Source organism: Ranitomeya variabilis, chromosome 8 (assembly GCF_051348905.1).
Source record: "Ranitomeya variabilis isolate aRanVar5 chromosome 8, aRanVar5.hap1, whole genome shotgun sequence".
Classification (NCBI taxonomy): domain Eukaryota; kingdom Metazoa; phylum Chordata; class Amphibia; order Anura; family Dendrobatidae; genus Ranitomeya; species Ranitomeya variabilis.
The window spans coordinates 53,399,751-53,543,929 of record NC_135239.1 but is presented as its reverse complement, the minus strand read 5'-3'; the positions used below and the strand labels follow the sequence as shown (position 1 = coordinate 53,543,929).

At 45.8% G+C, this 144,179-nt stretch overlaps 1 protein-coding gene across 1 annotated transcript; it reads left to right on the top strand.

The window, feature by feature from the left end:
- The first annotated feature begins 61,932 nt into the window (after positions 1-61,932).
- On the top strand, positions 61,933-109,694 carry ABCD3 (ATP binding cassette subfamily D member 3). Its single transcript, XM_077276587.1, has 23 exons — positions 61,933-62,150; positions 73,344-73,380; positions 74,307-74,405; positions 74,499-74,587; positions 75,871-75,940; positions 78,451-78,548; positions 78,878-79,001; positions 85,580-85,636; positions 85,714-85,856; positions 86,413-86,482; positions 91,496-91,565; positions 92,592-92,689; positions 92,772-92,863; positions 96,208-96,299; positions 96,386-96,458; positions 98,783-98,846; positions 102,601-102,678; positions 103,284-103,349; positions 103,444-103,533; positions 103,665-103,784; positions 104,861-104,965; positions 107,541-107,597; positions 108,374-109,694. The coding sequence occupies exons 1-23, from the start codon at positions 62,047-62,049 to the stop codon at positions 108,449-108,451; spliced, it is 1,974 nt and encodes a 657-aa protein (XP_077132702.1). The 5' UTR covers positions 61,933-62,046; the 3' UTR covers positions 108,452-109,694.
- Positions 109,695-144,179: the final 34,485 nt, after the last annotated feature.

Sequence of the window (144,179 nt, the reverse complement as noted above, 5' to 3'; positions counted from 1 at the left end):
GTTGAAATGTGGTCTTACCTCGCCCGGGCCTTGAGTTTGACACCTATGCTTTAAAGTAAAGCTACCACTAGGGTTGAGCGAAACGGGTCGTTCATTTTCAAAAGTCGCCGACTTTTGGCTAAGTCGGCGTCTCATGAAACCCGATCCGACCCCTGTGCTTGTCGGCCATGCGGTACGCGACTTTCGCGCCAAAGTCGCGTTTCAATGACGCGAAAAGCGCCATTTCTCAGCCAATGAAGGTGAACGCAGAGTGTGGGCAGCGTGATGACATAGGTCCTGGTCCCCACCATCTTAGAGAAGGGCATTGCAGTGATTGGCTTGCTGTCTGCGGCGTCACAGGGGCTATAAAGGGGCGTTCCCGCCGACCGCCATCTTACTGCTGCTGATCTGAGCTTAGGGAGAGGTTGCTGCCGCTTCGTCAGAAGCAGGGATAGCGTTAGGCAGGGTCCACTAACCAACAAACCGCTTGTGCTGTAGCGATTTCCACTGTCCAACACCACCTTCGGTGTGCAGGGACAGTGGAAGCTATTTTTTTTTTTTTTCCCTCAGCGCTGTAGCTCATTGGGCTGCCCTAGAAGGCTCCGTGATAGCTGTATTGCTGTGTGTACGCCACTGTGCAAACCAACTGCTTTTTTCAAAGCACATATCCTCTCGTTCCTTCCTTTCTGCACAGCTATCTTTTTTGTTTGTCCACACTTTTTATTTAATTTGTGCATCAGTCCACTCCTATTGCTGCCTGCCATACCTGGCTTACATTACTGCAGGGAGATAGTAATTGTAGGACAGTCCCTGTTTTTTTTTTTTTTTTTTTTGTGGAAGATTAAGATTGGCATTTCTGCTACAGTGCCATCCCTGTGTGTGCCATCTCTCACTGAGTGGGCCATAGAAAGCCTATTTATTTTTTTCCTTGATTTGTGTTCTAAAATCTACCTCAACACAAAAACACTACATCAATCAGTGGGAGAAAAATATTGGCCTCAGTCAGGGCTTGTGTGCCACTCCTGTGTGTGCCATCTCTCATTCAGTGGGCCATACAAAGCCTATTTATTTTTTTGTTTTTTTTAATATTATTGGGTTTCTAAAGTCTCCGTGAAAAAAAAAAAAAAAACATAAAAAAACAGTGGGAGAGTAATATTGCCCTTTCAGCTTGTGTGCCAGTCTTGACTCCTGGGTGTGCCACCTCTCTCTCTCTAATTGTGGTCCATAGAAAGCCTATTTATTTTTTTGCTTTTTTTAATATTATTTGGTTTCTAAAGTCTCCCTGAAAAAAAAAAAAAAATACATAAAAAAACAGTGGGAGAGTAATATTGCCCTTTCAGCTTGTGTGCCAGTCTTGACTCCTGGGTGTGCCACCTCTCTCTCTCTAATTGTGGGCCATAGAAAGCCTATTTATTTTTTTCCTTTTTTTAATATTATTTGGTTTCTAAAGTCTCCCTGAAAAAAAAAAATACATAAAAAAACAGTGGGAGAGTAATATTGCCCTTTCAGCTTGTGTGCCAGTCTTGACTCCTGGGTGTGCCACCTCTCTCTCTCTAATTGTGGGCCATAGAAAGCCTATTTATTTTTTTGCTTTTTTTAATATTATTTGGTTTCTAAATTCTCCCTGAAAAAAAAAAATACATAAAAAAACAGTGGGAGAGTAATATTGCCCTTTCAGCTTGTGTGCCAGTCTTGACTCCTGGGTGTGCCACCTCTCTCTCTCTAATTGTGGGCCATAGAAAGCCTATTTATTTTTTTCCTTTTTTTAATATTATTTGGTTTCTAAAGTCTCCCTGAAAAAAAAAAAAAGTACATAAAAAAACAGTGGGAGAGTAATATTGCCCTTTCAGCTTGTGTGCCAGTCTTGACTCCTGGGTGTGCCACCTCTCTCTCTCTAATTGTGGGCCATAGAAAGCCTATTTATTTTTTTGCTTTGTTTAATATTATTTGGTTTCTAAAGTCTCCCTGAAAAAAAAAAATACATAAAAAAACAGTGGGAGAGTAATATTGCCCTTTCAGCTTGTGTGCCAGTCTTGACTCCTGGGTGTGCCACCTCTCTCTCTCTAATTGTGGGCCATAGAAAGCCTATTTATTTTTTTGCTTGATTTGGGTTCTAAAATCTACCTGAAAAAAAAAAAACACTACATCCATCAGTGGGAGATTAATACTGTCCTCAGGGCTTGTGTGCCACTCCTGACTCCTGTGAGCGCCATCTCTCACTCAGTGGGCCATAGAAAGCCTATTTATTTTTTTGCTTGATTTGGGTTCTAAAATCTACCTGAAAAAAAAATCACTACATCCATCAGTGGGAGATTAATACTGTCCTCAGGGCTTGTGTGCCACTCCTGATCCTGACTCCTGTGCGCGCCATCTCTCACTCAGTGGGCCATAGAAAGCCTATTTATTTTTTTGCTTGATTTGGGTTCTAAAATCTACCTGAAAAAAAAACACTACATCAATCAGTGGGAGATTAATATTGTCCTCAGGGCTTGTGTGCCACTCCTGATCCTGACTCCTGTGCGCGCCATCTCTCACTCAGTGGGCCATAGAAAGCCTATTTATTTTTTTGCTTGATTTGGGTTCTAAAATCTACCTGAAAAAAAAACACTACATCCATCAGTGGGAGATTAATATTGTCCTCGGGGCTTGTGTGCCACTCCTGATCCTGACTCCTGTGCGCGCCATCTCTCACTCAGTGGGCCATAGAAAGCCTATTTATTTTTTTGCTTGATTTGGGTTCTAAAATCTACCTGAAAAAAAAAACACTACATCCATCAGTGGGAGATTAATACTGTCCTCAGGGCTTGTGTGCCACTCCTGATCCTGACTCCTGTGAGCGCCATCTCTCACTCAGTGGGCCATAGAAAGCCTATTTATTTTTTTGCTTGATTTGGGTTCTAAAATCTACCTGAAAAAAAAAACACTACATCAATCAGTGGGAGATTAATATTGTCCTCGGGGCTTGTGTGCCACTCCTGATCCTGACTCCTGTGCGCGCCATCTCTCACTCAGTGGGCCATAGAAAGCCTATTTATATTTTTGCTTGATTTGGGTTCTAAAATCTACCTGAAAAAAAAACACTACATCCATCAGTGGGAGATTAATACTGTCCTCAGGGCTTGTGTGCCACTCCTGATCCTGACTCCTGTGAGCGCCATCTCTCACTCAGTGGGCCATAGAAAGCCTATTTATTTTTTTGCTTCATTTGGGTTCTAAAATCTACCTGAAAAAAAAACACTACATCAATCAGTGGGAGATTAATATTGTCCTCGGGGCTTGTGTGCCACTCCTGATCCTGACTCCTGTGCGCGCCATCTCTCACTCAGTGGGCCATAGAAAGCCTATTTATTTTTTTGCTTGATTTGGGTTCTAAAATCTACCTGAAAAAAAACACTACATCAATCAGTGGGAGATTAATATTGTCCTCAGGGCTTGTGTGCCACTCCTGATCCTGACTCCTGTGCGCGCCATCTCTCACTCAGTGGGCCATAGAAAGCCTATTTATTTTTTTGCTTGATTTGGGTTCTAAAATCTACCTGAAAAAAAAACACTACATCCATCAGTGGGAGATTAATACTGTCCTCAGGGCTTGTGTGCCACTCCTGATCCTGACTCCTGTGAGCGCCATCTCTCACTCAGTGGGCCATAGAAAGCCTATTTATTTTTTTGCTTGATTTGGGTTCTAAAATCTACCTGAAAAAAAAACACTACATCCATCAGTGGGAGATTAATACTGTCCTCAGGGCTTGTGTGCCACTCCTTATCCTGACTCCTGTGTGTGCCATCTCTCACTCAGTGGGCACTGGGCCATAGAAAGCTTTTTTTTTTGTTTATTATTATTTGGTTTCTAAATTGTCCCTGAAAAAAACAATTTATCTTATTTGGTTTCTAAAGTCTCCCTGAGGGGAAAAAAAAAAAAATAGGTGGGAGATTAATATTGACATTTGTGTTTGAGTGACATTAATGCGTGTGTGGCATCTCTGTGATTTGGTGCCACAGAAAACAGAGTGTGTAACATTGTGCCTGATTTTCCTTGTGGTCTCACCAACCTGTTAAGGGATATTGAAATCATACTGAAGTTATAGCGCACCGTGTAAGTTGTTTGACAGCAACAAATAAAGTTACTTTGGTTAAGTTTTTAAAACAATGAGGAAGTCTGGTGCAAGAGGTCGTCGTGGGCTTTCATTGTCAGCTGGTAATGATGGTAGTGGTAGTGGAGCATCAGGTGGTCGTGGGGATAAAAATATTCCACGTAAGTCTGGAGCTGTGGAGCCAGTTTCGTCGTCTGGCTACACAAGGCCTCGAACGCTCTCTTTTCTGGGAGTAGGAAAACCGCTTTTAAAGGCGGAGCAGCAACAGCAAGTTTTGGCTTACATTGCAGACTCAGCCTCTAGCTCTTTTGCCTCCTCTTCTGAAACTGGTAAATGTAAAAGCAGCGCGTCACTTGTGGATGTCCACGGTCAGGGACAAGTCGCTTCCTTGTCCTCTTCAGCAAAAACTACAACAAGAGAGAAGGATGCAGCAGGCGACACAACGGGTTACTCCATGGAGCTCTTTACACATACCGTCCCTGGCTTACAAAGTGAAACACTTAACAGGCCATGCCCATTACAAGTTGATTCTGACATGGAGTGCACTGATGCACAGCCACAGCCAGAGTACTATGCTGCTCCTTTGACTCAGACCACCACATTGCCCTCTCAGGGTACTGATCCACAATCAGACCCTGATGAGACTATGTTGCCCCGCCACGAACGCTATACCACCGACCGACACAGTGACACAGACGAAGTTGCACACGAGCTCGAAGAGGAGTTAATAGATGACCCAGTTATTGACCCCGATTGGCAGCCATTGGGGGAACAGGGTGCAGGCGGCAGTAGTTCAGAAGCGGAGGTGGAGGAGGGGCCACAGCAGGCATCAACATCGCAACAGGTTCCATCTGCCGGGCCCGTATCTGGCCCAAAACGCGTGTCAAAGCCAAAACCTGTTGGAGGACAGCGTGGCCATCCGGTTAAAGCTCAGTCTGCAATCCCTGAAAAGGGATCCGATGCTAGGAAGAGTGCAGTCTGGCATTTTTTTAAACAACATCCAATTGATCAGCGCAAAGTCATCTGTCAAAAATGTTCAACTAGCTTAAGCAGAGGTCAGAATCTGAAAAGTCTCAATACTAGTTGCATGCATAGACACTTAACCACCATGCATTTTCAAGCCTGGACTAACTACCAAACGTCCCTTAAGGTTGTAGCACCCTCGGCCAATGAAGCTAGTCAGCAACGCAACATCCCTTCCGTCACTGTAAGGCCACCATTTTCCGCACCACTGGCAGTATCTGTGCAGGTTTCTTTGCCAGCCAAAAGCACTCAGGGTCAGGGAATCACCAGTTTTGTAGGAGGAAATATTGCATCTAGGTCACCGGCGGAAACAATACCATCTCCAACCGTCTCGCAGTCTGCCATGTCCACCGGCACACCCGCAAGTTCCACCATCTCCATCTCTCCAGTTCAGCTCACACTACATGAGACTCTGGTTAGAAAAAGGAAGTACTTATCCTCGCATCCGCGTACACAGGGTTTTAACGCCCACATAGCTAGACTAATATCGTTAGAGATGATGCCCTACCGGTTAGTTGAAAGCGAAGCTTTCAAAGCCCTGATGGAGTACGCTGAACCACGATACGAGCTACCCAGTCGACACTTTTTTTCCAGAAAAGCCATCCCGGCCCTGCACCAGCATGTTAAACAGCGCATCGTCCATGCACTCAGGCAATCTGTGAGTACAAAGGTGCACCTGACTACAGATGCATGGACCAGTAGGCATGGCCAGGGACGTTATGTGTCCATCACGGCACACTGGGTGAATGTGGTGGATGCAGGGTCCTCAGGGGACATCAATTTCGGGACAGTTGTGCCTAGCCCACGGTCTAGGAAACAGTTGGCTGTAGGCGTTCGCACCCCCTCCTCCTCCTCGTCCTCCTGCAGAAGCTACAGCTCTTCCACAGACCGCAGTCGGCCAACCACTCCATCGGCAGATGACACTGTTGCACACCAGTTGTCCCATTATGGGCCAGCTACTGGCAAGCGTCAGCAGGCTGTATTGGCTATGAAGTGTTTGGGCGACAACAGACACACCGCGGAAGTTCTGTCCGAGTTCTTACAACAAGAAACGCAGTCGTGGCTGGGCACAGTAGATCTTGAGGCAGGCAAGGTAGTTAGTGATAACGGAAGGAATTTCATGGCTGCCATCTCCCTTTCCCAACTGAAACACATTCCTTGCCTGGCTCACACCTTAAACCTGGTGGTGCAGTGCTTATTGAAAACTTATCCTGGGTTCTCCGACCTGCTCCTCAAAGTGCGTGGACTTTGCTCACATATCCGACGTTCGCCTGTACACGCCAGCCGTATGCAGACCTATCAGCGGTCTTTGAACCTTCCCCAGCATCGCCTAATCATAGACGTTGCAACAAGGTGAAACTCAACACTGCACATGCTTCAGAGACTGTGCCAACAGAGGCGGGCTGTTATGTTTTTGTGGGAGGATACACATACACGGGCAGGCAGTAGGATGGCAGACATGGAGTTGTCAGGTGTGCAGTGGTCGAAGATACAAGACATGTGTCAAGTCCTTCAGTGTTTTGAGGAATGCACACGGCTGGTTAGTGCAGACAACGCCGTAATAAGCATGAGCATCCCCCTAATGCGTCTGCTGATGCAAAGTTTGACGCACATAAAGGAGCAGGCGTCTGCACCAGAGGAAGAGGAAAGCCTTGATGACAGTCAGCCATTGTCTGGTCAGGGCAGTGTACAGGACGAGGTAGCGGGCGAAGAGGAGGTGGAGGACGAGGAGGATGATGGGGATGAGTATATTTTTAATGCGGAACCTTTCCCAGGGGGAACTGGAAATTGGTTGCGTGTCAAGGCAGGGTTCTGGTTTTTTGAGGGACACAAGTGACGTAGATTTGCCTGCAACTGCCCCTCACCCAATCACAACCGGAGATTTGACAACTGGAACTTTGGCCCACATGGCGGATTATGCCTTATGTATCCTAAAAAGGGACACACGCATAACGAAAATGATGAACGATGACGATTACTGGTTGGCCTGCCTCCTTGATCCACGCTATAAAGGCAAATTGCAAAATATTATGCCACATGAGAACTTGGAACTAATATTAGCAACCAAACAATCAACTCTTGTTGACCGTTTGCTTCAGGCATTCCCAGCACACAGCGCACGTGATCGTTCTCACACGAGCTCAAGGGGGCAACAGACTAGGAGTGTTAGGGGTGCACACATCAGAAGTGGCGTTGGACAGAGGGGTTTTCTGACCAGGTTGTGGAGTGATTTTGCTATGACCGCAGACAGGACAGGTACTGCTGCATCAATTGAAAGTGACAGGAGACAACATTTGTCCAGTATGGTTACTAACTATTTTTCATCCCTTATCGATGTTCTCCCTCAACCGTCATTCCCATTTGATTACTGGGCATCAAAATTAGACACCTGGCCAGAATTGGCAGAATATGCATTGCAGGAGCTTGCTTGCCCGGCAGCAAGTGTCCTATCAGAAAGAGTATTCAGTGCTGCAGGTTCAATATTAACCGAAAAAAGGACTCGTCTGGCTACCCAAAATGTTGACGATCTAACATTCATTAAAATGAACCACAACTGGATTTCGAAATCTTTTGCCCCACCTTGCCCGGCCGACACCTAGCTTTCCTATGAAAAGCTCTTGCCTGTGAATTACTTTTCTAATGTCTAATTTGCTGCAGCTGATTGTACAGCATACGACATGTTTACACCTCCCTAAATGGCCAAACTCCCCACACGGGGCCGTGGTATCGCGACTTGGCGCAAGCACCCGTGAGACTGCTGTTTGTCTGAAGAGGTGGGTGTGCTCGCTTTTGGTTGACGGCATTGCTACTGGGTCCCTCATAGTACAATGTAGTGTCTCTGGCGGTGGTGGTGCGCACCCAACGTCAGACACACCGTTGTAACATGAGGGGCCCTGGGGCGGTCCCGCCGGCCTCAAGAGAGTTCCCCCCTCCCCCAGCTCAAACTGTGCTCTACCACGTGCAAAATTATGTCGCACAGCTCCACCAATCTTTAGTCTATTCGCTGACATCATTCAATGTCTGGCACTGACAATACAAATTTGTAGACATCTATGATGCAACTTAAAGTAGTCTGTGTCTGTGTCCTATATTGGCACCATTAAATAGTTACTGCCAAATTACTATGTCAGAAACTCAGCAGATGAGCCCACCCCTGTACCTAAGTATGCCACCTTTTTTTTTTTTGGGGTTGTTTTGCGAGACATTAACATCTATTTATATTTTGGGAGTACTGGGACAGACACTCCTTGCAATACTCCTCCACTGACCACCAAGCTGCCTGCCCGTGTATCCATGTAACCGCTGTAAAGCTGCCATGAGCCTATTGTTTGTTATTTTAGGCCTTTGATAGCCTGTCTGCGGTCCCTACTTTAAATACTCCTCCACTGACCACCAAGCTGCCTGTGTATCCATGTAACCGATGTAAAACAGCCATGAGCCTATTGTTTGTTATTTTAGGCCTTTGATAGCCTGTCTGCGGTCCCTACTTTAAATACTCCTCCACTGACCACCAAGCTGCCTGCCCGTGTATCCATGTAACCGATGTAAAACAGCCATGAGCCTATTGTTTGTTATTTTAGGCCTTTGATAGCCTGTCTGCGGTCCCTACTTTAAATACTCCTCCACTGACCACCAAGCTGCCTGTGTATCCATGTAACCGATGTAAAACTGCCATGAGCCTATTGTTTGTTATTTTAGGCCTTTGATAGCCTGTCTGCGGTCCCTACTTTAAATACTCCTCCACTGACCACCAAGCTGCCTGCCCGTGTATCCATGTAACCGATGTAAAACTGCAGTATTTTGCTTATAAAAAAGAAAATACTGGAGAGATATCAAATGCAGACATTTTAACATTAAAAACAAAAACACATACAACAAAAAACTGGTACAGTACAAAAATTGTCCACCAGCTACAAAAACTTTCTCCTGCAAGTAGTTAACTGAAAGGTTTTTTTCCATTGAAAACACAGATATGGCATCCACCGAGTGTTGTCCTGTCGCGTCTTCTTTATATTATTGCCAAGAAGCTGCAACTGAATAAAGCTGTGCTTCAACCTTCTGTTCCAAATTACGAATTTTAAAAATGAAATTGGCTGTTCCGGCCTACTAAAGGTGTCTGCCCCTGCCTGGTGTTGTCCTCAACTGAATAAAGCTGAGCTTCAACCTTCAGTTCCAAATTACCATTTTTAAAAATGCAATTGGCTGTTCCGGCCTACTAAAGGTGTCTGTCTGCCCCTGCCTGGTGTTGTCCTCAACTGAATAAAGCTGAGCTTCAACCTTCAGTTCCAAACATACAACCAAAAACTGGTACAATACAAAAAGTGGCCTCCAGCTACAAAAACTTTCTCCTACAAGTAGTTAAATGACAGTTTTTTTTCCAGTGAAAACACAGATATGGCATCCAACGAGTGTTGTCCTGTCTCGTCTTCTTTATATTATTGCCAAGAAGCTGCAACTGAATAAAGCTGTGCTTCAACCTTCAGTTCCAAATTACCATTTTTAAAAATGCCATTGGCTGTTCCGGCCTACTAAAGGTGTCTGTCTGCCCCTGCCTGGTGTTGTCCTCAACTGAATAAAGCTGAGCTTCAACCTTCAGTTCCAAATTACCATTTTTAAAAATGCCATTGGCTGTTCCGGCCTACTAAAGGTGTCTGTCTGCCCCTGCCTGGTGTTGTCCTCAACTGAATAAAGCTGAGCTTCAACCTTCAGTTCCAAATTACCATTTTTAAAAATGCAATTGGCTGTTCCGGCCTACTAAAGGTGACTGTCTGCCCCTGCCTGGTGTTGTCCTCAACTGAATAAAGCTGAGCTTCAACCTTCAGTTCCAAATTACCATTTTTAAAAATGCCATTGGTTGTTCCGGCCTACTAAAGGTGTCTGTCTGCCCCTGCCTGGTGTTGTCCTCAACTGAATAAAGCTGAGCTTCAACCTTCAGTTCCAAACATACAACCAAAAACTGGTACAATACAAAAAGTGGCCTCCAGCTACAAAAACTTTCTCCTACAAGTAGTTAAATGACAGTTTTTTTTCCAGTGAAAACACAGATATGGCATCCAACGAGTGTTGTCCTGTCTCGTCTTCTTTATATTATTGCCAAGAAGCTGCAACTGAATAAAGCTGTGCTTCAACCTTCAGTTCCAAATTACCATTTTTAAAAATGCCATTGGCTGTTCCGGCCTATTAAAGGTGTCTGTCTGCCCCTGCCTGGTGTTGTCCTCAACTGAATAAAGCTGAGCTTCAACCTTCAGTTCCAAATTACCATTTTTAAAAATGCCATTGGCTGTTCCGGCCTACTAAAGGTGTCTGTCTGCCCCTGCCTGGTGTTGTCCTCAACTGAATAAAGCTGAGCTTCAACCTTCAGTTCCAAATGACCATTTTTAAAAATGCAATTGGCTGTTCCGGCCTACTAAAGGTGACTGTCTGCCCCTGCCTGGTGTTGTCCTCAACTGAATAAAGCTGAGCTTCAACCTTCAGTTCCAAATTACCATTTTTAAAAATGCCATTGGCTGTTCCGGCCTACTAAAGGTGTCTGTCTGCCCCTGCCTGGTGTTGTCCTCAACTGAATAAAGCTGAGCTTCAACCTTCAGTTCCAAATTACCATTTTTAAAAATGCAATTGGCTGTTCTGGCCTACTAAAGGTGACTGTCTGCCCCTGCCTGGTGTTGTCCTCAACTGAATAAAGCTGAGCTTCAACCTTCAGTTCCAAATTACCATTTTTAAAAATGCCATTGGCTGTTCCGGCCTACTAAAGGTGTCTGTCTGCCCCTGCCTGGTGTTGTCCTCAACTGAATAAAGCTGAGCTTCAACCTTCAGTTCCAAACATACAACCAAAAACTGGTACAATACAAAAAGTGGCCTCCAGCTACAAAAACTTTCTCCTACAAGTAGTTAAATGACAGTTTTTTTCCAGTGAAAACACAGATATGGCATCCAACGAGTGTTGTCCTGTCTCGTCTTCTTTATATTATTGCCAAGAAGCTGCAACTGAATAAAGCTGTGCTTCAACCTTCAGTTCCAAATTACCATTTTTAAAAATGCAATTGGCTGTTCCGGCCTACTAAAGGTGACTGTCTGCCCCTGCCTGGTGTTGTCCTCAACTGAATAAAGCTGAGCTTCAACCTTCAGTTCCAAATTACCATTTTTAAAAATGCCATTGGCTGTTCCGGCCTACTAAAGGTGTCTGTCTGCCCCTGCCTGGTGTTGTCCTCAACTGAATAAAGCTGAGCTTCTACCTTCTGTTCCAAATTACCATTTTTAAAAATGCAATTGGCTGTTCCGGCCTACTAAAGGTGTCTGTCTGCCCCTGCCTGGTGTTGTCCTCAACTGAATAAAGCTGAGCTTCTACCTTCTGGCTCAGATTAACTGCTGTTTTTTAAAAAATTGGTGGTTCCGGCCTACTAACGGTGTCTGCCCCTGCCTGGTGTTGTCCTCAACTGAATAAAGCTGAGCTTCTACCTTCTGGCTCTGATTAAGTTTTTTTTTTTTTTTTTAATTGCTGGATGGGGCCTAATACCTCTGTTTGCTGCTCCCTGGTGTTTGTCCTCAACTGAATAAAGCTGAGCTTCTACCTTCTGGCTCTGATTAACTGCTGTTTTTTAAAAAATTGGTGGTTCCGGCCTACTAACGGTGTCTGCCCCTGCCTGGTGTTGTCCTCAACTGAATAAAGCTGAGCTTCTACCTTCTGGCTTTCGGCCTATACTATCAGATATTAAACTGCATTTGGCCTACTAGTGTGGTTGGGCCCTTGAAACAGTGTCTGCTGCTCTTGGGTTTGCTACTCCACTGAACAAAGCAATGCCGCCTGTTTAGTCCTGTTACCAATTTTGAACTGCATTTAGCCTACTTTATTCTTTGGCCCTATATCTGTTTCCTCCTCATCCTGCCCATTGCCCAGCCACTGCTAGATGAGTCTGCTGGTACATTGACCTAGACCACTACATTCCCCTTGCACTCTACACAGCCAGAATCTGACCCTGCTGAAAGTAAGGTTCCCCTTCCCGCATGTTATACCACCTTACACAGGGACAAAGAGGAAGGTGCAGATGAAAGTGCAGGTTCCTTCATCAGGTGGGCGGGGGCATACTCGTTGGCGACGTCACTGGCACAGGGCCCCTCAGAGTACGCAAAAGTGTCGCTGCTGGTGGGAGGCGCCCCCGCCATGCAAACACACCGCCGTACTTTGAGGGGCCCTGTGCCAGTGCCAATGCAAACGAGTGGGCCCCCCCTGCTTGCTCAGGATCACAGCACTTGCAACGTTGAAATACTTACCTTTCCCTGCAACACCGCCGTGACGTAGTCCGCATTTCCTGGGCCCACGAAAAACTTGAGCCAGCCCTACTCCCCCCACAACTTTTGCCAAATGACCCCCAATTCCCTATGCCCAACTATTATTATAAAGTTAATTAAGATTGACAAGCTTCAGAAACAAGAATGGATGTTTTTGGCATTAAAATGGGCACTGTAGGTGTTTTCCTGGCCTCCACACTGCCGACTATGCTTCCCCATTGACTTGCATTGGGTTTCGTGTTTCGGTCGATCCCCGACTTTTAGCGATAATCGGCCGACTGCACTCGACTGGACTCTGGACAAAATCGGGTTTCACAAAACCCGACTCGATCTTAAAAAAATGAAAGTCGCTCAACTCTAGCTACCACTACTGGCTGTTGTCTATCTCCTTATCCTAACCCTATAATTACTGGATAATAAATACCGTAATTTAAAAACAAAGATTTTTTAATATCTAAAGTCCAACTTGTCTTTTAACTTCAGTGGCCCTTTAATTATTTCACTTCCTCTGGCAGCAGTGTGGTATAGCAAATGACAAGGCCTTGGATAACTAAAGTAATAATTAAGAAATGGATGCTTGTGGAGGTGTGCAATGGCAATTTGTGTCTACTACATACATTAGGCTTATTATTATGAGCCAATAAAATAATTCCTTTTATCTGTTGTTAATGAGCAAATATTCATCTCTCCGAGAACAACACTGCCAGGATAGGAATGGAATATAGATCTAGACCAAACGATTCTACCCGTACTGCGACTCATGGTAAGATTAAAGTCTCATATCAAGTCATTTTATATTATTACTCTTTATCTCCTAATCACTGCATACTATAATTATGGAATATAGACTAATTTAAGATCTGGATGGATGGTGCTGACAGGCATGTTTCAGTGTAATAAAAGAGCATGGAATAACAAATTGTGCTGTAATCCTTTCCTGGCATAGGACGTACTGCTGCATCACATATTGTATTTGCTGCGGTGCTTGGAGCGGGCTCAGGAGCTGAGCCCGCTCCGTATAAGTAGATGGCTGTGTTGTGACAGATTGTGTCGTCACATGATAGTGATGACCTATATCTGAGATATAAAATTGGGCCCGTGCACCTTTAGCATTAAATTAATGCACACGTGCACAAATACGCTAAGCTGCCTATATACGAATAAATACATAAACTCCAATATTGCTGTAAACATTTAAAGTGTAAGCAGCACCCTTTTCCACCCATTTTCCCATACAAAGTTTTAATTTCAAGTTAAGTCTGATTTGCTTTAACCTCCCCATTCAGATGAGGCTGGTTTGGCACATGGAAAGGTAGGAAATCTATATATATAATTGTCTAAGGGGTACTTCCGTCTTTCTGTCCTCAACTTCGGTAACGGAAATCCCACGTCGCTGATTGGTCTCGCCAGCTGCCTGTCATGGCTGCCGCGACCAATCAGCGACGGGCACAGTCCGATTAGTCCCTCCCTACTCCCCTGCAGTCAGTGCCCGGCGCCTGCATACTCCCCTTTGGTCACCGCTAACACAGGGTTAATGCCAGCGGTAACGGACCGCGTTATGCCGCGGGTAACGCACTCCGTTATCGCTGCTATTAACCCTGTGTGTCCCCAACTTTTTACTATTGATGATGCCTATGCAGCATCAATAGTAAAAAAAGTAACGTTAAAAATAATAAAAAAAACCGAAAAACCTGCTATTCTCAACCTCCGCAGTCCGCCGAGCCGCCCGCGGCTGCCGCCATCTTCCGTTCCCAGAGATGCATTGCGAAATTACCCAGAAGACTTAGCGGTCTCACGAGACCGCTAAGTCATCTGGGTAATTTCGCAATACATCCTGGGAACGGAAGATGGCGGCAGCCGCGCGCGTATCGCCGGAGCTTCACTGGATCGCAAGGGGTGAGTATATAACTATTTTTTATTTTAATTATTTTTTTTAACAGGGATATGGTGCCCACACTGCTAAATACTGCGTGGGCGTGTTATATACCGCGTGGTTGCTATATACTACATCGGCTGTGTGATATACTGCGTGGGCTGCATTATATACTACATGGCCAGTGTTATATACTGCGTGGGCGGTGTTATATACTACGTGGCTGTGCTATATGCTACGTGGGCTATGTTCTATACTGTGTGGGCTGTGTGATATACTGCGTGGGCTGTGTTATATAACACGTGGCTGCTATATACTACGTGGCCAGTGTTAGATACTGCGTGGGCTTTGTGATATACTGTGTGGGCTGTGCTATATACTACGTGCCCTGTGTTATATACTGCGTGGCCTGTGTTATATACTGCCTGGCTGCTATATACTGCGTGGGCTGTTATATAGTACGTGGGCTGTGTTATATACTGTTTGGCCTGTGTTATATACTGCGTGGCCACTGTTATATACTGCGTGGCCTGTATTAATGCATCGGGTATTCTACAGTATGTATGTATATAGCAGCCACATAGTATATAGCACAGGCCACGTACTATTTTCTCTATACTACATGGCTCCTATATACTACATGGCCTGTGCTATATACTATGTGGCTGCTATATACTACATGGGCAGTGTTATATACTACATGGGCTGTGTTATATACTGCGTGGCTGCTATATACAACGTGGCCAGTGTTAGATACTGCGTGGGCTGTGTGATATACTGCGTGGGCTGTGCTATATACTACGTGCCCTGTGTTATATACTGCGTGGCCTGTGTTATATACGTCGCCTGTGTTATATACTGCGTGGCTGCTATATACTGAGTGGGCTGTGTTATATAGTACGTGGACTGTGTTATATACTGTTTGGCCTGTGTTATATACTGCGTGGCCACTGTTATATACTGCGTGGCCTGTATTAATGCATCGGGTATTCTACAGTATGTCAGTATGTATGTATATAGCAGCCACATAGTTTATAGCACAGGCCACGTACTATTTGCTATATACTACATGGCTCCTATATACTACGTGGCCTGTGCTATATACTATGTGGCTGCTATATACATACATACATACATATTCTAGAATACCCGATGCGTTAGAATCGGGCCACCATCTAGTTAGTAATAAGGACCATCCATATTTAGGTATACCTTGATGTGGTTGGATGGCTTTTGCACGTTTTGATTAAAAATGCTTCCTAATTACCTTATGTTTTAGTAACGTTTACAGCAATATTGGATTTCATGCATTTATTTATTAGTCGCAGTGGGGTGACGCATTATGCATGTCTATGAGCTATGTCGTCAATATCAGACCAGTGGTGGTCTGAATCCCAGCACCACTTCTGATCTGGAGGGAATTTGCAGAGATTTGCACAACTTGGGGGTGTTGCTGCTAATACTCCATCTTTGACACTTTTGGTTGTGTTGTGGATGGACCATAAAAAGGATACGTCATTTCCACTGGTTCTGCTCTAACAATATGACCTCTAATCACTTGCATGTTTATGTCTCCTGTGGCTAGTCCGTACCAAACTCTTCTCTGCTAAGACTCCCATGTAGAACTCTGACAACACAAAGGACCATAACTATTTAATTGCATCACCTTCATCCCGTTCTCTGAAAAATTCTCCATTAGAGACCATCTGTCGCGACTCTGTTATCAGGTGTCCCGAAACCAGGGGCTCCTTCCCAATCCCTAACACTAGGGGAGCCCTAACTCACCCTGCTAATTGGATTACTTTTGATGGTAAAGATGCCGGGGCCACGGACCTTGCCCTATCTCCTGAATCTCCCCATCAGGGAAAAGGGGAGTAGTAGTATATAGTAGTACCCCAAACCAGACTAAAAAGGAAATGTGAACAGGGGTAACGAAAAATATCAAACATACAAATATACTCACACATGTAACAGAGGAATACACCGGGGAGTGGAGGATGGGGGTAAACCAAAGTAAGAGAAGAAGTGGAATTATCACACACTCAAAACCTAGCAACAGTCACAAATAAATCCACCAAACAGCTTTCTCCAATAATAACAACTAACAACCTCCAGCCAAACAGCAAAAGCTAACTCTGACAATGAGTGTTAGCCAGGACCCAGATTATATAGGAGGTGGGAGTGGCTAACAGTGCACAGCTGAGAGCCTTAAGGCTCTAGGAGCTCTCAAGGGAGCACTGCACTGCCAAAAGAAATTTACACTGATTAATAAGAAGGTGAAGTGCCTCTAATCAGTGCAGGAGTAGGAGAAATCAGATGCTGTGGTCTTCTGGCTCCTCTCTGTTATGGTACACCCGTGACACCATCTCTCCATTAGTGGCACCTTTTTCTGTTGGTTCCTCTAACATAACTCTCAATCTTTGCTCTCTCCTGTAGTGCTTTCATTACTTGTCTTTGGGAGCCCATGACGAACGAGATACTTGTTTTTGAGGGCAGTAAACTGTGTGCTTTTATGTGTTTTGATAGTCTGTGTTTTGATATTGTGCGCTTGTGATTACGGAAGATAATTATACTCCAGAGAGATTTCATGTATATTCCTGCTCCATGGTTTCTATCTTCACATAGTTTATGTAATCATTGATCATTTAACTATATCTTGTCCAAAACAGCAGATGACAGACAGTAAACAGTTATTGTTTGGCTCCCCTGGCACATACATGACCACTCCATTGCTCTTTGATTAATATAAGAAAGGGATTACAGTATTGTTCATTGCTGCAAAGCCCTTGTAGGCTGCCGTGTGATGCATCGGCAGATTCAACTCAACAAACACCCCAGGTCCTTATTTTTGTACAATTCAGCATCTACAGAATCAGAAATGGCCTCATGCACACTGCATGGTATTGAGTTGTGTTATAAACCCCGCAGAAAAGGAAGAATTAGTTTCAACGCTGGTCCGATTCAATATACTGTAGAAGCTGGATTGTGTTTCAACTGTTTGGACTAATATATGAAAGGGATCCCGCGGCCAGTTTTCATTTCTTTTACTTGATTTCTTCTCTGCAGAAAATAGTCTGTTTTGTGGAGCATTACTTCCACAAATTATGAGTGGAACAACAAAAAATGTCCAGGTCTGGAACATAGCCAAGTGTGCAGATCCTCCTATGAACATCCGCAGACAATAATAGGTATATATACAGTAAGTCGCTGTATAGTGTTCTCTCTTCTCATTCACTATAAGTTATTGTATGGCATCCTCTCCCACCCTCCAATTCATTATAAGTCCCTGTATAGCTTCATCGCACTCCCCATTCATTATGAGCCCTGTATAGCATTTTCTCCTAATCCCAATTCATTTTAAATCCCTGTACCTGTTCTCCCTCCTCCTAATTCATTATGTCACTGTATTGTGGTGCTCCCCAATTCACTGTAAGTCAATGTATAGAATTCTCTCCCTTCCAATTCACTACTAGTCCCTATACGGCTTTATTTTCCATCCTCAATACACTATAAGTCCCTATATAGCCTTCACTATCTCCAATTTATTATGTCTCTCTTGTATAGCATCCTATCTGGGGTAATTGTGCTGGTTCGGACAGTTCTTAAGGGGATGTCGCGGCAGCAGTGATCTGGTCCATGGCCCTGGGCATCCAATAAAAGTCAGTTCAATTAAAGGGGAAATAAAGTTTATAGGGGAATTGTTCGTGACGCCACCCATGGTATTCGGCAATGAGATGGTAGCCGATGCTGCAGTGCAGGTCCTCTGGGGCAGATGGTGATGCAGCAGAGTTGGTACAGCTCTCCACGGGTAAGCTAAGCCCCAGGGCAGTTATGGTGTAAAATGTGATGGTGGGTGTTGTAGTGCAGGGTAGGTAGCGCAGTAATAATTCAGAGGACACAGCAGGGTGCAGTTTCCATGCTTTTACTCACAGTTCTTAGATGCAGTCCCCAATTGGGGTTCTGTGTCCTCCGGGTCTGTGGTCCAGCCATCTCTCAGGTAATGTTCCATTCCTGGCCGTCTCGCTGCCCTGCCTCTCACCTCTCCTGCCCTGCGCCTTCACACACAGTGTCCCAAGCCAGCAGCCTCAGATCTTGTTGGGCGACCTCTTTCTGGTCCCCTTGGTACTATGTGGCTGCCTTTTTAGCGAATATGTGTGGATGTGGCTATGGCACATCCACATCAACACCGGAGCTCCTGCAACCCCCAACCTACTGTCTCCTTCCCCATAATCCTGCAGAATGTAAGCCCGCAAGGGCAGGGTCCTCGCCCCTCTGTATCAGTCGGTCATTGTTAGTTTGTTTACTGTAAGTGATATCTGTAACTTGTATGTAACCCCTTCTCATGTACAGCACCATGGAATCAATGGTGCTATATAAATAAATAATAATAATACAGATACCACAGCCTCCGGCTTGCTAGCTGAGCCTTGTAGTTCTCCACTTGCCTTGGGGGGCAGGTTCCCCCACTGCGACCTGGTCCCTCCACTCAACTATAGTTGGTGTGGATGCGGGCCCCACGGGTGGATTCCTCACTACCCGTGTCCCTAGGACCCCTTCTTTCTCTTCTTTCTGTAGCTTCACCTTTCTCTAGCTCCCTCTCTCTGGGAGCTCCTTTCTGCACATCTCACTCTATCTACCTCCTCTCACAGGCTCTCACTACTTTCCCTCCAACTCTTAGAGTCCGACACGACCTCGGTCTTTTGGCTACCGGTGTCTGCGCTCTGCAAGGTGATAGCTCTGTCGCAGCTATTCTCCCCAGTTGTCACTCTCCTGTGCTTCCCTCTCCTGCACGCTCACTATACACGGTTCTTCCTTTTGTATTCTCTCTTTCTGCCAGGAGCTTCAGACTCCCACGTCTGCTCAGCTACACTCCTTTGGTACCAGCCCCGCTTCAGCTGATGTTCCGTGACAAGCTCCTCTCTGGCCATTTCCAACTCTCTGACTCTCCAGGAGCTGCAGCACTTTCTCGTGGCTGCACGGCCCCTCTGCCTCTCTCCCCTCTCTCTTTATGACAGGAACTAACTAACTGAATGACTTTCCCTCCAGACCAGAATGTATATATAGGGAAGTTCACCTGAAAACCGGGTTCAGAGCTCCCCCTTCTGGCCTGGAGTGTGAACATGTTTGTGTATACCTGATAGAGAAGATCTTCCTTCGCTTCCAAGCGTGACATGACTCTCCCCATGAGGAAAGCAATGCCACTGTGACAACCAGGACCCTGGGGTGTCACACATGCCTACACCAACAATACAGCAGACTTTCGGAAAAAGTCTGTGTCCAGAGTTCAGCACCGGAAATTAGGTGTCTGGTACAAACCTCAAACTTTACAGTTCGGGTTCGCTCATCTCTACTCCTTTCCATCAGATGATACTGACATTTGACAAAGAGAAATACAGTAAGATAGGACAAAGCAAGAACTTGACTTGGCCTGTGAATTGGTTCAGATTTATAAAAGTTTAGGAGATGAGGCCCTCTCCCACGACTACTGCGTATACACGGATAGTACAATGAAACTGCGCATTGTCATTAAATTAGTTGACTTCAAATCATAAGCATACTCCATTTGGAGAAATGGGTTATATCACAGATTATTATTTTTATAATATGAAGCAATTAGAAATACCTAATATATAAAGCTGAATGTGTGTGTGTATGTGTGTATGTCCAGGATTGGCATCTGCACCGTCGCAGCTACAGGCACAACATTTTGCACAATCACACATTTGGACCCCGAGTGCGTCATAGGCTATGTTGTGAGGCGGAATTTTAAGCCCGCACATTCCAATTCACCAAACAATTTTGCCCCTATCTACATAATGGGCAAAAAAGTGAAAGGAAAAGTGTTGGAGGCAAATTGACAGCTGCCAGATGTGAACAAGGGGGACTTAAAGAATGAGAGTGATGGCACCAAAGAGTATATACCGTACAGTTGCTAAGGTGGGGCCCCGACATGGGATACTCACCACACACGGGGATATGAACACACACACAAAATGCGCCACACACTACCACGTGCTTGAACACATATCACCCTCAGCACCCATTTTACCACACATACACCAACCTCGCCACATAAAAGTCGAAACACAAAAGTCGCCACTCAAAATTCGCCTCATGCAAAACTCACCACATGCAAAACTAGGCTCATGCAAAACTCGCCACACGTGCAAAACTCACCTCATGGAAAACTCGCCACACGCAAAACTTGCACACGCAGAAAAATTGCCACATGCACAAAAGTTGCAACACATGCAAAAGTTGCCTCAAGTTTCCTGTTTGACTGGCATTTGCTATGTCCATCAACAAGGCTCAGGGACAGTACTTGAAAGTAGTTGGAATTGATTTACAATCTCCATGCTTTTCTCATGGTCAACTTTATGTGGCCTGTTCAAGAGTTGGAACAGCCAAAAATCTGTTCGCCTTTGCCCCTGAAGGAAAAACTAAGAATGTCGTTTATCAAAAGGCTCTCGAATAAGTAACCCATTCTATTTTGCTAACAGCAGTTATTAACCCGGGCGAAGCCAGGTAGTACAGCTAGTATACAATAAGTTACATTTAGGGGATCATTGCATCCATCCTCGAGAGACAGAAAGACTTTTTGAAAGTTCATCTACATTATCATACATCTTTCCAATAAAGAAATATTAAATGGGTATTTGGTAAGAAGTTACCACCTATCCACAGGATAGATGACTACTAAGTACGTAGGGGTACAACTGCTGAGACCCCCACTGATCATCAGAACAGCCCCTCCATTCAAACAGCAGACAGAAGTCTCAATCTACAGGTTATCACCAATTTCATGGGTAGATGGCAACTTCTTCTTACCAGAATACTTCTTTAAGGCCAGGTTCACATTTGCGTCTGTGTGCACAATGTAAGATCTGCATCGATCCGCATGCGTCTTGCGTACATATCTTTAACATTGTGTATGCACGGACATGTTGTATGCTTGCGGATGCATACCCAGGCATCATTTTGAGGTGTGCGACGTGGTCATGCAAATGCAACATGTTGCATTTTTTGAGGCGTCAAATATTGTGCAATCGTCCGCATGCGGATGATTGCATCAAAAATATGCATTAGTGTCTATGGGAATGCAATGGTACGCAATCTCAAGCGTACGAATGCTTTCGATACGCATGCGTACTTTAGACTGCGCATGTCCAGAAAATGCACCACCATGCGCATAAAAAATGCAAACGCATGCTAAATCGCGTTTAAACTCATGCACACAGAGCATTTTTGTTTGTGTCATGCGTAAGATGATGCGCAGGCGTAAGCATGCTTTTGCATGCATTTTTGCATGCGTTTGTGCATGCAGAAGATACGCTGTGGACACTTACGCAAATGTGAACTTAGCCTAAGTGATGTACAAATCCTGTGATTTTCCTTTACAAGCATGTGACCAAATCCCCATCTTGTGCCCATAAGTTAAAAATAAGAAAAAAAAGCAAACAACCAGAAAAGTTCTGCCAGGTCCCAACTATTCAATGAGTAGGTTGCCATCTAACGAACCCCGTAAAAGCACACATTTAATATCACATTAGTCTGTCATAAATGAATCTACATAATAAGCCGTTACCTGAAACATATTATTGCTTTTTATGTGTTTTTTAATTGTTTTGTTATAGTAAACTAATGATAATAGTTTGCATTAAAACCGTCCAGTAAAAGACAATAAAACCTAAATGAATTTACTGCCATTTGTTTTGCAGCACAACAACGCCGTCTACAGTGGACTATGGGTATAACATTTTACAATGTTAAAGGGAAATTGTCAGGCGCCCATTACTTAGGTCTTTATTAAGTAGAGCCCCCCATACACATTAGAAAGCTGTTGGCTAAATGATGGTTTGGCCGATCATTCTGCTGGCTGTTATCTTGCCCAACTGTCCCATATCCAGGAGCGTTCGATCTGAAGAGAGCTCCTATTTTCCCTATGAGAAAGCTGCTGCCAGAAACCCTTGGCAGCACCTTATCTCTAGAGGATAGAAGGATTGGAAGTCTGACACCAGACATGCCAGATCCTTAACGTGTTCCCCCCTCTGACATTATCTGGGGGCAGTCAGAAGGCCCAAACATATATTAGACTGTGGGTTCAGACGATATTAGCGTTATGTGTCTGGGTCCTTTAGTCCAGTAATGCTTTGCTTGTTTTATGGAACTTTATGGCACATACTGTATAGTCAGCACCTCGCTGTACGATAATGTGATAATGCACCAGGACTAATCCAGTGAGGTTTTTATGCACTGCCCCTAGTCTGGGTTCATTAGCAGCAGTTATGCCCCCTGACCACGACTGACAGTCCCTGCTGGGATCATCACAGCTCTGCTGGGGGCTACTAGCAAAGCTGTCACAGGGGGACAGAGGTGCAGAGGACCACAAACTGTGAAGATGCTGGCAGTGCAGGAACGGTCAACCATGTCCAGGGAACAGAACCCAGACTAGTGTCAGTGAGTAAACTCCTCTCAGGACTAGACCTAGTCATTATCGTATAACGAGGTGCTGACTATAAGTGAACTGAGTCACTGAGTGGTCTCGAAAGCTCGCAATGTGTTACCATCTTTTCAGTTAGCCATTAAAAGGTATCAACCACTGAGGACTCTCAATTCTAAATATTTTTCTATCCACTGGCTAACACGGTACTAAGGTATATATCTTACCTGCATTTGACTAGGAAAATTTTGCAGCTGTGTTTTTTTCCAAATGAAGTATAATGGAATCAGCGACAGAGGGAGTCTCCTACATAGAAGTGACCATGACCTATGAGCTAGAAATAAGACATAAACCAAGGTAAGTTGCTTTAGATATGATGTTAGGGCTCATGAGCTGCAGTATGTTCAGCCAGGAAATTGCTTTGCTTCCAAGAGTGCAGTAGCACTGATTAGCCACTACCACATTCCTGGCAGTATTACAGACCACTACTGCCCTCTAGTGGCAACATGTGCAGTAGCTGAAGCCTTGGGTTCTGTGTCTATAATGCTAAGAGCACACTGAGTTATTAAGGAGTTACTTAAATTTTGTTTTTTTTTAGCAAGTCCACTCAAAAAAATCGTCTGAAAATTCACTTGAAAAACACTTCAAGGACTCTTCCTATTTATTTCTATTGTGAAACTATTTTTCTGTACGGTGATTTTTCAACTTCAGGTTTTGAAAAATTCCTGGTGGGAAAAATCAAGTGGAGATCATTTCTTTTAAGGGTCTCCTGATGGTGTCCACCCCAAGCTAAACACTTTGCAAACGGGTCAAAAAAAAAAAATGCTTCCGGAAAAAAACACTTTTTCAAGGTATGTGCAAACAATGTCTATTTCAAGTGTATTCTGCTCGGAATCTGCCAGAAAAAGCATCATACAAGCGCCCTATAAAGTGTACATAGAGAACTGCAAAGTCAAAACGACCTTGCTGTGCACATGTTCCACCTTATGTCACTTCTTTTAATTGTTTCAGGGTTCGGAAACTCTGCAGTGGTTAAAAGAAGTGACATGGTCATTCTTCGAGCGGCTTCCACTTAAAGCAGCCACTCAAGTTTGGATTAGAGAGTCAGAGAGTTTCTGCTTCGAAAACTCAACGAAAATAACCAGTGTGACTTCACCCTTAAGGCATTCTCTCATTGTGTCTTTAAGAGGCCGGTGAAACCGCTGACTTTTCCACTGCAAAAACATTTCAGGATAACGATGGCGATGATTTTCCTGCAGTGTCTTTTCAGTTATTTGTTCTGTACTAAGTGAATAGAGCGGACGCCTTATAAATGATGCCGCCTCAAGGATTCAGAGCCCTGAGCAGTTAACATAACCTACGTAAGATGGAACATGCGCACAGCAATGTCGTTATGACATTGCTGTGCCCCACGTTCATTTTGTTGTGGTGCTTTTACCACTGTTCAGCAACATGCGAATGTTACATTACCCTCATATACAAATGTACTTATGTTTACATATAGAAATAAACTGGCTAATTTGATAAATCAGGTTTATTGAAGCAATTACTGCTGATATACTAGACGGGGCCCACCGGGGGATTCACCTGCTACCCTGTGGGCCAGTCCCTGCCTGCTGTTGGGCAAAGCCAGTTAATGAAGATTACGTACATCCTTTTTTTTTTAATTATTATGTACTTCACTAGGTAGGACATTTCTTTTTATTAAAAGATTGTCGAGAAAATAAGCAAATCACAGAGTCTGTGGGGAAATCCATCAGTAAACATTCTGACAGCAAGACCCTCGCAATGTGCCATCTATACTTATCAAAAATATAAAAGTAACACTTTTGTTTTTGCCCCCATTTTTCATGAGCTGAACTTAAAGATTTAAAGGGAACCTGTGAGCAGATTGTGCACAGTACCCTACAGACACTGTCAGGTCGGCGCCGTTATACTGATTACACTGATACCTGGTGATGAAATCCGTCTTGTGGTTGTTGTTATTTTGCATACTGAATATAATATGTATTGAAAAAAAAATGACATTCAGCAGGCAGGCGCCTGTGCAGCAGCACGATCACATCTATAATATGCATTAAATTATCACTAAATAAAATAACTGAATGCATATTATAGATGCGATCATGTTGCAGCACAGGCGCCTGCTGAATGTGATTTTTAAAAAAAATATATTTTATATTCAGTATTTAAACTAGGGGGCAGGTCAGTGAGGGATCAGTGACCTATCAGAAGCCATCATTATGAATATCTAATCAGAGCACCACATGTAGACCCCCCACAGGCCGCCCTGAGGCACAAGCATATCATTAACTGAGAATAAAGATTAAACAACAACCACAAGACAGATTTCATCATCAGGTATCATTTTAATCAGTATACCGGCGCCGACCTGACATTGTCTGTAGGTTACTGAGTACAATCCTGCTGACAGGTTCCCTTTACATAGCAACATAGTTATTAAGGTTGAAGGAAGACTTTAAGTCCATCTAGTTCAACCCATAGCCTAACCTTACATGCCCTAACATGTTGATCCAGGGGAAGGCAAAAAAACCCCATGTGGTAAGAGTAAGCTCCACCATGGGGAAAAAAATTCCTTCCCGACCCCACATACGGCAATCAGACTAGTTCCCTGGATCAACGCCCTATCAAGGAATCTAATACAGTGGGGCAAAAAAGTATTTAGTCAGTCAGCAATAGTGCAAGTTCCACCACTTAAAAAGATGAGAGGCGTCTGTAATTTACATCATAGGTAGACCTCAACTATGGGAGACAAACTGAGAAAAAAAAATCCAGAAAATCACATTGTCTGTTTTTTTATCATTTTATTTGCATATTATGGTGGAAAATAAGTATTTGGTCAGAAACAAAATTTCATCTCAATACTTTGTAATCTATCCTTTGTTGGCAATGACAGAGGTCAAACGTTTTCTGTAAGTCTTCACAAGGTTGCCACACACTGTTGTTGGTATGTTGGCCCATTCCTCCATGCAGATCTCCTCTAGAGCAGTGATGTTTTTGGCTTTTCGCTTGGCAACACAGACTTTCAACTCCCTCCAAAGGTTTTCTATAGGGTTGAGATCTGGAGACTGGCTAGGCCACTCCAGGACCTTGAAATGCTTCTTACGAAGCCACTCCTTCGTTGCCCTGGCGGTGTGCTTTGGATCATTGTCATGTTGAAAGACCCAGCCACGTTTCATCTTCAATGCCCTTGCTGATGGAAGGAGGTTTGCACTCAAAATCTCACGATACATGGCCCCATTCATTCTTTCATGTACCCGGATCAGTCGTCCTGGCCCCTTTGCAGAGAAACAGCCCCAAAGCATGATGTTTCCACCACCATGCTTTACAGTAGGTATGGTGTTGGATGGCTGCAACTCAGTATTCTTTTTCCTCCAAACACGACAAGTTGTGTTTCTACCAAACAGTTCCAGTTTGGTTTCATCAGACCATAGGACATTCTCCCAAAACTCCTCTGGATCATCCAAATGCTCTCTAGCAAACTTCAGACGGGCCCGGACATGTACTGGCTTAAGCAGTGGGACACGTCTGGCACTGCAGGATCTGAGTCCATGGTGGCGTAGTGTGTTACTTATGGTAGGCCTTGTTACATTGGTCCCAGCTCTCTGCAGTTCATTCACTAGGTCCCCCCGTGTGGTTCTGGGATTTTTGCTCACCGTTCTTGTGATCATTCTGACCCCACGGGGTGGGATTTTGCGTGGAGCCCCAGATCGAGGGAGATTATCAGTGGTCTTGAATGTCTTCCATTTTCTAATTATTGCTCCCACTGTTGATTTCTTCACTCCAAGCTTGTTGGCTATTGCAGAATCAGTCTTCCCAGCCTGGTGCAGGGCTACAATTTTGTTTCTGGTGTCCTTTGACAGCTCTTTGGTCTTCACCATAGTGGAGTTTGGAGTCAGACTGTTTGAGGGTGTGCACAGGTGTCTTTTTATACTGATAACAAGTTTAAACAGGTGCCATTACTACAGGTAATGAGTGGAGGAAAGAGGAGACTCTTAAAGAAGAAGTTACAGGTCTGTGAGAGCCAGAAATCTTGATTGTTTTTTTCTGACCAAATAGTTATTTTCCACCATAATATGCAAATAAAATGTGATTTTCTGGATTTTTTTTTCTCAGTTTGTCTCCCATAGTTGAGGTCTACCTATGATGTAAATTACAGACGCCTCTCATCTTTTTAAGTGGTGGAACTTGCACTATTGCTGAATGACTAAATACTTTTTTGCCCCACTGTATACAGTTAGGTCCATATATATTTGGACAGAGACAACATTTTTCTCATTTTGGTTATAGACATTACCACAATTTAATTTTAAACAAAACAATTCAGATGCAGTTGAAGTTCAGACTTTTAGCTTTCATTTGAGGGTATCCATATTAAAATTGGATGAAGAGTTTAGGAGTTTCAGCTCCTTAACCTGTGCCACCCTGTTTTTTAAAGGGACCAAAAGTAATTGGACAATTGACTCTAAGGCTATTTCATGGACAGGTGTGGGCAATCCCTTCATTATGTCATTCTCAACTAAGCAGATAAAAGGCCTGGAGTTGATTTGAGGTGTGGTGCTTGCATTTGGAAGGTTTTCCTATGAAGTAAACATGCGGTCAAAAGTGCTCTCCATGAAGGTGAAACAAGCCATTCTTAAGCTGTGAAAACAGAGAAAAAACCCATCCGAGAAATTGCTACAATATTAGGAGTGGCAAAATCTACAGTTTGGTACATCCTGAGAAAGAAAGAAAGCACTGGTGATCTCATCAATGCAAAAAGACCTGGGCGCCCACGGAAGACAACAGTGGTGGATGATCGCAGAATAATCTCCATGGTGAAGAGAAACCCCTTCACAACAGCCAGCCAAGTGACCAACACTCTCCAGGAGGTCGGCGTATCAATATCCAAATCTACCATAAAGAGAAGACTGCATGAAAGTAAATACAGAGGGTTCACTGCACGGTGCAAGCCACTCATAAGCATCAAGAATAAAAAGGCTAGACTGGACTTTGCTAAAAAACATCTAAAAAAGCCAGCACAGTTCTGGAAGAACATTCTTTGGACAGATGAAACCAAGATCAACCTCTACCAGAATGATGGAAAGAGAAAAGTATGGCGAAGCGTGGTACAGCTCATGATCCAAAGCATACCACATCATCTGTAAAACACTGCGGAGGCAGTGTGATGGCTGGGGCATGCATGGCTGCCAGTGGCACTGGGTCACTAGTGTTTATTGATGATGTGACACAGGACAGAAGCAGCCGAATGAATTCTGAGGTATTCAGAGCCATACTGTGTGCTCAGATCCAGCCAAATGCAGCCAAACTGATTGGTCGTCGTTTCATACTACAGATGGATAATGACCCAAAACATAAAGCCAAAGCAACCCAGGAGTTTATTAAAGCAAAGAAGTGGAATATTCCTGAATGGCCAAGTCAGTCACCTGATCTGAACCCAATTGAGCAGCATTTCACTTGTTAAAGACTAAACTTCAGACAGGAAGGCCCACAAACAAACAGCAACTGAAAACCACCGCAGTGAAGGCCTGGCCGAGCACCAAAAAGGAGGAAACACAGCGTCTGGTGATGTCCATGAGTTCAAGACTTCAGGCAGTCATTGCCAACAAAGGGTTTTCAACCAAGTACTAGAAATTAACATTTTATTTAAAATTATTGAATCTGTCCAATTACTTTTGGTCCCTTTAAAAACAGGGTGGCACATGTTAAGGAGCTGAAACTCCTAAACCCTTCATCCGATTTTAATGTGGATACCCTCAAATGAAAGCTGAAAGTCTGAACTTCAACTGCATCTGAATTGTTTTGTTTAAAATTCATTGTGGTAATGTCTATAACCAAAATGAGAAAAATGTTGTCTCTGTCCAAATATATATGGACCTAACTGTATATACCCTTTAACATTATACTTTTGCAGGAAGGTATCCAGTCCCCTCTTAAATTGAAGCAATGAGTCACTCATTACAACATCATACGGCAGAGAGTTCCATAGTCTCACTGCTCTTACAGTAAAGAATCTGCGTCTGTTATTATGCTTAAACCTTCTTTCCTCCAGAAGTAGAGGATGCCCCCTTGTCCCTGTCTCAGGTCTATGATTAAAAAGATCATCAGAAAGGTCTTTGTACTGTCCCCTCATATATTTATACATTAACATAAGATCACCCCTTCGCCTTCGTTTTTTCCAAACTAAATAGCCCCAAGTGTAACAACCTATCTTGGTATTGCAGACCCCCCAGTCCTCTAATAACCTTGGTCGCTCTTCTCTTCTCTTAAGACATTCTGTGTACAGCAAAACCTTTTTTCTCTCAAATATTGTTCACAAATTTGTCTAAATTATTATTATTATTTATATAGCACCATTGATTCCATGGTGCTGTACATGAGAAGGGGTTACATACAGATTAGAGATATCACTTACAGTAGACAGACTAACAATGACAGACTGATACAGAGGGGCGAGGACCCTGCCCTTGCGGGCTTACATTCTACAGGGTTATGGGGAAGGAGACAGTAGGTTGGGGGTTGCGGGAGCTCCGGTGTTGGTGAGGCGGTAGCTTCGGTAGTGATGAGGAGGCAGCGAGGTCAGTGCAGGCTGTAGGCTTTCCTGAAGAGATGAGTTTTCAGGTTCCGTCTGAAGGATCCGACTGTGGTTGATAGTCAGACGTGTTGGGGCAGAGAGTTCCAGAGGATGGGGGATATTCGGGAGAAGTCTTGGAGGCGATTGGATGAGGAGCGAATAAGTGTGGAGGAGAGAAGGAGGTCTTGGGAGGACCGGAGATTACGTGAGGGAAGATATCGGGAGATTAGTTCAGAGATATACGGAGGAGACAGGTTATGGATGGCTTTGTAGGTCCGTATTAGTAATTTGAACTGGATACGCTGAGGGAATGGGAGCCAGTGAAGAGATTTGCAGAGGGGGGAAGCGGAGGAGTAGCGAGGAGAGAGATGGATTAGTCGGGCAGCAGAGTTAAGGATGGACTGGAGAGGTGCAAGGGTGTTAGCAGGGAGGCCACAGAAAAGTATGTTGCAGTAGTCAAGGCGGGAGATGATGAGGGCATGCACAAGCATTTTAGTAGATTGAGGGTTGAGGAAAGGACGGATTCTGGAGATATTTTTGAGCTGGAGGCGACAGGAGGTGGAAAGAGCTTGGATGTGCGGTTTGAAGGACAGGGCAGAGTCGAAGGTTACTCCGAGGCAATGGACTTCGGGTACGGGGAAAGCATGATGTCGTTGATTGCGATAGATAGGTCAGGTAAGGAAGATTTGTGGGATGGAGGAAAGATGATGAGTTCAGATTTGTCCACATTGAGTTTGAGGAAGCGAGAGGAGAAGAAGGAGGATATGGCTGATAGGCACTCTGGGATTCTGGACAGCAGAGCGGTGGCGTCTGGGACAGAGAGGTAGATCTGAGTGTCATCAGCATAGAGGTGGTACTGGAATCCATGGGACTTTATGAGATGTCCCAAGCCAAGTGTATAGATTGAGAAGAGTAGGGGTCCTAGAACAGAGCCTTGGGGGACTCCAACAGAGAGAGGGTGGGATGAGGAGGTAGTGTGGGAGTGGGAGACGCTGAATGTGCGGTTGGAAAGGCATGAGGAGATTCAGGATAGGGCGAGGTCTTTGATGCCAAAGGAGGAGAGGATCTTTAGTAGGAGGCAGTGGTCAACTGTGTCAAAAGCAGAGGACAGGTCTAGAAGGAGGCGTACAGAGTATTGTCCAGTAGCTTTGGCGGTAAGGTCGTTAGTGATTTTGGTCAGGGCAGTCTCAGTTGAGTGATGGGGCGGAAACCAGATTGTAGATTGTCGAACAACAAGTTAGATGAGAAGTGGGAGGAGAGTTCAGCATGGACGTGCTGCTCCAGGAGTTTGGAAGCGAATGGGAGCAGCGATATTGGGCGATAGCTGGACATAGCAGTTGGATCGAGGGTTGGCTTTTTAAGGATGGGCGTGAATGTGGCATGTTTGAACGCAGAGGGGAAGGTGCCAGAAGTTAGTGATAGGTTGAAGAGGTGGGTTAGGGATGGGATAAGTGTGGTGGTGAGGTTGGGGAGGAGGTGGGATGGGGTCGAGCGCACAGGTGGTGAGGTGTGATTTGGAGAGGAGACAATTAAGCCCCCCTTCAGTGATGTTGGATAGGGAGGTTATGGGGTTTGGGCATTGGTCTGGTATACAAAGGGGTTGTGGTGGTTGAACAATAAAGACTTGCCTTGTCTGGTCGATCTTATTTTGAAAGTGTGTGGCAAAGTCCTCAGCAGAGATGAGGGAGGTTGGAGGGGGCAGTGGGGGGCGGAGGAGGGAGTTAAAGGTTTTGAATAACTGGGGTTGTAGGATAGGGAAGATACGAGGGTTGTGAAGTAGGCCTGTTTAGCAGAGGTGAGTGCAGATTTAAAAACGAGTGTTGCTTGTTTGAATACAGTGAAGTCATGTTGCGAGTGTGTTTTCTTCCAACGCCGCTCCGCAACCCTGGACACTTGCCGGAGCTTTTTGGTGGTGTTATTGTGCCAAGGTTGTCTATTGATATGTCGCACTCTGCCATGGACGAGAGGGGCAACCGTGTCAATAGCTGATGCGAGAGTGGCATTGTAGAAAGCAGTGGCAGTGTCGTGGAGTGAGGATATGGATGCCAGTGGTAGGATGGAGTCAGAGAGTGTGTGGGTGTCTAGGTGTGCAAGGTTTCTGCGTGGGTGCGCATGTTGCTGGACATGGATGACCGGTGAGGACAGGGATGAGAAGGTGAGCAGATGGTGGTCGGATAGAGGGAGAGGGGAGGTGGTGAAGTTAGATAGAGCAGAGACGGGTGAATACCAGGTCTAGTGTATGCCCGTCTGTGTGGGTGGCTGCTGTGTTAGTGGGCACTTCTAGTCTTTGTTAGTGAGCTCTTCTCCTAATCAGTGTTAGGGTATGTGTCCACGTTCAGGATTGCCTCAGGATTTGGTTAGGATTTTATGCAGGTAAAATCCTGACCAAATCTGCACCTGAGGTCACCTGCGTTGTCCTTGCGTTGTTTCAGCAATGCAAGGACATGCTGCGTTCTTAAAAGACGCGCCGCATGTCAGTTTTCGCGGGTGTGCTGCATGCGTTTTTTAATGCATAGTGGAGACGGGATTTCATGAAATCCCCTCCACTATGCTGTAACATCTGGACGCTGCGTGTTTGATGCTGCGGCTCAACGTAGCGTCAAAGATGCGTTTCCTGAACGTGGAAACATACCCTTAGTAGGCACTTCTCCTTTGCCGAGATAATCCATCCATCTCACATGTGTGGCACATCAAGATGCTGACTAGACAGCATGGTTATTGCACAGGTGTGCCTTAGGATGACTGTGGCGCCCCAGGGTCCTGGTCGTCACAGTAGTGTCACTTTCCTCACGGGGAGAGTGATGCTACGTTCGGAGGCAAGGAAGGATAACTGCATCCAGGTACCACAAACATGCAACACATTCATACGCCAGGCCATGAGGTGGAGCTTTTGATCCTATTTACCTAGGTGACTCCCCATAGTTATATATAACTGGTAGTCTGTAGGGAAAGTTAGAAAGTTCCAGACAGCCATCTGAGGAGGATAGAGGGCTCATGGAGCTGTGCATGCCCTAAGAGCTGCAGCTCCCAGAAAGAGACATTGTGAAAGCAGAATTGATTGCAGTGAGTGTGAAGGAAAGCAAAGCATAGGAGAGCATACCAGCCCGAGCGGGCTGCCTCCTTCTGAGGCACAGAACGCCGGTAGCCGGAACACCGAGGTAGAAAGGACAGCTACGCCTTACTTCAGAGACCGGCAGGACAGCTAACTGCACGTTACCTGTCCGCACCTACACCCAGGAGGCACGGTGACACCCCACAGAGCTGGGTTATCTAAGTGACCCTATAAACAGGCTCAAGTCACCAGTCATACGGGTTTTGTCCTATCCTATACGTGGGACAGAGAGAGAGAGAAACACCACATCTGTGAGGACCTTACGAGAGGCTTAGCAGTAAGGGACTACACCACTATAGTGCAAGGGAAGGCTATTGATTTCTACCTGGACAAGGGGACTCTGGACTTGCCTCTAAACCGGCCGGACCCTACCTGCCCTGTGATCTAGTGCCCTGGACTGTGACTGTTGAAGACTTCAGTAAACGAGGTAAAGAGACTGCAATCCTGTGTCCTCTTTCTTCTCTGCACCTCTCACCATACCACCATCTACACACCGGCAGCCCTGGGGATATACTTCACCTGTGGGAAGGTATACCATCTAGCTGCCATAACATCACCCCAGTGGACCCCTTAAAGCAGCGTCGGTCACTCTGACCGAATACCACAGGTGGCATCATGAACATAAACTTTATCCCTTTAACCCCTTAACGACCGCCGATACGCCTTTTAACGGCGGCCGCTAAGGGTACTTAAACCACAGCGCCGTTAATTAACGGCGCTGTGGAAAAAGTGAATAGCGCCCCCCAGAGTCGGATTTTCTCTGGGATCTCGGTTGCCGAGGGTAGCCGAGACTCCAGAGAACATGATTCGGGGGGTTTTTACCGACCCCCGAGTTGCGATCGCCGGTAATTAACCGTTTACCGGCGGTCGCAACAAAAAAAACACAAAACGCGATTTGCCGTTTAATTTCTCTGTCCTTCGATGTGATCGCACATCGGAGGACAGAGAAATGTGGTCCCCAATAGCCCCCCAATACTCACCTACCTCCCCCGGTGCTCCTCGTGGCTCCCGATGGGCGCCGCCATCTTTTTTCTGGGAAAAAATGGCGGGCGCACGCGCAGTGCGCCCGCCGCCCGGCACCCGGAAGATCTTTGGGGTCTCGGCTGCCGGGGGTAGCCGAGACCCCAAAGAACATGATCGGGGTCGGTTTGCACCGACCCCTGTTTTACGATCGCCGGTAATTAACAGTTTACCGGCGACCGCAAAAAAAAAAAAAAAAAAAAAAAGCAATCTGTAATTCTCTGTCCTCTGATGTGATCGCACATCAGAGGACAGAGAAATAGGGGGATTCGGGGACCCTATCATACTCACCAGGTGTCCCTGGGTCCTCTTCTGTCTCCTCCTGCTCAGGAGAGACGAGTTGGGGCTAAAATTAGGGTTAGGGTTGGGGCTAAATTTAGGGTTAGGGTTAGGGCTAGGGTTAGGGTTAGGCTACTTTCACACTAGCGTTTTTTGGCTTCCGTCGCAATGCGTCGTTGGAGAAAAAACGCATCCTGCAAGCACTTTTGCTTTTGTTTTTTCTCCATTGGCTTGCATTAGCGACGCATTGCGACGGATTGCCACACGTCGCATCCGTCGTGCGACGGATGCGTCGTGCTTTGGCGGACCGTCGGCACAAAAAAAGCTACATGTAACTTTTTTGTGCGACGTGTCCGCCATTTCCGACCGCGCATGCGCGGCCGGAACTCCGCCCCCGCCTCCCCTCACCTCACAATGGGGCAGCGGATGCGTTGAAAAAACAGCATCCGCTGCACCCGTTGTGCGGCGCTTACAACGCTAGCATCGGTACGTCGGCCCGACACACTGCGATGGGCCGAGTACGACGCTAGTGAGAAAGTAGCCTTAGGCTTCTTTCACACTTGCGTCGGTACGGGGCGGTCGCAATGCGTCGGCCCGACGTACCGACGCACGTTGTGAAAATTGTGCACAACGTGGGCAGCGGATGCAGTTTTTCAACGCATCCGCTGCCCAGTCTATGTCCTGGGGAGGAGGGGGCAGAGTTACGGCCACGCATGCGCGGAAATGGCGGACATGACGTACAAAAAAAAGGTTACATTGAACTTTTTTTGTGACGACGGGGCTAAAGTTATGGTTAGGGTTGGGGCTAAAGTTAGGGTTAGGGTTGGGGCTAAAGTTAGGGTTAGGGTTGGGATTAGGGTTAGGGTTTGGATTAGGGTTGGGATTAGGTTACGTTTGGGATTAGGGTTGGGAATAGGGTTACGTTTGGGATTAGGGTTGGGATTAGGATTAGGGTTGGGATTAGGGGTGTGTTGGATTTAGGGTTTTGATTAGGGTTATGGTTAGGGTTGAGATTAGGGCTGTTTTGGGGTTAGGGTTGTGATTATCGTTAGGGTTGTGATTAGGATTATGGATCGGGTTGAGATTAGGGTTAGGGGTGTGTTGGAGTTAGGGTTGGAGTTAGAATTTGGGGGTTTCCACTGTTTAGGTACATCAGGGGGTCTCCAAACACAACAGCCAATTTTGCGCTAAAAAAGTCAAATGGTGCTCCCTCCCTTCTGAGCTCTGCCATGCGCCCAAACAGTGGTTTACCCCCACATATGGGGCATCAGCGTACTCGGGATAAATTGGACAACAACTTTTGGGGTCCAATTTCTCCTGTTACCCTTGTGAAAATAAAAACTTGGGGGCTAAAAATCTTTTTTGTGGGAAAAAAAAATATTTTTTTATTTTCGCTACTCTGCATTATAAACTTCTGTGAAGCACTTGAGCATTCAAAGTTCTCACCACATATCTAGATAAGTTCCTTAGGGGGTCTAGTTTCCAAAATGTGGTCACTTGTGGGGGGTTTATACTGTTTAGGTACATCAGGGTCTCTGCAAACACAACATAACACCCACAGACAATTCTATCAAAGTCTGAATTCTAAAATGGCGCTCCTTCTCTTCCGAGCTCTGCCGTGTGCCAAAACAGTGGTTTACCCCCACATATGGGGTACCAGCATACTCAGGACAAATTGGAGAACAAATATTGGCATCCAATTTCTCTTGTTACCCTTGTGAAAATAAAAACTTGGGGGCTAAAAAATCTTTTTTGTGGAAAAAAAAATATTTTCTATTTTCACTACTCTGCATTATAAACTTCTGTGAAGCACTTGGGCATTCAAAGTTCTCACCACATATCTAGATAAGTTCCTTGGGGGGTCTAGTTTTCAAAATAGGGTCACTTGTGGGGGGTTTCTACTATTTAGGTACATCAGTGGCTCTGCAAACGCAACATAACGCCCGCAGACCATTCTATCAAAGCCTGCATTTCAAAATGGCGCTCCTTCCCTTCCGAGCTCTGCCGTGCGCCCAAACAGTGGTTTACCCCCACATATTGGGTACCAGCATACTCAGGACAAATTGGACAACAACTTTTGGGGTCTAATTTCTCTTGTTACCCTTGTGAAAATAAAAATTTGGGGGCTAAAAAAATCTTTTTTGTAGGAAAAAAAAATATTTTTTATTTTCACTACTCTGCATTATAAACTTCTGTGAAGCACCTGGGCATTCAAAGTTCTCACCACATATCTATATAAGTTCCTTGGGGGGTCTATTTTCCAAAATGGGGTCACTTGTTGGGGGTTTCTACTGTTTAGGTACATTAGGGGTCTGCAAACGCATCATAAAGCCCGCAGACAATTCTATCAAAGTCTGCATTCCAAAATGGCGCTCCTTCCCTTCCGAGCTCTGCCGTGCGCCCAAACAGTGGTTTACCCCCACATATGGGGTACCAGCATACTCAGGACAAATTGGACAACAACTTTTGGGGTCCAATTTCTCTTGTTACCCTTATGAAAATAAAAACTTGGGGGCTAAAAAATCTTTATTGTTAAAAAAAATATATTTTTTATTTTCACGACTCTGCATTATAAACTTCTGTGATGCACTTGGGCATTCAAAGTTCTCACTACACATCTAGATAAATTCCATGGGGGGGGTCTAGTTTCCAAAATGGGGTAACTTTTGGGGGGTTTCTACTGTTTAGGCACATCAGGGGCTCTCCAAACGCGACATGGCGTCCGATCTCAATTCCAGTCAATTTTGCATTGAAAAGTCAAATGGCGCTCCTTTGCTTCCGAGCTCAGCCATGCGCCCAAACAGTGGTTTACCCCCACATATGGGGTGTCGGCATACTCAGGAGAAATTGCACAACAACTTCTGGGGTCCATTTTCTCCTGTTACCCTTGGTAAAATAAAAATTTGGAGGCAAAAAATCATTTTTGTAGAAAAAATGCGATTTTTTTATTTTCACGGCTCTACGTTATAAACTTCTGTGAAGCACCTGGGGGTTTAAAGTGCTCACCACACATCTAGATAAGTTCCTTAAGGGGTCTAGTTTCCAAAATGGTGTCATTTGTGGGGGGTCTCCACTGTTTAGGCACATCAGCGGCTCTCCAAACGTGACATGGCGTCCGATCTCAATTCCAGCCAATTCTACATTGAAAAAGTAAAACGACACTCCTTCTCTTCCAAGCTCTGCGGTGCGCCCAAACAGTGGTTTACCCCCACATATGGGGTATCGACGTACTCAGGAGAAATTGCACAACAACTTTTGTGGTCTAATTTCTCCTGTTACCCTTGTGAAAATAAAAATTTGGGGGCAAAAAGATCATTTTTGTAGAAAAAATGCGATTTTTTATTTTCACGGCTCTACGTTATAAACTTCTGTGAAGCACTTGGTGGTTCAAAGTGCTCACCACACATCTAGATAAGTTCCTTAAGGGGTCTAGTTTCCAAAATGGTGTCACTTGTGGGGGGTTTCCACTGTTTAGGCACATTAGGGGCTCTCCAAACGCGACATGGCATCCGATCTCAATTCCATCATATAGACCCCTCAAAATGACTTCAAAGGTGATGTGGTCCCTAAAAAAAACATGGTGTTGTAAAAATGAGAAATTGCTGGTCAACTTTTAACCCTTATAACTCCCTAACAAAAAAAAAGTAGACATGTGGGAAATGTTATTTATGAACTATTTTTTGTGACATATCTCTCTGATTTAAGGGCATAAAAATACAAAGTTTGAAAATTGCAAAATTTTAAAAATTTTCGCCATATTTCCATTTTTTTCATAAATAATCGCAAGTAATATCGAAGGAATGTTACCACTAACTTGAAGTACAATATGTCACGAAAAAACAATCTCAGAATCAGCGGGATCCGATAAAGCGTTCCAGAGTTATAACCTCTTAAAGTGACACTGGTCAGAATTGTAAAAATTGGCTCGGTCATTAAGTACTAAATTGGCTCTGTCACTAAGGGGTTAAAGACCTTTCCCTTTTACATGGGCGCCCAGGGCCACGGACCGAGTCGCAGCCACTGTGACATCCCTCTGTGAAGTACCGCAAATTTTTATTCATTGCATAGTGGAATGTGTTCATAACAATAAAACATAACAATTATCAAAGTAAATCAAAATGAATATCCCATGGAGGTCTGGAGTTGGAATGATACTCAAAATTAAAGTGGAAAATCAAAGTACAGGCTGAGCCAACAACAGTGGAAATGCCTCATGACAAGGAAAAGATGCTCAGTAGTGTGTGTGGCCTCCACGTGCCTGTATGACCTCCCTATAATGCCTGGGCATGCTCCTGATGAGGCGGCAGAAGGTCTCCTGAGGAATCTCCTCCCAGACCTGGACTAAAGCATCCGCCAACTCCTGGACAGTCTGTGGTGCAACGTGACGTTGGTGGATGGAGCGAGACATGATGTTCCAGATGTGCTCAATCGGATTCAGGTCTGGGGAATGGGTGGGCCAGTCCATAGCTTCAATGCCTTCATCTTGCAGGAACTGCTGACACACTCCAGCCACGAGGTCTGGCATTGTCCTGCATTAGGAGGAACCCAGGGTCAAACGCACCAGCATATGGTCTCACAAGGGGTCTGAGGGTCTCATCTCTGTACCTAATGGCAGTCAGGCTACCTCTGGCGAGCACATGGAGGGCTGTGCGGCCCTCCAAAGAAAAGCCACCCCACACCATTACTGACCCACTGCCAAACTGGTCATGCTGAAGGATGTTGCAGGCAGCAGATCGCTCTCAGCGGCATCTCCAGACTGTCACATGTGCTCAGTGTGAACCTTTCATCTGTGAAGAGCACAGGGCGCCAGTGCCGAATTTGCCAATCCTGGTATTCTGTGGCACATGCCAAGCATCCTGCACGGTGTTGGGCTGTGAGCACAACCACCATCTGTGGAAGTCGGGCACTCAGACCATCCTCATGGAGTCGGTTTCTGACCGTTTGTGCAGACACATGCACATTTGCGGCCTGCTGGAGGTCATTTTGCAGGGCTCTGGCAGTGCTCCTCCTGTTCCTCCTTACACAAAGGCAGAGGTAGCGGTCCTGCTGCTGGGTTGTTGCCCTCCTACTGCCTTCTCCACCTCTCCTGATGTACTGGCCTGTTCCCTGGTAGGGCCTCTAGCCTCTGGACACTACGCTGACAGACACAGCAAACCTTCTTGCCACACCTCGCATTGATGTGCCATCCTGGATGAGCTGCACTACCTGAGCCACTTGTGTGGGTTGTAGAGTCCGTCTCATGCTACCATGAGTGTGAAAGCACAACCAGCATTCAAAAGTGACCAAAACAGCCAGAAAGCATTGGTACTGAGATGTGGTCTGTGGTCCCCACCTGCAGAACCACTCCTTTATTGAGGGTGTCTTGATAATTGCCAATAATTTCCATCTGTTGTCTATTCCATTTGCACAACAGCATGTGAAATTGATTGTCAAACAGTGTGGCTTCCGAAGTGGACAGTTTGATTTCACAGAATAAAATACAAAAAAAACCAGCCACAAATTAGTACAACTTTTACCAATATACTGACTCTAACATAGCGTCTTCAAATTAGGAGAACCTGAGTCTTTAATAATATTTAATAATCATTGTATTCAGTTTATTATTTTTTGTTTTTGTATCAATAAATGTTATTTTTTAATACATAAAGACTCTGGTTCTCCTGATGTCACAGAAGTTTGATTTACTTGGAGTTAGATTCTGTTGTTTAAGTGTTCCCTTTATTTTTTTGAGCAGTGTATTTACCTGCAGATTACCTCTATATATGCAGGTAAATAGTGTTTCTTGAAGTGACTGGTCCCCTTTAGTTAGCATTTAGTTATTATACATATTTATAACTTAAATGACTGTTTGCTAAAGAATTGTTCGATCATACATCTTTTTGCCATTACAAACACAGTACTAGAGAATGTTTTTCTTTTTCTATATGAGGGGATTTTTTATCACTTTTTTTTTTTTAATTCATGGATAACATATTTTAAAGGAAACCTGTGACAGGTTTCTGTAAATAGTTGTTATACCGATTTGTTGACCACCAGGTGGCGCAGTTTTACTTCCAAGCACAGTTTGCTCACAACAAGACGTTTTTTTTCTATGTGGTTTCAAAGCACCTTCACAATCCACATGGTAGAGCACCTAAAGGGATTTTTCTGGTGGATTTTGAACCCGAACCAGATCCAGTTTCAGGATTAGCATTAAAAATTCTGTGTGAACATACCCTAAGGCCGGGGTTCCACTAGCGAATCACATTTGACGCTTGGCTCCTGCTCATCTTCGAGCGTGATCTGAGTGTCAGTGCTCCGTCCTCTCACATCAGAGATTCGGAACACAGCTGCGGAGGAGGCAGAAAAATTAAATTTCTCCATCTCCTCCATTGCTGGTGTTCGCACAAATCGCACTGCACTCCGGTGACATCCGAGTGCAGTCCAATGTTTCACACGCTCTCATAGACTTATATGGGTGCGTGTGATCTGATTCTCTTGTGCAATCGCAGCATGCTGCCCAAACGTCAAGAGAAAATAATGGCAGATGTGAGCGTTAACATTGGGGTGAGTGCAATCTGATTTTTTTTTATCGAATTGCGCTCGTCCGATTGCTTCGCAAGTGGGAGCGAGCCCTAAGAAAGAAGTGCAGTTGCTTGTACAAAATGGATGTAGTTTGTTCAATAGGATAATATTACTATAAAACACAGAGCCGGAACGACCATTGGGCAAATTTGGAAAATGCCATATGGGCGGGTCTGACACTGACCTGCATCAGCCGGAAATACTTTATTGGCGCAATATTGCTAATAAATGTAGCAGAAAAGAGAAGAGGAGGAAGAGGCTGCTGTGGATGGAAACCAGGATTGGGTGACCATAAGCTATTTTATTATGGGGTCAGGGAGTTGTGAAGGGAATGTGGCGGCATCATATGGAGGAATGTACCCCGGGAGCCATGACACTGTGTATATGGGGGCTATCGGCATCACACTGGGATCTAGGGTACTGGTCATCTATATATATAAGAGGCATCGGGATTACTCGCTAATCCCGCCTCCTGCACAGTAGCTCCGCCCCCACCACATCACCACACATAATCCCGCCCCCCACCACATTACCACACATAATCCCGCCCCCACCACATTACCACACATAATCCCGCCCCCCACCACATTACCACACATAATCCCGCCCCCCACCACATTACCAGATAATCCCGCCCCCCACCACATTACCACACATAATCCCGCCCCCCACCACATTACCAGATAATCCCGCCCCCCCCCACATTACCACACATAATCCCACCCCACATTACCACACATAATCCCGCCCCCCACCACATTACCAGATAATCCCGCCCCCCACCACATGGCCACACATAATCCCGCCCCCACCACATTACCAGATAATCCCGCCCCCCACCACATGGCCACACATAATCCCGCCCCCACCACATTACCAGATAATCCCGCCCCCACCACATTACCACACAATCCCGCCCCCCACCACATTGCCACACATAATCCTGCCCCCCACCACATTACCACACATAATCCCGCCCCCCACCACATTACTACAGATAATCCCGCCCCCCACATTACCACACATAATCCCGCCCCACATTACCACACATAATCCCGCCCCCCACCACATTACCACACATAATCCCGCCCCCACCACATTACCACACATAATCCCGCCCCCCACCACATTACCACACATAATCCCGCCCCCCACCACATTACTACAGATAATCCCGCCCCCCACATTACCACACATAATCCCGCCCCACATTACCACACATAATCCCGCCCCCCACCACATTACCAGATAATCCCGCCCCCCACCACATGGCCACACATAATCCCGCCCCCACCACATTACCAGATAATCCCGCCCCCACCACATTACCACACATAATCCCGCCTCCCCACCACATTACCACACATAATCCCGCCCCCCACCACATTGCCACACATAATCCCGCCCCCACCACATTACCACACATAATCCCGCCCCCACCACATTACCAGATAATCCCACCCCTCACCACATTACCACACATAATCCTGCCCCCCACATTACCACGCATAATCCCACCCCCACCACATTACCACACAATCCCGCCCCCCACCACATTGCCACACATAATCCCGCCCCCCACCACATTACCACACATAATCCCGCCCCCACCACATTACCACACATAATCCCTCCCCCCACCACATTACTACAGATAATCCCGCCCCCCACATTACCACACATAATCCCGCCCCACATTACCACACATAATCCCGCCCCCCACCACATTACCAGATAATCCCGCCCCCCACCACATGGCCACACATAATCCCGCCCCCACCACATTACCACACAATCCCTCCCCCCACCACATTACCACACAATCCCGCCCCCACCACATTACCACACATAATCCCGCCCCCACCACATTACCACACATAATCCCGCCCCCACCACATTACCACACATAATCCCGCCCCACATTACCACACATAATCCCGCCCCCCCACCACATTACCAGATAATCCCGCCCCCCACCACATGGCCACACATAATCCTACCCCCACCACATTACCACACATAATCCCGCCCCCACCACATTACCAGATAATCCCACCCCTCACCACATTACCACACATAATCCTGCCCCCCACATTACCACGCATAATCCCGCCCCCACATTACCACACAATCCCGCCCCCCACCACATTACCACACATAATCCCGCCCCCCACCACATTACCACACATAATCCCGCCCCCCACCACATTACTACAGATAATCCCGCCCCCCACATTACCACACATAATCCCGCCCCACATTACCACACATAATCCCGCCCCCCACCACATTACCAGATAATCCCGCCCCCACCACATGGCCACACATAATCCCGCCCCCACCACATTACCAGATAATCCCGCCCCCACCACATTACCACACATAATCCCGCCCCCCCACCACATTACCACACATAATCCCGCCCCCCACATTACCACACATAATCCCGCCCCCCACCACATTACCACACATAATCCCGCCCCCCACCACATTACCACACATAATCCCGCCCCCCACCACATTACCACACATAATCCCGCCCCCCACCACATTACCACACATAATCCCGCCCCCCACATTACCACACATAATCCCGCCCCCACCACATTACCAGATAATCCCACCCCCCACCACATCACCACAGATAATCCTGCCCCCACCACATTACCACACATAATCCCGCCCCACCACATCACCACACATAATCCCGCCCCCCAAGACATCACCACAGATAATCCTGCCCCCACCACATCACCACACATAATCCCGCCCCCCACCACATTACCACAGATAATCCCGCCCCCCACCACATTACCACAGATAATCCCGCCCCCCACCACATTACCACACATAATCCCGCCCCCACCACATTACCACACATAATCCCGCCCCCCACCACATTACCACACATAATCCCGCCCCCACCACATTACCACACATAATCCCGCCCCCCACCACATTACCACACATAATCCCGCCCCCCACATTACCACACATAATCCCGCCCCCACCACATTACCAGATAATCCCACCCCCACCACATCACCACAGATAATCCCGCCCCCACCACATCACCACAGATAATCCTGCCCCCACCACATTACCACACATAATCCTGCCCCCCACCACAGCACCACACATAATCCCGCCCCCACCACATCACCACACATAATCCCGCCCCCCAAGACATCAACACACATAATCCCGCCCCCCACCACATTACCACAGATAATCCCACCCCCCCACATTACCACACATAATCCCGCCCCCCCACCATATCACCACATAATCCCGCCCCCCACCCCATTACCACACATAACCTCATTCCCCCACCACATTACCACACATAATCCTGCCCCCTCACCACATTACCACACATAATCCCGCCCCACCACATTACCAGATAATCCCGCCCCCCACCACAGCACCACACATAATCCTGCCCCCCACCACAGCACCACACATAATCCTGCCCCCACCACATATAATCCCGCCCCCCACCACCATTACCACACATAATCCCGCCCCCACCACCATTACCACACATAATCCCGCCCTCCCACCACATTACCACACATAATCCCGCCCCCACCACATTACCACACATAATCCCGCCCCCCACCACACATAATCCCGCCCCCCACATTACCACACATAATCCCGCCCCCCACATTACCACACATAATCCCGCCCCCACCACATTACCACACATAATCCCGCCCCCACCACATTACCACACATAATCCCGCCCCCCACCACATTACCACACATAATCCCGCCCCCCACCACATTACTACAGATAATCCCGCCCCCCCACATTACCACACATAATCCCGCCTCCACCACATTACCACACATAATCCCGCCCCCCACCACATTACCACACATAATCCCGCCCCCCACCACATTACTACAGATAATCCCGCCCCCCCACCACATTACTACAGATAATCCCGCCCCCCCACATTACCACACATAATCCCGCCTCCACCACATTACCACACATAATCCCGCCCCCACCACATTACCACACATAATCCCGCCCCCCACCACATTACCACACATAATCCCGCCTCCACCACATCACCACACAATCCCGCCCCCCACCACATCACCACACATAATCCCGCCCCCCACCCCATTACCACACAATCCCGCCCCCCCACCACATTACTACAGATAATCCCGCCCCCCCACATTACCACACATAATCCCGCCTCCACCACATTACCACACATAATCCCGCCCCCCACCACATTACCACACATAATCCCGCCCCCCCACCACATTACTACAGATAATCCCGCCTCCACCACATCACCACACAATCCCGCCCCCCACCACATTACCAGATAATCCCGCCCCCCACCACATGGCCACACATAATCCCGCCCCCACCACATTACCAGATAATCCCGCCCCCCACCACATGGCCACACATAATCCCGCCCCCACCACATTACCACACATAATCCCGCCCCCACCACATTACCAGATAATCCCACCCCTCACCACACATAATCCTGCCCCCCACATTACCACGCATAATCCCGCCCCCACCACATTACCACACAATCCCGCCCCCCACCACATTACCACACATAATCCCGCCCCCACCACATTACCACACAATCCCGCCCCCACCACATTACCACACATAATCCTGCCCCCACCACATTACCAGATAATCCCACCCCTCACCACATTACCACACATAATCCTGCCCCCCACATTACCACGCATAATCCCGCCCCCACCACATTACCACACAATCCCGCCCCCCACCACATTACCACACATAATCCCGCCCCCCACCACATTACCACACATAATCCCGCCCCCCACCACATTACCACACATAATCCCGCCCCCCACCACATTACTACAGATAATCCCGCCCCCCACATTACCACACATAATCCCGCCCCACATTACCACACATAATCCCGCCCCCCACCACATTACCAGATAATCCCGCCCCCCACCACATGGCCACACATAATCCCGCCCCCACCACATTACCAGATAATCCCGCCCCCACCACATTACCACACATAATCCCGCCCCCCCACCACATTACCACACATAATCCCGCCCCCCACATTACCACACATAATCCCGCCCCCCACCACATTACCACACATAATCCCGCCCCCCACCACATTACCACACATAATCCCGCCCCCCACCACATTACCACACATAATCCCGCCCCCCACCACATTACCACACATAATCCCGCCCCCCACATTACCACACATAATCCCGCCCCCACCACATTACCAGATAATCCCACCCCCCACCACATCACCACAGATAATCCTGCCCCCACCACATCACCACACATAATCCCGCCCCCCAAGACATCACCACAGATAATCCTGCCCCCACCACATCACCACACATAATCCCGCCCCCCACCACATTACCACAGATAATCCCGCCCCCCACCACATTACCACAGATAATCCCGCCCCCCACCACATTACCACACATAATCCCGCCCCCACCACATTACCACACATAATCCCGCCCCCCACCACATTACCACACATAATCCCGCCCCCACCACATTACCACACATAATCCCGCCCCCCACCACATTACCACACATAATCCCGCCCCCCACATTACCACACATAATCCCGCCCCCACCACATTACCAGATAATCCCACCCCCACCACATCACCACAGATAATCCCGCCCCCACCACATCACCACAGATAATCCTGCCCCCACCACATTACCACACATAATCCTGCCCCCCACCACAGCACCACACATAATCCCGCCCCCACCACATCACCACACATAATCCCGCCCCCCAAGACATCAACACACATAATCCCGCCCCCCACCACATTACCACAGATAATCCCACCCCCCCACATTACCACACATAATCCCGCCCCCCACATTACCACACATAATCCCGCCCCCCCACCACATTACTACAGATAATCCCGCCCCCCCACATTACCACACATAATCCCGCCCCCCCACCATATCACCACATAATCCCGCCCCCCACCCCATTACCACACATAACCTCATTCCCCCACCACATTACCACACATAATCCTGCCCCCCCACCACATTACCACACATAATCCCGCCCCACCACATTACCAGATAATCCCGCCCCCCACCACAGCACCACACATAATCCTGCCCCCCACCACAGCACCACACATAATCCTGCCCCCACCACATATAATCCCGCCCCCCACCACCATTACCACACATAATCCCGCCCCCACCACCATTACCACACATAATCCCGCCCCCCACCACACATAATCCCGTCCCCCACATTACCACACATAATCCTGCCCCCCACATTACCACACATAATCCCGCCCCCACCACATTACCACACATAATCCCGCCCCCACCACATTACCACACATAATCCCGCCCCCCACCACATTACCACACATAATCCCGCCCCCCACCACATTACTACAGATAATCCCGCCCCCCCACATTACCACACATAATCCCGCCTCCACCACATTACCACACATAATCCCGCCCCCCACCACATTACCACACATAATCCCGCCCCCCACCACATTACTACAGATAATCCCGCCCCCCCACCACATTACTACAGATAATCCCGCCCCCCCACATTACCACACATAATCCCGCCTCCACCACATTACCACACATAATCCCGCCCCCACCACATTACCACACATAATCCCGCCCCCCACCACATTACCACACATAATCCCGCCCCCCCACCACATTACTACAGATAATCCCGCCCCCCCCACATTACCACACATAATCCCGCCTCCACCACATCACCACACAATCCCGCCCCCCACCACATCACCACACATAATCCCGCCCCCCCCCACATTACCACACAATCCCGCCCCCCCACCACATTACTACAGATAATCCCGCCCCCCCACATTACCACACATAATCCCGCCTCCACCACATTACCACACATAATCCCGCCCCCACCACATTACCACACATAATCCCGCCCCCACAACATTACCACACATAATCCCGCCCCCCACCACATTACCACACATAATCCCGCCCCCCCACCACATTACAGATAATCCCGCCCCCCCCACATTACCACACATAATCCCGCCTCCACCACATCACCACACAATCCCGCCCCCCACCACATCACCACACATAATCCCGCCCCCCCACCCCATCACCACACATAATCCCGCCCCCCACATTACCACACATAATCCCGCCCCCCCCACCACATTACTACAGATAATCCCGCCCCCCCACATTACCACACATAATCCCGCCCCCCACATCACCACACAATCCCGCCCCCCACCACATTACCACAAATAATCCCGCCCCCCACCACATTACCACACTATTGTTATTAACTTCATTTTAAGTTAATTTACCACCTGCATAACCGCTATTGAATGTTGTCATTATTTACTTTAGTTTAATCACCAGCAGCGTTAATTAGATAGCAATGAGCGTGCCGAGCGTTAGCTGGCTGGAAACAGCTAGTAGCACTATATGGTTTGTGTAGAGGCGGGGGAATGTGGTGGCATCATATGGAGGAATGTACTTCAGGAGCCATGATACTGTGTATAAGGCCGGAGTCACACTACAGCGAGACACGGCCGAGTCTCGCAGGTTAAAGACAAGCTCTGGCACGGCACTCCGGAGCGCAGCGTGCGGCTCCATCTATTGCTATGTGGCTGCACGCTCTGCTCCGGAGTGCCGGTGCCAGAGCTTGGTTTTAACCTGCGAGACTCAGCCGTATCTCGCTGTGTGTGATCCCGGCCTTCGGGGGCTATCGGCATCACACTGGGATCTAGGGTACTGGTCATAGCACTATATGGTTTGTGTAGAGGTGGGGGAATGTACTTCAGGAGCCATGATACTGTGTATATTGGGGCTATCGGCATCAAAGTGGCTATCTAGGGTACTGGTCATAGCACTATATGGTTTGTGCAGAGGCGGGGTATGTGGGGGAGGGTGGCGGAAAAGCCAGAAGCCGAAAAGGCCTCTGTAATAAATTTAGAATTGACCGGTTATGGATGGAAGAAATAGTGATGACGGTTTGGGACAAAAGGCAAAAAAAGGGAAAATGCATGACTCCTATCATCAAGAACGTAGCTGGTGAGTATCTGTACTGTACACACATATGGGGTCTGCACAGCACTGGTGTGAAACTGATATTACCATTATATGGTCACTGTACGATGGTAATACCAGTTGCTAATGCAGTGGTTTTAGTTAATGATTGGTAAGGTGATATTATTACTAATGTATATGCTGGTAATATTTGGCAATGGGCTGGCGGTATTATTTGTCTATTATATAGCAGCATTGATTCTAATATTGCTCTTGTTTGTTAAGGGTTGTACTCTCCTGGATAAGTTGTAATATACACAGCATTAGGTTTTGGCTCCGCTTGCCAGTTGTCACATGATCACAAGTATGTTATTTGCAGACACATGGCGACTAGAATAGGACAATGATCTAGGTGGCGGAGACTCGTCAGTACGGGACCACAAGCATGCAAATCACATACCTGCCATCACATGACAACTACCGGCAAGCAGAGCCAAATCCTAATGGTGATCTGTGCAGTGCGAGCTGTCAATCAGAATACTGGGGCGTGATTGTAGCCACCGCTTACAGTATAGAAACCAATGACTGGGACCGCTCCCGGCATGTCCTGATGACTAAAAGCAAGTGGCTCCTGGAAGGTAGGAAGTTCCTTTTCTCCCACTAGCTGCAATTTTGGGTAGGCGATCAGGCCGCAATTTTAACACTATTTACTGTACTTGTAGATTATCCCTTTATATGCAAGTAAATAGCATTTTTTTTACATGATGGATTTCCAAAGAAAACTATGTAAGAAATTCCGTCCTAGACTGTAGTGGTTGTAGTCTTCCCCAGGAGGAAGAGATTAGCTCTCCTCCTTGAGATCCACCATTAAAGGGAACCTGTCACCCCCAAAACTGAAGATGAGCTAAGCCCACCAGCATCAGGGGCTTATCTACAGCATTCTGTAATGCATGTAGATAAGCCCCCGATGTATCCTGAAAAATGAGAAAAAGGAGGTTAGATTATACTCACTCAGGGGCGATCCCGCTGTTGTCCGGTCCGATGGGCGTCGCAGTCCAGTCCGGGGCCTCCCATCTTCATATGATGACGTCCTCTTCTTGTCTTCACGCTGCGGCTCCAGTGCAGGCGTACTGATTTGCCCTGTTGAGGGCAGAGCAAAGTCCTGCAGTGCGCAGGTGCTGGACCTCTCTGACCTTTCCCGGTGCCTGCGCACTGCAGTACTTTGCTCTGCCCTCAACAGGGCAAATCAGTACGCCTGCACTGGAGCCGCAGCGTGAAGACAAGAAGAGGACGTCATCGTAAGAAGATGGGAGGCCCCGGACCGGACCTTGACGCCCATCGGATCGGACCGCAGCAGGACCGCCCAGGTGAGTATAATCTAACCTCTTTTTCTCCTCTTTCAGGATACATCGGGGGCTTATCTACAGCATTACAGAATGCTGTAGATAAGCCCCTGATGCAGGTGGGCTTAGCTCATCTTTGATTTTGGGGGTGACAGGTTCCCTGTAAAGAAAGAAGGTGAAGATTGCCATCACAGAAGAAAACAAAGAAACTGACTGTTGTAAGTGAAAAGTGTACCTGGCTCCATAACTAGGCTGCAAGAGTGGGACTTCGTTTCTAAGGATGTCTGTTTTAACCAGTGCTAACACAAAGTGATTTAATCAGAAAGCTTAACTCGACTGCGGGAGGCAGGTATGAAGATTTCAGAAGGAAGTTTATTTTCAAGATGAATTCTTGTAATTATGCACAAATGCATTAGGTAAAAAAGAAGATTGTGAACCAGAGCTGTAGAGATATGAACATAGCTGACATACATGGACATGGCTGACATACACTATCTGAGGAGAAAGGGAGGCATTACTGACATCAGAGCTGGGCTACAGGGAGAAAGGGAGGACAGAACTTCTAAAAGGCAAACTGATTAGCTAGCGGTGTAACAGCAACAATACAATGACAATACAATACTGTATGATTTCCAAGTCACGGGACAAGACAAGAGCGTCTCTAGACACATAAAGTGCAGGAATTTTCATGAAATCGCATCCACTTTGCGTGGACATTTAGGCTGTGTTCACATGTTGCTTAAATGCTGTGTTTTTTTCTGATGCTTTTTTTTTACCAGAAATTTTGCCGAGTTTAATTGTCCAAGCAAATCGGATGTGATTTCATGAAAACTGTGCCCACATCAAATAAGGGAGAAAATACATAAAAAATGCAGCAGAAATGCAATAAACAGACGATAGTTATTGTGCAGATTGGTGCGGACACCTGCAGAAAACAAAAACAGTATTTACGCAATGTGTGAACATGGCCTTACAGACACCAGAAGCCGGATGTCATATAGTGTAGCTACATAAAAATGAGAAAGTTCTGGCGGTGCTGACAGTAAATGAAGGAACAAAAAATAAATCCACATGTCCAGACTAGAGATGAGCAGGACGCACAGATGACATTGTGTCAGTCCTGGCTAATTAAAAGCCGAGCCAAGGACACAGGTAAGAGATTTGTAGGTATCCCGTCCAGCCACCAGGTACCACTACCTGGACACCGGACCAGAGTCCAGTGAATCGATTCGCTCATCTCTAGTCCTAACTATCCTGGATACAGCGGACAGTCCCGGATTTTGCTCTACACCCTACAGTATCGTGCATCTTCTGAATGTCCCTCACTGCCACCGCCCCTCTGTCATCTCCTGTAGCCAGGATGGAAAGAAATGGTAAGTGGGTGTTGCTCAGGGTGTGGTAAAAATTTGTGCAAAGCATGATTAGTCCCTCTTTCTGTTCTTCAAAAGTTGGGAGGTGTGATGAAAGCATTGGTAGTTAGTACAAGACGGCTGCACATGCGCTGTACTCCTTTGTTCAATAATGCGCATGCTTGTCCTGCTTATAATTAAACTCTTGCTAGACGTAACTCAAGGCAACAATTGTACAAACACTTGTAGAGTGAAGGATATTTAAAATTTACCTTCTGCTAATAAGTCGAGGCCTTACTTACAAATAGCCAGATGGCTGGATTTTTTTGGTCTCTATTTTTATTGCGTCTGTTGCACCCTTTTCTGTTGTATTGAGGGTGCATAGACGGCTGGAGGGTCCTACATCATCAGCATGGACTGAGCTACATCCAACAAAGGACTGTCGCACTTTATGGACTGTTACCAAGTTCAAGACTTGTGGTACTGTTGTGGGCTCCTTACTGAGAAGGACCTGATCAATTCTAAAGACTGTTGTCAACTTAAAGGACTGTGTTTGATCCTGTTCCAGAGTGATTACCAAGAAGGTCCGGATCCACTGTAAGGACTGTTGTATCTTAAGATGTTACAGATTCTCTCAAGTTCTAGAATGCATTATACGGTATTTTATTGTATGGCTGCTTTTATTGTCTGGCAAGTTCTGGATGGCCGAGGATGGCCATCTTTAAAGGAGGGGGAATCATAAAGGAGTGGATAGGCTGTTGACACCCCCTCTTGAAGATCTTATAGTGTTATAATGCATAGCCATGTTTTATATGTTGTTTTATCTAGTTTAGGGGTCTGAGGCACTTTGCTAACCAGTGAACAGGTTTAACTGGAGCCAGCCCATGAAGGGAGAAATTAAAGGGAATCTGTCACCCCATTTTTGGCCTCTAAGCTGCGGCCACCGCCATCAGGGGCTTAGCTACAGCATTCTGTAATGCTGTAGATAAGCCCCCAATGTAACCTGAAAGATAAGAAAAAACAGTTAGATTATACTCACCCGGGGGCGGTCCCGGGACTGTCCGGTCCGATGGGTGTCGCGGTCAGGGTCCAGTGCCTCCCATCTTCATGCGATGATGTCCTCTTCTTTGCTTCCTGTCGCGGCTCCTGCACAGGCGTACTTTATCTGCCCTGGCCTCTCTGACCTTTTCTGGCGCCTGCGCACTTCTGTACTTTGCTCTGCCCTCAAGAGGGCAGATAAAGTACGCCTGCACAGGAGCCGCGACAGGAAGCAAAGAAGAGGACGTCATCGCATGAAGATGGGAGGAGCTTGATCCGGACCGCGACACCCATTGGACCGGATCGCATCGGGACCACCCCAGGTGAGTATACTGTAACTTGTTTTTCTTATCTTTCAGGTTACATCAGGGCTTATCTACAGCATTACAGAATGCTGTAGATAATCCCCTGATGGCGGTGGCCACAGCTTATAGGCCAAAAATGGAGTGACAGATTCCCTTTAAGTGGGCAAAGGAAATTCAGTTTCCTGCTTGTGAAGCAGTTAGTGGATAGTACTCTAATGGAAAGCACCTATAGTCCAGCAGACCAGCATTGGAAAAGGGTGATGTGTGTGAAATGGGAAACCCATACTTGGGTAGCAAGTTCTTGAGTGAACAAGAATCAAGTGGCAGACGGATCCTTATTTCAGGTGAGTGGGGGCCTACAGCAAGTGTTATCTATACTAGACTAGAATTGGAAGTGTAGCCAGACCTGAGGGTCACAGAAATGACTGACCAGGCTGGGACACGTATTCTCCTAAGAAGAATTGAACACGAAGATGCAGCGGCACACCAAGGGGCGTGTGGCCCACATCTATTGGAAGTTGAGAATAGTAGTGAGGGATCATAGCAATGCATCTCAGTACATGCGGCCTACACCAGGGAAGATTGAGGCTCCCACTGTGATGTCTGTTGACTGTAACATGTAATGTATGTATAACTATGACGTAATGTGTGTGCCGAAATGAGCGGCACACATGCGCGAGATTTGCAAGGGCTGGCGATGACACCTCTCCTGCAAATTATGTTATCACGGAAAGAGGGCTGACTAGTCTGGGGTAACTAACGCCCCATCGACTAGTCAATGACCTCATTAGCATAGAAAACAAGGACAATACAAATGCTTTTTTTAATCTATTTTTTTTCCTAAAAACATTATACAGGGCTAGGTAGGCAGATAATTTACTGATACATAAGTGAATGGTGCTGGTTGGAGGGCATGAGGCACCTGACAGGCTCCATTTACTGTAAATGTTTCTCCAAGTAGTGGACAATCCCTGTAAGGCTACTTTCACACTAGCGTCGTGCAATGCGACGTGCCGATGCAACGACGCTAGCGTTGAAAGCGCCACACAACGGGGGCAGCGGATGCAGTTTTTCAACGCATCCGCTTCCCCATTGTAAGGTCCGGGGAGGAGGGGGCGGAGTTCCGGCCGCACATGCGCGGTCGGAAATGGCGGACCGTCGGCACAAAAAAAGTTACATGTAGCGCTTTTTTTGTGCCGACGGTCCGCCAAAACACGACGCATCCGTCGCACGACGGATGCGACGTGTGGCAATCCGTCGCAATGCGCCGCTAATGCAAGTCAATGGCGAAAAAACGCATCCTGCAAGCACTTTTGCAGGATGCGTTTTTTCTCCAAAACGACGCATAGCGACGGAGGCCAAACGACGCTAGTGTGAAAGTAGCCTAATCCAACAAACAAGTGATTTGCTCATGTGTCGGTGGTGGCATATTCTTAGGAACACTTGTTCCCGATATTCGACCAGTGTAAATGTCAGATGTTTTGTAATGTATGCCTACTTCTACAACCACTTGTTATAATATCACTTATTAACAACTGGTAGCCATGCTCCAACTGCGGAAATACAACAACCTCCAGCAAGCCCTGGGCGTAGTATTAGACATCACTCCTACCAACTTTCTCAAATGCAGTGTGACATTGGAAGCTGTTCTGGCAGGTCGGAGGTATGTCTTGATTTCATGTGTGCTGTCTCCTCAGGACACCGATACAGTTGAATAATGGCTCCATCAATCAGCTTCTGCATTTCAGTTTTGGTGCAGTAGGTGCGATTATGTCATTAGATTGAGCCTACTGTGCAAAGCCTCATACAGCAGAAACTGGAGTAGCCTATTGTGGAAACAGAACAAGATATGATTTTTTTTTAAATTTAGCCAGTGCACAATTCTGAGGGGAGAGAAGTGGAACCATAATGTGCAGGGGGCACTGAGAAGGAATCATACTGTGTGGGGGGCACTGAGAGGGAATCATACTGTGTGGGGGGCACTGAGAGGGAATCATACCGTGCGGGGGGCACTGAGAGGGAATCATACCGTGCGGGGGGCACTGAGAGGGAATCTCACTGTGCGGGGGTCACTGAGAGGGGATCATACTGTGCGGGGGTCACAAAGAGAGGATCATACTGTGTGGGGGTCACTTAGAGGGAATCTTACTGTGTGGGGGTTACTGAGAGGGAATCATACTGTGCGGTGGTAACAGAGAAGGAATCTTGCTGTGCTGGGATCACTGAGAGGGAATCACACTAAGTGGGGAGCACCGACAGGGAATTATGATGAGCAGGTGTAACACACAGGTACTTGGATGCAGTGACACAGAGGCGTAGAGCAGGGGTTGTTATTTAATTGTTCCATAATAATAAACTCCTTGCAGGGAGATAACGGGAAAAGGGATGCAGGCTAAACAGTATGATGGCTAGGTAACTTAGCAGTCCTTCTGTCAGACTCCACTTATCGTAGTTCCGCTGTCCGTTGCTCTCTGAAGATCTGACAGGTGATGGAATACCGGCACAGAGTCTTCAGGCGTCCTCGCCTAACACACGGTCTCACTTCTGGCAGCAGCGGGCGGTCACCGGTTTTGCCCGCTGAGCCCCTAGTCCACCTAACTGCGGAACAATACTCTTAAGATCTGGGCCACTTCACTTTTGGGTAGAAGGGTGATGCTTTTGGTCCCAAAGGTTGACAAACCATACTACGACATTACCATTTTGGACTGTGGCTAAGGTCAGAGCGACGAGTAATCCAAGGGGCATTTGATCCATCGATGTTGGCTCTATTTGTACTTCCACCCCCTCCAGGGGGGTACAAGCTCGTACTGGCAATGTGAGCACTGTCTGGCCAGGGGTAGGGTAATTTTTGCAGCCGCGGGTATCATCACTTTCCCCAGAACTTTTCCTTCTCCCAGCGTCTCCTTAGCTTGAGCTGTTCGGATCAATCCCTGAAAGACCTTCCGCTGAGGGGTTTGTGGGCTCCATTGATTCAAGAACGATTCCTGGGGCTCATTGATCAAAAGCGGTCCCATCTCCTTCAACACATTCATTCCAAGAGTCATGATGGGTTCACGACAGGCATCTCCTTTGACCAGCACAACACCTTTACGGCCTACATCCTTTCCGCATACTTTAATCTCCATCCAGACCACTCCTGCAATTGAAATGAGCAATTGATTGGCAGCCATCAATCTTATTACTGGTCCCCACTCTGGCTGCGAAATCTCTGGGAAGTGTCGTTTGAAGTAGGCTTCTGGCAGAGTCGGCATTTGCGACCCGATGTTGATCAGGCAGTGGACAGCTCGCCCGTTCACCTCGGCCCAGACAGTAGGGTTAGCAGAAACTATGTTTTCAGGACTTTCTTCTCCTTTTTGTCATCTTCCCGACTTTGGGCTGCGTCCTTCAGCCACGGAGCCCACTAATTTAACGGCTGCCTTGGTGGGGGCCATCTCCAGCTAGCACAGCCTTGAGCAGAACGTCCTGTTTTCCCACAGTTGAAGCACATCAGACCTCCTTCTGCACCAAGTGGTCTTGTTCCCTGATGGGATCCTGCAGAAAGGTGAGATTCTGCATCGCTTCTGTCTCTAGTTGAGGGAGCTCCTCTCAGTGGCTCCTGGGCTGGAACAGGGTATCTCCTAAAACTGGTCCACTCAGTCGGCATCTCTTGTATCTCCTTCCGGATCTCTCGGGCCCACTCTGGTTCTGCTGCAGGCAGGGTAGGTACTTCACTGTTATGGACCATCCCTCCTAGGGCCACCACAGGGCTTCATGCTCTTACGCGCACCTCCGCCCCCACTTCTAAGGTCATACATGGGCTAGTGCGCAAGCGTTCTCGCAATGCCTGCTTAAGTGGCGCATCCCTAAAGCCTAACACAAATTGATCTCTCAAAATTCTATCAGGAGGCCCCACTCCTATGGTTCCCACATATTCCCTCTTAATGTTTGCATGCACCTCCTGCAACGCATTGATGTATTGCGTCACCATCTCCCCTTCTCCATGAACGTGGACAAAAAAAAAGGGGGAAGGGGAACTCTCCATCAGTGGGATCCCCATGCATCTCCTCCAAAAATCTGTACCAACTTCTCCAACGTATCCTGCTCACGTGGAGAGCGGAGCATAACGGAATACCGGGCCTCACATTCTAAGGACATTAACGCTATTTCTGCCTGCCGCGCATGGGCCATGGAGTGCATCTGCAGCAAGCTCTTGACTCTTTCAGTCCAATCCATCAACATTATGTTATTTCCCGTTAACTTTGGGAGATTACTAAGCTTTGCCCCAATGGTAAACTGGACCTGAGGGTACTCATAGAGGACTGGTCTGCGGCGTCTGTGTCCAAAGACGGCATTCTGCATCGCCGGTTTTACCCACTGAGCCCCTAGTCCATCTAACTGTGGAGCAAACGAGTGAAGCGCCCCGCAGTATTCCACTCGACGTGTGTGTTTCTGAGCAGCCGCAGTCACCTGGATATCCACACTGTTTTGCTTGGCACGCATTTCCCCTTGCACTGGCCGACATCACCTGGAAGTCCGCACTACAATGCTCTGCTCGTGTCTCACTTTGCACTGGCAGCTGGTACCTGGGTGTCCGCACTACAATGCTCTGCTCGGAACGTGTCTCTCCTTGCACTGGCCGCTGGTACCTGGATGTCCACACTACAATGCTCTGCTCGGCACGTGTCTCTCCTTGCACTGGCCGCTTGTACCTGGATGTCTGCACTACAATGCTCTGCTCATCACGTGTCTCTCCTTGCACTGACCGCCGGTACATGGATGTCCACGCTACAATTCTCGGCTCGGCACACATCTCTCCATGCACTGGCTGCCGATACCTGGACGTACGCACTACAATGCTCTGCTCAGCACGTCTCTCCTTGCACTGGCCGCCGGTACCTGGATGTCAGCACTACAATGCTCTGATCGGCACGCGTCTCTTCTTGCACTGGCTGCCATCACTGGATGTCCGCACTACAATGCTCTGCTCGGCACGTGTCTCTCATTGCACTGGCCGCCGGTCCCTGGATGTCCGCACTACAATGCTCTGCTCAGCACGTGTCTCTCCTTGCACTGGCCGCCAGTACCTGGATGTTCGCACTACAATGCTCTGCTCAGTACGTCTCTCCTTGCACTGGCTGCCGTCACCTGGATGTCTGTACTACAATGGTCTGCTCGGAACGTGTCTCTCTTTGCACTGGCCACCGGTACCTGGATGTCCGCACTACAATGCTCTGCTCGGAAAGGGTCTCTCTTTGCACTGGCCGCCGATATCTGGATGTCTGCACTACAATTCTCTGCTTGGAACGTGTCTCTCCTTGCACTGGCCACTGGTACCTGGATGTCCGCACTACAGTGCTCTGGTTGGTACACGTCTCTCCTTGCACTGGCCGCTGGTACCTGGATGTTTGCACTACAATGCTCTGCTCAGCACGTCTCTCCTTGCACTGGCCACCGGTACCTGGATGTCCGCACTACAATGCTCTGCTCGGCACGTGTCTCTCCTTGCACTGGCCGCCAGTACCTGGATGTTTGCACTACAATGCTCTGCTCAGCACGTCTCTCCTTGCACTGGCCACCGGTACCTGGATGTGCGCACTACAATGCTCTGCTCAGCACGTGTCTCTCCTTGCACTGGCCGCCGGTACCTGGATGTCCGCACTACAATGCTCTGCTCATCACGTGTCTCTCCTTGCACTGACCGCCGGTACCTGGATGTCCACGCTACAATTCTCGGCTCGGCACACATCTCTCCATGCACTGGCTGCCGATACCTGGACGTACGCACTACAATGCTCTGCTCAGCACGTCTCTCCTTGCACTGGCCGCCGGTACCTGGATGTCAGCACTACAATGCTCTGATCGGCACACGTCTCTCCTTGCACTGGCTGCCATCACTGGATGTCCGCACTACAATGCTCTGCTCAGCACGTGTCTCTCCTTGCACTGGCCGCCAGTACCTGGATGTTCGCACTACAATGCTCTGCTCAGTACGTCTCTCCTTGCACTGGCTGCCGTCACCTGGATGTCCGCACTACAATGCTCTACTCGGCACGCGTCTCTCCTTGCACTGGCCTCCGGTACCTGGATGTCCGCACTACAATGCTCTGCTCGGAACGGGTCTCTCTTTGCACTGGCCGCCGATATCTGGATGCCTGCATTACAATTCTCTGCTTGGAACGTGTCTCTCCTTGCACTGGCCACTGGTACCTGGATGTCTGCACTACAGTGCTCTGGTTGGTACACGTCTCTCCTTGCACTGGCCGCTGGTACCTGGATGTTTGCACTACAATGCTCTGCTCAGCACGTCTCTCCTTGCACTGGCCACCGGTACCTGGATGTCCGCACTACAATGCTCTGCTCGGCACGTGTCTCTCCTTGCACTGGCTGCCGGTACCTGGATGTCCGCACTACAATGCTCTGCTCGGAACGTGTCACTCCTTGCACGGCCGCCGGTACCTAGATGTTTGCATTACAATGCTCTGCTCAGCACTCCTCTCCTTGCACTGGCCGCCGGTACCTGGATGTCCGCACTACAATGCTCTGCTCAGCACGTGTCTCTCCTTGCACTGGCCGCCAGTACCTGGATGTTCGCACTACAATGCTCTGCTCAGTACGTCTCTCCTTGCACTGGCTTCCGGTATCTGGACATACGCACTATAATGCTCTACTCGGCACGCGTCTCTCCTTGCACTGGCCTCCGGTACCTGGATGTCCGCACTACAATGCTCTGCTCGGAACATGTCTCTCCTTGCACTGGCCGGCAGTATCTGGATGTCCGCACTACAATGCTCTGCTCAGAACTTGTTTCTCCTTGCACTGGCCGCCGATATCTGGATGTCCGCACTACAATGCTCTGCTCGGAACGTGTCTCTCTTTGCACTGGCCGCTGATATCTGGATGTCCGCACTACAATGCTCTGCTCGGAACGTGTCTCTCTTTGCACTGGCTGCTGATATCTGGATGTCTGCACTACAATTCTCTGCTTGGAACGTGTCTCTCCTTGCACTAGCCACTGGTACCTGGATGTCCGCACTACAGTGCTCTGGTTGGCACACGTCTCTCCTTGCACTGGCCGCTGGTACCTGGATGTTTGCACTACAATGCTCTGCTCAGCACATCTCTCCTTGCACTGGTCGGCAGTACCTGGATGTCCGCACTACAATGCTCTGCTCGTGTCTCTCCTTGCACTGGCCGCCGATACCTGGATGTCCGCACTACAATGCTCTGCTCGGAACGTGTCACTCCTTACACGGCCGCCGGTATCTAGATGTTTGCATTACAATGCTCTGCTCAGCACTCCTCTCCTTGCACTGGGCGCCGGTACCTGGATGTCCGCACTACAATGCTCTGCTCAGCGCACGTCTCTCCTTGCGCTGGCCGCCGGTATCTGGATGTCCGCACTTCAATGCTCTGCTCAGAACTTGTCTCTCCTTGCACTGGCCGCCGATATCTGGATGTCCGCACTACAATGCTCTGCTCAGCGCACGTCTCTCCTTGCACTGGTCGGCAGTATCTGGATGTCCGCACTACAATGCTCTGCTCGGAACATGTCTCTCCTTGCACTGGCCGCCGGTATCTGGATGTCCGCACTTCAATGCTCTGCTCAGAACTTGTCTCTCCTTGCACTGGCCGCCGATATCTGGATGTCCGCACTACAATGCTCTGCTCGGAACGTGTCTCTCCTTGCACTGGCCGACAGTATCTGGATGTCCGCACTACAATGCTCTCCTCAGCACACGTCTCTCCTTGCAGTGGCTTCCGGATTTGTGGAATTTTAGACTGTGGAATTTTCTGTGCAGACTCTGCATTTCTTGGCAGAAAATGTAGGTCAAAATCTGCATTTTTTTGTGGATTTTTTGTGTTTGTTTTGCGGGTTTGCTGTGGATTCTGTGCGGATTTCATGCGCTTTTACCCCTGCGGATTTCTATAATGGAATGGGTGCAGAAACGCTGCAGATCCACAAAAATAATGGACATGGTCCTTTTTTGAATCTGCTATGTTTTCCGTGGAGATTTTTCGGCATCATTAGCACAGCATTTTTTTCCCCATTGATTTACATGTAACTGTAAATCACTTGCGGATCTGCGTTTCTGTGCGGAAAAAACGCTGCCGATCCGCAGGAAATCTGCAACGTGTGCACGAGTCGCCCGCCAGGGCCGTGGGGTACCCGGTACGGTGTTCAGAGGGGGATGTCACGGTGGCGACCCGGTCCGTGGCCCTGGGCGCCCATGTAAAAGGGGAAAGTCTTTAAAGGGAATTGGTGAATAGAGTTTATGTTCGTGACGCCACCTGTGGTATTTGGTCAGTGGGGACCGACGCTGCTTTAAGGGGTCCTCTGGGGTGATGTTATGGCAGCTAGATGGTATAACTTCCCACAGGTGAAGTGTATCCCTAGGGCTCCTGGTGTGTAGATGGAACAAGGTAAATGGCGCAGTAAAGAAAGAGGACACAAATTTGCAGTCTCTTTACCTTGTTTACTGAAGACTTCAGCATCCACAGTCCAGGGTTCCAAATCACAGGTACAGGCAGGGTCCGGCTGGCTTGGAAGCGAAGCCAGAGTCCCCTTTACCAGGTGGAGTTAAAAGCCTTCCTCTAGCGTGGTGGTGCTGTAGTCCCTTATTGCCTATGGCTTCAGATAAGGTCCTCACAGTTCTTCTCTGTCCCCCGTACAGGATAGGACATAACCTGTATGACAGGTGACTTGAGCCTTTTTACAGGGACTCTATCACGCCCCGGGCTCTATAGGTGTCACCGTGCCTCCTGGGTATTAAGGCAGACAGGTAACTTGCAGTTCAGCTGTCCTGCCGCTCTCTGCTGTAAGTCGTATAGTCCTTACAACCTCGGTGGTCCGGCTACCGGTTATCTGTGCTTCAGGAGGCAGCCTTCTCTTAGCTGGTCTCCCCTGATGTTACCCTCCTGTGCTTCGCGCTCCTGCACGCTCACTGAACAATGCTCGGCTTTCTGTATGTCTCTTTCCAGGAGCTGCGGTACTTCAGACCACACGGCCCCTTTTGCCCTTGTTCCTGCCTCAGACTGCTCCAGCCTGCTTCCTGGCAGTTTCTGACTGAAACTAACTTTCCCCCCAAACCACAATATATCTGCATATGTAGGGGAGTCACCTAGTGAATAGGATCAAAAGCTCCCCCTTGTGGCCTGGAGTGTGAACATGTTGTGTGTATGGTGGTTACCTGATAAAAGGAATCCTTCATCGCTTCCAGGCGTAACATCACTCTCCCCCTGAGGAAAGCAATGCTACTGTGACGACCAGGACCCTGGGGCGCCACACACATAGCCTCACTCTGCTGGCTCCGGCCCACCCCTGCTTAGTGCTCTGGCGGGAAGACCCCCTCAGTTCCCGCCCTATGCCCCTTCACTCAGGGTATGGCCCACTCCGTCTGCAATCTCCTTCCCTCTAACAACAGGAGGCTCGGCCCCAGCAGTTCCGGACTTCAGCAGCACTTATAGCCCGGTCCTCCTGGCTGGCTGGGATCTGTAGTCCCACAAGTGGCGCAGGCCGCAGTGCTATAGGTATAATTACAATACAGGAGGCCTCACAGGCCCGAGCTGCACGGGCAGGACGCCGTTACCAAGGTGATGACACTGTGGGTGGAGCCTCGCGGCGTTCCCGGCATGCCGCAGCTCCTCTGCCGGGGGCCCCGCCTCCTCTTCTGACAGTGACCATGGCGCCGGTGTACAGCAAGTACCTGACTGTCCGTAACTCGTCCGCGGCCGGGGCGGCGCTGATCCTGCTGTACCTGCTGAGCAAGCGGCGGGGAGCGAACGGGTGAGAGCGGCGGGAGGGGAGGCCTGAGGCGGGCGGGAGGCTGACAGCTGCGGGCACGGAGCAGGCCGAGGACTCCTGCCTGTGTCATTGAGACACCGGAGCCCCCGGCTGCTCCTCCGCCGCATTGCTGGGACTTCCAGCTCTCCCCGTGCACTGCTGGGGCTTGTAGTCCTCATGCACCTTCTCTATTAGTGAATGTTCCCCTGAATTGTAAGAAGCCCCGGAAACGTCCGTATAATGTGTCAGTGACCAGTGTGCGCCGTCACATCTGCTGCCCGGGGAAAGGGCCTGACAACCTGGGGACCAGCGGGGCTGGGGATGTGTTGTCGGGGGCTATGAGGAGTAACCTGACAGACTGAGGAGGAGGGTGAGCGGATATCTCCTGATGGGCAGGTGGTGGCGCTGACAGCCGGTACATAGGTGGTGGTGGTGGCATCGGGTATATAGGTGGTGGTGGCGCTGACAGCGGGTATATAGGTGGTGGTGGCGCTGACAGCGGGTATATAGGTGGTGGTGGCGCTGACAGCGGGTATATAGGTGGTGGCACTGACAGCGGGTATATAGGTGGTGGCACTGACAGCGGGTATATAGGTGGTGGCGCTGACAGCGGGTATAGGTGGTGGTGCTGGCATCAGGTATATAGGTGGTGGCGCTGACAGCGGGTATATAGGTGGTGGTGGCGCTGACAGCAGGTATACACGGTGGCGGCGCTGACAGCAGGTATACACGGTGGCGGCGCTGACAGCAGGTATACACGGTGGCGGCGCTGACAGCAGGTATACACGGTGGCGGCGCTGACAGCAGGTATACACGGTGGCGGCGCTGACAGCAGGTATACACGGTGGCGGCACTGACAGCAGGTATACACGGTGGCGGCGCTGACAGCAGGTATACACGGTGGCGGCGCTGACAGCAGGTATACACGGTGGCGGCACTGACAGCAGGTATACACGGTGGTGGCGCTGACAGCAGGTATACACGGTGGCGGCACTGACAGCAGGTATACACGGTGGCGGCACTGACAGCAGGTATACACGGTGGCGGCACTGACAGCAGGTATACACGGTGGCGGCACTGACAGCAGGTATACACGGTGGCGGCACTGACAGCAGGTATACACGGTGGTGGCGCTGACAGCAGGTATACACGGTGGCGGCACTGACAGCAGGTATACACGGTGGTGGCACTGACAGCAGGTATACACGGTGGCGGCACTGACAGCAGGTATACACGGTGGCGGCGCTGACAGCAGGTATACACGGTGGCGGCACTGACAGCAGGTATACACGGTGGCGGCACTGACAGCAGGTATACACGGTGGCGGCACTGACAGCAGGTATACACGGTGGCGGCGCTGACAGCAGGTATACACGGTGGCGGCGCTGACAGCAGGTATACACGGTGGCGGCGCTGACAGCAGGTATACACGGTGGCGGCGCTGACAGCAGGTATACACGGTGGCGGCACTGACAGCAGGTATACACGGTGGCGGCACTGACAGCAGGTATACACGGTGGTGGCGCTGACAGCAGGTATACACGGTGGCGGCACTGACAGCAGGTATACACGGTGGCGGCACTGACAGCAGGTATACACGGTGGCGGCTGTATAGTGTATACATAGGACCTGGCTGGAGAGGTTTGTCCCCTGATAAGCAGTTGTGATGACTTCTTTATGGTAACCTTTGTATCTCTCCGTGATATCCAGGTGTGGTGTGATCCTCTGCGCACATTGCCCCTGATGGCACATTGCCCCTGATGGCACGTTTCTGCCTCTGTGTCAGCACAGTTATTGCAGCGTGTAGATGACACTTGTGTATCCGGCGCTGTGGAAACTGTCACTGAAGCTCCACAGCAGACACGCAGCATGTGCACACACCATAAGGCCGTAATTCTCACCATGAATATTTGCTGCTAGTTTCCCCTTGTCTTCGTTGTGCATGGAATGTAGTTCTGCTCATTGGGCCTTTTTTTAGTTGCGGAATCTGGCCTGCGAGAGTAGAATTCCGAAAAATGTCAATTTCTCTTGGGGATAAATACCGTATACAATCTATTTATCTGGATTTTCCTAATAGACTTGAATGAGAAGAGAAAAATCTACAGATTTAAAAAAAAAAAATAAGTTTTATCCAAGTTAAGTAACAGGAACAGCAGCCGAACTAAAGCATGGCCTTGAGCCACACTTACACACATTACCGAGAATGCTGCCGTATTTGCAGGGCTTTTCTATCGTTGATTGTTTTTGTTCCTTTTTGGCAGCAATTTTTTTTTTTCTGATAAAGATTTGCCGTATGTGAAAATAGCAAAAGTTAGCTGTTCTTAACCCCTGCCACCCCAGCACTGATTTTTCCACTGCATCCAGTGATGTCATGATGATATCATTTTGCCTGCCGGTAGTGACCCCCATGGGGATCCGCTGATCATAACGGCAGCTTAAAGGGGTACATTCAGCAGATATTCTAGATGGAAGATCCGCTGCGTTAAAAGCCGCGGTGGTTTACAGACCCATGTATTAATAACTCTTGCCCCAGCTGTGCCGTGGATCTGCAGTGTATATTGCCCAGCGCTGCGGTTGTGAGGTCCACAGCATGTCATTCATCCTGCAGATATCAATGCATATTTCCTGACCTCCCTAGGAACCTCAGGACATAACTGCTCATACAAGCTCATTATCACAGTTTCTGTGCTTGCTGCCATAGACTGTAATTATGGGATTACATGTGCAAATATTGCAGAGCGCTGGAAATCTCACAATAGGGACCACGTGGACGGTATATGATGTGCTCTCTTCGGTTTCCTCTGCTGACAACAATGTGGAGCAACAGGAATTGTGTGCAAATTGTCTCTTCAGAGAGGAGGAGAACTCCAATGCCCCCAATAGGAAGTAGGAAGTCATAGGAATAGTATGGTAATAACCCTTCAGTGGGATTGTGAGGCTATGTGCCCACGTTGAGCTTTTTTTAGCGTTCTTTAAGCGTTTTTGCGGCGTATTTCCGCTGTGGAAACACTTAAAAAATCGCTTACATAAAGCATCCCATTATTTTTAATGGCATTCTGCAATTGTTGTGCAAATGCTGCTTTTTTTTACCGCAGCGTAAACGCATTGCGGGAAAAAAACTCAGCATGTTCATTCATTTTGCAGAAAATCTGTAATTTTGCCGCAATAGAATTGCATGAAAACCGCGGGAAAAAAAAAAACCCGCTAGAAAGACGCAAGCAGATTTCTTGGCAAGGGAGTCCGGTTTTGATGAGGAAAATTCTGCATACATTCTGCAACGTGGGCACACAGCCTAAACGTGAATACATGTATGGAAGGGGTGATGCAGACTTTTGTGGGTAAAAAAAACCCTTCTTCATTATGTTTTGAAGACATCCGGTCTCCATAAATAAACATAAGCTGGTATATACGGTAGGTGTCCTAATTGATCTTTTTTTTTTTTTAATTAGTTTGTTAAAATCGGCAAAACCATGAAGGAACCATTTCCAGCTGTTACTTGGTCTTTTGAGCGACCTACTAAGCTGTAGTTTTGCAAAAGCTGGAGGCCCACAAGTTGTGGACCACAATGAGCCAAAGGTGCCCAAAAGTGCACTCTCAAGGTGGAGGCTATACCTCCAAGAAAACTGTATGCTCAGGTAGTTTAAAAGATGGTCCACTACTGGACAACCACCGCTTAATCAGATAGCGATCATCAATGTTCTCTCTGAAATGGTAAAGGCTACAGCAGTCGTGGGATACAACAACGTCACTCTATCTGCCTGGGAAAGTTTGTAGCTACAGTCTACTTGTCTTGTAATTCTGCCAGTTTACATCTGGTGTTATTCTGAGCTGAATTCATAATTCTGCTGGCTTCAGTGTTGGAACTCTGACATCGTACCTTGATGGCCTAATATCTGTACAGATCTGTCTTGTCAGTTCTGGAATATATTTCCAAAAGTAAACTGTAGAATTGTGAATACTCCGCACTAGAGTAAAAGCCCTAACTCTGGATACATAAGGCCCTTGAGGAAGTTAAAGCGAAACGCGATAGATGGTGCCTGAGACTTTCGAGTTATTGTGTCGTCTCCCTGCCTGCGGTATAATAGGTGTATTTTTATTAACCTGTTTTACATAGATTTTTGTTCTAGTTGTATTTTCTCTTGGATATTTATCATATGTTATTATAATTATGTAACGAGTTTGGCAATCCCTTTTTTTAAATTAAACAACAAGGTTTAGTGCAGTTTGTAATTCTCTTTGGGTTCTATGTCTCTGTGTATTGCAGTTAGGGATCTTTCTTGATCCCTTAAAATACCTCACTGTTTTCATATATGTACAGTATTTTAATTACGGTATTTTTTTGAGCAAGATCATAGTATTTTTTTGCTAAGTTGGATTTCACTCCATTTCTTTGATGTATGTTTGTGTAGATTGCGGTATATCTAACAGTGTAATATTGTTTTATAGTGTGAAAACTTCTTATAGCCGATCATAAAAAAATAGATAATTTTTTTATGACATGGAAACTCATAGATAAAAGTGAAATCAGTTTTTTTCTTCCTTTGGATTATATAGCATGGTGGTGGATTTTTATTTTGCATTGTGGATAATTAGTCGTTCGTGTCCTTTTTAAGAAATAAGCTGATTTACAAAAAGTAGAATTCCTAGCCCAATGCTGGAGACTAGGACAAAGGATCCACTATGTGAAAAAGAACAGTTACAATTGTGTTTTTTGAGACGTGAAATCTGAGGACTCGACCATTGCTCGCGAGAACCTCTCCCTGTGAAGATTGCAGGACTTATTGGACTTGATTACAGGTACAGGTTACCCCCAATAACTTGGGGTACATTGACATAACTACCATCTAAATTATTCTATAATGTTTTTATTCTATTATGTAATTTTTTACTTTTCGTGATAAACTTTGTTGGAAGCGTTTTTTTTTTTGTCGTCGACTTATTAGTTCTGTGGGTAGACATCACTACTTTTTTAGAGAATGGTGGGAAGTACCAGTGTGGCTGCATCTAAGTGATTGAAGCAGATTTTTTTTTTTTTTAATCTTGGAAAGCCCCATAAGGCTTTTTTTTACGCGTTGTTATTAAGGAATTAAAGGTTGTGCTACGAATATAGTACATTTTAATTAATAGATCTTGGAATAATAAGTTCCACATTTGGATGTGTTTATAAAAGAATGTTCCTGTGCTGAGAATCTTATAAATGTGTCCCTCTGTACTGTGTAATGGCTGTGTCTGACCATGCACAGCTGCACAAGTTCATGGTCGGCATATACTACAGCTCCTGGCCAAAGGGAGATGGCATAAGTCACGTATGATAAGTGAGTATTCTGCTTTGAGGTAACACGTTTCCCTGCCTGTTTTATCACAGGAGTGACTTTCTGCTGCATCACCAATCTTTTGGGCTCATTATAAATCAAATCAGTGACATATAACCTCAGCAACTGGTGGAGCTTCTACATCACTGACTTGATTTATGATGAGCTCACAGGACTGGTCATGCGGCAGAAGCAATCACTCCTATGATATAACAGGCAGGGGAATGTGTTAAATCAGCGCAGCTGCAAGTCCCTGCTTTTTTGTCTGTATAGTCACTTAGCGCAAGTCGCTTCTGCTAGCTCCTTAGGAGCTGTGGTATTGCCGACCATAAACTGGAGCAGCTCTGCATGGTTGGACACAGCCATTACACAGTACACAGCAGGGGCACATTTATAAGATTAAAAATGTTCCTGTGCTGAGATAAGCCTCTTCGATTATAGAAATTATAATTCCAAGAGCTATGGATTAAAGAAGCACTCCTCCTCCTCCTATAAAGGTTTTTATCATCTTAATATATTGCAGTGATCATGTTATACAGCACTGTGTACTTACAATTGCTCATTTTGCCTTTCTACCCAGCTAATTCTTCCCTTTTCTCTGCTCTATGTAGAAACAGGTAGTCTTTTTTTCTTCAGCACCTGACCCAGCTGCTCCTTCCTACCAGGGACATTTTCAGTGATGACTTATGCAGGGAGAAAAGACCTCCTGTTTCTACATAGACCTTAGAAGGATTCAGCTAGTCAGTATTTAATCATAGATCAAATGGAAAAGAGAAGAATTAAGGAAATGAGCAATTGGAAGTACATAGTGCTATATAATATGACATCAATATATTAATGGGATAAAAAAATGTATGGGAGGAGGAGTGCTTCATTAAAGGGTACTTTTTTGTGGGACAACCCCTTAAATGCCTAACTTGTAAAGTAGGCTAACTTTTTTTTATTTTATTTTTTGCTTTGCCACAATGCTGCCATCCACCTGCGGAATAAAGTCATGTATACTGTTTGGTGAATGCTGTAAAAGAAAGTTCAAAATACAATACAATAGCAGAATTACTTTTTTTGTTGTTGTTTTTTTCTTCCCTTTTGGAGTTCTCAAAATATATGGGCGCCACACAGCTCTCCCCGAGTCACTGGTCCGAAACCAGTGATGTAAACCGCACGGCGAGGAGGCGACGGTCACCGTAGGAGTCTCCTATTACTGACTTCATTTCACAACCAGGGATAAGATGTTATCAAGACCTTTTTATCTGAGACTGTTCAATGTGCTGATGTCGCCTTATATTGCTAACTAGGTGTGACGGAGGATGCGGCATGGCCTCAGTAAGGCAAAGGTTACAACCGCACGAGCGTTCGTAAAGTTTCTGTACCGCCATAGTGTGTATAAAGGTGAGATGACAGTCATAGGGTTTATTTACATCACACTCTGGATGACACTGACGTATGCCGTCACTGTGGTGGTCAGCGTTTATTCATGGCTGTTCCTTTTATAAATATTTTAACTCCCTTGGTTAGCACTGCCTCTCCGCCGCTGCTTCCTGTTTACGGGCATTGATCTCGCGATGACAGCATCCCGGACCGCTGCAGCCAATCGCTTGGATCAGCAGTGATTCAAAGCTAGTCCGCACAATCTCGTATCGCAGATTTCAGCCAAGCATAACACCGATTTCTAAGCTTTAAAGGGATTTGTAGGGCAAATGATACTTTAATCGAATGTTCCAGTGACCAAAGGGGAATGGTTATTTATGCTATTACCCCAATATATTTTTGAAGGGTCACCAAATGTAAATCTGTCATTTAAGCAAGTGTATTCCTTAGGAAGGAACTGGAGATAAATCCTTGACCTCTGCCTGTTATCTAGAGCTTTATGGATGATTCATTGGTAGCTTATGTCAGTGTTATGTCACCCTGCACTCTGCATTAATAATTCAGGGCTTTTACCTGCAGTCTGCCCGGATAACAGGTGCAATGCACACAGGACAGTTTACTAGGCTTATTTTGAAAGAAACATACTTTATTGGAGAATAAAAAATAAATATTCTGCAATTAAGAATAGATTAAATTGTAACATTATTTCTATATATTTTTTTAACTTCCTGATCAATCATATCGTAATCCAGATCTGCTGCTAAATGGTAGCATGGAAATGAGGCTAAAACTATTATCTGATATAAACACTGAAATGTCTACATACAGTGTTTTTGATCTTGGCGTTTTTTAAGTGATGAAGGCCTCAAAATAGACCGTGAATGAGCAGGACCCAGACCTGCCTGTCAGGCGCTATATAGACAATATGCCCAAATTGGGGCAGCCATGCCCCTGATCTGCCACCTGATACATGCCTGCTGGCATGTAGCAAGGTCAGCTACAAGAGTTAGTGACCCTCCTGATTCGGTGAACCTTGTCGCGGGGGAGTGATGTTTACTCTTTTTTTTTTATTAAAACAGTGTTATCTAAGTCCCCGATGTTATTTATATGTACAGTTACTATTTACTTACTGCAGGGTATTTGCTTATTTTGTTTTTATTCTAGGTTCTGTTTGCATGATAGGCGCTAGTGATGAGCAAATATACTTGGTACTCGAGCACGCTCGGGGGTCCTCTGAGTATTTTTTAGTGCTCGGAGATTTCGTTTTCATCGCCGCAGCTGAGTGATTTACATCTGTTAGCCAGGATAAGTACATGTGGGGATTCCCTAGCAACCAGGCAACCCCCACATGTAATGCTGGCTAACAGATGTAAATCACTCAGCTGCGGTGATGAAAACTAAATCTCCGAGCACTAAAAAATACTCGGAGGACACCCGAGCGTGCTCTGGAAATCTCGAGTAACGAGTATATTTGCTCATCACTATTAGGCGCCTGATCTCTGGAGGTCCCATAGATAATGAGAACAAACATCTTGGAGTGACAGCCGCACATATTGTAATGCTCCATTCATTGTTTATGGGACTGATGATGATGCTCCGCTGTACTGTTATCAGTCCCATAGACAATGAACGGTGCGGTGTCGCACATACCCTCCAGCAGACACTTCTCTCCCATGTGATGGGTGATGTACATGTTGTACTTGTTGTTCTGTAGATCATGCCATGTAAGCGTATAAAGCATCAGATTATATGTGAATCATGTAAGGTGCGGCATCACACTTGGCTCGGTAACGTGGGCTGGCTGTAACCCTTTGTGGTATCTAGTGATTGCCTGGTTTCCTGCCACTTTGCCCTCATAAGAGCACGTCACTCACTGCTTCATTTACTTTGCAAATTTCACTAGGTTGAAAACAGCTCGACTTCTCCAAGCTGGTGTTCTCCATAGTAAGCGGTACATATCACTTACAGTATATAGGTCGTTCTCTGGACATCGATCCCCCGTTCCAGGAGTGATGATGACATACATTTTGGAGCTTACTTTGGAAGTTGTTCATCTACAGTAAACCTGTGTTTCCATGCCACACCTAATAATGCAGGGTTACATTTCTGATTATAGCCTTACTGATAAATCATTAGCGCCTGGACGCACAGATGTGCTGATTTGAAAGCTCAGATGTGTCTATTTCTGACCCTGCAAAGACTGATTTTTCGGACCACCACCGAATGAGCAGGGGGCTCAGCACTCTCATTCTAATGGGGGTCCGAGGGAGCAGGCATTTATCCTGTGGATAGAAAATACATTTCCTTTGTGGGAAAACCTTGTTAATCAGGGAAAGAAAGTCACTTGTGACCAGCTTCGGGACCCTAAGGCATTATTCACATGGCAGAACTGTTTGCAGAGAGCCAGTACTCCAGTGCCCGGGGCATAACGCTGCGGGGGCCATCACAAGCTGTGTGCATAGAGCATGTGATAGAGAAGGCCAAGCACAGAATGCAACAACGACAAAAACTTTTTAATATGAATTTGGAGGGACAGGCGAGGCCCAGTGCACTTGAATTTGAGCCGTATTATGGCTCCATACAAACTGAGCTGTAATGTGACCATGTGCATGGCAGATAAGGCAGCATGCTCAAGACAGCACTGTGAGATGATTCTGTCCAGCACTGCATTAAAGGAAACCTGTCACCCCCAAAAATGGAAGGTGAGCTAAGCCCACCGGCATCAGGGGCTTATCTTTATTATTATTATTATTATTATTATTATTATTTATTATTATAGCGCCATTTATTCCATGGCGCTTTACATGTGAGGAGGGGTATACATAATAAAAACAAGTACAATAATCTTGAACAATACAAGTCACAACTGGAACAGGAGGAGAGAGGACCCTGCCCGCGAGGGCTCACAATCTACAATTCAGCATTCTGTAATGCTGTAGATAAGCCCCCGATGTATCCTGAAAGATGAGAAAAAGAGGTTAGATTATACTCACCCAGGGGCGATCCCATTGCGGTCCGGACCGGGGCCTCCCATCTTCTTACGATGACGTCCTCTTCTTGTCTTCAAGCTGCGGCTCCGGCGCAGGCGTACTTCTCTATCCTGTTGAGGGCAGAGCAAAGTACTGCAGTGCGCAGGCACCAGGAAAGGTCAGAGAGGCCCGGTGCCTGCGCACTGCAGTACTTTCCTCTGCCCTCAACAGGACAGACAAAGTACACCTGCGCCGGAGCCGCAGCGTGAAGGCAAGAAGAGGACGTCATCGTAAGACGATGGGAGGCCCTGGACCGCGACACCATTCGGACCGGACCGCCTGCCCAGATGAGTATAATCTAACCTCTTTTTCTCCTCTTTCAGGATACATCGGGGGCTTATCTACAGTATTACAGAATGCTGTAGATAAGCCCCTGATGCCGGTGAGCTTACCTCATCTTCGATTTTGGGGGTGACAGGTTCCCCTTAAATGATGTTGCTAAAAATGATTGCTTGCAGGGGAGAATCTCACTGTATGATGACTCTATAGGCAGAAGAAAAAAACTCTATGATGTATTACATGAAGTTAAAGGGGACCTGTCACCATGACAAGTGGTAGTTTTTGCTCTTATATTTAGGATTATCTGGGGGTGGGGTGGTTCAGGATTATCCGGTGGGGGGCCGTGGCTCAGGATTATATTAGGGGGCCATGGCTCAGGATTATCATTTAGTAAGAACTATAGATATTAACACCCAAAACCCAATTATCGTTGAACCTCTAATCAGTTAAAAAGCTCACTCCGGGGAGTAGAGGAAGTAAAATAAGAGCAGACGCCGGCCACTTTAGACCCCCGGTGATGGCTCCTTTTAAACAAATGGCGGTGTCTCCATTGTGTGGTTTGGAGGCTGCACTAGGGTTGGATGCGGCCACAGTTCCTCTACAATCTTCGTCATGTTAGATAAACTTTGCTCCATGACGGGTGTGTTCAGAGGAGGCCAAAGGTTCTGCGACATGTCGGTGTGAAACTAGGTGAAAGAACTTGCCCTGGAGGTGATTACCGCGTTTCCTAGAACGCACCCGACTCGCCACCTTCTTTGCTTTTTTTTTTGGTGACCTGTTTGTAGCATTTATGCGGCATTTCTCCCACTACTTTAAAGTGTTACCTAATGTGTCTGAAACAAAACTAAACTGACAGCACACGGCACATCCTAACAAAGGGAAGCAAATGTGAACAGGCGCAAGTAGTGACTGCAGTATATACATAGAGTGCAGCGGCGCGCTTTTCTCTGTCAGCAGGGCGTTTCTGCCAGTGTCATGCTGATTGACACCTGCTGATGAATTACATATTGGCATCACTCATGTGCCCAGCGCTCTTGTATTAATGGTAAAGCAACAAACTTACGACACTGAGTTGCGAGTCACAAAGAGACCGACCACTGGAGAGAAAAGACGTGAATGTGTAATTTATTGGTGGAGAAAGGTTGAACTTGATGGACCTAGGCCTTTTTTTCAATCTATGTAACTAATCTTTGCTTATTCTTGTGTAGGAAGAGAAGTGGAAGAACTCCAGTCCAGAACAACGAGGTAACGTCTGCCGTCTGACTTGCTGCCGCCCAACGTTAAGACTTGTCACCTGTCATTGAAGCCTGGAGGGGGGACAAAATCTGCAATAGCAACGCCACATAGTTGACCCTTGACTCCACACAGACATGGATGGGGCAAAAAAACAATATCTCTTGAGGTATTTAAACCCCTAGGGGCCGTTTGCAGTAAATGTCGCTTGTGTGGCCTCTGCACTAAGCACTTTACCCATTCATGCCGCTGTGACCACCTGGCCATAACATTTGTACCCAAGTGATCATTATGACTAAAACTGGCCAGGATTTGGTCCTGACTGTTTAACCTTCTCCGTTGCAGTCAGTAGTGATTGTAGGAGGATGGCGCTCCTGTGCCCCTGGTAGCTAGCTCTGCCAATGGCGATTTTAACGGAGGGAACTGGGTCTAAAAACGTCATCTTTTAAGAGGTAACAAGAACCTGTCACATTGAACCTCCCTTACTGTCCGTGGGGATCGTGTTTTGGAGCAGGAGGGGTAGATTGATATACAGGGAAACCTAAAGACCACCTGTTTAAGAAGATTTTGGTTTCTTATGGCAGGTTTTGAGGAACAGCTTACAGTATATTGCCCATACTGGTGGTGCCCACTCCTCTAAGAGGCCTCTTTTCAATGCCATTTTGGGTGGTCTTCGCTATAGTGTCCTGTTGGGATCGGTGTACTCCCCCTCTTGGCTTATTGATCCAGCGGCCGCTCTTAGTGATTGACGGTGATCTTCACATGAACACACAAAAGAAATGTTAGCTGCCATATGCCTCAGTAAATGAGAAGTTACTGACCCTTTTCTCGGAAAACTATATGAGTCTGCTCATCTTTAGTATTCTTCAACTATGTGACCGCTTGACCTTCATTTCTTCTTCGATTGGTTTTGAATGTACAATCTCCTGTTTTTACAGAAAGATGGAAAAAAGGAAAAAGCCGTGGTGGACCGGGCCTTCTTTGCCAGGATTGGCCGCATCTTGAGAATATTGGTTCCCAAAACTTTCTCTAAAGAAGTGAGAATTTGATGTTTCGTCTTCCATTTTGTGTTTTTCACCATTGCTTCTTGTTACTAAATTTGTGTCGTGCTTTTTTTTGTTTTTTTACAGGGTGGATATCTGACGCTGATCGCGATTATGCTGGTCGCACGCACCTACTGTGACATCTGGATGATTCAGAATGGAACTTTTATTGAAAGGTATTACTGAACCAACATTATTCTCCATAGTTTCATGGTCTTTTTCAGGAGGCTGTCAATGGGGTTGTCTACTTGATGGCCTACCCATGGGATATGTCATTAATATCAGATCGGTAGGGTGCGACACCCAGCGCTGCCGCCGATCAGCCTCTTATCTCCCATAAATCATGAATAAATACGTGGCATGCTTGTGCGGGCAACTCTTGATGATTTGTATTGGGCTTTTCAGAGCCCTGCTCTTGGGATCATTGGGGTCACAGTGGTCACATACACAAGATAACCCCTATCCTTTTGATAGGTTATATCAATAAATGCTGGAAATAACCCCTTAGGTCACTAATTGTATATATTTATTTTGTTTTCTTTGTTTTTTTTTCCTCTTAAAGGAAATCTAACACCTACGGTATATGATTTAATATTACAGGTACTAATAATTATTGTACTAATTTTTTTTAAGTTCAAGATTTAAACTGGTTATAAACCCGATTTACACAATAGGTCATCTTCTGACGGTGTTTTCTCTCCCGACCTGTGAAATATTTCTGTTGCTTTTGTTGCAGCGGAATCATTAGCAGGAATAGAGACGTCTTCAAGAAGTACTTCTTGGAGTATATAGCTGCAGTTCCACTGGTAACACTTTGTGGAAATACCCCGGCTTTGAGAGCATGGCATACGCTTTGTGATCTGCTGCAAAACTGCGCAGCATGCGAAGTGCCGAAAAACGATTCATCGCTTTTCCGATTATTAAATATTAACACGTCTAATAAAATAATTGCGGAAAATATAGTTTCAAAGCTCAATCAACACAGGTGTTTTTGTAACATTTTAACGTATGTGGTTTGTTTTTTTTGGTTTTTTTGGAGCCCGATGCTTTAGTCTCATGTATAAAAGTGACTTTGCTGCCTGTAGACACTATGGTCACGATTCATGAAAGCAATTTGACCAGACCTCTGGAGTAAATTGCTTTGAAAAGTTGTGTAATTTTTGAACATCTTGTATTCGCTCAAAAATTGTGCAACTTTTAGTGTCTTCACACCAAGTTCTCCTGTCTCCTCCAAAATGGTCAGAGATGGGATGAAGTGGAGCCAAAAATCTCTTGTAAACTTCACTAAGCAATGAAGTATGCCACATGCTATGATCCATATGGGACAGTGATACGTCCTCTTGTAATGATCGTAACATGGTAAATGCTACATTCCTGCCAATTATATGACTGTAGAGCTCTTGCTATTGTTTTTTTATGACCTGTATGTTATTAACACTGTGCATGTGATGGTTTCTAGTGCAATCATTGGTCGCAGCACAAAAGATTTTAAGAAATATCTTTTCAACTTTATCGCCGCCATGCCTGCCGTAAGTCTGTTTTTACTTTAGTATTGATTTTATTGCACAAAAATTGATTTGTGAAGTTTGTTCCCATTTTCTAATGTGATGCCATGTCCTTGAGATATGTCACAGCTTTATGATCAACTGGGATCTAATGTCTTGGACACCTTGAGATCATAGCCTTTTGTCACGCAGAAACCTGCAGCGCAGCTCCATTCCTGGTGAGGTGCATCCATCTGAGTAAAGCACTGAAGATCATTAAATAGTGTCCAGAAGGAGGGAATGGCAAAAGGTCACTTATTAAATAACCTGTTAAATCGCCCTCCGCAGCAGCGCCGATGCAATGCACCCAGTCTTTTCTTAGTGTGCCACAGCGGTGACCTCGCCCCTGCACATGTGACTGCTGCAGCCAATCGCTGGCCTCGGTTATCTCACGCCGTTCATCACTGAGGCTACTGATTGGCTGCTGTGGTCATGTGGGTAGATGGGACGTCATCGCTAAAGAAGATTGAGGTGGCTGATTTAACAGGTGAGCAATGGTTCTTCTATTATTTTAATAAAAGTCCATACTTTTTAGGACCTCAACGAACTGCCGTTTGGTCCTACTATTCTGAGGGTCCCACCTGTCAAACCCCCTGCAATTAGGATTGTGATAAATGTCCCTGTAGGTTTATAACAGATCTCCAGGTTACGAGGCGTTAAATTTGCACATGGCGCCTAGGATGCGACTTTTGGAAATCCTCGTGCCTGCTTTAAAAATTTTATTCTGGTTTTGTTCACTTCTGTATCGGAGCGCGGCAGATATCGTGTACTTTTCCTATTTTTTAATGGGGCAGATGAGCGATATCTGCAGATTGCACATGTGTCAGATGTAGCATCACTGGCACCGCTCACCTCCTGACACAGAAGGGAGAGCTGGAATAACCCTTTAACTTGCACTAATATCACTACCAGTAATTGTGATCACTGTGTAGACAGAGATAAACTCTCAAATACTAAAGGGTTGTGTGTAGGAAGAAATCCCAGCGTAAAGGGACCTGATCGCTGATACATGTATGATTTCAGCCATTTGTTAGACTCTGAAACACTACGGCATTTCAGAGAAAAACATGCTTTAGAAGTTGCTGGAGACCAAGTATAACTGGAGACTAGTCGAGAAGGCCGGTCCCCAGTGCCTTCTCTCCTCCCTGTCCCCCGAAATAACAAGTGTCTTCCTGGCGTTTTCCTGGCGTGACTGGTGTCTTCCTGGTGTGACTGGTGTCTTCCTGGCGTTTTCCTGTCGTTTTCCTGTCGTTTTCCTGGCGTGACTGGTATCTTCCTGGCATGACTGGTGTCTTCCTGGTGTCTTCCTGGCGTGACTGGTGTCTTCCTGGCGTGACTGGTGTCTTCCTGGCGTTTCGCTGGCGTGACTGGTATCTTCCTGGCATGACTGGTGTCTTCCTGGTGTCTTCCTGGCGTGACTGGTGTCTTCCTGGCGTGACTGGTGTCTTCCTGGCGTGACTGGCGTCGTCCTGGCGTGACTGGCGTCGTCCTGGCGTGACTGGCGTCGTCCTGGCGTGACTGGCGTCGTCCTGGCGTGACTGGCGTCGTCCTGGTGTGACTGGCGTCTTCCTGGCGTGACTGGCGTCGTCCTGGCGTGACTGGCGTCGTCCTGGCGTGACTGGAGTGACTGGTGTCATCCTGGCATCACTGGTGTCGTCTTGGCGTGACTGGCGTCGTTCTAGTGTCTTCCTGGTGTCGCCCTAGCGTCTTCCTGGTGTCGCCCTGGCGTGACTGGTGTCTTCCTGGCGTGACTGGTGTGTTCCTGGACACACATGCTGGGAGAGACCTGTATCTCTAGAGGAAGAGGCAGGGAGAAGCTGCCGGGGACCCGCCTGTCTGACTAGTCTCCCGTGCAGCTCAGTCTGTCTGGCTTTTAAAGTATGTGCTTGTACAATATACCTGGCGGAAGTCATACACCCAGGGTTGGACACATGCTGCCCGTGGATCAGGCAGCATATATTCCCTGTCTTGTTCCCTTTAGACTAACTGTAAACCTCTCTGTTCTGTCCTTCTATAGCATCTTCCTGGCTTCTAGTATCTGCATGTGTCTCCGTATACTGAGCCGTGACGATGCCGTCTGAAGACTGTCATGAGATTGCATTAATATGATATTATAAGGACTATGAATCACACGGTGTCTGCGAAAAGGGGCAGACTCTAATGCGGATGTAAAAGCAAATGCTTGCAAAAGAACATTGTGACTTAAAGCGCCGTGTGACTACTACAGCCGTGCCACTAAAATTGAGCATGTGAAAGATTTACTCACACGTGGCCCATTCGTTGCAAAAATTTCTCTGATATTCCATTTGTATATGAGAATGTGTCGGGCTGTATGTGGATCAGGCACATACATATCAGTAATAGCCATTCACATGACCGGATCAGTCACGGACATTTCTGCGGCAAATCTGCAAGGTGTGAATTTACTCTGAAACGTGCCTTGTCATCATCCGTGGGGTTTGCCGTGTATTGATGCCTGTGCTGCTTGTTTGCAGATCTCATTAGTGAATAACTTCTTAAAATACGGTCTGAATGAGCTGAAGCTGTGTTTCCGAGAACGGCTGACCAAGCACCTTTATGATGAATATCTGAAGTAAGTACCAAGGTGAATTCATTATTAGGGGAACGATGAAGTGGAAAGGGCTATATAGAATAACATACACTTATATGTAGGTTACCATTTGTGGTTTGGGTCCTGTATGTAAAATGTGTTACCTACGTTCTGTAAACCGATGATTAATTACTTACATGGAGACACGGATCCATAGAATTGTCTGCCCAAATATCACACCAATCAACACAAGCTGACAGTTCCACATATATCCATGTACTCTGACACCACACACTGTGAGGAGCCTTATAAGCAGAACAGTCTAAGTGAGTAGAATATTTATTGGAATTATATATATTTTTTTGCATTAGATCCTTTACTTATTACAAAATGGGCAACCTGGATAATCGGATAGCAAATGCCGACCAGCTTCTCACACAGGACGTGGAGAAGTTCTGTAACAGCGTGGTGGACTTGTACTCCAACCTGAGCAAGGTGAGTCTTAGATGTGCAGAAAAACATGTTCTTTGTAGGTTTCCCTGCTTGCTGTGGTTGGATGGGGGGTGATCCTGATAAATGACAGTGCAGACGAGCGGCATATGATGTAATTTTTGCTCTGGACTTTCTCCCTTGTTGAAACCAGAGAAAACTTTGCCTCTGTAGCCTCGGAGGAATTTGGGGGGCGCTGATGCTGGTTGTAGCCAGCAATCCAGCCAGCTTTCTCTGCTCTTCTCCTCAGATAACACAGATTTCATTGTCGGCAAGGGGAAGAGAGCAGTGTGTGTCATTACAAACACCTCTGCATCCATTCCAGGTATCAGGCATTAATGTTCTGAAATCTGGAATAAATGCAGAGTGGTGTTTGTGATACACTGCAGCGCTCATTTCACAAAACTGACAGTGTTGGGGGATTAGGAGAAGAACAGAGCTGACAGTCCCATGAAATGAGAGCTGCAGCATGTCATACACAATTCTGGATCTATTTTTTTATGTCTGGAAAAGATGCAGAGAAGTGTTTGTAATGACACACAGGTCTGCTCTTTTCCACCTCTACTTCACTTGTAATCGCGGTAGGTGCCAGCAGTGAGATGTGAGTAACTGGGGGAGGAGAGCAGAGCTGAGGGTTATTACATGTCTTACCATATCACATAGAGAAAGCAGAAAGCCTGGTCTGACCTTCTTTGGGATCCCCCACCCCCATATGATGCCTCCTGCTTATGATCGGTTAAACTCATGCAGGGGGAAAATACATGCCCCCAGAGGCTAACACTCCCTATGTTGTGATTGAAATTATAGTTTTACTTGACTTTGCGTCAACTTTACCATGATGGGGCCAGTTTAACATGCTCAAACTGGTGAAAGGTCCTCTTTAAGCCTGTCCCTGTCTGGCCTGTCAGCCCAGATTTGCTCAGTGGGGCTGTTTTGTGGTGATATTATACAAGTAGGGAAGTCTGTGGTATATTCTTAAAGGGAACCCGTCACCCCCAAAATCGAAGGTGAGCTAAGCCCACCAGCATCAGGGGCTTATCTACAGCATTCTGTAATGCTGTAGATAAGCCCCCGATGTAACCTTAAAGGGAAGGTGCCATCAAAAAAAAATTTTTTACAGCAATTGTAAAAATGTAAAGAATTAATGTTTAAATTTTCTTAAAAAATATTTTCATTTGTTTATAATTTAGTAAAATATGAAAAATAATTAGAAAAGTTTTGGAATTTCCACTTTTAAACACTAGGGGGAGCAGCTGCTGAAATTTCAGAAAAACCTAGTGTACAACTAGCTCACATTACTGCACTGCAGTAAATATGGGCGGAGTCTGCTGATGTGTGTGATGTCTCCTCTCCTCCCCTTCTATGTGTTTGCTAAGGGATGAGAGGATTCAGGAACCCAGTGAGCAGCCATTTTGTTGGTGACTGCAGAGTAAGGCTGCCGTCACACTAGCAGTATTTGGTCAGTAATTTACCTCAGTATTTGTAAGCCAAAACCAGGAGTGGAACAAATAGAGGAAAAGTATAATAGAAACATCTGCACCACTTCTGTATTTATCACCCACTCCTGGTTTTGGCTTACAAATACTGAGGTAAAATACTGACCAAATACTGATAGTGTGACCGCAGCCTTATACTGACAAGTAGACAGTCACCGAGGATGGCAGGCAGCAAGGATTCTGGGAGATATGTGGTGGAGGGAGCAGGGTGACAGCAGCACAGAGTATTTCAGGAGAGCAGTGTGCTGGTCTATGGGGGGCACCCTGTTTGGTGCGCGGAGCAGCCAGGGATTGTACATAGAGCACTGTCTTTTATACACATGGATGGACCGTCTGCTCCACAGAAATCCAGGAAACATTTCTGCGGATTGATGGCCTGTTCTGATCCAGACTCTGCATGCAAAGACCCCATTCCCCTCCTCAGATCCTGTCTTCTCCATCCTGTCCTGGCGATGTGTGAAAGTGAGACAACAGACACAGTCCGGGGTGACGCTGGGAAGGAAATGTAGCCATATAGTAACGATAAAAATGAGACCCCTCTCTTCAGCTGCCTGACCAGCCCTGACTGCACCTAACTGGAGGTCATGCTGCCCCTCTATTACCCCAGACCCGCGTGCAGGTGCTCAGCCAGAACCACCATAGAATGGGCCCGCTTTCTGAAGATAATACTGCCATAGTGTTCTCACATAATACCGCCATATAGATCTCACATAATACCGCCATATAGATCACACACAATACTATCAAATAGATCACACAATACTGTCATACAGTTCTCACATACCACCATATAGATCACACATAATACCGCCATATAATTCTCACCTAATACTGCCACATAGATCACACATAATCCCACAATATAGTTCTCATATACCACCGTCATTTAGTTTTTACATCATTCCACAACACTGATCAAACATGATATTGCCATATAGATCACATATAATACCGTCACATAGATCACACAATACTTGGCGGCATAATGTGTGATATTATATATATTATAATATCCCGGCATAATGTGTGGTCTTTATGGGAGTAATATGTGATAAATATATATATAGCGGCATTATACGTGATCCATATGGTATTGTGCTGCTCTAGGGAGGTGAGAGACGTATGGTGGAAGGAGCAGGGTGACAGGAGCACAGTATTTCAGGAGAGCAGTGTACTGGTCTATGGGTGGGAGGGTGTGCTCACACTCACACGCTCCCAACTGTATACTTATAGCCTTTACTGGCTATTAAAATGGGGGACACCCCCCCAAAAAAAAAGACGTGGGGCCCCCTATAATTAATAACCATCAAATATTATGCAGACAGCTGCAGGCTTACATTGATAGCCTAGGAAGGGGCCATGGATACTGTCCCCCCCAGGCTAAAAACATCAGCTCTCAGCCGCCTTTTACATGCGACTTTTCTGGCGCTTTGCCTGGCAATTTCCACTTGCCCTGTAGCGGTAGCAAGTGGGGTTCATATTTGTGGGGTTAATGTCACATTCATATTGTCCGGTGACATCAAGCCCACGGCTTAGTAATGGAGAGGCGTCTATAAGGCACCCATCCATTACTAATCCTATAGTTGTATTGTAAATAAAGACTCGGCCAGAATAAAGTCCTTTATTAATCTTTTACCATACCGAACGCATAATCCTCGACTCCCTCATCTCCCACAGCAAAAATAATAAACCACAATGGGGAAAGACACGCAGGGGGGAGAGGAGTGCATAGGAGAGGATTAGATACTGACTGCTGAGCCTTGTATCTAATCCTGTCCTGTGTGATACCGACTGCTGAGCCGTGTATCTAATCCTGTCCTGTGTGATACCGACTGCTGAGCCGTGTATCTAATCCTGTCCTGTGTGATACCGACTGCTGAGCCGTGTATCTAATCCTGTCCTGTGTGATACTGACTGCTGAGCTGTGTATCTAATCCTGTCCTGTGTGATACTGACTGCTGAGCTGTGTATCTAATCCTATCCTGTGTGATACTGACTGCTGAGCCGTGTATCTAATCCTATCCTGTGTGATACTGACTGCTGAGCCGTGTATCTAATCCTATCCTGTGTGATACCGACTGCTGAGCCGTGTATCTAATCCTGTCCTGTGTGATACTGACTGCTGAGGACACAGTACACGGGACAGGATTAGCTACCCAGGACAAGATTAGCTACACAGGACAGAGGTAGCAGTGGTAGGTGTATATAGAGGCAGGTAGCAGTGGTATATAGAGGCAGATAGTGGTATACAGAGGCAGGCAGCAGTGGTATACAGAGGCAGGCAGCAGTGGTATACAGAGGCAGGCAGGCAGTGGTATACAGAGGCAGGCAGACAGTGGTATACAGAGGCAGGCAGACAGTGGTATACAGAGGCAGGCAGACAGTGGTATACAGAGGCAGGCAGACAGTGGTATACAGAGGCAGGCAGACAGTGGTATACAGAGGCAGGCAGACAGTGGTATATAGAGGCAGGCAGGGGTATACAGAGGCAGGCAGGCAGTGGTATACAGAGGCAGGCAGGCAGTGGTATACAGAGGCAGGCAGGCAGTGGTATACAGAGGCAGGCAGGCAGTGGTATACAGAGGCAGGCAGACAGTGGTATACAGAGGCAGGCAGACAGTGGTACACAGAGGCAGGCAGACAGTGGTACACAGAGGCAGGCAGACAGTGGTACACAGAGGCAGGCAGACAGTGGTACACAGAGGCAGGCAGGCAGTGGTACACAGAGGCAGGCAGGCAGTGGTACACAGAGGCAGGCAGGCAGTGGTACACAGAGGCAGGCAGGCAGTGGTATACAGAGGCAGGCAGGCAGTGGTATACAGAGGCAGGCAGGCAGTGGTATACAGAGGCAGGCAGGCAGTGGTATACAGAGGCAGGCAGTGGTATACAGAGGCAGGCAGGCAGTGGTATACAGAGGCAGGCAGGCAGTGGTATACAGAGGCAGGCAGGCAGTGGTATACAGAGGCAGGCAGGCAGTGGTATACAGAGGCAGGCAGGCAGTGGTATACAGAGGCAGGCAGGCAGTGGTATACAGAGGCAGGCAGTGGTATACAGAGGCAGGCAGTGGTATACAGAGGCAGGCAGGCAGTGGTATACAGAGGCAGGCAGTGGTATACAGAGGCAGGCAGTGGTATACAGAGGCAGGTAGTGGTATACAGAGGCAGGCAGGTAGTGGTATACAGAGGCAGGCAGGCAGTGGTATACAGAGGCAGGCAGGGGTATACAGAGGCAGGCAGGGGTATACAGAGGCAGGCAGGCAGTGGTATACAGAGGCAGGCAGGGGTATACAGAGGCAGGCAGGCAGGCAGTGCTAGGTGGTATATAGGGGCTGGTAGCAGTGGTAGATGCATAAGAAAATAAAAACGCTGTACTTACCTTCTTTCCTCTACCAGGAAGTGCCGAGTCATGTTCAGGGCAGAGCAGTGCGACGATCTCCCTGCTCTGCTCTGAACAGGTCGGCAGTGATTGCAGCCTGTAATGTAATACTAAGTACAGGCTGCAATCACAGCTCCTCGCTGCAGATATTTACCCTGGACCCTCGGCAGCAGCTTCTCCCAGCAGCAGCTTCTGCCATCGCACGCACTGAGCTGTGTGTGCGACGGCAGAGGGAAACAAAATGGCCACGATCTCCTCTCACAGCTGTGACGCGGCAGCTCAGTGGGCGTGGCCAAGTCACAGCTGTGAGGCAGGAGATGGGGTCGGAGCCCGACCGTTGGCTCCTATGTACATGGCTGCCGTAAGTGAGGTGTGCAAGTGTCGTGTCCAGACACTTACACCCACACTAATGAAAATGGCGGCCTCCAGTGGTGAATGTAAAAGTGAATAAATAAAAAAGTATGAAAGAGGTACATTTACTTTTGTATTAAAAATAATTGATTGTATAATCAATAATTATTAATACAAAAACTAAAATCACGGCACCCTCCCTTTAAAGATGAGAAAAAGAGGTTAGATTATACTCACCCAGGGGCGGTCCCGGTCCGGGGCCTCCCATCTTCTTACGATGACGTCCTCTTCTTGTCTTCACATTCTGGCGAAGGCGTACTTTGTCTGTCCTGTTGAGGGCAGAGCAAAGTGCTGCAGTGCGCAGGTGCCGGGAAAAGTCAGAGAGGCCCAGCGCCTGCAGTACTTTGCTCTGCCCTCAACAGGGCAGACAAAGTATGCCGGAGCCGCAGCGTGAAGACAAGAAGAGGACGTCATCGTAAGAAGATGGGAGGCCCCGGACCGCGACGCCCATCGTACCGGACCGCCCCTGGGTGAGTATAATATAACCTTTTTTTCTCATCTTTCAGGATACATCGGGGGCTTATCTATAGCATTACAGAATGCGGTAGATAAGCCCCTGATGCTGGTGGGCTTAGCTCACCTTCGATTTTGGGGGTGACAGGTTCCCTTTAATAAAAAGCTTAGAGTGGACAGTCGGATATTCTTGGATATGTGTTGAGATAAACAAAATGTATCCTGTATTGTTAATAATGATGTCATTGTATACAGCATGTCAGTAAGAACTTAAAGTAACCGTTGTTCTAATTTTTTTTCTTTAAATCAATAGTGCACTGAAAATATGAATCTTTGTAATATATGTTATTAGAGAAATCTGCTTCTTCCTTTTCCTGAGCTGATTTTGTTCTCAAAATTCTTAATCGTGCATTAAATCTGTCTTCAGTGACTATAGAGTTTCCCATTAGTGAGATGGGAGATGACGGTTGGTGCTTCATAAGATTCTATGGGGAAGTGTAACTGTCATTTCAGGAGAACTTGCAGCAGAATGTCTGTCTCTAGCTCCTCCTCTTCTCTTTCCATAGAATCTTATAAGCACCAATTGCCATTTTCTATCTTCATAATGGCAAAATCTGTGTTCACTGAATACATATTTTACCCCTGAGTTGTGTGTTAAACATCAGTCCAGGAGCAGCAAGAAGCATATTTTTCTAAGATATGTTATGTAATTGCTTATTTTCAGGTGTGCTATTGATTTATGGAGTAAAGATTAAAACAACGGTTACTTCTTAAATCTTTAATCCTATATTGCTGCTTTATTTTTTGTTCCCGCTTTAATATTAATACATACATTGTTCTGTGTTGCAGCCATTCCTGGATATAGTCTTGTACATCTTCAAGCTAACCAGTGCCATCGGAGCCCAGGTAAGAACGCCCCGATGGTTCCTAGCCAGCCGCTTCTCACGTGCTCCCTTCCTTACATTACTGCTGTCTTTCCCCAGGGGCCAGCGAGCATGATGGCTTATCTGCTGGTCTCAGGACTTTTCCTTACACGCCTCAGGAGACCTATTGGTAAAATGACTATTACTGAGCAGCGATATGAAGGCGAATACAGATACGTCAACTCACGGCTCATTACCAATAGGTAATTGTCATTTTTGTTGCCAGGAAATCTATTTGTATAGTTAACCCTGTAAAGACTTCCAGTACTCATATTATGACAGCTAGGGGGTTTACTCATGATTTTTATTATACTAATGAGTGGGGAGAAATGTGTAACAAGAATGCGGTAATTCTGCACATATACCTGTAGTAGTCTTCCTTGTAAAATAAAAACGCCATATAGTCGCCTCCTGTACCGGCGACAGTCCAGTGATTTCACTGCCGGGGGCTCATGTGAAATTTTTATGCTATGTGACCCCTGTCGCCTGTCAGCGGCCGCTGATTGACTGCAGTGCTCACTTGGTAAAACAATGCCGGGACGTCGCTGGTATAGGAGAGGAGTATATCATATTTTCATTTTAAAGGGGATGTCGAGGTAGTGTACAAACCCTTTTAATTAACAATGGATCAGCAAACCTCTAGCTGACCGGTGGTCGTTTTCGGCACCAGATGTTAGTGTGAGCAGCGTTGGAGGACTTGGCTTCTACATACTTTTTATCAGTGAAACCTTATATTTTACTTTTTTTTTTTTTTTTTAGTGAAGAAATCGCCTTTTACAACGGAAACAAAAGGGAAAAACTCACCATTCATTCTGCATTTAACAAGTTGGTAAGAAAACCAGTTCATAGTACTGTAGTTATATAGATTTAGAGAGAATTTGCAAATTTCATTGCTGATTTTGTAAAAAGAAAAAATAGCACATTACGGACTTCAGAAGAAGTTCAGTGATGATAATAATGGCTATAACAATCCATAGATCCAGCTTCTGACTATAATAGCTATAACGATCCATAGATCCAGCTTCTGACTATAATAGCTATAACGATCCATAGATCCAGCTTCTGACTATAATAGCTATAACAATCCATAGATCCAGCTTCTGACTATAATAGCTATAACAATCCATAGATCCAGCCTCTGACTATAATAGCTATAACGATCCATAGATCCAGCTTCTGACTATAATAGCTATAACGATCCATTGTTCCAGCTTCTGACTATAATAGCTATAACGATCCATAGATCCAGCTTCTGACTATAATAGCTGTAACGACCCATAGATCCAGCTTCTGACTATAATAGCTATAACGATCCATAGATCCAGCTTCTGACTATAATAGCTATAACGATCCATAGATCCAGCCTCTGACTATAATAGCTATAACGGTCCATAGGTCCAGCTTCTGACTATAATAGCTATAACGGTCCATAGATCCAGCTTCTGACTATAATAGCTATAACGGTCCATAGATCCAGCTTCTGACTATAAGGCCGGCGTCACACTGGCGAGTTTTACGGACGTAAGAGCGCAGAAACTACGTCCGTAAAACTCGCATTACATACGGCACAATTATTCTCAATGGGGCTGCTCCTATTAGCCGTATATTACGGTTCAGTATTATACGGCTTTCTACGGCCGTACAAAATCGCAGCATGCTGCGTTTGTCAGCGTATTGCGCAAATAATACGCCAATGAAAGTCTATGGGGGCGAGAAAAATAGGGATTCCACACGGACCAGCAGTGTGACTTGCGAGAAATACGCAGCGGTGTTAGTGAAAAGTTGGTAATTCAATTGCCGGCTTTTCATTTCTCCTGCACAAACCCGACAGGATATGAGACATGGTTTACATACAGTAAACCATCTCATATCCCCTTTTTTTTGCATATTCCACACTACTATTGATAGTAGTGTGTGTATGCAAAATTTGGGCGCTGTAGCTGCTAAAATAAAGGGTTAAATGGCGGAAAAAATTGGCGTGGGCTCCCGCGCAATTTTCTCCGCCAGAGTGGTAAAGCCAGTGACTGAGGGCAGATATTAATAGCCAGGAGAGGGTCCATGGTTATTGGCCCCCCGTGGCTAAAAACATCTGCCCCCAGCCACCCCAGAAAAGGCACACCTGGAAGATGCGCCTATTCTGGCACTTGGCCACTCTCTTCCCACTCCCTGTAGCGGTGGGATATGGGGTAATGAAGGGTTAATGTCACCTTGCTATTGTAAGGTGACATTAAGCCAGATTAATAATGGAGAGGCGTCAATTATGTCACCTATCCATTATTAATCCAATTGTAGGAAAGGGTTAAAAAACACACACACACATGATTAAAAAGGATTTTAATGAAATAAACACAGCGGTTGTTGTAATAATTTATTGTTCTCGCAATCCATTTGCAGACCCTCGCTTGGAAAAATAATAAACGCACAAGATACATACCTTCTGGTGAACCGTCTCGTCCCACGAGGTAATCCATCTGAAGGGGTTAACTAATATTACAGGCAGGAGCCCTGCTAATGCAGCTGTGCTCCGTGCCTGTAATCCCCGGCGAATGAATGAAATTAGGTCATTGACCTACATTTCCTTCAGTCGCGGTGATGCGCCCCCTGGTGGATGTCCTCATATGACCTGGAGCGTGGGAAAAAGTTCCCAGGCTGCAGTTCATGAGAACATCCAGCAGAGGGCGCCTCACTGCGACTCAATGTAAGTACAGATCCAGCTTTCCTTTCAGCACCCGGGGATTACAGGTACGAGCGAGTGGTTTATCGCAGCTCTGCCTGTAATATTAGTTAACCCCTTCAGATGGATTACTTCGTGGGACGTGATCTGACATCAGAAGGTATGTATATTGTGCGTTAATTATTTTGCCAAGTGAGGGCCTGCAAATGGATTGCGAGAACAATAAATTATTACAACAACCACTGTGTTTATTTCATTAAAATCCTTTTTAATCGTGTGTGTGTGTGTGTGTTTTTTAACCCTTTCCTACAATTGGATTAATAATGGATAGGTGACATAATTGACGCCTCTCCATTATTAATCTGGCTTAATGTCACCTTCCAATAGCAAGGTGGCATTAACCCTTCATTACCCCATATCCCACCGCTACAGGGAGTGGGAAGAGAGTGGCCAAGTGCCAGAATAGGCGCATCTTCCAGATGTGCCTTTTCTGGGGTGGCTGGGGGCAGATGTTTGTAGCCACGGGGGGGCCAATAACCATGGACCCTCTCCTGGCTATTAATATCTGCCCTCAGTCACTGGCTTTACCATTCTGGCGGAGAAAATTGCGCGGGAGCCCACGCCAATTTTTTCCGCGATTTAACCCTTTATTTTAGCAGCTACAGCGCTGAAATTTTGCACATACACACTACTAACATTAGTAGTGTGGAATATGCAAAAAAAAAAGGGATATGAGATGGTTTACTGTATGTAAACCATGTCTCATATCCTGTCGGGTTTGTGCAGGACAAATGAGAAGCCGGCAATTGAATTACCGGCTGTTCACAGATATCGCGCTGAATGAAATATAAATACAGAATATATATATATATATATGTGTCTCAATGACATATATATATATACATACTGTATATATGTTTTAATGAACATTTGAGCACATAAATCCATTAGATGTCGGTTTTGCAAGCCTGCGCGAAAATCTCGCAGTACGGATGCCATACGGATTACATACGGAGGATGCCATGCGCAAAATACGCTGACACACCCTGACTACGGATCACTATTTTGGGAACATTTCACCGTATTTCGGCCGTATTACGGCCGTAAAATACGGACCGTATTGTCTTACGCCGAGTGTGACGCCGGCCTAATAGTTATAACGATCCATAGATCCAGCTTCTGACTATAATAGCTATAACGATCCATAGATCCAGCTTCTGACTATAATAGCTATAACGATCCATAGATCCAGCTTCTGACTATAATAGCTATAACGATCCATAGATCCAGCTTCTGACTATAATAGCTATAACGATCCATTGTTCCAGCTTCTGACTATAATAGCTATAACGATCCATAGATCCAGCTTCTGACTATAATAGCTATAACGATCCATAGATCCAGCTTCTGACTATAATAGCTATAACGGTCCATAGATCCAGCCTCTGACTATAATAGCTATAACGATCCATAGATCCAGCTTCTGACTATAATAGCTATAAAGATCCATAGATCCAGCCTCTGACTATAATAGCTATAACGATCCATAGATCCAGCTTCTGACTATAATAGCTATAAAGATCCATAGATCCAGCTTCTGACTATAATAGCTGTAACGACCCATAGATCCAGCCTCTGACTATAATAGCTATAACGATCCATAGATCCAGCTTCTGACTGTAATAGCTATAACGATCCATAGATCCAGCTTCTGACTATAATAGCTATAAAGATCCATAGATCCAGCTTCTGACTATAATAGCTATAACGGTCCATAGATCCAGCCTCTGACTGTAATAGCTATAACGATCCATAGATCCAGCCTCTGACTATAATAGCTATAACGGTCCATAGATCCAGCTTCTGACTATAATAGCTATAACGATCCATTGTTCCAGCTTCTGACTATAATAGCTATAAAGATCCATTGTTCCAGCTTCTGACTATAATAGCTATAACGATCCATAGATCCAGCTTCTGACTATAATAGCTATAACGGTCCATAGATCCAGCCTCTGACTATAATAGCTATAACGATCCATAGATCCAGCTTCTGACTATAATAGCTATAACGATCCATAGATCCAGCTTCTGACTATAATAGCTATAAAGATCCATAGATCCAGCTTCTGACTATAATAGCTATAACGGTCCATAGATCCAGCCTCTGACTGTAATAGCTATAACGATCCATAGATCCAGCCTCTGACTATAATAGCTATAACGGTCCATAGATCCAGCTTCTGACTATAATAGCTATAACGATCCATTGTTCCAGCTTCTGACTATAATAGCTATAAAGATCCATAGATCCAGCTTCTGACTATAATAGCTATAACGATCCATAGATCCAGCTTCTGACTATAATAGCTATAACGGTCCATAGATCCAGCCTCTGACTATAATAGCTATAACGATCCATAGATCCAGCTTCTGACTAGAATAGCTATAACGATCCATTGTTCCAGCTTCTGACTATAATAGCTATAAAGATCCATTGTTCCAGCTTCTGACTATAATAGCTATAACGATCCATAGATCCAGCTTCTGACTATAATAGCTATAACGATCCATAGATCCAGCTTCTGACTATAATAGCTATAACGATCCATAGAACCAGCTTCTGACTATAATAGCTATAACGGTCCATAGATCCAGCTTCTGACTATAATAGCTATAACGGTCCATAGATCCAGCTTCTGACTATAATAGCTATAACGATCCATTGTTCCAGCTTCTGACTATAATAGCTATAACGATCCATTGTTCCAGCTTCTGACTATAATAGCTATAACGATCCATAGATCCAGCTTCTGACTATAATAGCTATAACGGTCCATAGATCCAGCTTCTGACTATAATGGCTATAACGGTCCATAGATCCAGCTTCTGACTATAATAGCTATAACGGTCCATAGATCCAGCTTCTGACTATAATAGCTATAACGGTCCATAGATCCAGCCTCTGACTATAATAGCTATAACGATCCATAGATCCAGCTTCCGACTTGTTAGTATAAGTATGAGAAATGAAAATGTTTGTATAAAATAAGCGCAGTGGATACAGAAGGCTTCCATTCATTTGGTGCAGATTTGTGTGCGCTTATTGCCGGCTGGCGGATTGTGAAATGCTTCCTAATCGGATTACTGTTACTTTGTATTCCACAGGTGGAGCACTTACATAAATTTATAGTTTTCCGCTTTTCCATGGGTTTTGTAGACAACATTGTTGCCAAATGTAAGTCCTAATCTGCTCTTGGTTATGTATTGTACTGAACGGGTAAATCCCAGAAGTTTCGCTGCCGCCTTTAATAAATGCTTGCATGTCGTGGATTGAGATTTATATAATCTTCCACTTGTGTAAATGTTTTAAAGGGGTTTTCATATCATTTATTTTTAACCCCATCTGCTTTCTGTAGATAGAAATATTAAATTGTCTGTACAGTCCATTCCCTGCTCCATCACTGGCTCTTTTCCCGCTGGCTTCAGCGGTGATCTCTGGACTACAGCGCATTTGACCGCTGCAGTCTGTCACTGAGCTCAACAGCTTATGCTATGATTGGCTGCAGATGCCACTTGGATTGTAGTCGGCAGCCTGTAAACAAGTATTGTGCGCAGCGGCGGAGAGGCTGCTCCGGAGTGGGTGGAAGGCAAGTAACACTGATTTTATTGTAACTACAGCAAGCTGATGGGGCTAGACGTCTTATAGAAGGGAAAGCCCTTTAAAGGGAAATGACTGCTCGGTCCAGGCTCGGGCACTCTGTGCACCCTTGTTGTGGCCACCTACTTGTTTTCTACCTATCTCTGCCCTCCTCTGGTTCCAGGAAAGTCTGTGCTCTCAATCAAGGTAGAGATGGCATAAAGAGATGGGAAAACAAGTAGGTGAGAACTATTTGGCTGTGCCAATGGTGCATTGTGGTGTATCGGGCGCCTGTGCGTGCTTAGAGCAGTCACTTTGGGGTGACAGACTCCCTTTAATAGTCAATGTACACTCCTTGTGCTCACATTATAGCCAGGATCTGCAAACTGTGGCCTTCTAGAACTTCCTACATGCCCTGACAAACTGACTGACTCCCTGTGCCATGTCAGGAATTGCTGGGAGTAGTAGTCTCACAACAGCTGGAGTGCAGAAGATTTCTCCGCAGCACAGTAACTGCTTTTTCTTTTAGCACTAAAATGAATGAAAATAAGTGTCACAACCGCCTCCCATTTACTGATTTCAATCTATGCACTAACGATTATTGCACATATTTACGTATTGCAGATCTTGCGACAGTTGTCGGTTATCTGGTTGTCAGCCGTCCTTTCCTTGCAATAAACCATCCGCGACATCTGACCAGCAGCCACGCCGAGCTCCTGGAGGTGAGATGAATGTCTTTAGTATGTAGAGACTTTTCCATCTGTGTGATTATTCCTCTGATCGATCACTCGTCTTTCTCTGAAGGATTACTACCAGAGCGGAAGGATGTTGTTAAGGATGTCTCAAGCACTTGGAAGGATTGTCCTTGCAGGGCGTGAAATGACCCGGCTGGCAGGGTAAGAAGGTGTACTGCTATGGTAAAAGCTGCAGCTCACAGAACTACTGGAAAACTACTCTTGTAGGTGACACCAATGGTCTTTAAGCAGTCTTAACCCCAATAAAAATGCTGGGCGCCCCTAATAGAGTGGGGACCCTGGACAGTTGACCAATTTGAACCCCCTCCTCCAACCAAACGCCGGTCCTGACTGTAATTAGGGTTTATTTGTGGAGTAGCTTACTCTAAAAATCCTATAAAATCATGCTTGGGCTTAAGCTGAGATGAAGGAGGTGGTATGAGGTAGTTTGGATTCCGGTGTTCATTGTATGGTATAACGACCTGATAACCCGACTCTCCAGGTCAGTATGATTGCGATTCAAAACTTGTATTACTTTTCTTTCTTTAATGTTGAGGAAAAAAATATTTTTTCAATTATAAGACGAGACGCACTTTCCCCCCCCAAATATGGAAAGAAAAATGGGGTGTGTCTTATAATCCGAAGGTAGCTTACCATGGGAGGCGGTGGAGCGGGGTCACAGAAAGCAGGGTCACTGGGTCAAAAGGCTGGCGCCAACAGGAGTGGGGCGATGCTGCAGGCCCTGGGCCAGGAGCAGGGGGGTGTCCCGGCGTTGTGAGGCTGCAGGCCGTGAGCTCTGTTTTAGTTTGCGTTTCTATGGTGCTTCCCACACTGTCATCTATGTGACAGTGTGTGAAACACCGGCGCCGTGGTTCTTATTGGCGGCAACGCTACCGCCGGTAGGACCGTCGGGCAGAGCGCTGCAGGGTTATGCTGTCAGATGTCAGCCTGTACCCGCAGATCAGCATGCGTGGGCTGATGAGACTACTGCTCCCATCGGGCTACGTCTGCTGTCACTGATAACGATGATAGCAGGGAGATGTAATCTCATCAGCCGGCGCCTGTGCTCACAGTTTAAAAAAAAAAAAAAAAAAAAGTCAAATAATCACATACATATTCAAATAAGAATAAAAAAACATTTTCACTGGACACTGAGGCTTTTTTAGACCTTGACTTCCTGTTGTTTCAGGAAACAACACGTGTACATTAACTGCAGTGAACAAACCATGACCGTATCTTTTGTATTGAAGCATCTAAAAATAGTGTGCAAATGTCATTGTGAAGGGATCGGGGTCAGCTGTGACATTACGTATTGTGATTGGTGGAATCGGTGTTATCAGCTGTGCATAGAGGTGTTAAAAATTAAAAAAAACCTTCCGGAAAGGACAAGAAAAGTCTGAGTCTAAAAATCCCCAGTGACCACTGTGAAAATTGCAAGATTACTATTTTTTTTTTTTTTGTAATATAGATTGAGATATGAAAGTAAAAAAAAAAAAACATTGTGAAAAATGTTTGGGAGCAGATCTATCTCCTTAAATATATGCATGTGGCTGCTATGGCTGTGTGTGGGCACTGTATACAGACTATAGCTGTAAGGTGTGTGTGCATAGGAGTGATAAGTCTTATTAGATGCAGGTTTCATTACAGATCACTGCATAATCAGCTCTTGTCCTGTGAATAAATGATTATTACTCTTAGACTGGGCAGAACACAAGTTAATAATCATTAAAAATTGGCTCCTGTGTATATTTTGCTGTTACATACATGTTATGGCGCCCCCTGCTGTTCTTCCATAGGTAATGTCACATACTCTGCAGCTCAGTTCCATCATGCGGCTCATCTTGTACATGGGGCGTCCAGAGTTTGGTTCGGATACCAGATCCTGAACCAGAACCCGAACTTTTAAGTTCGGGTTCCCTCGTCTCTAGTTATAATGTCATCCGTGATGGAAGTGAGTGTCTATGGCCTGCACGGGATAATTCCTCTAGTTAGAGTCACGCTAAAGCTGTGTGATCATCTTAATTGTCAGTTGCCAAATTGTATCTCCGAGAGATTTATGTGTACACGGAGAAAGACAACTAGTGATTGACCACACAGTCAGGAACAGAAAATCTGCTTTATTGAACAAAGGGTACATCCTTATATAGATTGTGACTTCTCATATTGATCCTTGGTAAAACCTTCTGATTTCCCCTCCCTCAGGAGGACTTTAATCAGAACTCATTCGCTTTTATGATTCTGATTTCTCCTAATCATTACTTCATTATTTATTTAATAAAAAGTGGACACGGTATCGTATCAAAGTCCTCATAAGTGTTCTAAAACTTGCTGACGGGTATGACTTCTAGCACGTAGACACATAACTAGTCTCCTTGGTTCATAATGTTCTTATAAGTGTCCATTTTGTATATATTCATTCATTCATTTTAGATATCATTAAATACATACCCTTATCGCCTCTATAGTATGCAGCGTGCGGGCTCAATAGTAAGTCTCTGGGTCTGTGCACGCCATCTCACAGGGCAGTGAAGGGCCCCATAGACTTACTATTGAGCCCATACATTGCTATATGTGGGTGCATCATAAGAGAGCTGTGCACTTTCGCGTAGAATTTTGTGAATTCAGTACCCGGACCGAATATAATGTATTAGGCTATGTTCACATTTGCGTTGCGTCGGGCGCAGGTTCGGCGACGCATAGCGGCGCATGCGTCATGCGCCCCTATATGTAACATGGGGGCGCATGGACATGCGTTGTCTTGCGTTTTGTGACGCATGCGTCATTTTTGGCGCAAGCGTCAGGGCGCACAGGACGCTGCATGATGCATTTTTTTTGCACCGAAAATCATGCCAAAATTGGACGCATGCGTCACAAAAAGCTGCGTTTTGCATGCGTTGTGCGTTGCGTCGCCGACGCTGCGCCGCACAACGCAAATGTGAACGTAGCCTTACCAAAAAATGTGTAATGACAGTCCCACTGTAAGCTGCATTTGCACTGGGCGCCCGCTTTCTGGTAATGTTGCAGTGTAAACAGGCTGCTGATCACTCGATCAATGAGCAAAACGCTCGTCTGTCAGGTGGAATGTGCTATTGTTCTGCACAAAAGATCATCGTTCTCGGCAGCACACAATCCTGTGTAAACAGGCCTTGTGCTGTGGAGAACATGGCAGCCTACACGCACTGAGCGATTATTGCAGATCGTTCGGTGCGCTTCGTTTGGTGCAATTAGGCTATGGAACGACCGCCAATCATTAAATATTTACCAATCGGAAGTAGCTTAGTGCCGCCGGTCGGCTCTTGTAAGCGGACATGTTGTCTGGCAGATTATTGACTGATGTGTAATGTTTGCAACAGAAATGAGTGAGTTAATTTCCACAAATGTTCTTTAGAACATTGCGGGGTCCGTGGACCTCCAATAATTCTGAATAGGGATACCGCAGCTCTGCGGATTTAGGAACCAACTTGCTCCATGATTGATTTGTAATCCTATTGTGTCGCCCGTCATAGATTCACCGCCCGGATTACAGAACTAATGCAAGTGCTGAAGGACCTCAATCAGGGGAAATACGAGCGAACCATGGTCTCCCAACAGGAGAAAGGTGACTATGTGACTGTGGTAATGTTTGCACGATCTCACATGTGTACACACACGTGTATAACTACCAAATCTCCTCTGACATTGCAGAGACAGAAAATCTTCCCAGCGTTCCCCTAATACCTGGAAGTGGAACCGTTATCAACACTGACAACATCATAAAGTAAGTTTGGGAATTCTCCTCTTATGAATCTGGCTTCATAGTTACGGTTTTATTAGTGGTGTGGCGTGTTCATAGACCACATTGTAAGCCAAGGGTGGGAAAAGCCAAAATGTCATAATCAGCACAGGAAAAGGCAGAGTGTTATTTTACTGGAAAAATCAGACTTTTTTTTTTTTACTTTAGTGGTCTTGTAAAACGGAGCCATCACCGCCCACCGCCATTGCAGAATAATTCTCGTTAACATTACATCACCACTATAGACTGCGTAGTGTCGGGCATTTTAATCATTTACATCCCTTCCTGGCACAGCTGGATTCATTTGGGAATTGCTGGAAGCAGAACGACATATTCCCATCAGCAGTAGTAGTTATCTGGGTTCTCCAGTGAAATCAAGTTTGCACCTGTCCACTGGAGATGTGATAATCGGTGGGGTCCGATCGCAGAGCACTTTTATCCCTATGGGACTGCTTATGTGCTGTGCTTGACTTTTTTCGGCAGCCCCATACAGAATGAATGGAAGGGTGGTCGGAGTCTGACCTACTGCTCCATTTTGTCATAGATCTGCCAATTGGTGCAGGTCCTAATGGTGGGGCCCCCACTGATCAGCTACTTCTCACCTGTCATGAGGATAGATCATAACTAGGGATGAGTGGAGCCGTGGATGTTCGGGTTTGTCAGGTTGACTGAACATTAGCCCAAAGTTCTTTTTGGATACCTGAACTGTATCCGAACTTGAACCCAAACCCCATTGAAGTCAATGTGGACCTGATCTTTTCGTTGTAAAATGGTCCTGTCTGTCTCTCTCTGTCTCTCTCTATCTCTCTCTCTATCTCTCTCTCTCTCTCTGGGTACTGTCTCACAGTGGCACTTTTGTCGCTACGACGGTACGATCCGTGACATTCCAGCGATATCCATACGATATCGCTGTGTCTGACACGTAGCAGCGATCAGGGACCCTGCTGAGAATCGTACGTCGTAGCAGATCGTTTGGAACTTTCTTTCGTCGCTGGATCTCCCGCTGTCATCGTTGGATCGGTGTGTGTGACGCCGATCCAACGATGCGTTCGCTTGTAACCAGGGTAAACATCGGGTTACTAAGCGCAGGGCCGCGCTTAGTAACCCGATGTTTACCTGGTTACCGTCGTAAATGTAAAAAAAAAACAAACAGTACATACTCACATTCCGGTGTCCGTCAGGTCCCTCGCAGTCTGCTTCCCGCTCTTACTGCCGGCCATAAAGTAAGAGCAGATCACAGCGGTGACGTCACCGCTGTGATCTGCTTTCACTTTACGGCGGCACTCAGAGCGGGAAGCAGACTGCAAGAGACCTGACGGACACCGGAATGTGAGTATGTACTGTTTGTTTTTTTTTTACTTTTACGACGGTAACCAGGGTAAACATCGGGTTACTAAGCGCGGCCCTGCGCTTAGTGACCCGATGTTTACCCTGGTTACCCGGGGCCTTCGGCATCGTTGGTCGCTGGAGAGCGGTCTGTGTGACAGCTCCCCAGCGACCACACAACGACTTTCCAACGATCACGGCCAGGTCGTATCGCTGGTCGTGATCGTTGGAAAGTTGCAGAGTGTGACAGTACCCTATCTCTCTCTATATCTCTCTCTATATCTCTCTCTATATCTCTCTCTATCTCTCTCTATATCTCTCTCTCTATATCTCTCTATATATCTCTCTCTATATATCTCTATCTCTCTCTCTATCTCTCTCTATCTCTCTCTCTATCTCTCTCTCTCTCTATCTCTCTCTATCTATATCTCTCTCTATCTATATCTCTCTCTCTATATATCTCTCTCTCTATATCTCGCTCTCTATATCTCGCTCTCTATATCTCTCTCTCTATATCTCTCTATCTATATCTCTCTCTATCTATATCTCTCTCTATCTATATCTCTCTATCTATCTCTCTCTCTATCTATATCTCTCTATCTATATCTCTCTCTCTCTATCTATATCTCTCTCTCTCTCTATCTATATCTCTCTATCTCTCTCTCTCTCTATATCTCTCTCTCTATATCTCTCTCTCTATATCTCTCTCTCTATATCTCTCTCTCTATATCTCTCTCTCTATATCTCTCTCTCTATATCTCTCTCTCTCTCTATCTATATCTCTCTCTCTCTCTATCTATATCTCTCTCTCTCTCTATCTATATCTCTCTCTCTCTATCTATATCTCTCTCTCTCTATCTATATCTCTCTCTCTCTATCTATATCTCTCTCTCTCTCTCTCTCTCTCTCTCTCTCTCTCTCTCTCTCTCTCTATCTGTCCTGTATCTTGCAGTTATCTATTTTTTACTTTTTTGCTTTTTTAGGTTTGAACACGTCCCCCTTGCAACACCAAATGGAGATATGCTCATCCGGGACCTTACTTTTGAGGTAAATAAGGTTGAGGTTTCTTCCCGCTATATTGTTACTTGTACAGTATATCCATCTTATTACAAATATTTTTTGTTGCATACGTAAATGATTTTAGATTAAAAAAAATGCATTTCTGTTAATAAAAGAATTACATTTTGATAGTTGATTCTATATCTGAGAGTTTATCTCTTTTCTTCCTGAGGCATTGATGCTTGCCATTGTCATTTAACCCCTTTCTGACCTTGGACGGGATAGTACGTCCGACATCAGTACCCCTGCTTTGATGCGGGCTCCGGCGGTGAGCCCGCATCAAAGCCAGGACATGTCAGTTGTTTTGAACACCTGACATGTGCCCGCAATAGGCGCGGGCAGAATCGTGATCTTCCCACCCCTATTAGCTAGTTAAATGCCAATGTCAAACTCTGACAGCGGCATTTAACAAGTGCTTCCGGTCGGAAATGCACGCACCGGTGACCCCTGTCACGTGATCGGGGGTCATCGGTGCTTTGGCATGAGAACCAGAGGTCTCCTGAAGACGTCTATGGTTGTTGATGCCAGATTGCTGTGAGCGCCACCCTGTGGACGGCGCTCATAGCAATGCTGCAATTCTACTACATAGGGGCGATCTGAGCATCTCCTCTATGTAGCAGAGGCAATCGAGTTGTGGCAGCTTCTAGCCTCCCATGGAGCTATTGAAGCATGACAAAATTAAAAAAAAAAAAAAAATGTTTTTAAAAATATAAAAGTTCAAATCACCCCCTTTTGCCCAATTCAAAATAAAACAATTAAAAAAAAAATCAAACCTACACATATTTGGTATCGCCGCTTTCAGAATTGCCCGATCCATCAATAAAAAAAAAAAAGAAAGGATTAACCTGATCACTAAATGACGTAGTGAGAAAGAAAGACAAAACGCCAGAATTACGTCTATGAACTCGTAGTGACCTGGAGAATCATAATGGCAGGCCAGTTTTAGCATTTAGTGAACCTAGCAAAAAAAACAACCCAAAAGACAAGTGTGGGACTGCACTTTTTTTTGCAATTTCACCGCTCTTGGAATTTTTTTTTTCCTGTTTTCAAGTACACGACATGGTAAAACCAATGGTGTCGTTCAAAAGTACAACTTGTCCTGCAAAAAATAAGCCCTCACATGGCCATATTGACGGAAAAATAAAAAAGTTATGGCTCTGGGAAGGAGGGGAGCGAAAAACGCAAACGCAGAACTGAAAAAAGCTCTGTGGGTTAAGGGGTTAAAGGGGTTGTCCACTACTAGGACAACCCATTCTTGATCAAAATATTTGGCCCCATAAAATGATAAAGCCTTTACTCTCCTCCTGTGCCGGCTCTGATCCCGCGGTGTCAGCACTCTCTCCCCAGAGCTCTCGTGCGGTGTTGTGACATGTGACACCGGTGCCCAATCAGAGCTGCCGTCACTGTCCCCGCCTTCAGACAAATCGAACATGAAGAGGAAGTCCGGGCTGCAGCTGATCTCCGAATTCCACTTCATGCTCAATTCGACAGTAGGCGGGAACAGTGACGTCAGTGTCACAGCAACAGCATGGGAGCCCCGGGGAGAGCGAGTTCTCACACTGCAGGAACGCTGCCTTCACGGGAGGCGACTATAATCTGTATTATTTTATGGGGGTCAAGCGATGGGTATGAAAAGAAGTTGTCTAATTAGTGGATAACGTCTTTAATTGGTTAGAGAAATCACCGTATTTCTATAATAGAGCAGATGGCATAAGGAGCTCCGCACACCAAGTACTGCAAATGGTTTTTAATGGTTTGATCCTTCTGGACAGTAACACTGAATGTCTGTTTCTAGCATGTTACCCTTTCATGTCGGCCCAATTTTCATTTCTGCACTTTTGATACTTCCTCCCCTTATTCCAAGGGCTGTAACTTTTTTTTATTGGTGCCCTAAATGCAGACATTCCATGATCATGTTACTTAAATGCTTCTGTCCTAGATAGATAATTGCATTTAAAGGGAACCTGTCGCCAGCAAAAACACTATTAACCTGCAGATATAGGGTTAATCTGCAGGTTAGGGTACCGTCACACTCAGCGACGCTGCAGCGATATAGACAACGAGCCGATCGCTGCAGCGTCGCTGTTTAGGGGGCTGGGGAGCTGTCACACAGACAGCTCTCTCCAGCGACCAGCGATCAGGGGAACGACTTCGGCATCATTGAAACTGTCTTCAACGATGCCGAAGTCCCCCTGCAGCACCCGGGTAACCAGGGTAAACATCGGGTTACTAAGTGCAGGGCCGCGCTTAGTAACCCGATATTTACCCTGGTTACCATTGTAAAAGTTAAAAAAAAAAAAACACTACATACTCACCTTCTGATGTCTGTCACGTCCCCCGCCGGCGGCTTCCCTGCACTGAATGTGTCAGCGGCACCGGCAGTAACAGCGGTGACGTCACCGCTGTGCTCTGCTTTACGGCCGGCCGGCGCTGACACATTCAGTGCAGGGAAGCCGCCGGCGGGGGACGTGACTGACATCAGAAGGTGAGTATGTAGTGTTTTTTTTTTTTTTTTTACTTTTACAATGGTAACCAGGGTAAATATCGGGTTACTAAGCACAGCCCTGCGCTTAGTAACCCGATATTTACCCTGGTTACCACTGTAAAACATTGCAGGCATTGTTGCTTTTGCAGTCAAACACAACGATACACACCAACCTAACGACGAAATAAGGTGCTGGCCTTCTAGCTCCGACCAACGATATCACAGCGGGATCCAAACACAACAAGATCGCTATCCAGGACGCTGCAACGTCACGGATCATTGTCGTTCTCGTTGGAAAGTTGTTCAGTGTGAAGGTACCTTTAGTGTTACCAACCTGCCCGGCACCTGCACTTAACTGAACGCTGCCGGGAGAAAATTAACATTATTCTCCCCTGGTTTCAGTCACGGGGGGGCTCCAGTTCCGTCACCACTCTGAATACAAAGTGGCAGCCGTAACCGAGCCACCGGCCCTGACTGACACTCCCTCTGCATTGGGGTCGGCTGTCAGTCAGGGCCGGTGGCTTTGTATTCAGAGTGGTGACTGAAACCAGGAGAGAATAAAGTTCATTTTCTCCCTGCAGCTTTCAGCTAAGTGCAGGCGCTGAACAGCATAAGAACTCTGGTAACCTGCAGATTAACCCTGTACCTGCAGATTAATAGCATTTTTGCAGGTAACAGGTTGTGATGAAACTGCAGAGATCAGATATTGCTCTGGTAGCTGCTGTCAGAGGTGGCTGCTGGCTATATTACACAGCTGGCACCCATTTTGTGTGGAGGGGACGTGGCACATGGAGTGGGCTCTGGAGCCATCACCAAACATGGGGTGTAATAGTACTTACTACGTCTGCCAGAGGTTAAGATCCTTTACCCATTATAGATAGCCACACTTGCCAACCATCTAAGGTGTTCATAGGCCTCCTGACTCCTTCAACAGAATTTTTCAGTGAAGGAAAGGATTAGGCCTGTTACCTTAGAAAGCCCAATGCCACCAAAGGTGTCCTGCGTCTTACTCCACTCTCCCCGTTGAAGATACGTGTAGGCTGGGCTGAGCCCAGTGTATTTGCAGGAGAGTGGAGAACCTGTATGTCAGCTGTCCTGGCACCTTCTCCATTTCTTCCTTCTCTGCAGGTGCTACACTTTTTTGGATCATGTTATGTGTTGACTTTCTTAGCTTTTTTGTTGGCAGTTTTAATATAATATAATTATTCGTATTTGGTTGCATGAAAAAGGTTGAATTTCGCACATTCCTCTGTGTAGGTGAGGTCTGGCACCAATGTTCTTGTCTGTGGGCCAAATGGATGCGGGAAGAGTTCCCTGTTCCGTGTATTGGGAGAGGTAAGTGTCCACCTAACTGAGGTTGTAGTTCCTTCTGGTTCTGGGCAGAATACAAGCCCACACACGTACACTTCTTATATATTCTTATTTTTAATAACGTTACTATTGGTAATTTTAAAGGGAACTTGTTGCCTGGTTCATGTCGCCCAAACTGCTGGCAGCATGAACCTAGTTCTGGCTGCACAATTGGCCCGGTGTATTTTTCTCCGAAATGCTTCCCTCGGATGAACCTTGGACACCCAGAAAAAATGAGACCACAATCGGCTTCTAATTGGCTGCAGGTCTCACGTGGCATAACAATGTTACTCAACACCCAGGGCTGGAGGGGCGCTAGTGCAGGAAGAGAGCATGTCCTTTTTATAGGGGGTGCCTAGGTAGTGTTTTCAGTTCCCTTTTTTTTTGTTACTGGCCACTAGTTGGGCCGAAATTATCACAGGGATACTTTCTCAAGAATTACACACATTTATAAGCACTAATGGGGCTTTAACGTAGTTTTTCTATGTGTTCTCACTTAAAAATAGATAGGAATCAGTAAAAAAATGCTGAACATTATTGCTTGATTTCTTTTTAGTTTTTTCAAATTGTGTTGTTTCTTTCTCTTTTAGTTATGGCCGCTTTTCGGTGGATCTCTTACAAAACCTGATCGAGGAAAACTATTTTATGTTCCTCAGGTAACGTTTTACTCACACGTATGATTTAATCCTTTGTGTGATAATATTTGGGCGAGACGAGTGGTGATTTTTATCTCCATAATTTCCATAACAGAGGCCATATATGACCCTTGGGACATTACGGGACCAAGTCATCTATCCAGACACCCAAGAAGATCAGAAACGCAGAGGCATATCTGATAAGGTAAGAAGAACCATTATTGGTGGTTTAGCTTTCTGAGCCCTCAAATTTTTTCTTTTTTTTTTTGTCTTTTTTTATTAAGCTACAACCTTATTTTTAGCTAAATTATTTTCTTTGTTTACAACTGAACGCAGGTCCTGAAAGAATACCTGGACAATGTCCAGTTAGGGCAGATTCTGGACCGTGAGGGCGGCTGGGACAGTGTCCAGGACTGGATGGATGTTCTCAGTGGAGGAGAGAAGCAAAGGATGGCGGTATGTAATAAATGATGGGTGCTTGCCATGGATTTTATTTTAAAGGTGATCATAGACTACATTCCAGTCTGGGATCAGCTACTGCATTTCACGGACGCCTCTGACCTTCAGAGGAAATTATGGAGTTGGACAAACAAAATCATTAGATTGTCACTGGAGAGGTGGCCATATTCACTTTGTATTTGTTGGGCGGATGTACAATTAAATACGGTATCTCTTGATCACCTACCTAGTAGCGATGAGTGAGCATGCTCGGATAAGGTGTTATCCATTCATGCTCGTGTGCAGAGTTTCTTCGGCACGCTCAAAAAATGTGTCTGAGTCACCGCACCCGCATGTCTCTCGGCTGTTAACCCATTACTTGCCAAATTAGCAATTTTCATTTTTTATTTTTTTTTAATGACAGATTTTTGATGATTTGGATCCTAATGAATCAGAAACATAATTTGCTAAAATTTTTCAAGTACGGATTTTTCAGAAAAGGGCGTCACAATATTCAATTAAAAATGACAATGACATGATTTCCTATTTTGTAAACATTCATTTTACAAGCACAACGCAAAAGATTGGACCTAATTGTAAAAATTAGAAAAATCTTAGTTGCTAGAAGCTAAAGATTAGGCGTCCCAAACAAAGGACATTGGTAGATAATGGGTTAACCACAACACGTGAAGGGATCCCCTGTTTGTTAGACAATCCCTTCATGTGTTGCAGCTCTTGAACAGCCGGAAGACATGGAGCCGCGGGTACTCAGAACATATTTTTCGAGCAGGCCGTAGACACTCAGCACCTCTGATAACACCTTATCCCAGCACGTTCGCTCATCACTAATAACTAGTAAATAACTGCTCGTCTTCTTAATCAGTGCAGCCAAAGATGTACACAAGATCATTTTGACCTTGCAACGATATGTAATTGAACAGTAAAGCTATAAACGCCCGTCCCCTTGAACGCGGATATTCGGATATTCCATTACTGCCAGTCCACATGTCTAAGTCCTGTTTCCATTGCTTGTATGAAAAAAGGACACGTTAATATCTAAAGCTTTTACTATATTAATCACATTGTCCTTTCAGATGGCTCGGTTATTTTACCACAAACCTCAGTTTGCCATATTGGATGAGTGCACGAGCGCGGTCAGCGTGGATGTCGAAGGTTTCATTTACAGCCACTGTAGGAAGGTGAGTGACCATAGAGAGACAGAGGGATATTCTGATGGGGGCCATTTATTCCTGACCCACAGGATATATATCAGATTGGCAGAGGAAGAACATTCGCACCACATCGTCCATTTCATTGCTGTGCATTTCATCTTCGCTACCTTGTGCTTTTACCAGCGCCGTGAACTTGGGACATGAGCCGCCGTTCTTGTCATGGTCGCGTATGAGCCCCAATCTAACCAAACTAATCTAACGTCCTTTATCATTTGTTTAACCCCTTTCTGCCAGCTGACGGAATAGTACGTCAGCTGGCAGATCTCCTGCTTTGAGGTGGGCTCCGGCGGTGAGCCCACCTTAAAGCCGTGACATGTCAGCTGTTTTGTACAGTTGACATGTGCGCGCAATGAGCGCGAGCGGAATCGCGATCCGCCCGTGCCCATTAACTAGTTAAATGCCGCCGTCAAGCGCTGACAGCGGCATTTAACTAGTGCTCGCGGCCGCGCGCCCGGAAGTGCTCGCACTGCTGACCCCCGTCACATGATCGGGGGTCAGCGGTGCATTGCCATAACAACCAGAGGTCTCCTTGAGACCTCTATGGTTGTTGATGGCCGATTGCTTTGAGCGCCACCCTGTGGTCGGCGCTCAAAGTACACCTGCCTTTCTGCTACATAGAGGTGATCTGTACTTCACCTCTATGTAGCAGAGCCGATCGTGTAGTGCATGCTTCTAGCCTCCTATGGAGGCTATTGAAGCATGCGAAAAGTAAAAAAAAAAGTGTTTAAAAATATAAAAAATAAATAAAAGTTCAAATCACCCCCCTTTCGCCCCAATCAAAATAAAACAATTAAAAAAAACATACACATATTTGGTATTGCCGCGTTCAGAATCGCCCGATCTATCAATAAAAATAAAGGATTAACCTGACTGCTAAATGGCGTAGCGAGAAAAAAAATCAAAACGTCAAAATTACGTTTTTTTGGTCGCTGCGACATTGCATTAAAATGCAATAACGGGCGATCAAAAGAATGTATCTACACCAAAATGGTATCAATAAAAACGCCAGCTCGGCACACAAAAAATAAGCCCTCACCCGACCCCAGATCATGAAAATTGGAGACGCTATGGGTATCGGAAAATCGCGCAATTTTTTTTTTTTGCAAAATTTGGAATTTTTTTTCACCACTTAGATAAAAAATAACCTAGACATGTTAGGTGTCTGTGAACTCGTAATGACCTGGAGAATCATAATGGCAGGTCAGTTTTAGCATTTAGTGAACCTAGCAAAAAAGCCAAACAAAAAACAAGTGTGAGATTGCACTTTTTTTGCAATTTCATCACACTTGGAATTTTTTTCCCGTTTTCTGTTACACGGCATGGTAAAACCAATGGTATTGTTCAAAAGTACATCTCGTCCCGGGGGTGAAGGGGTTAATAAAAGAAATGTGTAGATTGGTTTCAGAAGACCCTTTTTGAGGAGTATTTCTGAAATTTATTTCTACCTTGCAGTCATCGAGACTGATAATACCTGTATATAGACATAGTGTAGTGTAGTATCCATCTGTTTTTAATGTTCTACACTGAACAAGTAAGGAGGAATTAAATTGTAGCTCATATACTAACACCAAATAAAGAGGAACGACCTATAATTAAGATACTAAATAAGAGTCACGCATTGCTATTACAGTATAATAAGTAACTCCTAATTTACCTCTTAGGGTGCTTTCACATTGCATTTGGCATCTGTTCGGTGACCCCGTCAGGGCATACGGCCGATTCTCCCGTAAAGCAGGATTCGTATGTATGCTCCAACAGGGGCCATTGGCTATAATGGTGTTGACATAGTGAACGTGCGCCCTGAAGTGCACTATTTTTGGGCTTACACCCAGGCGCGGTCTTCTATGTCTGAGTACATGCCAAAAAACGATGCGTGTCAGAGCCCACATTCACGCTGTCAACACCATCATAGCCTATGGCCCCTGTTGGCGCCTACATCCAAATCCAGTTTTGAGGGGGGATGGGACATAAGCCCCAACGGGGCCACTGAATGGGTGCCTGAATGTAGTGTGAAATCACCATTATTCTAATACTTAATAAAGAGGAACTCTAATTTCACCCTTTATTTTACCACCAATTTTCGGGTATTATCCTGTAGTTGGGAGATATTCTGCACATGGATTTCCATCTCGTCATTAGTAATTTTTTGGCCACTGAAGCTGCTGTGATTCGGGGTATTGGTCAGGATTCCTCATGGCTTCCTTTCTGCTTTCTTATTTTCTCCTTAAATCAGATGAAGAAGTACAAGGATTAGGGTTTCGGGTCATAAGAGAGCAACTGATCGATCTCCTGGCTTAAATGGATCGGTTGGAGTTTTGCTATAATTACTACAATTGTGATTTCTGCTGGGAGGATGTCAGTGGTCGCATCAATCACTCACATGGTGGCTTACACCCACGTGGCATCTCCGACCGATGGCGGTTTTATGTCATTAGATGACGGATCAACAGTTGTCTTTACCTGCAACATTAAACTTTGAAACGTAAGGCATCTTTGTGTTGAAATTTCTAGTTTGCAATAAACAAGCCTTATTTCTTCCTAGGTTGGAATCACCCTTTTCACTGTGTCACACAGAAAGTCCCTGTGGAAACACCATGAGGTAAGAGCGAGTCATAATAATTAGTGTGGGGTCAACGCTATTCATCCGTGATATCTGACCACATAAAACATGGTATGAATCTAGCAGAATGTACAATCCTCATCTAGTCCTAGGTGAAGCTTTAGACCTTGAGCCTCCTTGTTATCGGCAGACCCTTAGTAAATAAAGTACTATTGGCACTGATTGGCTGTTTTCATTAGTGGGGGTGAACCCCTGGTGTGTGGCACCTATGTAACATACATGCATGGCCATTTATCTGAGCACCCAGCTCTGCATTTGCTTTTATAAGGTAGTGATAATCTCCTGCTGATAAAACACTGACTTTATAAAATCAACAAAACAAAGCCTAGTTAGTGACATCTCTGGCGCTAAGGTTTCTGCTCCTGCATCATGTTCATATCCACTTTTTGGTCTATAGGGCTGTTCACATCCACTTTTTTTTCCTTTTTCATATATCTGCGGACCGCACAAATCTTAGTCTGAATGTTGGATCAAAATCGGCAATACGAGCCTTTTGGTCCGTGAAACAAATCGGACAAGTATCTGGTGTCCATTTTTCATGGACCGCTAGATAGGAGAAGTTGGAGAAACTTTTTTTTTTTTTGTCTACTCTGGTAAAAAAACCAAACAACTGGGCACTCTGTGGGCAATCTGATCAAAACCGTGATGAACCTAGTCTGAATGAGCCCTTATTATATATATTTTGTGCTGGTATTTTTCAGTGCATAGTCATGATAAAGTAATGTGTTTCGGTATTTTTTCTCTTCTCTCTGCAGTACTACCTGCACATGGACGGACGAGGCAACTACGATTTCAAGCCAATTACAGATGATACAATTGAGTTTGGATCCTAGAGCTCGTAATTCGGAGCCAACTCACGGGAAAAGAAAACTATGACCTAGTTTACTTTCTCTTAGCGATTTTTCTTTTTTTTTGCCTAATTTTACACAATTAAAGTCTAATACGTTAATGTAATTAACACTACTGTACAAAGGTACAATGAAGTCCTCCATGAGGTTCAAATCAGAGGCTCTGAATAGTCTTTATAAAAATAAATTACTCAGCCTTTCTCGGCTAGTGACACATGCGTCTAATTTCCAGAAAGGAGTGAGAAATCTGCCCCCTTAGGGGGGGTGTATACGGTGGTCCTGCTCCTGCTCTTCCTCTCTAAGCGTTGACTGCACTGTGGCCTGGGACTGGAAGGGTTTCTTGTGATCGCAGTAAAACACGTTTAGCGTCTTTTTTTTTTTTTTTTTTTTTTTTATTAATTGTTTAAAACTGATCTCAGGGTCTATTTTGAGATAATGCAGATGATAAAAATGGACAACATGCACTTAATTATAGGATTTACTATATTTCTTGTTGTTATGATGCCAAAAAACACCGGATAGGGATTCCAGCGAGAAAACACTGAGTGGCTCTGGCTTTGCCAGGTTGTAACTAATGATGAGCGAGCGTCCTGGGATAAGGTGTTGGCATGCTCGGGTGCTAACAGAGTATCTTCGGCGTGCTCGAATAATATGTCCGAGTCCCCACGGATTTTTGTCAGCATCAACACATGTAGGGATTGCCGAACAGACCATTCCTATATATGTTGCGGCTGTCGAGGGGACTCGGATATATTATTCAAGCAAGACACTTGGTCAGCACCCAAGCATGCTACCGCCTTATCCGAGCACGCTCGCTCATCACCAGTTGTAACGTCTGCTACGTAGGCTTTGCAAATCTCCGAGAACTCGGCCCAAATCCATGAAAAGGCAGGCAGGCGTAGAATACTTGTATTCCATAGAGTATGTCTATGCTGATGCTTTCTGTCTCCAATTTTATATGTAACAGATTTACACGTCCCACGTGCAGATTTCAGTGAATTTTTCCGATACTTTCTATGTGATTTATTGTAACCTATTAACTTAAGATAGTAGTAAAGTGGATGAATTCTAGGCTGTTTATCAGGAGATCACTGAGCAGGGTAATAGACCATTTATTGTACACATGACCAGGAAGGTAAGGGCATTAACTGGATATGTATAAACATTGGAATATGATACATAATGGCATGCACTGAGTAATGCAATAAATGGGATCTGTGTAAATCCTCATCGCTGTGTCTTGTGAAGTTTTTTGTACTGGATATTCTTCTCTCTCAGGGTGCACGTTGCTTCCCAGCACTGTTCGATGGCCTACTCAGGACTTGTGTCTGAGTCCACTTGTAAACTGGATTTGGATGAATGCGCCAATGCGGCCATAGAGTATAATGGTGCCGGCAGAGCAAACGTGTAGATTGCATCTGGGTGTCCGTCTCCAGTAGGCGTACACGCCCGAAAATGATGCAATGCAGTCACCCACATGCTTTGCACTGGCAACCTGTTAGATCCTGACAAAGGTAAGATCTGATCACTTTTCAGTATAAGTCTAGGATCACACAACAGTTTTTTCCACATATAGGAAATCCGTCCGATTATGCTGATCCCTCTGAGCACACTTTCCCCACCCCCTCTGTAATGTCAGTCCTTGAAATTCGCACACCACTCGGATGTCATCAGAGTGCGGTCCAATGTTTTCCACGCACCCATAGATATGAGTGGGTGAGTGGTATCCGATTATCAGAGTCAAATTGTGCATGCTGCAATTTTTTTTTTTCTCCTCGGACAGAGTCTTCCGAGGATGTGCATACATTGGAATGGGTAGCCCAAGTTACGCGGTCGTCTGCATGAGCCCTAATATTGATATCTTGGGATAATACACTGCACTGTATAACTGGTTTTATTATTATTAATCCCACACTAAAAAATATGGAAATCCAAGCTTCAATTGCTGTTTTTGTTCATCTTTCCTTGCGCCAAAAGAATATGTATTCCCAAAGTGGTGCTAAAGTAAAAAAAAAAAATTGTAAACGGACAAGTGAAAAGGTATTGCTCTCAAAAGGGCAAAAGTTTATTTTAATTTAAAAGTTATTTTCCTGTGCATATCTAGTATAAAAAAAATCTTTTGGGTGTTGCCTTAATTGTAGCGACCTCCAGAATAAAGTTTAACAGATCAATTATACAGCATGAAAAAAATCCAGATTTTGTTTTTTGTTCATTCCTACTGCCCAAAGATGTAATAAAAAGTGACTAAAAGTTGATATATAATCTCGACAATGGTACAAAAAACAAGCTCATACAGCTGCCTCGTCAGAAAATAAAACAATTTCAGAATATGGCGACCAAAGTGTATTTTTTTAACTGAATCTTTGTCCGTGCAAAAATCAGAAAACATTTAAAAAAATTCCATTTGGTATATTGTAATGGTACCGACGTACAGAATAAAGATAACCAAATGGTACAATGTTTTAGCAAAATATGTAATACAGAATTGCTGGGGTTTTTATTGGTTCATTGCTTTTCACAAATGTAATAGAAGTAATCAAAACGACATATGTAGCAAAAAATGTCACCAATTAATACGACAGCTTGTCCTAAAAAAAAAATAAAAAAAAAAATATATCACTCTTGTAGATGGTGATATAGAACATTCACAGTTGTTGGCAAATAGCAACAAAAGATTTTTTCAAACAATTTATTGTGCAAAAGTAATAGAACATTAACATAAATACATTTTTTTTTTATTGCTGTAACTATACCACAGAGTAAAGTCAGCACGCTTGCAGCATGATGAACGGCATAAAATTCATATATATATATAAAAACACATGCAATTTTGCTATTTTTTTTTTCCCAATCCTTTCCCATAATAAGTAGTTAATTGACTCCTCCTCGCAACCTTGATGTAAGTGTGAGGCCGGGGTCACACATGCGTGTTTTACGGACGTAAGAGCGCAGAAACTACGTCCGTAAAACTCGCATTACATACGGCACAATTATTCTCAATGGGGCTGCTCCTATCAGCCGTATATTACGGATCCGTAATATACGGCTTTCTACGGCCGTACAAAATCGCAGCATGCTGCGTTTGTCAGCGTATTGCGCAAAAAAAATCGCCAATGAAAGTCTATGGGGGCGAGAAAAATACGGATTCCACACGGACCAGCAGTGTGACCTGCGAGAAATACGCAGCGGTGTTAGTGAAAAGTCGGTAATTCAATTGCCGGCTTTTCATTTCTCCTGCACAAACCCGACAGGATATGAGACATGGTTTACATACAGTAAACCATCTCATATCCCCTTTTTTTTGCATATTCCACATTACTAATGTTAGTAGTGTGTATGTGCAAAATTTCAGCGCTGTAGCTGCTAAAATAAAGGGTTAAATGGCGGAAAAAATTGGCGTGGGCTCCCGCGCAATTTTCTCCGCCAGAATGGTAAAGCCAGTGACTGAGGGCAGATATTAATAGCCAGGAGAGGGTCCATGGTTATTGCCCCCCCGTGGCTAAAAACATCTGCCCCCAGCCACCCCAGAAAAGGCACATCTGGAAGATGCGCCTATTCTGGCACTTGGCCACTCTGTTCCCACTCCCGTGTAGCGGTGGGATATGGGGTAATGAAGGGTTAATGCCACCTTGCTATTGTAAGGTGACATTAAGCCAGATTAATAATGGAGAGGCGTCAATTATGACACCTATCCATTATTAATCCAATTGTTTGAAAGGGTTAAAAAAACACACACATGATTTAAAAGTATTTTAATGAAATAAACAGCGGTTGTTTCAGTATTTTATTGCTCTCTCAATCCATTTGCAGGCCCTCGCTTGGCAAAATAATAAACGCACAAGATACATACCTTCTGATGTCAGATCACTTCCCACGATGTAATCCATCTGAAGGGGTTAACTAAAATTACAGGCACGAGCTGCGATAAACCACTCGCTCGTGCCTGTAATCCCCGGGTGCTGAAAGGAAAGCTGGATCTGTACTTACATTGAGTCGCGGTGATGTGCCCTCTGGTGGATGTTCTCATGAACTGCAGCCTGGGAACTTTCTCCCACGCTCCAGGTCATATGAGGACATCCACCAGGGGGCGCATCACCGCGACTGAAGGAAATGTAGGTCAATGACCTACATTTCATTAATTCGCCAGGGAATTACAAGCACGAGCACAGCTGAATTTGCAGGGCTCCTGCCTGTAAAATAATTAACCCCTTCAGATGGATTACTTCGTGGGACGTGACGGTTCAGCTGAGGGTATGTATCTTGTGCGTTTATTATTTTGCCAAGCGAGGGCCTGCAAATGGATTGAGAGAACAATAAATTATTACAACAACCGCTGTGTTTATTTCATTAAAATACTTTTAAATCGTGTGTGTGTGTGTGTGTGTGTGTGTTTTTTAACCCTTTCAAACAATTGGATTAATAATGGATAGGTGTCATAATTGACGCCTCTCCATTATTAATCTGGCTTAATGTCACCTTACAATAGCAAGGTGGCATTAACCCTTCATTACCCCATATCCCACCGCTACAGGGAGTGGGAAGAGAGTGGCCAAGTGCCAGAATAGGCGCATCTTCCAGATGTGTCTTTTCTGGGGTGGCTGGGGGCAGATGTTTTTAGCCATGGGGGGGCCAATAACCATGGACCCTCTCCTGGCTATTAATATCTGCCCTCAGTCACTGGCTTTACCATTCTGGCGGAGAAAATTGCGCGGGAGCCCACGCCAATTTTTTCCGCTATTTAACCCTTTATTTTAGCAGCTACAGCGCTGAAATTTTGCACATACACACTACTAACATTAGTAGTGTGGAATATGCCAAAAAAAGGGGATATGAGATGGTTTACTGTATGTAAACCATGTCTCATATCCTGTCGGGTTTAGGCAGGAGAAATGAAAAGCCGGCAATTGAATTACCGGCTTTTCACAGATATCGCGCTGAATGAAATCTAAATACAGAAAATATATATATATATATAGTCTCAATGACATATATGTGTGTATGTATATGTATATATGTATGTATATGTATATATGTATATATGTATATATGTATATGTGTATATGTGTATATGTATATATGTATGTATATATGTATGTATATATGTATGTATATATGTATGTATGTATGTATGTATGTATGTATGTATGTATATATATATATATATATATATATATATATATATATATATATATATATACTGTATATATGTTTTCCCGAACATTTGAGATGTCGGTTTTGCAAGCCTGCGCGAAAATCTCGCAGTACGGATGCCATACGGATTACATACGGAGGATGCCATGCGCAAAATACGCTGACACACCCTGACTACGGATCACTTTTGGGAACATTTCTCCGTATTACGGCCGTAGTACGGACGTGTAATACGTGGCGTATTGTCTTACGCCAAGTGTGACCCCAGCCTAAGTCAGAGTGAACGTGAATGTAGTGGGTTCACAGCCTGCAATTGTCTGCAGCAGCAATGACCAGAGCTTACTCCGTTTACTGCTGTTTATCCATTTCAGTGACACATTCGCCGGTGCGCTAGAGAAACGTCTCCCATTGGCCCACCTTGGATAAGGTGTTATCCGAGCATTCTTGGGTGCTAACCGAGCATTTTCGGCGTGCTCAATTATGTTCGAGCCCCCGCAGCTGTATGCCTCGCTGCTGTTCGACAGCCGCAACACATTCGGTGGTTGGCTGCTAGGAAATCCCTGCATCTGTTGTGGCTCTCGAACAACCGCGGGACATGCAGCCACAGGGACTCGAACATATTTGATCATGCAGAAGACACTCGGTTAGCTCACGAGCATGCTAGGATAACACTTTATCCGAGAATATTCACTCATCATTACCTGTGATCTTTTAATCAAACTAAAAAAAGTAAAAACATGTTCTAAAAATTAAATTCTAAAAGTTCAAATCATAATTAAAAATAGAAGATATATTTGGTATCATTCTGTTCATAAAAAGTAAAATTTAACAAAATCTAAAATACCTTTAAACCATATGATAAATGCTAAAAAGTAAAAAAAATATATCCCAGTTTTTCAGTATATTGTATAGTAAAGTGAATGGTGTCATTTAAAACAAAACAACAACAAAAAAATTAACGCGCTAAAATGAAAAATCAGCTGGTCATGAATGAGATGAAAAAATAAAAGTTGCGGTTCTTGGAATGCACCAATAAAAGTTCATACAATATCATGCTTTTTTCTAAGGGCTGGTCATTAAAAGGATTAATTTTGCAGCAACGAAACACGAAAAAATCTTTCTTGAAAGTGGGGTAAAAAAAAAAGTGAAAAACAATTGGTTAGATTCGTTACTGCATTTGCACCTATTTTTTAATCTAATTTTTGGTGTGTTTTGACCATTTTTTTTTCTCTTTAATTTACAGCTTTTTTTTTTTTTTTTATAGTCTATTACATATATTATTTTTTTATTGGCCATTGTGTGTAGGCTTTGTGGTTTCCAAATGTCTCTGGCTGACTTGTAAGTTCTGACTTTTATATGACATTTTAGTCATATAAAAAGATACAAATAAGGTTAATAGAAAAAAATTAAAGCGCTTTTGATTTTCCATAAAATGAATAAACTGTCTTTGTGAAGAATTTGAGGTAAAGAACGTCAACAAACGAGACAAAAAAGGAAAAGAGCCTTAAAAAAATAAATAAATAAATCATGTTGTCTTCCTTCTAAAGATGCTATTTGCGAAATTAAAAAAAAACAAAACACAAAAACCTGTAAATGATGAATCTGGCCTAAAGAAGCAATGATATTACTAATTAGTAGGTCCGGATATGTTACACACATTCTTTTACTGCCACTAGATGGCGCACTTCTTATAAGCAATTTTCTTTTGACCTCTGGTTCTCTAACCATGGACTGTACCCGATAGAAAGGGAAAGAGGTGTTTGAAGAAAAGTGTATATAGACATACGGTATTTATATATTTTTTTCCATAGTAGACTGATAGATAGTACATTATCTTAGTAATAAATCAAGCTTCTTTATTTTCACGGGGCAAACATTCAGCTTGAGAAGGGGTTGTCTTAGTAGTAGACAAATCCTTTAAGCCTGAGCCTTATTCTTTCTTCACTGACGTCAGTAACTGGCTGAGGTCACCGGTGGGTTCTTCATGATACCAAATCTGGTTCTCTCCTTGGTACCATATATATGGCATGGAACATGGAGCTCAAGTGAAATTTACAGGTACATTTCTAGCTGTCCTGTCCCATCATACTATGTTCATCAGCTGCAGGTAATTCTTGCACAATGCCTTACATGTAAATTATTACAAGTGCACGATGCCCACCAGTAACCAGCTGGTGCAACAGGAATTATGATGGAGACACTGTCATGTGCCCAAAGCACACGGTCGGCCAACCCATCTGTGCCTGAACGATCAGACAACTGGACCACAGACCGCTCTACATGAATGTCTCCAGTGTATTGTTGAGCAAAAAGATGTCCCCTGCCCTAGCCTGACATCCAGTCTAGTCCTCATTGTGCTCAGTCTAGTCCTCCGTAGCACCTGGAGGAGGGCAATCTTTATTTTTGCAGCCATCATGCTGTGCATTTTTGCCCACTTGGCCCCACAACATCACTATGCCTTACACAATGTCATGGGCGCTAATGGGTACAAGATGTTTTCTGGCTACAGAAGTGAAGACTCCTTGGCTGCCATGGAGGACAGGATGCCGGACTGGAGCAGCACAAATCCTTGCCCAGCTGTACTCGTGTGCAAAAGTCGGTGCCAGGATTTGGGCCTGTTCTATTCTCTGATGATGAGCATTGACACTTGGGTGTGATACAGCTTGTGACCTGACCCTACTGTTTTGAAACTTGTGCTACTGCTAGACCAATGATGTTTTCCACCTGCCTGACTACTAGGGTATGTCTTGGCACCATCTTTGACCAAGTCTTGCTCATCTGCTGTAAACTGCCAGAAGGGTTTGTGACTTTCTACTTTCCAGATCTCAATATAGTCACAAAAGGATGGCTGCCACACTCTGGCATTAAGAGCTGGGATTAGGACTTTGGATTATCTGCCATTATCGGCCCTGGCAGTACCCAAATGTAGTCAGTGAATGGATGGTGTGGGCATAGGACTTGTCATTCTTCAGCTGTGACACGCAACTAAGCTCAGATTCCAGCACTTTAACCCCTCTATAGTGACTGGTATAGTGTAATGGTGAAGTACATAGCCTTCGAGATGGGAGACTGGGGTCCAATCCCGGCTCTGCCCTGTTGGAAATAATATAGTAGTGGTCCTTGGGCAAGACTACTAACACTATAGTGCCTACCTCAATAAGCACGAGTGTCACTAACAAAAAGTTATGCCGGCTCGGACGTCGTCTGGATTAACAAGGTCTGTGTCAGATGTCGAGGAACCAGGACAATCTGAAGATAATCGTCCCAACACATAGTGGCAGAATGCAAAATGCAAGCAGGAACAGTGTATAACGAACGCCAAAACCAAGTAGCCCAGCATATGGGCTAAGTCCAAGTGGGAGACCCTAGAAAAAGTGTTTGAGAATGAAGGGGCTTCAAGATCCAGACAGATAAGCAGGTGTTGGCTAACCAACCAGACATTGTGATAGTAGACAAGGATCAGAAGACAGCAATGATAATAGAAAGTAGGAATACGGGAAGCTGGAGAAATACCAGGGCCTCAGAGGAGAACTGGAGAAGATGTGGAAGGTGAAGGCAACAGTGATTCCAGTGGTGATAGGAGCACTTGGAGCAGTATATCCTAAGATGGAAGAATGGCTACAACAGATCCCATCTGAGCTCTCTCTCCAGAAAAGCACAATCTGGTAACCACTAAGATCCTGCGCAGAACCCTCAAACTCCCAGGCCTCTGGTAGAGGACCCAAGAATGAGAAAGGACAAAAAAGACCACCCCCATTGGGGGTGAGAAGGAAGTTTTTATGTATACATAGAATTACTGTTTTTGGTTCTTTAAAGAGTGTAATAAAGTGATCAATTTGTCGCCTCTACCACAAAATGGCAGAAATTAAAATTACAGCTTGTCTTACAAAAAAAATGTCCCCATGCTGACAGAAAAGTGTGAAATTTAGAGCTCTCAGAATATGGTGACACAAAAAAAGGATTTTTGCAGACTATTAATTAGTCTGAGTAAGAGTAATAAATCCACAGAATAAAGTTAACTTTTTATTTGTGCAGCATAGCGAATATCGTAAAAATTTTTAGTGCAAAAGAAAAGCCAGAATTGCAGCTTTGTTTATTTTCCATCCCTTAAAGGTGGAACAAAAAATATGTCCCAAACTAATGCCACTGAAAACACAACTCAGAAAAAGCCTCAAATAACTGTTGAAAATAATGAAAAAATAGAATTAGACTTACCGGTAATTCGGTTTCTAGGAACCTTCCACGACTGAATACGGAGGTTGCCTCTTTGCCCTGATGGGGGACAGGAAACACAGAGAGGTTTTAAAGGCCCTCCCACTTGCCTGTGACTTATAACTGAAAACCATAGCACCGGTTTACCTTCTGAATCCCAGATTTTTATCCAGGAATATAGGGAGGGAATTAGCGCCGTCGTGGAAGGTTCCTAGAAACCGAATTACCGGTAAGTCTAATTCTATTTTCTATAGTCACCTTCCACGACGGCATACGGAGGAATACCAACTAATTTGGCGCTAGGGTGAGACAACGGCCTGGAGTACTTTCCAGCCAAAGACTAGATTTTTATTGGACAATACGTCCAATTTATAATGCTTGGAGAAAGTATGTAGTGAAGACCATGTCGCCACCCTGCAGATCTGGTCTGCAGATGCGCCTGCTCTTTCTGCCCAGGAGACTGATGTGGACCTGGTTGAGTGGGCCTTGACCCCAGCTGGGGGTGATTTATTTTGAGCGAGATATGCTTCTGCTATAGCTCTTTTTATCCAATTAGAGATGGTGCTTTTTGCCACCTTTTTCCCCTTATTTTGACCAGACAGATGGATAAACAGATTCTGATCAATTCTGCAAGAGCTGGTTTGCTCTAAGTAATGTAGGACAAAACGTGAGACATCAAGAGTGTGGAATTTTTCCTCCTTCGAGTTTGCTGGATTTTGGCAAAAAGACGGTAGGACGATTTCCTGGGAACGGTGAAATTCAGAGACCACCTTTGGAAGAAAAGAAGGGTTGAGACGAAGGACTATGGAGTCATCTCTAATTGACAAATAGGGTTCCCTCGTTGATAGGGTTTGTAGTTCTCCTACTCTCCTTGCCGTGGTTATAGCCATCAAGAAAACTATTTTGTAAGCAAGGTTTTGAGGAGAACAGGAAGACAAAGGTTCAAATGATGGACCTGTGAGCCCTTGTAGCACTAAGTTAAGATCCCATGAGGGAACCACCAACTGTCTCTTAGGGTTCATTCATAGGGCCAATGTCCTGAACCTCTTGATCCAGCGATGACCTGCTAGATCCTGGTCAAAAACAACTGAGAGCAGAGACCTGGACCTTTAGGGTGCTAGGCCTAAGGCCGATCTCTAAGCTCTTTTGTAGAAAATCTAGGATTTGTGACATATTTGGGCTAAGAGGATCCGGTAGGTTAGGGAGGCAGAAGGATGAAAATTTCTTCCAGACCTTATTGTAGATAGTTTTGGTTACTGTCTTTCTGGACCTTTGTAGAATAGCAATTACTGGGTCCAATAACCCTTTGGCTCTCAGTATGTGGGCCTCAGTAACCATGCCGCTAGGTTCCACTTCTGAGGATCCAAGTGATGAATGGGCCCCTGTAAGAGGAGATAGTTTTCTACCGGAAACTGGACCAGGCCATCCACCTGCAGATCGATGACCAGGTTGAACTAACTTCTTCTTGGCCATAACGGGGCTACCAAGATAGTTGGGGTCTGTTCTTCTCGGATTTTCCATAAAACCTTTGCCAAAATCGGAATTGGTGGGAACGCATAGGCCAAGTGAAAGTCCCAATTCTGGGCTAGAGCATCTACTCCCCTGGATATGTCCCTGGGGTTTAGGGAGAAGAATGCTTCGACCTGCGTGTTTTAGCGAGATGCAAAAAGATCGATTTCTGGTAGGCCCCACCTGTCTACCAGTATTTTGAAGCTCCCGACTGTTCAAGCTCCATTCTTCCAGCTGGTTGTCTTGGCGACTCAGTCCGCCTGGGTGTTAGAAGAGCCTTTCAAATGGACTGCTGTCGGTGTCAGTAGGTGTTTTTCTGCCCATCAGAATATTCGAGCGGAAATACTTTTTAGGTTGTTGAACCTTGTACTGCCTTGATGCTTGATATGAGCAACTGCAGTCATGTTGTCCTAATATATTCGGATGTGATGTCCAGCGATCTGGCAACCTGCTACCAGAAGGTCTTCCTCTACAGCTTTTAACTCTCTGAAATTGGACGACTTCCTGCTCGTTGTCTGATCCCAGAGTCCTTGGAACGGGATATTGTTTATCATGGCTCCCCAGCCCCTCCTCCTGACATCTGATGTAATTGTAGTTCGTGGGACCTGAGTCCAGCTCACACCTCTGTGGAGGTTTTTGGAATTTATCCACCATGCCATATAGGCTCTTACTCGACCCGGGGTGTGTAGCCTTCTGTTTAGAGTACTGGGATGGCCGTTCCAGTTCCCTAAAATGTGAGCTTGAAGGACTCTGGAGTGGGCCTGAGCCCAGGCTACCGATTGGATGCAGGCTGTCATGGAGCCCAAGACCCGCATACCTTCTCGGAGTGTAGGGGACCTCACGTCTCTCAAACTCTTGACCTTTGTTATTAAGGTCAGATGGTGGTCTTCTGGAAGGAAAGACATCTGTTTTACAGAGTTCAGGAGTACTCCAAGGAATTTTCTGGTTTTGGAGTGCCGTAGCTGAAACTTTTTCAGGTTCGGCATCCACCCCAGAGATCTTAATATATCGAGAGTCTTTGATACATGAGACTCCAGGGCCATCTTGGTGGAGGCTAATATCAGCAAGTCGTCCAGGTCAGGCACTATACAGACGCCTTGACTCCGGATAAAGGACACTGCTTCTGCCATTACCTTGGAGAAGATTCTTGGCGCTGAGTAGATGCCAAATGGAAGGACGTTGAACTGAGGGTGCTTCACCTGACGATCTCCCTGTACCGCAAATCTGAGATTTTCTGTGCCTCGGGTGGATTGGAATATGGAAGTAGGCATCTTTCAAGTCGATGGTCGACATGAAGAAGTGAGGCCTGATTAAAGGAATGGCTGATCTTACGGATTCCATCTTGAATCTGCAGTATTTTACATGTTGGTTCAGTCCCTTCAGGTTTATAATAATACGAGCCTCACCTGAGGGTTTGGCTACCAGAAACAGTCGAGAGTAGTGGCCCAGACCCCATTCCAACTCTGGAACCTGGGAGATCACGTTTGATCTTACAAGGTCTCTGAGACCTACTATTAGCGTTGTTTGGTCTTTTGGGGTTCGAAGGGAGGTGACTTTCAGACCCCGTGGAGGGGAGGAGATGAACTCTATCAATAGGCCCTCCTTGATGATATTGAGGACCCAGTGACAACTGGTGATGTTCTGCCACTGATGTATCCATCTTGAGAGTCTCCCCCCACCAGGTCGGAGTCATCGTTTCTCCTGTTGGGACTGCTGTTGCTGGGGGATGAGAATATCCTCTCCCCTCCTTTTGCATAGCTCCACTTCCCGGTCTTGCCCTTCCCCTCTGGGATGCTTGAGGCTGTGAGGGACGAAAAAAAAGTTTTTTAGAAGGTTTTTGTTCCGGGAGGGCTTTTTTCTTATCGGTGGCCTTTTCTAGGATCTCATCTAGGGTAGGCCCAAAGACATACTGTCTTTTAAAGAGTATGGCACATAATTTGGCTTTGGAGGTGGGGTCACCAGACCACATCATGAGCCAAAGAGCTCTCCTAGCCGAGTTGGATTGCACAAGTGACCTGGCGGCAACTCTGATAGATTCCATGGAGGCGTCCGCTAAAAACCTAGTAGCCCTTAGAAGGATAGGCAGTGAGTCTACCAGTTCACCTCTGGAGATATCCTGGGATATGTGAGTTTCTAGTTCCTCTAAACAAAAAACACCATAAGAGGAAAAACCTCCACTAAATTCTAGAAAAAAAAAAACAGTACACCCTAACTTTTTCTAGAAGTTAGTGGAGGTTTTTCCTCTTATGGTGTTTTTTGTTTAGAGTAGGACCGGCAAGATACAAGGACCTTTGACGCGGGTTGCCGGCTTAAGTATTGTGGCCATAATATAAACCAATACCTTGCATACATTATTATGTTTTTGTGCACTTTATATCTTTCGGAGTGCAAGTTGGACCCTAGTTGACTCTGTGTACTGTGGCCGCTGTTCACACAGGATGCATTAGTCAGCACTGATTAGGCCCGCCATATGGCGTCACTAATAGGCTTTGAGTCAGATGCTCTGCATTTCTGTGTGAACATGCCACATACAGTTTGTCTGCACTGGTGTGCCAAGCGGCCAATCCCTGATTGTAGGCTGGCTGCCTCATCGGTATTATTGCACCTGTGTAGCTGCCTTCTTAACTTGGGTCCGCTGCACCTTGATAGTGCATTTGTTTGGAGGCCGCGACAGGTAAGCACCTTTACCTGTGTACTGTTTTTTTTTTTCTAGTTCCTGAACCAGCGGGAGAGGGCTCTAGCTACACAGGTGCAAGCAATGTTAGCCTTTAAGGCAAATGTAGATGTCTCCCAGGACTTTTTCAGGAGACTCTCAATTTTTCTGTCCATTGGATCCTTCAATTGTGAAGAATCTTCAAATGGGAGTGCGGTTCTTTTTGCAACCCTTGCCACCTGAACGTCGACTTTGGGAATGTCCCATTTAACAGAATCGCCTTCCATGGGGAATCTATGTTTCATCTCTGAGGGGGTGCTGAGGCGTTTCTCCAGCAGTTCCCACTCCTGAGAAATCATGTCAAGTATATTAGCATGCATTGGGAACCTTACACGTTTCCCCGTTTTTAGCCTGCCAAACATCTGATCCTGAATGGTATGAGGCTCTGATTCCTCTTCCAGCCCCATAGTGCAGCGTACTGCACATAACCGCTCCTCAATACGGTCAGAGGAAAATAAATATTTCCTAGTTTCAGTGGCTTTAGGTGACACAGGTTCCTCCCATTTAGCAGAGTACGATGCGTAGGTTAGGTCTGATTCAGACTCAGAATCTTCAACCTGTATTTTCCTTTTCTTCCCTGGAGAAGGGGGTGGAGGGGTAAAGACCGCCAGGGAGGACTGCACCTCCTGTTTGACCAGCGAGCGAATCTCTTCCAAAAGGGAGGGTTGCTCTGCTCTAACCACTTTGTTGATGCAAGACTGGCAGAGCTTTTTATCCCATAGTGAGGGTTGCTTTATATTACAAATGGCGCACTTTTTTCTAATAGTGGTTTTGGGGTAGACTTGTCTCCCTGGAACGAGAGGGAGAGAGGTGTCAGAAAAGAAGGACCCCCTAAAATATCCACCTGAGGACCCCATCCCTGCAAACACTTACTGTGGCAGGGGCAGCGCTGGGCTCTGCAGACGCAGGGCTTGAAGTGCCTTCCATGCTATAAGATAGCCTTACCTCTGTGGCGACTTCGGGCAGGTTTTATAGCAGTCGGTAGCCAGCCCCTGCCCGCAGCATGGATAGGTTCCCTCTCCCCCTCCTGGGTCCATGTGCAGGCAGTGTGGCGTCCGCGAGCACCCGACATCCAGAAGTTCAGGTGTGTTCCACTGGAACGCAAGGTCCCGGAAGTGACACACGCTCTTCACTGACGCCACCTTCCGGGACCGTGCGTATGGAGGGGGAGAAGACCGGGGAGCTCAAGGAGGCCCTCGGTCGGGATATCTGGCCTGCTTTGACCTCTTGGTGGTGCAGGAAGGCCAGGAGGGGGTCCCGAGGTCACCGTAGCAGGGGACGAAGGGAGGAGGCGAGGAGCGAACTCCTGCTGCCCAGCAATACAGGCTCTGCCTGTCAATTTAAGGTAACTACAGTTGCTGGCCACCACAGCACACAGAGACCTCTCCCTGCCCCATGGGGAACATGAAAGACACTGGGAGGTGGGAAGGCCTTTTAAACTTCTCTGTGTTTCCTTTCCCCCAACAGGGCAAAGAGGCAACCTCCGTATGCCGTCGTGGAAGGTGACTAGAGAAAAAAAAGTTATGGCTGCTAGAATGCCACAATAAAAAAAGTATTAAAAAAAAAAACCGAGACAAACGTTTGTCGTAAAGGCCAAAGGGGTTCATATTCTTTTCTAAAAGCTAAGAGTGAAGAACAATGACTGGATACTATGGTGATACTTTCTTTTTATGGTCACGTATGACACGAACCTAGAGTTGCTGTAATATTTCGTTTTATGCCGGTTCAGAAAGTCTTCTTACAGGGAAACAACACTGACTAAACAATTTTTGCTGGAGTGATTGGACAGTGACTTATTGGCTGCATTCCTCACTGTGGCCGTCTATTTCCAGAGTATTTCACAGATGGATAGGCATTCTGAGCTATGCAAGTGATCGTTGGGACTGGGTCAAAGGCTTAAAGTTCTAAAGAAGACACAAAATTTAATTACAAGCTGCGTAAACTGTTATGATATGGTTTACCCAAACTACGGCAGATTGTCCGGGGCATAAGTACTCAGGGTTTTGTCATGGTTTATTTTTCAGCCAGTAACTAGGACACGCTTATTAATTTCGAGATCACTTTGTTTTTCTTTTTCTACAGCCGGACAGGAAACATATGATTGAAAGAGAAACTAAACTTTCTTTCGGTTTTAATCATTTCGTCCAGCATGGAAAGTTTTGAAACTTTGAAAATCTCTTGATCACGGAAATTGTCTTCATTCCTATATATGCAAAAAAACAAATTCCAAGTGGCTTCCAAACCCTGGCTATTCCCCAGTCAATTTGCCTGCCTTCAGCTGCATTCATATCAGAACGGACTCATTTGGAGAACAGTAGTGATGAGCAAAGGTGTTATCCAAGCGTTTTCGATCTACAGGCAATCCCTGCATGTGTTGTGGCTGTCGAACAGCCGGGAGACATTCAGCCGTGGGGACTCGAATATAGTTTTCGAGCATGCCGAAGTCACTCAGATAGCACCCGAGCATGGTCAGATAACACCTTATCCGAGCACACTCGCTCATCACTAGAGTAGATTATGGCAGTGTAGGTATGTACTTTATAGTATAAAATTGTATAGCATTTTTTAATGGTTTGGAAACTTTTTATGCATCTAGGGTATGTGCACACGATGTCTTTTTTAGGCAAATTCCACCTGAAATCTTTCTTAAAAAAAAGCCCTTAAAAATGCTGTGAAGAATTAACCCACGCACTACATTGTAAAAATGACCTGCTGTGCATATGGCCCATCTTTTTGACTTTTTTTTTTTTTTTTTAACCATTTCAGGCTTTGAAAGTTGGGAAGCGGCTAAAAGAAGTAATCTGACCATTACTCACTAGAGTTTATACATATGCTGCAGCAAAAACGGACGAGATGGGTCCAAAGAATGTTGCCAATATTTTCCCGAAATGTCTCCTGCTTAAAAAAACAAAACAAAAAAACTCATCGGCTTCTAAAAGACGCTGTGTGTACATACCCTTATAGGTCTCGTCAATTCACACATTACACAGGGATTTTCTTACCGATATATACATTGCATTATGTCAGAGTGGTTAAGATAGATTTAAAATTAATTACATGGTAGGAACAGGAATCTAAGGGGTAATGTTTCTCCTTATGGAGACTGACAAGCCCGGCCTGGCCTGTCAGAGTGAGGAGACTTACATGGCATGCATGCTCCTCTGGGGAAATTAAATATGCAAATTGCTTCTTCAGAGAGGAAGAGGACTTGAGCTCTACTGTCACCTATCGGAAGCAGCGATCCTAAAAGTCAATATCGAACCTGTTATGAGCCTTGTCATATGACTGAATGACCAAATCTGAAACTCAATTTGCAGACACAGTGTTTTGGGGGTATTGCCCCTCGTCAGTGCAAAGTGCAATATCTGATTTGGCTAGGTGAGAGGCTTAGAACTTGGATCTAAAGGGTAATGTTTCTGCTTGTGGAGAGTGACAAGCCAGGCCTGGCTTGTCGGAGTGATGAGACTTATACAACCATGCATGCTCCTCTGGGAAATTACTAGAGTTCTAGTCCTCTTCCTCTCTGAAGAGACATTTTGCATATTTAATTTCCCGGAGGAGCATGCATGGCGTGTCAATCTCCTCACTCTGACATGCCAGGCCTGGGTTGTCACTCTCCACAAACAGAAACGTTACCCCTTAGATCTCAGTCTTAAGCTTCTCACCTTGCCAAATCAGATACCATACTTTGCACTGATGAGGGGCAATGACCAGAAACATAGTGCCTGCAAATGTAGATTCTGGTTTGGCTTTTATCCTAAGTCATATGGAAAGGCTCGTCAAAGGGTCGATACTGACTTTTAGGATTGCTGCTTCCAATAGGTGGTGCTAGAGTTCTAGTTCTCTCCCTTTCTGAAGAAGCAATTTGCATGGTAGGAGCAGAAAATCTGCATCTATGTTTTGTAATAGTATATATTAGCTGCCCTAAATACGAGATTGGGTCTCATATGATAATTTTTTTGCTATAGCTCTAATATATTCTGCAGCACCTTACACCTGATGTCTTGAAATGTATCACGTAACACACCATGGTATAAAGTGTTTGATAAATCACCAAATTCACCTAATAGTACTGAGATTGCCACATGATTAGTTAGACTAAAACTACATATTACTACATCATGGGATTAGATGTACAAGCTTTATTCAACATTATGCAGTGTTGTGAGATAGGAAGCAGTCACTAAAAATGGTGTCCGGGAAGAAAATGCTGCATAAGAGGGTAAACGGTTTAGGAGTCAGTGACCGTATTATTAACAATCCTACCCTGATATTGTATTTTAAATGGATATGTCTTTGCCTAAAAATCACTCTTCCATGTGGGTGTCAATATTAATTTTACACTGTTTGCTTTCTACAGCCTCTATTTTGCATTGTGTAATGCTGGCTGCAGAATGAGGTGACTGAGAATAATCAGTGAGGTTGTCCTGATGGAAGAATTTATAATTCTTCTCTTCCTTCTAAGCTCATCTCACACTAGTTTGTGACTACAAAGTTCAGCTCAACTTTCATGTTATCGTAACACAGTGTACATGGTTATGGCTAATAACAGCCCCTATTGTAGAAGTGGCCATTTTTTTAGTGTAGCATCCACTGTTTGTGGATCCTGAGCTAAGTCATCTGACACCTGGGAAAGGACACGTGGCACAAATTTTGTACTTTTTTAAATACCCCAAAATAGTGATGGTTTGTGCAGTTTAAGGAGTATTCTCATGTTGTTTCTTCAGGGGAACAATGCTCCTCTACCTCGCAGATTCCTCTGCTTCCTGGGGCAATGCGCTCCTGAAGATTGACAGTTCATGACTGCGCTCTGGTCCAAAGTTTTCACTCTCCAAAGCAGCGAGCGGAGCTAGCTTTGCCTCTGCATCATGGGGACTGAGGCTGGCTGGATCCAGCGATCTGACCCGATTCAGACCGGCACTTGTAAAGCATAGACCCTATGAGCGGCGTGCACTCCTTATTTAGGTAATCGGGACTGCTGCTAACGTAGCCACAAACTGTACCCTATAGAATGAAAAATTCCTCTGGAAAAGAGTTTCAATAAATGTTAAAGTTGCTTGTTTTTACGCATACTTTGCAATTTTAACCATTTAAGAACTTGAGACAACCCCTTTAATTCCTTATTGCACTTGCTCCACAGTTCTGCCTTCCATACGTTCGGCTTCCCATTTCTATTGTGAAACTACCTAAAGAACAGCCTCAGGGCGAAACATGTCACGTCATGTAGCCCTGGATTGCGATGAAGGTAGAAAAGATGAGTAACCTGCAATTCGCACTGACACCCAAGAATACGCTTGGAAATGTGAAGTATTACCCGATGAATGTGCATCATCCCTGGGAAAGGACTTTTATCAGATGGTTATACGATTGTGTCACCATCTGATGAAGGTTGTTTTCTATCTTCATAGCACCGCTAATGCCCCATCCCCAGTGTGGATTCCTAATTCGAGGACCTGGCTGCAGTCATCATACCGACACACAGCATTCTAGGGGAGCGCATGTCTGGAAACTTTAGAACAATCTTTTTTTTTTAAAGGGAATCTGTCACCAGGTTTTTGTTGCGAAATCAGAGAACAGCATAATGTAGAGGTTGAGACCCTGATTCAAACGATATATCACTTGCTGAGCTGCTTGTTGCAGTTTTGATAAAATCCCAGTTTCCTCTGTTGTACATGTAGCTGCGCTATAATGCTGAGCTGTGTATAACCCCGCCCACATCTCTGATTGGCAGCCTGTGTACACTGGACACTGTCAGCCAGCTGCCAATCAGTGTTGGGGGCGGTGTCATACTGGACTGCCTGGCACATGACTCCTAGTCTGGCAATGATAATCTCCTGCTGATAAAACACTGATTGTATTTAAACTATAGGAATTGACTGTGATTCCTGGAATAAGGCTCTCACCTTATATTCTACTGTTCTCAGATTAAATAGCAGAAACCGGCTGACATATAACATTTAAGTATTGATTGGTCTGAATACCTTTCTGTTTTTTTCTACTATAAGTAACCCTGGATGGCTGAGAAGCTCCACAGAGGGGCTATGCACTTTTCAGGCTGGTGGACTTTATTATTTTGCAAGTTTTCCCACCTACAAAGAATGGAGAGGTCTGTGATTTTTATCGTAGGTACACTTCAACTGTGAGAGGCAGAATACTTATTTCCCCACTGTAGCTGATTAATCTACTAATCACAGAGTAGTATATTAAGCCCTTGATAAATACACAGAAGGTGAGTCCTTATGTTCTCAGCTTGTCTTTACTGATAGATGAAAAAACGCTTGACATCCATGAGAACGCTAAGGGCAGACTTTGGGATAAGCAGAATAAGCATCTGCCTTTGGCACATCCTTCTGTGTAACTTGCTGTATATTCTGGGCTGACTACACATGGGTTCTCAAATGCATTCTCCTCTAAGGCACTGCAGCTCCTATTGCCTTCTTCTTACTAACCTCTTCTCTCTCCAACATTTCCCAAATGCAGAAGCCAGGCTCATATTTCCATCCAACCGCCACAGCGATGCCTCCACCCTGTGCCAGTCATTACTGTAGTTTCCTTTCTGCTATAGAATATAATAGGGCAGCACCATGGCTCAGTGGTTAGCACTCTATGGTGGCTCAGTGGTTAGCACTGTTGCTTTGCAGTGCCAAGGTCCTGTTTTCAAATCCAACCAAGGACGACATCTACAAAAACTTTGTATGTTCTCCCCCTGTGTTTGTGGGTTTTCTCCCACATTCCAAAGACATACTGACAGGGAATCTAGATTGTGAGCCCCAATGGGGATAATGCTGATAATGTATGTAAAGCGCTGTGGAATTAATGGCGCTATGTCAGTGAGTAAAATAAATATAAATATATCACTCTCACCCACAAAGCACTTCAAAGTGCGTCACTGCGTCTGTAAACTGGTTGCCCCCCATTTGTGTTCTCCATTCTACTAATGCTCCTAACATCCTCCATTATCTGAATCTGCCACTCTCCTCTCCAAGACTTTACTTGTGCTGCATTAGTTCTCTGGAATACTCTACCCCAGATAAGCTGGTTAATTCTCAATGTCCACAGTTTTAGACATGCCCCCAAACAAATCTTTTTAGGCAGGCCTATCACACCACTATCCTATTTTTTTTTTTATATTCAACTTTTTATCAAAAGGCAATTGTATACTGATAATCTATTTATATAATTACAGTACCTTATATTGTCTGTCATCCACTTCCGTCTGGACGTCCTCGAATCCCACAATCCACCGAGCCGCACCGGAAGAACGACTACTGCCATATTGGAATACCCAAGTGATGGGAATTCCAATATGGCACCCGCTTGTGGTACAAGGCCCTTGTGCAGTATCACCAGTGGGTCATTGCCGGTCTCCCCGCTGCTGGGACTCCCCCGCCACAAGAAGCCCTCCCCACCGCTGGGATCCCGACTTATGCGTAAGCACTGAACGCGTACCGCGATGTCCGACGGAGAAGCAGGGACCGTGCCAGGATGGGGTGAGTATGGCCAGGGTGGGTGAGCCAGGCTATATTCACCTGTCCCCGTACCACCGCTGCGCGCCGCTCTGTCTTCTGCATCATCTGGCTGTGACGTTCAGGTCAGAGGGTACGATGACTTGGTTAGTGCGCGTCCTCTGCCTAAACAGTACGAGTCGACATTTAATTTATTAATTTTTTTTGCAAGACATCTTGCATTGGCCAAGACTATATTTTTCCAGATCCACATTTATTATTATTATTATTATTTATTATTATAGCGCCATTTATTCCATGGCGCTTTACATGTGAGGAGGGGTATACATAACAAAAACAAGTACAGTAATCTTGAACAATACAAGTCACAACTGGTACAGGAGGAGAGAGGACCCTGGTTACCCTAATAAATAAAAAAGTTATTATATGAGCCACAATCCAGAAACTTCCTACATCAGCCTTGCTAGCTTTTCTTCTTACTGTACAAGGTGTAGAGCGATAAATCCACCACTCCCTCCTCACCGCATTACTAGATTAATGGAGCAATCGGGACTCCAGGTCACTGATCACATTTTCTTGCTCCTCTCTCGCCTTGATCTATATATAGTGTAACTTTTGTGATGATAGCTCAGCTCTTAGCCCACTGTATTCATTCTCTCTCCCAAACAGAAAATTCATGAATGCATCTGAGAGAAATGTGTTGTGATGTGGTGGGCAGAAAGTTTCCTTCTAATCTCTTTGATAACGAGAGATAATACAAGCTCTGCTTGTTTGGGATTCCTGAGATTCCAGTGCTACAGAAGTGCCATGGGAAGTGATGAGAGAATGGGTTTTATATATCCCTTTTTAGTCTGGATAACTTTTAACCCGCAGCTGTCCAAACCGTAATCTACATTACCGTATGAATAGCTGAATGGTAATGTGTAACTCCAAATCCCATTGTATCTGAACCAGCCAGTTTCTGTTCTCATTTCTTTTAGTTTCTGTGCTCAGTTTTTCCAGTTTTTGCGCTCAGGTTTTCAGCTCCTTTGCTCAGTTTTACAGTCACTGTGCTTTTTTTTTCAGTTTCTGTGCTCAATTTTTCCAGTTCCTGTGCTTGGTTTTTCAGTTTCTGTGCTCAGTCTTTCAGTTTCTGTGCTTAATTTTTTATTTCCTGTGCTCATTTTATTTAGTTTCTGTGCTCAGTTTTTCCAGTTTTTGTGCTCAGTTTTTCAGTCACTGTGCTTTTCTTTCAGTTCATGTGCTCAGTTTTTCCAGTTCCTTTGCTCAGTTTTTCAGGTCCTGTTCTTAGTTTTTCAGTTTCTGTGCTTAATTTTTCTTTTCCTGTGCTCATGTTTTTAGTTTATGTGCTCAGTTTTTCCAGATCATCTGCTCAGTTTTTCAGTTTCTGTGCTTAATTTATCATTTCCTGTGCTAATTTTTTTTTTTTTAGATTCTGTGCTCAGTTTTTCCAATTTCTGTGCTTAGTTTTTTAATTTCTGTGCTCAGTTTTTTCAGTTCCTGTGCTCAGTTTTTCAGGTCCTGTTCTTAGTTTTTCAGTTTCTGTGCTTAATTTTTCTTTTCCTGTGCTCATTTTTTTTAGTTTCTGTGCTCAGTTTTTCAGTTTCTGTGCTCAGGTTTTCAGTTTTTGTTAGTATAATAGACATTGTATGTCCAGATTTGTTCCCTACCAATATGGGACTTGAGCAAGGTGAGAAAAAACATTCAGTACTGTCCAAAAGTTTTAAGCAGGTGTGGAATAAATTCTGGAAAATAAGAATATTTTCGAAAATAGAAGTGTTAATAGTTTAGTTCTATCAATTTTCAAAAGATAAATCATTAATCGATATTTAGTGTGATCGCTAGATATGAATGGATTGATTTGTGCAAGTCCAGCCCTTGGTCAGGTCAGTATTCTCTGGCCGGTGGGCAGGAGGCTTGTGAGTCTTTTATATTACCAGTTCCCCTCGCCTTTTGATTATCCAAAGTGGATCACGTTCATCATTGAGGTATGATGCACAGTAGACGTTGTGCCAGCCTGGCAAATCAGAAGGCATTAGGAGGATCCCAGAAGAAGGTAAGAGGTTTCCAGAGGTCCAGTGGTCCCAGAACTTTGACGTTAATGATAGACTAATGTCCAGCAAATTGATCCGTCCATCTCTAGTGATCATTCTTTGACTTCAAAACAGCATTGATTCTTCTCGATACATTTGCACATAATTTTTGCAGGAACTTGACAGAAAGGTTTTTCCAAACACCTTGGAGAATTAGTAACCACCGATCTTCTGTAGATGTAGTCTTCCACAAATCCTTCTGTGTCTCCTTGCAATCCCACATAGACCCGATGATGTTTGGATCAGGGCTCTATGAAAGCCATATAATTACTTCCAGGACTTCTTTACACTGTTCCTAATGGCATTGGCAACTATATGTTGAGCAAACATTTTACATTTCTAACAGTTTTATTCCAGAATTTTGGTAAAAAAAAACCCGTTTGATGAATCAGTCCCTTAGGGATTTTATGAAAGCTGAAAGGTTGAAAACCTGAAAGTGTCAGCCTTCCACTGATGGTGTAATGCAGGCGCGGACTGGGCCGGGTTGCAAAGGGGCATGTGCCCCCCGGGCCGGTCACCAAGCAGCTGATTCGGGCTGCTGGTGGCCGGCGCTGTGTTCTCTGTGTCCTGGCAGCTGCCTCACAGTGGAGCAGACACGCCCCGTGCCCCCTGTGTGCGGCCGGCCGGCTGCTGAGGAAGAGGGAACACTGCTGCATGTAACTGCTGGAGATCTGCATGTGGCCGGCTCAGACATCAGTGAGTACCTTCAGCTCTGTGTGTGGAGAGGAGATGGACGCTGCTGCTCACCTCCTGATTAGTCCAGGGCCGGTCCCTATAGTATCAGTGGCCGCTCTGCTGATGCTCACAGATTTATTGCAGGAGTCTGAACTTTCACCCTGTCAGTGCCAGGTCATCGGCTCCAGAGTTACCAGACTGCAGGAAAGTTCAGTCTCCTGCAATAAATCTCCCTATACTGAGAGTGAGCAGAGACTGTCTACAGAACCCAGCACTGGAGTGATCACTCCTGAACCTGGTGACTGGACATCACATGCTATATACATGGCCCTGTATATATACAGTGCATGTATGTCCTGGGCCAGGTGCAGGATTGATCCATCCAGTGTATATAACATTGTGTACCTGTGCCTATAGTATACCCCTATCGGGCGTAACTACAGAGGTTGCAGCGGGGCCCGGAGTGCTAAGGGGCCCCTAAGCACGCTGAGCTACAAAATGGGCCGCCGGCCCTCTAAATCCTCTGCACAGGCCCTGGTGCGTGCTCTCTTGGTGAACGCGCTGTCCAAGGCCGTGGCGGCCCACATGAGCACAGCCCTCGTTCTTGCTTGCGTACATGGCTGCCGCCTTTGTCAGTGAGGGAAAACAGGAGAGCGCACGCACCAGGGCCTGTGCAAAGGTTTGAAAAGGCCGCCACCGCGCGCAGAGACACCTGAGCCTTACTGTGTCTGACCCTGGCCAGAACCAGTGTCAGAGAACAGTGCTCTCCTCACCAATCCCCGGCCTGCATCTGCTCCACATCCTCTGCACCTCCGATGCTGGCTGGACAGTGGACCCTCCTCATCCTCCCCTATCTCAGATGAGACCCAAGATGAAAACTTTTTTATGTATATGCAGCATTTGCAGTTTGACCTGTCTAATGTATATTGACTGTTGTATATGCAATATATAAGTGATACTGCGATTATATACCGCAGTAGCAGTATCACCTATATAATGTATGTACAGCAGTCTATATACATTATATAGGCGAAACTGCGGTACATACATTATATAGGTGATACCACTGTGTGTAATATACTGCGACCGCTGTGTATAGCCCATATAGGTCAGCCGCAGTGTATATGTGTGTGTGTGTATGTGTGTGTGTGTATGTGTGTATGTATATATATATATATATATATATATATGCGGCGCGCCCCCACACCGCCGCAGGGCCGAGGGGTACCCGGAGCCGGGCCTCTAGGTCTCAGTCCTGGGGTTGTCACGGTGGCTAGACCCGGTCCGTGGCCCTGTCCGTCAGTGGGGGACGTCCGGTGTAATAGGTGGTAATAATGGTGCGGTGCGGTTGTGGGGTGTAAGTCGCGGTAAATAACGAGGACACCAGGTTGCAGTCTCTTTACCTCTTTACTGGAGATCTCTGAGTCCTCAGTCCGGAACACGGTTCACCAGGCTACGCAAGTCCGGCCGGTCCAATGGCACCTCCAGAGTTCTCCTCTCAGGTGGAAATCTGTGCCTTCCTTCTAGCGCTATGTGTTGTAGTCCTTCCCTGCTGTGCTTACGGAAAGTAACCCCACAACGGTTGTGTCTGTTTCTTAAGTTCCCTCACAACTCGATTTGATGTTCCTCTGTAATCCACCCTTTCCCTGTATTCAGGTTGGAATGGCACCCGTTTGTCAGGTAGGCCTGGAGTTCTTCCGGGACCCTAGAGTCGCCCCTCTCCCGCAATTGCCCCCCAAGACTTCATAGGTGATATGTGGTAGACAGCCCGCCTGAGACCGACTGTCCTGCCGCTGTTTGGAGTATGGCTTGAAGCTGTATTCTAATCCACTCCCTCGGCGTTCCGGCCACCGGTATTGCGCCTCAGCAGGGTGCTGCCTCTTTCAACAAAACCCCTGCTGGTATTCTCCTTCTGCTTGATCTCGTTTCTCACTCAGCACAATCTATCTCGCTTCTAGTCCTTTCTTGAGTCCCGCCGCTTCCAGGAGCCTGCGCGGACCCGTTACGTTCTTTCAATGCCAAGCCTCTGCCAGGATCCCACCCCTGGCAGAGACCCTACAGTCTCTCCCTTCACAACACCCCCTGCCACAGGGTGTTGCTCCGTTCAATCCCGTCAGCGTTCTCCTCTAACTTCCTGCCTGACCCCCAGTTTACCCACTATGGTGGGGAGTGGCCTAATGAATAGCACCCTTAGCTCCCCCCGGAGGCCCAGCTGTGAAACATATTGGTGTCTGTGATACCTGATTGGAGGAACTCCTTCGGTGCCATCGAACGTACCATGGCTCCCCTTAGCGGCGAAGCCACAGTACTGCAACGACCAGAACTCTGGGGCGCTGCACTCCCCCCTGGTTAAACACAGTACTCCGGGACTGGGAAGAAAAACAACAATACAGATTAGCAAACAGACATACAATTTTGTTGAGTGCAAAACAATAAGTATACTTGAACAGGCTTCCCTTTATGGGAGGTGAGGACACTTTTAACGTTACAAACATGGTCAACATTATAAATTACAGGCTATGCATAACTCCTGTTACCCAACCGGGTATTCTACTTAGTGCAAATTCTGGAACAATAAATTAACATTGCCTTTAAGAAACATACACTCTTAGTTTACCAAAGGCCTTCCTATAATCACATTACAGGGTAAGGTAACTTCACATTCTCCTACTTTGAACCTGCAGGACCGCCTGTCCCTATGGCACCAGACCTACTGCCTCTCCTTTCTTTTACAGGACCGCCCTGTTCATCCAGGGCCTACTGCCTTTCTCTACTATACATGGTATAGACATAACATTCCTTTCGTTTAAAGAACTCTGAGCCAGCTCTACTCGGCTCCTTTAAGGACTCACTCTCTAACCCCTACGGGTCACTCTCTGTCCTTAGTAACAAAGTAACTTTCAATGGGGACGCGGGGTTTACCTTCTATCCTCACCTTCATTATTACTTTGCTTACTTTCAACTATGCAGACCTCTATCTCTACCCCTACGGGCTCTCTGCATCTTTTCTTTCTGCAAACATTATTTAGACATTTCAACAAATTCAACACATATAACTTAGCATGTAAAACAGTTACATTTCTTTTCAAGGCATCATTATGGCATTACTGTTCTGCAACAGTATCTCTCTCAAGTTCAGTTTCTCACATCCCCTTTAAGAGGAGACCAAGTCTTTCTAAAGTAGCTCGTCTTCTCAGCCTACCAGCCCACGCAAAGGTTCCGGTATGGTATCTTCGCAAAGTGTCTTTAACTAGAACCGGTAGGAAAGGTATCTTCACAAAGTGTCTTTGGCTCAAACAAATAGGGCAAATATCTTCGCAAAGTGTCTTTGGCTAAAACCAGTAGGGAGCACCTTTAAGAAGGTGCAAACTATTTACAAGGGAAGTTCGAATCATGCACAGTCCATGATTTCTGCAGTTCTTTAAACTTGTGCAAAAATTTTAGGAAAACTCAGAACAAACACAGGGATCCCGGGTCAACAAAGGGATCCATTAACCCTGGGCGGGTTTAGCAGCAACAGGAACAAAAGAACAAACAGTAACTATTTACATTTTCATAAAGCAATCTTACTCTTCTTTCAGAAATTTCCATGGGGCGCCACCTGGCGGGCGGACCCCTGCAATTCAGGTTTCAGGTCCACTCCCGCTGCCAGATACACCCCATGGGTTCGGGTCTGTTGCACGACCAGGTCGTGCGCGGCGATAAAGGTCTGTGTCCCCACTTCTCTTTGTGCTGGTACATCAGGGACATTGATCCCCCGAAGAGGAACTTCTTTAGCCACTACGGTGGTTGCGGCGATCGGGCGGCAGATCGCAAGTTCTGTGGTTGGGCAGGTGGAGGCGACCAGGGTGGTTACAGGTCGGTCACACGGCGGCACTTTGGCTACAGGGGCTGGTTTCTCTTTCTTGTAGACGTTCAGGGCGAACCACCCTTTTTCCCCAAAATGCCGAGTGTAAGTAACACTGTCTCCCGGGTAGAGGTCTCGATCGGGGTGACCCTCTCTAAGGTGTGACTCGACATCCCGTCGGTTAACAAAGACCTCCGCGTATAGCCCCGGTTCTTTAATGAAGCCCCAGCCTCCTTGGAGTTTAAAGACAGTGACGATGCCCTGCCTGCGCGGGGCCTGGTGAGTGGTGGGGTCCTTACGGGCCCGGTCCTTGACCGCCAAATCTTTTTGATGATAGGCCTCCCGTTTAGCCTGATGTGTTTTCTCTTCCTCTCGCCACCGCTGTTCTAGCTGGATCTGGTATTCTTCCCAGCTTAGGGCCTGTACCATTTCTCCCTTCTGGGTCTCCACCCCGGGGAACCCCATGAGATTGGATCCAGGGTTCACCCAGCGGCACACCGTGCGCTCCGCGCTGACCTCACACGGCAAGGGAGTAGGGGTGATTGGGGCTCGCATACGGTGTTCCATGCCCGTGGCTTCCTCCCATGGTAACAGGCGCTGAAGTCTATGGGTCCCCGGGAGAGGTGGTGCTGCTACGGGACCCACTAACACACCCTCTGCTAGTGGGGTAGGATCGGCGGACTCACCCACTGGTACGATTCCACTTTCCGCAACAGGTCCCGCTGGTTCTTCCGATGTCCGGGAATCCACTGCCGGTCCCACCTGATGCGGGGCCTGGACTCTTACATGCAGTTGGAGGAGCTGGTTATATAAATCCTCCATCTCGGCTCTCAGGAATTTGGTGTTATCCACGGAGGACAAGCTGCTGGGCTCAGCCGGGTAGTCAGGGGAGACTTCCACTTCAACCCCGCTGTCGGGTTCGGAGCTGCTGGCCATAGCGTCCTCCACGTGGGTCGCTTCCTGGTCTTTTTCCCGCTCTCTCCTGCGTGAGCAGTTTCGTTTTCTCTGCCTCCGCCCCCCATTAAGGATTAGGAGGCGGATCTCTGCTGCTGACGGACACGTCCTCACTGTACAGAAATATTTAGACTGGGCGGCCATTACTGTTCGCGCTCTCCAGCTCGTCTACGCCCACTCCACGCCCCTCTTCTCTTCCTGCGCTTTCCTCAGCGCTGCAATGGCGGCGGATTTTGGCGGCAAATGGCACAGCACACAGTCTTGCAATAAAGTACAGTCCAAGCACAGTAAATCACAGTCTCTAGGCACACATGACCTGATTCTTCAGGTTTAAGTAGATCCTGTTCGTGACGCCAAGTCTGCGGCGCGCCCCCACACCGCCGCAGGGCCGAGGGGTACCCGGAGCCTGGCCTCTAGGTCTCAGTCCTGGGGTTGTCACGGTGGCTAGACCCGGTCCGTGGCCCTGTCCGTCAGTGGGGGACGTCCGGTGTAATAGGTGGTAATAATGGTGCGGTGCGGTTGTGGGGTGTAAGTCGCGGTAAATAACGAGGACACCAGGTTGCAGTCTCTTTACCTCTTTACTGGAGATCTCTGAGTCCTCAGTCCGGAACACGGTTCACCAGGCTACGCAAGTCCGGCCGGTCCAATGGCACCTCCAGAGTTCTCCTCTCAGGTGGAAATCTGTGCCTTCCTTCTAGCGCTATGTGTTGTAGTCCTTCCCTGCTGTGCTTACGGAAAGTAACCCCACAACGGTTGTGTCTGTTTCTTAAGTTCCCTCACAACTCGATTTGATGTTCCTCTGTAATCCACCCTTTCCCTGTATTCAGGTTGGAATGGCACCCGTTTGTCAGGTAGGCCTGGAGTTCTTCCGGGACCCTAGAGTCGCCCCTCTCCCGCAATTGCCCCCCAAGACTTCATAGGTGATATGTGGTAGACAGCCCGCCTGAGACCGACTGTCCTGCCGCTGTTTGGAGTATGGCTTGAAGCTGTATTCTAATCCACTCCCTCGGCGTTCCGGCCACCGGTATTGCGCCTCAGCAGGGTGCTGCCTCTTTCAACAAAACCCCTGCTGGTATTCTCCTTCTGCTTGATCTCGTTTCTCACTCAGCACAATCTATCTCGCTTCTAGTCCTTTCTTGAGTCCCACCGCTTCCAGGAGCCTGCGCGGACCCGTTACGTTCTTTCAATGCCAAGCCTCTGCCAGGATCCCACCCCTGGCAGAGACCCTACAGTCTCTCCCTTCACAACACCCCCTGCCACAGGGTGTTGCTCCGTTCAATCCCGTCAGCGTTCTCCTCTAACTTCCTGCCTGACCCCCAGTTTACCCACTATGGTGGGGAGTGGCCTAATGAATAGCACCCTTAGCTCCCCCCCGGAGGCCCAGCTGTGAAACATATTGGTGTCTGTGATACCTGATTGGAGGAACTCCTTCGGTGCCATCGAACGTACCATGGCTCCCCTTAGCGGCGAAGCCACAGTACTGCAACGACCAGAACTCTGGGGTGCTGCATATATATATATATATATATATATATATATATATATATATATATATATATATATATATATATACATATATATATACACACATACACACACAGAGCGCCTGGCCTATATGGGCTATACATAGCGGTCGCAGTATATTACACACAGTGGTATCACCTATATAATGTACGTACCGCAGTCGCAGTTTCACCTATATAATGTGTGAGTGAGTGTGTGTGTCTATGTATGTATGTTTATGTATATATATATGTGTGTGTGTGTCTATGTATGTATGTGTTTGTGTGTATATACATATATATGTGTGTGTCTGTCTATGTGTGTATGTGTGTGTGTGTGTGTAATTATGCGTGTCTATGTTGTATATATATGTGTGTGTGTATATATATATATATATATATATATATATATATATATATATATATATATATATATATATATATAATACACACCACTTATTTTTCGGATTATAAGAGGCTCCGGATTATAAGACGCACCCCAAATAATAAGAAAAAAATATTTTTTAATAAAATGGTGGTGCTTCTTATAATCCATGCGTCTTATTGCTTACTGGGAGTAGTGGGTGCAGTGAAGGGGGGTCTCAGGGTCGTTGCTGGAGGAGGCAGGAGTGGGGTGATGCTGCAGGCCAGGATGAGGGGGGCTCTGATGTGCGACGTGATGGTGTGGGGGGGTCTTGTGCTGGTGCATGTCCGATGCTGCTGCCGGGTGTCTCTGGGTGCCTGGCGGTTGCTGGCCGGTGCTGCGGGTGTCTCCGGGGCCCAGCAGTGCTGCGTGGGTGTCCGGCGCTGCCATTTTGCGACAGGCCAGAGCCCCGGAAATTCCACGGTTCCCTGTGTGTGTGCAGTGGACTCCGAGAATATGGCCAAGAATATGGGCTAATGAGTCCATTGCTTAAAGGGATTGTCTCCCACTAGGACAACCTCGTCTTAAACTGAATGTTCGGCCCCGATACATTAATAAAGCCTATACTCACCTGCCGTGCCGCGCCGTTCCCACAGTGGCTGTTATGTGGTGTTATGCCACATGTTGCCCGGAACCAATCAGTGCTGGTGTCACTGTCTCTGCCTTCAGACAAACTGAACATGAAGAGGAAGTGCAGGATGAGCTGCTTGATCCCGGACGTCCTCTTCATGTTCAGTTTGTGCAAAGATTGAGACAGTGACACCAGCACTGATTGGTTCCAGGCATCACATGTCATAACACCACATCACAGCCACTGTGGGAACGGCGCGGCACAGGAGGTGAGTATAGGCTTTATTAATTTATCGGGGCCGAACATTTAGGGGTTGTCCTAGTAGTGGACAAGCCCTTAAATATTTGGTGCTGCTCAGTTATATATATATATATATATATATATATTGCTTGCGTGGTGTAAATCTAAGTATCTGTGTATATACACTGCACAGTACCACTCCTCCTGTATATACACTGCACAGTACCCTCCACCTGTCCTGTATATATACACTGCACAGTACCACTCCTCCTGCCCTGTATATATACACTGCACAGTACCACTCCTCCTGTATATACACTGCACAGTACCCTCCACCTGTCCTGTATATATATACTGCACAGTACCATTCCTCCTGTCCTGTATATATACACTGCACAGTACCACTCCTCCTGTATATATACACTGCACAGTACCACTCCTCCTGTATATACACTGCACAGTACCCTCCACCTGTCCTGTATATATACACTGCACAGTACCACTCCTCCTGTATATACACTGCACAGTACCACTCCACCTGTCCTGTATATATACACTGCACAGTACCATTCCTCCTGTCCTGTATATATACACTGCACAGTACCACTCCTCGTGTATATATACACTGCACAGTACCACTCCTCCTGTATATACACTGCACAGTACCCTCCACCTGTCCTGTATATATACACTGCACAGTACCATTCCTCCTGTCCTGTATATGTACACTGCACAGTACCACTCCTCCTGTGTATATATACACTGCACAGTACCACTCCTCCTGTGTATATATACACTGCACAGTACCACTCCTCCTGTATATATACACTGCACAGTACCACTCCTCCTGTATATACACTGCACAGTACCCTCCACCTGTCCTGTATATATACACTGCACAGTACCATTCCTCCTGTCCTGTATATATACACTGCACAGTACCACTCCTCCTGTATATATACACTGCACAGTACCACTCCTCCTGTCCTGTATATATACACTGCACAGTACCATTCCTCCTGTCCTGTATATATACACTGCACAGTACCACTCCTCCTGTATATATACACTGCACAGTACCACTCCTCCTGTATATATACACTGCACAGTACCACTCCTCCTGTATATACACTGCACAGTACCCTCCACCTGTCCTGTATATATACACTGCACAGTACCACTCCTCCTGTCCTGTATATATACACTGCACAGTACCACTCCTCCTGTATATATACACTGCACAGTACCACTCCTCCTGTATATACACTGCACAGTACCCTCCACCTGTCCTGTATATATACACTGCACAGTACCACTCCTCCTGTCCTGTATATATACACTGCACAGTACCACTCCTCCTGTGTATATATACACTGCACAGTACCACTCCTCCTGTCCTGTATATATACACTGCACAGTACCACTCCTCCTGTATATATACACTGCACAGTACCGCTCCTCCTGTCCTGTATATATACACTGCACAGTACCACTCCTCCTGTATATATACACTGCACAGTACCACTCCTCCTGTATATATACACTGCACAGTACCGCTCCTCCTGTCCTGTATATATACACTGCACAGTATCACTCCTCCTGTATATATACACTGCACAGTACCACTCCTCCTGTATATATACACTGCACAGTACCACTCCTCCTGTATATATACACTGCACAGTACCCTCCACCTGTCCTGTATATATACACTGCACAGTACCATTCCTCCTGCCAATCCTGTTCCTGTCCTGTTCTCGGATAGGCGACATTGGTCTTTGGGAGGGTTAATATTGGTTTATTATTTTCAGGAATACTATGGGAAAATAAAATATATATATATTGGAAAACACATTTAAATGGATTATACCAAGTAATCCCCTTTCCCGAGAACTTTGTAGTTGCTGGGGTCCGACCACTGGGACCCCCATGATCTCGAGAACCGGCGCTCTAAAGAAGCGATCAATCGTGGGCACTGTGGCGACATTCACACATAGCTCTTCAAATAACGCCTTTAAGAGGAGCGTTGAAGGGCACAACACAGTATAGGAAAATTCACTGATCGGGTGTGGGGGGAGTGTTAAGGTACCGTCACACTCAGCGACGCTGCAGCGATATAGACAACGAGCCGATCGCTGCAGCGTCGCTGTTAGGTCGCTGTAGAGACGTCAAACACAGCAGCTCCAGAACGATGCAGGAGCGATCCTGTGACGTAACGGCGACTCATTTATCGTTCTCACAGGTCGTTAGCTCCATGTAAAACATTGCTGGCATCGTTGCTTTTGCTGTCAAACACGACGATACACGCCGACCTGACGACCAAATAAAGTTCTGGACTTCTAGCTCCGACCAGCGATATCACAGCAGGATCCAGATCGCTGCTGCGTGTCAAACACGACGAGATCGCTATCCAGGACGCTGCAACGTCACAGATCGCTAGCGATATCGTTGTAAAGTTGCTGAGTGTGAAGGTACCTTTATAGTCTGTGGGCTGGTGGGGTTTGTGTGGCATTGCTCCTTTTTTGTCCCAGTCCGGCCCTGGACAGCTCTGCAGGGAGGCTGCCATACTTTGTACTGGTTTTACTCCCTGCATATTGTGGGGCAGCTGAAGGGTTCAGGTAGCAGTGTCATCGCCCTGTGTTGTTCTGTAGCCCACATCCCCACACTGACTATATACAGTGGGCAACTAAGGGGTAGACAGCAGTTCCTTATGAATAGTAGGGTCAGTGGGTAAATGTGTCTACCTGTTTTACAATGGTATGGCCCAAATGTGAGCTGAGGTAAAACATTGCCAGAAGCTAAGAGGGACCAAGCTTTCTTCTCTCTAGCCTCTGACATGTCCATACACAGGCACTAATGCCCTCACACTTCTGCCAGTATGTACTGCCGTGTGTGTGGCAGTAGTTTTTCTAATAGTCTTATCACACCTGTCTGCCTTACTTCCTTGAGGAGGGACGGGAACCAAAGTTGACGTGTTCTAATATTGAAATTCCATTTCCCAGCTCTGGAAATTCACCACTTACGGTTGGAGGATTGGCAGTGATTGCATGGTTTAGAGGAGCACACTTCCATTTATAAGGGGTTGTCCCCGTCAGGCTGGGTTTACAGGAGGGATACCCTCCGCGAGGCTGGAGGTTGTGGTGCGTATACAGAATGTAAACTTCACTCTTGTGAACCCAGCCTACAACTAATTATGTAATGGTGCATGTATTACTAATGCAGATGACGTTTGCGTGTGTCGCCATTTCTAATTCATCTATATATTTTACTATATTATACTGCTCTGTAGTAAGCTCCGTTCTGCGCCCATATGTCTGTAGTAAGCTCCGTTCTGCTCCCATATGTCTGTAGTAAGCTCCGTTCTGCTCCCATATCTCTGCAGTAAGCTCTGTTCTGCTCCTATATCTCTATAGGAAGCTCTGTTCTGCTCCAATATCTCTGTAGTAAGCTCGGTTCTGCTCCCATATCTCTGTAGTAAGCTCGGTTCTGCTCCCATATCTCTGTAGTAAGCTCGGTTCTGCTCCCATATCTATGCAGCAAGCTCAGTTCTGTTCCCATATCTCTGTACCAGCCTGTTTTTAAAGCCTGTTATGTCTGCTGCTTTAATGCAATGGTCAGAGGTAAGCAGGGAAAAGGAGGGCCACCGCAACTCGAGGGCCACTGCCTTGTGATTGCCCCCCAGGCTGAAAAGTGCCAGCCAGCCCCTGGTGTAATGATAGCATAGTCTAGATATATGCCTTTAATGAATGTAGTAGCAAGACCTTAAAGAATAACCATCATTTTAATTTTTTTTTCCATAAATCCATAGGAAATGTGAAAAAAACTTTGTAATATTTCTTATCAGAGACCTCTGCCTCTTTCTCTTCCTGAACTCATGTCACATCATGTGTTAATCTCTAAATTATCAGTTCACTGGTAAAATCTGTATTCAGTGCATAGAGAGTTTCCCATTGCTGAGATCGGAGATAACAGTTGGTGCTCATGAAGTTGTATGGAGATGGGAGGAGCTGGAGCCAGACACGGGCATTCTGCTGCAAGTTCTCCTTAAACGACAATTACAGTTCTACGTAGACCTTTGTATGCGCCAACTCTCATCTCCTATCTCAGTAATGGGAAAACCTGTATTTACTGAAGGCAGAATTTACCAGTGAATTGAGAATTTTGACAGTAAATAATCAATTCAGGAGGCAAAAAAAAGTGGATTTCGCTAATAAGATACAGTATATTTCAACGCTTGTTATTTTCACATTAGAAAAAAAACATTTTTTTTTCTAGAATCTCCTGAATTGATCATTTATTCTAAAATTCTGAATACATTGGTAAAATCTACCGTCAGTAAATACAGATTGTCCCATT

Coding starts and splice junctions, on each gene's coding strand:
- ABCD3 (XM_077276587.1), top strand. CDS start 62,047: ATGGCGCCGGTGTACAGCAAGTACCTGACTGTCCGTAACTCGTCCGCG. Junction 91,566..92,591: donor AGACAACATTGTTGCCAAAT/GTAAGTCCTAAT, acceptor TACGTATTGCAG/ATCTTGCGACAGTTGTCGGT. Junction 96,459..98,782: donor AACACTGACAACATCATAAA/GTAAGTTTGGGA, acceptor TTGCTTTTTTAG/GTTTGAACACGTCCCCCTTG.